The sequence below is a fragment of the Haematobia irritans genome, chromosome 4 (assembly GCF_050003625.1).
Source record: "Haematobia irritans isolate KBUSLIRL chromosome 4, ASM5000362v1, whole genome shotgun sequence".
NCBI classification, from domain to species: domain Eukaryota; kingdom Metazoa; phylum Arthropoda; class Insecta; order Diptera; family Muscidae; genus Haematobia; species Haematobia irritans.
Window position 1 is genome coordinate 213,187,101 of NC_134400.1, and position 144,179 is coordinate 213,331,279.

The 144,179-nt window shown below is 33.2% G+C and overlaps 12 protein-coding genes and 3 long non-coding RNA genes across 17 annotated transcripts; 8 read left to right on the plus strand and 7 right to left on the minus strand.

Annotated features, from left to right (window-relative positions):
• The first annotated feature begins 6,714 nt into the window (after positions 1 to 6,714).
• Positions 6,715 to 8,212, plus strand: LOC142235976 (uncharacterized). Its single transcript, XM_075307227.1, has 3 exons — positions 6,715 to 7,645; positions 7,704 to 8,108; positions 8,160 to 8,212. The coding sequence occupies exons 1-3, from the start codon at positions 6,715 to 6,717 to the stop codon at positions 8,210 to 8,212; spliced, it is 1,389 nt and encodes a 462-aa protein (XP_075163342.1).
• Positions 8,213 to 9,557: 1,345 nt separating this feature from the next.
• Positions 9,558 to 10,422, plus strand: LOC142235978 (uncharacterized). Its single transcript, XM_075307228.1, has 4 exons — positions 9,558 to 9,660; positions 9,712 to 9,931; positions 9,992 to 10,195; positions 10,254 to 10,422. Exons 1-4 carry the CDS (start codon positions 9,624 to 9,626, stop codon positions 10,420 to 10,422), a joined length of 630 nt encoding a protein of 209 aa, XP_075163343.1. The 5' UTR covers positions 9,558 to 9,623.
• Positions 10,423 to 10,965: 543 nt separating this feature from the next.
• On the plus strand, positions 10,966 to 11,889 carry LOC142235979 (uncharacterized). The gene has a single exon (XM_075307229.1). It carries the CDS (start codon positions 10,966 to 10,968, stop codon positions 11,887 to 11,889), a length of 924 nt encoding a protein of 307 aa, XP_075163344.1.
• A 5,952-nt stretch (positions 11,890 to 17,841) lies between these two features.
• On the plus strand, positions 17,842 to 18,317 carry LOC142236495 (uncharacterized). Its single transcript, XR_012722058.1, has 2 exons — positions 17,842 to 18,047; positions 18,105 to 18,317. It is a non-coding gene; the product is annotated as an uncharacterized LOC142236495 (long non-coding RNA).
• Positions 18,318 to 21,424: 3,107 nt separating this feature from the next.
• Positions 21,425 to 22,054, plus strand: LOC142233522 (uncharacterized). Its single transcript, XR_012721420.1, has 2 exons — positions 21,425 to 21,803; positions 21,861 to 22,054. It is a non-coding gene; the product is annotated as an uncharacterized LOC142233522 (long non-coding RNA).
• Positions 22,055 to 22,942: 888 nt separating this feature from the next.
• Edc3 (Enhancer of mRNA-decapping protein 3) lies at positions 22,943 to 26,405 on the plus strand. The gene is made up of 5 exons (XM_075304486.1): positions 22,943 to 23,874; positions 23,933 to 24,874; positions 24,936 to 25,090; positions 25,540 to 25,624; positions 25,715 to 26,405. The coding sequence occupies exons 1-5, from the start codon at positions 23,486 to 23,488 to the stop codon at positions 25,938 to 25,940; spliced, it is 1,797 nt and encodes a 598-aa protein (XP_075160601.1). The 5' UTR covers positions 22,943 to 23,485; the 3' UTR covers positions 25,941 to 26,405.
• On the minus strand, positions 26,391 to 26,903 carry LOC142233521 (uncharacterized). The gene is made up of 2 exons (XR_012721419.1): positions 26,758 to 26,903; positions 26,391 to 26,694 (listed from the first exon to the last, which is right to left on the minus strand). It is a non-coding gene; the product is annotated as an uncharacterized LOC142233521 (long non-coding RNA).
• A 1,135-nt stretch (positions 26,904 to 28,038) lies between these two features.
• Positions 28,039 to 34,066, plus strand: mge (translocase of outer mitochondrial membrane 22 homolog mge). 2 transcript variants are annotated; one of them, XM_075308118.1, is made up of 4 exons: positions 28,039 to 28,199; positions 28,361 to 28,494; positions 28,615 to 28,653; positions 33,022 to 34,066. In XM_075308118.1, the coding sequence occupies exons 2-4, from the start codon at positions 28,438 to 28,440 to the stop codon at positions 33,328 to 33,330; spliced, it is 405 nt and encodes a 134-aa protein (XP_075164233.1). In that variant the 5' UTR covers positions 28,039 to 28,199; positions 28,361 to 28,437; the 3' UTR covers positions 33,331 to 34,066. The 2 variants fall into 2 exon arrangements, with proteins under 2 accessions (XP_075164233.1, XP_075164232.1); XM_075308117.1 differs by having other exon boundaries at positions 28,055 to 28,494.
• Positions 34,067 to 35,704: 1,638 nt separating this feature from the next.
• Positions 35,705 to 36,544, minus strand: LOC142235980 (uncharacterized). Its single transcript, XM_075307230.1, has one exon. It carries the CDS (start codon positions 36,542 to 36,544, stop codon positions 35,705 to 35,707), a length of 840 nt encoding a protein of 279 aa, XP_075163345.1.
• A 456-nt stretch (positions 36,545 to 37,000) lies between these two features.
• Positions 37,001 to 47,420, minus strand: mu2 (mutator 2). Its single transcript, XM_075308116.1, has 9 exons — positions 47,253 to 47,420; positions 47,077 to 47,196; positions 46,821 to 47,015; positions 45,109 to 46,303; positions 43,274 to 44,527; positions 41,614 to 41,750; positions 37,992 to 38,106; positions 37,603 to 37,929; positions 37,001 to 37,536 (listed from the first exon to the last, which is right to left on the minus strand). The coding sequence occupies exons 1-9, from the start codon at positions 47,277 to 47,279 to the stop codon at positions 37,319 to 37,321; spliced, it is 3,588 nt and encodes a 1,195-aa protein (XP_075164231.1). The 5' UTR covers positions 47,280 to 47,420; the 3' UTR covers positions 37,001 to 37,318.
• Positions 47,421 to 50,804: 3,384 nt separating this feature from the next.
• thoc6 (THO complex subunit 6) lies at positions 50,805 to 52,067 on the plus strand. The gene is made up of 2 exons (XM_075306108.1): positions 50,805 to 51,056; positions 51,122 to 52,067. Exons 1-2 carry the CDS (start codon positions 50,914 to 50,916, stop codon positions 52,017 to 52,019), a joined length of 1,041 nt encoding a protein of 346 aa, XP_075162223.1. The 5' UTR covers positions 50,805 to 50,913; the 3' UTR covers positions 52,020 to 52,067.
• Positions 52,068 to 55,333: 3,266 nt separating this feature from the next.
• On the minus strand, positions 55,334 to 82,859 carry LOC142233901 (esterase-5B-like). Of its 2 annotated transcripts, none has more exons than XM_075304963.1 (3): positions 81,438 to 82,859; positions 55,667 to 55,790; positions 55,334 to 55,606 (listed from the first exon to the last, which is right to left on the minus strand). In XM_075304963.1, exons 1-3 carry the CDS (start codon positions 82,816 to 82,818, stop codon positions 55,498 to 55,500), a joined length of 1,614 nt encoding a protein of 537 aa, XP_075161078.1. In that variant the 5' UTR covers positions 82,819 to 82,859; the 3' UTR covers positions 55,334 to 55,497. The 2 variants fall into 2 exon arrangements, with proteins under 2 accessions (XP_075161078.1, XP_075161079.1); XM_075304964.1 differs by lacking the exon at positions 81,438 to 82,859 and adding an exon at positions 59,179 to 60,744.
• A 5,213-nt stretch (positions 82,860 to 88,072) lies between these two features.
• LOC142236139 (esterase-5B-like) lies at positions 88,073 to 94,861 on the minus strand. Its single transcript, XM_075307398.1, has 2 exons — positions 93,059 to 94,861; positions 88,073 to 88,455 (listed from the first exon to the last, which is right to left on the minus strand). The coding sequence occupies exons 1-2, from the start codon at positions 94,816 to 94,818 to the stop codon at positions 88,338 to 88,340; spliced, it is 1,878 nt and encodes a 625-aa protein (XP_075163513.1). The 5' UTR covers positions 94,819 to 94,861; the 3' UTR covers positions 88,073 to 88,337.
• Positions 94,862 to 101,721: 6,860 nt separating this feature from the next.
• On the minus strand, positions 101,722 to 107,525 carry LOC142234166 (esterase-5B-like). The gene is made up of 3 exons (XM_075305244.1): positions 106,062 to 107,525; positions 105,868 to 105,988; positions 101,722 to 101,915 (listed from the first exon to the last, which is right to left on the minus strand). The coding sequence occupies exons 1-3, from the start codon at positions 107,452 to 107,454 to the stop codon at positions 101,801 to 101,803; spliced, it is 1,629 nt and encodes a 542-aa protein (XP_075161359.1). The 5' UTR covers positions 107,455 to 107,525; the 3' UTR covers positions 101,722 to 101,800.
• A 1,478-nt stretch (positions 107,526 to 109,003) lies between these two features.
• Positions 109,004 to 115,897, minus strand: LOC142234164 (uncharacterized). Its single transcript, XM_075305243.1, has 3 exons — positions 113,566 to 115,897; positions 109,440 to 109,674; positions 109,004 to 109,237 (listed from the first exon to the last, which is right to left on the minus strand). Exons 1-3 carry the CDS (start codon positions 115,618 to 115,620, stop codon positions 109,197 to 109,199), a joined length of 2,331 nt encoding a protein of 776 aa, XP_075161358.1. The 5' UTR covers positions 115,621 to 115,897; the 3' UTR covers positions 109,004 to 109,196.
• Positions 115,898 to 144,179: the final 28,282 nt, after the last annotated feature.

A 144,179-nucleotide genomic window follows, 5' to 3' on the forward strand; every position in this document is an offset into this window, starting at 1 on the left:
CCTGCCAGCATTTCAAAGTTCCATTTCATCCTCATCGCTACCACAGACTCGTAAATGTCACCACAACCATCGCGAACTGTGATGGAGGAAGCATATCAAAAAGTGCAAAATGTACATGAAAATATTTTGCCTGGCTGATAGACGCTGCAATATGTAACTTGCTACTTAAAACTCAACATCATTCTTTTATTAATGCAAAAAATTATGTTAAATGTGATGAGATAAACCGAAAAATGTTATATTTATAAGAAATTATAAATGTTTAATCAAATCAATAAACATATACACAATCGTGTTTTACTTGACCACAATGATTCTTCTACAATTATCTTAAAATGCACTTTTTCTGATAGTTTGCAGGGGTTCTTATTGGTGTCCCTCGAAATTGATCTATATAGGCACCTAATAATTGCACTGATGAGAAACTTTTTCGTAGTAACTTGACGTGGTACAACTTCTCAATAGTGACGGCGCTTTTCCGACGAGTTTTTGATGTCGTATATGATTGTTTTCGACGTAGTGGGGATTCTCAGAAGCGCCCCCAAATTAAAAAAATGTTGGCAGGGTATATATTTACTGAACTTTAATTTTTGTTTATTTTTTATTTCTATTATTTATACTTTATAAGCCGTTGTTTGAATTAATTTGATTTGAAAGATTTATACATTGAATTATATTGTTTTGTCTGCTCTTTTGCTCTTTATATTGATATACATTTTGTATTATTATACCCATAGAAAAATTACTTTCCTCAGGAACGAAATTTTAGACAAATAAACCCGAATTTGTGAAAAATGTTATAATCATGTTATCTACTGATTTTTATTTACTTCAAAAGAAATTTTGTTCTTCAGAAAAAAAATCTTTCAGTATATATATTTGTGTTAAATTCAATTTGTAAAGTGTGTCACTGCAGGATCTTTTAACGAAATTTGGGACACCTTTTTGACTTATTAACATTCTTAAATTTTTTGGGGGTTTTTGAAAAAAGTCTAGACCAATTTAGGGGTTTTTTCTTAAGATTTGGGGGGAAGAATCAAAAATCACATGGCAACACTGCCTCACCGCATCGCGAATACCCCTGGCCTACCGAAGATCATCGGTACCCAAGGTCCCGATGATTGCCTTAGGTAAGACGGTTGGGGGGTGATGGCAACACTCGTTATGCGGCGAAAAACGAAGACATTTGGTTTCAATTCGCCTTACTGCTATTTTCAGATTATACAGCGAATTCAAATGTCATAATCAGGGTTGCCATTTTGGTCGGTCGATCGGACCAAAATTGGTCCAAAAAATGATTAATTTTTAAATTTGGTCCGATGGTCGGACCAAATGGAATTTGGTTGATTTTGGTCCATTTTCATCAAATCGGTATTTTTTTTAATTATTCTATATAAATACAATTTCGACAAAACTTTCTGTAAAATTAAAATTTTGACAAAATTTTCTATGGATATAAAATTTTGACAAATTTTTCTATAGATATAAAATGTTAACTATATTTTCTATAGAAATAAAATTTTGGCTAAATTTTTTATAAGAATGAAATTTTGACAAAATATCCTAAAGAAATTAAATTTTGACAACATTTTCTCATCAATTAGAATTTTAATAAAGTTTTCTACAGAAATAAATATTTGTCAATTTTCTATAGAAATAAAATTTTGCGAAAATTTTCTATAGAACTAAAATTTTGACAAAATTTTCTATAGAAATAAAATTTTGCGAAAATTTTCTATAGAACTAAAATTTTGCGAAAACTCTATAGAAATAAAATTTTGAGAAAATTTTTTTTAGAAATAAAATTTTGACATAATTTTGTATAGAAATAAAATGTTGACAAAAAATTCTACAGAAATAAGATTTTGACGAAATTTTCTATAGAAATAAAATTTTGACAAAATTTTCTATAGAAATAAATCGAAATAAAAATTTGACAAAAATTTCTATCGAAGTAAAAATTTTAATTTTTAAATGATATTAATTTAATTTGGGAAAATGGTCCGCTGGTACGACTTTTGGTCCAATTTTGGAAAAATGTTGGTCCAAATTAAAAATTAATTTTGGCAACGCTGGTCATAATGTACATATCTACAGAGTTGCAATAACAAAAAAAATTATATTAGCGGTTCTAGGGCACACATCACTGTCGATAGACGTCTGACGAAATAAAAAATAAATTGTTTTGAGGACTAACAGCTAGGGCTGTCACCTGAATCCAGGGATTTTTCAGGATCCCGAAAACTAATTCCAATATATTTTATTTATTTTATTACAAGATTTACAATCATAATAAATTATGAAAATAAATATAAAAAAATTAGGTGCTAACAACAAAGGTTTTTGACCTAATAGGATTAGTTACATATAACTATATAAGATGCAAAATTTTACAATATTTTACGAGTGAAAGTGTATGACGGATATTTGTAGAGTTTATGATTTGTAGCTTTTTAGGAAGGCAGATTTCTCCAAAGAGGTATATTTGGGCTGCTCTAATTGTACTGCAGTTGAAAACGATGTGTTTAATGAGCTTTACAGACTATCAGTTATTCTGCACAATATATGGGATATGTTCGACACGAGCACAGTCGTCCGGAATAACTGATAGTCTGTAAAGGGCATAATAATTGATGGTTTCATGTTGCGGCACGGTTGGCTGTTGCCGCCATATATCCACGAGATAAAATTATTATATTGATTTATTAAAATATTTTTTTTTAATAATTTTATTTTGATTTTTAATAATTTTAATAGGGATACATCCCATTAGAATTTGCAAAAGTTACTATGTACATATAATAATGTAACAAATATTTTCTATTTACTTCTTCATATGTACATACACACATACATGTCTGCCTATTTATTGTAATTCCTTTTGCTTTCATATTTGTTTATGATATTCAACTCCGCATTGAATTCTAACGGTCCATATTCATCAACAGCTCTCGCTATTTATATCGCGAAGATTTAATTAACCTAAATAAATTGTTAATATATTGCACATGGAGCGCTCTTAAACATTTTGTGTTTCATTTAAACTCGACTCAGCCAACCGTACCGCAACAATCTTTAAAATAATTTTCACGTGTATATTTTAAATTTTATATTGTGCGCCAAGTCAAGTAAAAAGACATTGTCACAAATAAAAGTAACAGTTACTAAAGTGAAAATATTCGAAGTGTTCTACGTGAATAAAACTACGCTCGTAGCGAAACAATAAGAAAGAAAAAAAACAAAACTTGGTTGATATATTAAATAAATATGCCTGAAAATAGTGAAATTGATGGTGAATTTAACTGCAAAAAGTGTAATCAAGTGGACAGCGATCGCATGGTACAATGCGACAAATGTAACCTATGGTACCACTTTGATTGTGTTGCAGTAAATAGTGGGGTAGCAGATGTGAGCTGGAATTGTGATATGTGTTCCCACATTGGGTTAAGCGAAAGTACGAGTACAACACAAACAACCATCCTCCTCGTTCCACAGCAAATCAACTTAATAAGCCGCAAGCAACGTCGTCACCAAATATTGTAGGTGAGGGGCAGCAAAGGGCAGTTGACAGCAACGGAAACCAACGAGGCAATAATCCGTCTTCGAGACCATCACTGCCAAAATCAAATCAAAACTTCGCATCAGGTACTATCAATAATATTGCGCCAGTGTATGCGGCCACATCCACATCGTCTGCTGCGACATTTTCATTTCTAATAAGCAGAAACCAACCAAAATGAGTTTCTATGCAAACTAATACCCAAACTACATCGAACGTTGAGCTGCAACTAAAGTTGTTGGAAGAACAGCAACGTATGCAGTAGGAATTCCTAGAAAAGAAATACCAAATTCTTTCACAAGCTGCACGGATAAAAAAGACTGTTTTTCATATGTTTGGCTATAAACATTATATGTTTGGAACACAAATTTTTAAACACAATATTTTTGAGTGCAAGCATATAATGTTCATAAACTAGTATAACATGTTTGGGACATATATGTTAATATGTTAGAACATATTATGTTTGGGACATAAAATGTTTGTAAATATAATATGCTTGGATGCAAACATATATTAATTTAGAAATAGCCTATAAACATATATGTGTTTAGTAGCTTGGAGCGCTATTTAACAGGGAGCGATATTGAATTAAGTTGGTGGTTGTTGCTTGTTATTACAAAATTAACATTTTATTTTTCCTTGGGCAATTGATCAGCTACTTCTTTGATCCTTACAAACTGTGTGGTCCGCTGTTCGAATCCCCGTCCGGCAAAAGGTAAAATTAAAATAAAAAAAAATATAAAATTGAATAATTTCTTCTACAATGTTTGTATTACAGAAAAAGCTGCTAAGAACTAAAAAATGTCGTGGAAGTGAGAAAGATGTGGGGGAATATACAATTAGGCAGAAACAAAATTTTGAGCATTCAGGTCGAAAACCTATGTTGTTAGCACCTATATTACCTGTTTATTTTCATAATTCATTATGATTGTAAATATATAAATAAATAAATAAAATTTTGAGCACAATATTGTTTGGGAGAATTTTTTTTAAGCATATAATATTTTTGGGTGCAAAATGCTTCCAAACATATTATATGTTCACAAAATAACATATTGTTTTTTTGGAAGACAACATTATTGAATTTGGATGCAAAAATACAAAATGTTTTAACTTAGACTACCCAAACATATATTGTTTAGACCAATATGCTTTCAAACATATTATATATTGGAAGAGATCAAACATATAAATGTTTGGGCAATACCCAAAAATGTATATGCTTGAAGCAAAATATGTTTGGGAGTATATGTTACAGAAGCGATTTTTTATGAGGGTGTGGATGCCGTTTCCACCGCCCAAAGAAAAACTTGAGTCCATGATCGAATATGCATTGTGTATAAAAAATATATACTCCACTATGGAAGCTTGTAAAATGGAGGCTCATATGAATAACCCTATGTTGGTAAAAGAGCTGGTAGATAAGCTTTCTAGCCAGTACAAATTAAATTGGGCTATGTTTCCTAAAAGTGATGAAACTCCAATATTAAAAACATTTAGAGATTAGATTTTTCAAATTGCAGATGCCGCTAGCACAGTGGTGTCAACTGTCCCAATGAGTAAAAGTGCATCGATTAATACTCACACACAAGAAAATCCTCAAAGAAATAAAAATTATCTATATTGTGAAAAAGGTGAACATAAAATTTGAATGTGCAACCAGTTCAAGGAATTGAATTTGGACGATAAGTGGAAGTTTGTGAAAGATAATAAATTGTGCCGTCAATGTTTAAATAAGCATAAAAGAAAGTGTTTTATGAACACCGAATGCGGAATTGATGGTTGTCATGCAAAGCATCATCGTTTGCTTCATAAAAATTTCAACGTTGAGGCAGCATCGTCTTCGAGACAACAACACGAAAATATAAGTAGTGGATCAATTAATTCACATTCTTGTAAAAATGATCATCAGGCCTTGTTTAGAATTTTGCCTATACGACTTCAAAGGAAAGGTAGTTACATCGATACATTCGCCTTCCTCGATGAAGGTTCGTCAGTTACTCTAATTGAAAAGGACATATTCGACTCGCTCGATGCAAATGGTGTCAACAAACCACTTTGCCTAAAATGGACTGGCAACACTTCACGTGTAGACGAATCTTCAGTTCAAGCATCTATAAACATTTTGAACCCAGAAAATAAATCAAAATATATGCTTAATGGTGTCCATACAGTGGAAAATTTAGATCTTCCGACGCAATCGCTAGATATGGACGATTTGATTGCGAAATATCCCTATCTAGCAGTAGTTCCTATCAAATCGTATAAAAGGGTTAAACCAACAATATTGATAGGTGCAGACAACTGGAAAATTGCAGTACCGCTGAAAATAAGAGAAGGTTTGTGGAATCAACTAATAGCGACAAAAACAAGATTAGGATGGACAATCCAAGGCCCTCATGGTAACGGGCAACAGACTACTTGGTTAAACATACAAACTTGCGAATGTGAAAAGAACTATAATGAACTACATAAACTGGTCAAAGAACAATTTAATTTAGAAGAACCTGCCAGTAAGTCGTTAAAGTCAACTGAAGATTCAAAATCCATTGAGACGCTGAGGACTACGTGTCGAAAAGTGGATGACCATTATGAAGCATTTTAAGATAGTTGTAAAAGAATCATCGTGGTCAAGTAAAATATGACTTTTTAGATGTTTATTAATTTTATTAAACATTTATAAATTCTCATAAATATAATATACGACTATCACATCACATTTAAAATATTTTTGTGCATTAATAAAAGATTGATGTTGAGTTACAAATTGCAAGTTACATCTTGTAGCGTCTATCAGCCAGTGCTTTTATTCCCAATGGAGGCAGCGTGCCTGGACAAATATTTGAAAAACTATCACTTTATTCCATTTGGAAGGTCAAAAATTGTTCACCAATATACCTTTCACAATTTTAAGCGAAATAACTATGTTTTCAGCACTTCATTATCATTTTTATTTAAATAAATTGTAAGAAGCTAGTTGTGCTTGGTTTTTCACAAAATATAAAGTGGCTCTTTTAACAATAGTGATGTCAAAATACTTTCATGCGAATAGTGATGGCAAAATACTATTACAGTTGGCGATTGTTTCAGTGTCACTTACGAGTCTGTGGGAGCGATGTGGATGAAATGGAACCTTGAAATGCTGGCAGGGTATGCACAGCGGACCTGATCTATTAAAACCCCTTGTAAATGTGTTGCTAAATTTCCGAGTGGGTAAAGTTGCAGTTTGCGGAGATATAGCAGAAATGTTTCACCAAATAAAAGTTAGAGAAAGCGACATGCACACTCAAAGATTCCTATGGTGGGACAAAAATGATCTTCCGGAGAAGCCGAGTGTTTATGTAATGTGTTCATTAACATTTGGAATTTCATGTGCTCCATGCATAGCACATTACGTCCGAGATTTCAATGCTGATCAATTCAAGGACAAATATACCTGCGCGGTAACTGCCATTCAACACAACCACTATGTTGACGATTTTATTGACAGTGTAGACAGCGAAGAAGAAGCCATCGAATTAGCGTCACAACTAAAATTGATTCACGCCGCTGATGGATTTCACATTCGAAACTGGTCTTCGAATAATGACGCAGTCACCAACTATCTCGAAGAGATAACTTCTTCCGAAAAAACGCCAAAAGGCCTCACAAATACTGAAAAGATGTTGGGTATGTATTGGGACCCCAATAAAGATGTTTTTGTGTACATTTTCAGATTTGCCACACTTCGGCGAGACATACTCACCGCAGAAATAATTCCCACGAAGAGAGAACTGTTGCAAGCTCTGATGTCTATTTTCGACCCACTGGGCTTTATATCATGTTATACAACAACACTCAAAATTCTTCTTCAAGAAGTCTGGCGATCTGACATCAATTGGGATGACGAAATCCGCAACTGTTTATATATTAAATGGCAAAATTGGAAAGCTGCAATCGACCGTATATCAGCTGTTGAGATTCCAAGATGTTACTCCCAATATTTAAATGAAGCAACGGAAATAGAATTACACACATTCGTTGATGCGGGTGAAGATGCTTACGCAGCCGTTTGCTACTCCCGGGTCTTCAGTCAACACCAGTGTGATGTTGCCATAATTGCAGGCAAATCTAAGGTAGCAATTTGTAATGCACCGTGTAGGTGAAATATTGGAAGTCACAAATGTAACACAATGGCGAAAATATCAACATAATTGGAATGTTTCAATGTGGTTCACGGGACCCCAATTTCTTCGAGAAAGCAAGTCAACTTGGCCAGAATGTGTGAAATTAGACGTGTGCGGCCATGAAGAAATTAGACATAATTTTCTTCACATTCATAAAGATAAAGCTGCTACTTTAAATGTGGAATATTTTTCCAACTGGAGGAGACTGTATCGAGCTTTAGCTACGTTCATACTTTACGTAAAAAGGCTGAAGATGAGGCGCAAAGGAGACAATCTGCCAAATCAAGTTTCCTACGATATGGTACATCAAGCTAAATCCACTTTATTCAAATATGCACAGCAAACTGAATTTCGCGAAGAAATACATTGTTTAAAAAATGGTAAGCTTATCCAAAAAGACAGTAAACTAATTTCTTTTAATGTCTTTCTAGATGACGGAGGCGTATTAAGAGCCAAAGGTCGCACGTCATTCCTTAACCCCTAAGACGTTGTAATACTGCCTACAAATCATCATGTGACTACTCTTCTGGTTCGTCATATCCATGAAACCTTTCACCATATATCACATGAGACCGTCATCAACAACATTAAAAGCAAGTACCATATACCACGTCTACGAGTCCTCTACAAAAACGTGAGAAATTCGTGCCAAATTTGTAAAAATGCTTCCGCGTTACCTATTACGCCACAAATGTCAACGCTCCCACCTTCGAGGTTAGCAAGTTTTGAAAGACCATTCACCTACGTGGGCATTGACTACTTCGGCCCATTATATGTAACAGTTGGAAGAAGAAGAGAAAAGAGATGGGGTGTACTATTCACGTGCCTTATAGTTCGAGCTCTGCATCTCGAAATTGCACATAGTTTAGACAACAGTTCCTGTATTATGTACATACGCAATTTCATGGCTCGCAGAGGGATGCCAAAAGAAATTTATACCGACAACGGGACCAATTTTAAGTCTGCCTCGAAAGTTCTCGCAACTGAAATTAACTACAACATGATGTCAAAGTCTCTCGATGGAATAAGATGGGTATTCAATCCGCATGCAGCGCCACATATGGGTGGAGCATGGGAGAGACTAGTGCGTTCAGTTAAAACCAAATATGCCCACAGATGACATTCACCGACGAAACACTTAAAAACGCATTTGCTGAAGTCGAGTTTATGGTAAACTCAAGGCCTCTTACATTCGTGTCATTAGAATCGAGCGTCGATGAAGCATTGACCCCAAATCATTTATTACTTGGGTCATCCGATGGTCACAAAACAGAAAATTTCGAACGAGCCGATCAACGACAACGGTGGCATCAAATTCAACTCTTTGCAGATAAATTTGCTGGACAAAAGGAAGAATTGTGGAAACGGTCATTGCCAAAGACGGCCAAGTGCGCCAAGCAACAGTCCAAACAGCAAATAGTGTTTACCAACGACCAGCAACAAAATTAGCAAAATTGGATGTCGGCATTACAGCGAAGTTAACTCATCCATTGGACTCATTTACGAGGAGGGGAATGTTGCCTCCATATATCCAAGCCATATATCATTCTTACTTTCATGCGTGCGTTACCTTTAAAATTTAAAATGGAACAGGAACAGAGTCAAATTCAAGGGATACCCCCAGAATGGCGGGATCTTATAGTGTATGAGGGTAAGTAGAGAAATTACAAGTCAGTGTCATAGATCCAAAACCAACCCACAGAAATGGAGGTGCCCCGGGAATCGGAGGACCTTTTGCAGTCCTTGTACGATAATGAGGGTGAAATTGTTGAAGTATATAGCAATAAGGGTCATGGTAACTAGCGCAGCCGTGATTAAATGATTAACTAAGTGCTTTAATAAGTAGTAATTCTATTCAAGCCGCAGAAGATTTGGACTTGGACGTGGATTTGGAGATGGACGACAACAACAAAGCGGGAAATGAGGATGATAGTAAGTAACCAAGTTGTTTCAACGTTCAGATTTAAATTTTTTTCTTTTTAGTCGAAAATTTTGCAACTATATTCGATCGTGACGGTGAATATATTTGGCCAACATTTTTGATAGAGGTCAATAGATTCCCCCCTCTTTTGGAAAGTCTGGAAGGGTATCATAGAAAGGCTTTGTGTAAGACGTTCCAAGAAAGGCTAATAAAAAAAAACCTTGTCTTTAAACACAAAGAAGCAATGGACTTCCTATTCAAAAGACTTTACGATACAAAATGGTATATTTTTTTAATTCATGTTCTTAATTTTATAATTACAATTTATTTATTTATTTACAGTGAGAGCAGTGATGGTGACCAACCAGAAGAGGGAGAGGAAGAGGTGGAAGTTGAGTTGAAGCCGTCCAAAACCAAATTCCCGTGGGCTATTCTAATGGAAAAGCAGAAATATTATTATTGCAAAACGTGCAAAAGAAAAAATAAATATCGCCGTGTTACCTGTTTAAAATTACACCAGGAGACAAAAATGCACAAAAAAAAAACGTAAGTAAACATTATTAAATAGGATTAAAAATTAATTAATTGTTTTCGTTTTCTTTAGAAGAGAAACCCAATCAAAAGGCCCAACGATGTCATCACCAACATGTTCACTAGATGAATTTATAGAAGAAACAAAATACTTTGCTTCAAATTCCCAAAACCAACATAAAATACAAAAGTTCAAAGATGATGTGCACAAACTTTGTTTGGAACTTCAACTTCAAGAGTGAAAATGTAGTTTTTATAATCAGAAATTTGTTATTATTTTTTATTTATTTATATAATACCCAAAACCTACAAAGCCAATACATTAATATTATATATTTACTTAGCTTTAGATATAAAAAAAAAACATAATGTTTAAAGGAATTTTAAAAATTCCATATATTATATTAATTGAATTTATATTAATTGAAATGTTTTTTGTTATCGAAATTATTATATTTTAATTATTAAAAAGAGATTGAAATATTTGAACTCGTGTTTTCGATTTTTTTATGGAAACATCATTTTATTATTTATAAATATGCCAGTCAGTCTTGCAAATAGGAATATGCTAGTCTTGCAAAAAGGATGTTCTTATATTATAATGTTTAATTTCGTTTAGTAAAATATTATAATTCGCACATAACTGCACTCGAACCGTACCTTTGGCAACATACGAAGAAAATAGACGCAAGTACCATATACCACGTCTACGAGTCCTCTACAAAAACGTGAGAAATTCGTGCCAAATTTGTAAAAATGCTTCCGCGTTACCTATTACGCCACAAATGTCAACGCTCCCACCTTCGAGGTTAGCAAGTTTTGAAAGACCATTCACCTACGTGGGCATTGACTACTTCGGCCCATTATATGTAACAGTTGGAAGAAGAAGAGAAAAGAGATGGGGTGTACTATTCACGTGCCTTATAGTTCGAGCTCTGCATCTCGAAATTGCACATAGTTTAGACAACAGTTCCTGTATTATGTGCATACGCAATTTCATGGCTCGCAGAGGGATGCCAAAAGAAATTTATACCGACAACGGGACCAATTTTAAGTCTGCCTCGAAAGTTCTCGCAACTGAAATTAACTACAACATGATGTCAAAGTCTCTCGATGGAATAAGATGGGTATTCAATCCGCCTGCAGCGCCACATATGGGTGGAGCCTGGGAGAGACTAGTGCGTTCAGTTAAAACCGCACTTTACCAAATATGCCCACAGATGACATTCACCGACGAAACACTTAAAAACGCATTTGCTGAAGTCGAGTTTATGGTAAACTCAAGGCCTCTTACATTCGTGTCATTAGAATCGAGCGTCGATGAAGCATTGACCCCAAATCATTTATTACTTGGGTCATCCGATGGTCACAAAACAGAAAATTTCGAACGAGCCGATCAACGACAACGGTGGCATCAAATTCAACTCTTTGCAGATAAATTTTGGAAGCGTTGGCATAAAGAGTACATACCTACACTCACACGAAGGGGAAAATGGTTTGAAAAAACGGCACCACTAAAAGTCGGCGATATCGTAATTATTATTGACGATAATCTACCACGCCATTGCTGGCCAAAAGGAAGAATTGTGGAAACGGTCATTGCCAAAGACGGCCAAGTGCGCCAAGCAACAGTCCAAACAGCAAATAGTGTTTACCAACGACCAGCAACAAAATTAGCAAAATTGGATGTCGGCATTACAGCGAGTTAACTCATCCATTGGACTCATTTACGAGGAGGGGAATGTTGCCTCCATATATCCAAGCCATATATCATTCTTACTTTCATGCGTGCGTTACCTTTAAAATTTAAAATGGAACAGGAACAGAGTCAAATTCAAGGGATACCCCCAGAATGGCGTGATCTTATAGTGTATGAGGGTAAGTAGAGAAATTACAAGTCAGTGCCATAGATCCAAACCCAACCCACAGAAATGGAGGTGCCCCCGGAATCGGAGGACCTTTTGCAGTCCTTGTACGATAATGAGGGTGAAATTGTTGAAGTATATAGCAATAAGGGTCATGGTAAGTAGCGCAGCCGTGATTAAATGATTAACTAAGTGCTTTAATAAGTAGTAATTCTATTCAAGCCGCAGAAGATTTGGACTTGGACGTGGATTTGGAGATGGACGACAACAACAAAGCGGGAAATGAGGATGATAGTAAGTAACCAAGTTGTTTCAACGTTCGGATTTAAATTTTTTTCTTTTTAGTCGAAAATTTTGCAACTATATTCGATCGTGACGGTGAATATATTTGGCCAACATTTTTGATAGAGGTCAATAGATTCCCCCTCTTTTCGAAAGTCTGGAAGGGTATCATAGAAAGGCTTTGTGTAAGACGTTCCAAGAAAGGCTAATAAAAAAAAACCTTGTCTTTAAACACAAAGAAGCAATGGACTTCCTATTCAAAAGACTTTACGATACAAAATGGTATATTTTTTTTAATTCATGTTTTTAATTTTATAATTACAATTTATTTATTTATTTACAGTGAGAGCAGTGATGGTGACCAACCAGAAGAGGGAGAGGAAGAGGTGGAAGTTGAGTTGAAGCCGTCCAAAACCAAATTCCCGTGGGCTATTCTAATGGAAAAGCAGAAATATTATTATTGCAAAACGTGCAAAAGAAAAAATAAATATCGCCGTGTTACCTGTTTAAAATTACACCAGGAGACAAAAATGCACCAAAAAAAAAAAAAACGTAAGTAAACATTATTAAATAGGATTACAAATTAATTAATTGTTTTCGTTTTCTTTAGAAGAGAAACCCAATCAAAAGGCCCAACGATGTCATCACCAACATGTTCACTAGATGAATTCATAGAAGAAACAAAATACTTTGTTTCAAATTTCCAAAACCAACATAAAATACAAAAGTTCAAAGATGATGTGCACAAACTTTGTTTGGAACTTCAACTTCAAGAGTGAAAATGTAGTTTTTATAATCAGAAATTTGTTATTATTTTTTATTTATTTATATAATACCCAAAACCTACAAAGCCAATAGTTTAGTAAAATATTATAATTCGCACATAACTGCACTCGAACCGTACCTTTGGCAACATACGAAGAAAATAGACGTCCAATATGAAATCGGAATGTATCCAATGTTAATTTTGATGTATATGGGTAATTCCTAATATAAAAAAATATTTCTCTATCCAGATTGTGGAGTTGAACATTTCCTCGGCAATATACTTGAGTCCAGACAGACAATTTTCAATTTTGTTGCATTCATGTGAATTGAAAAATAAAATCCATTCGTTTAAAAGGTATTCTGTAATAAAAAATAATGTACTACATGTAATTGCTTGAAGTAACCACCTTTATCAAAAATAACTTACCATAATTGTCTCTTGATAAAGTTGAAAATTTTTCAACGAATTCCTTTATTTTCTTCATAAATTCAACACTCTTTGTCTTTTCCTCACTCTCTGGCTCTATTTCAATTATTTTGTTTATTATTTTGTTTGAGAAGACGTTTTTAACTGTTTGTATGTCTGTAAGGCCAAAATGGAATTTTCCTGGGCGAAAATGTGATATGGATGCTTCCGGGTAAAATACTACGGCATTCATATTTAAAGTGCAATCAACGTTAAATGCACCATTTGCTAATATAGCACGAGTAATTCCTATTAGCAAATGTGTCATGTCCGGAATAAACCATATTCGCTTCTCAACGGATTACATGAAGATAATTCCGGCAAGTACTTAGCTTTAAAATTTCCACATCTATATGTACAACAATTGCTGTAAAATTGTTGGGAACCCGGACATTGATCGGCGGAAACGCAACTCACATCAAATCCACATTGATGAGCTATATAAATGCATTCGCCTATTGCAACCTTTAGTCGTCCGATAGTATTTAGACCAGTTTCTATAATGTCGTAATGTAATCTATGTCTGACGTTACATTTATTTCGTCGTACGACAGACAAACTTTTCGACTGCTGATTGGCAGACTTTCCGCAAATGCAACTAGCATTTCCTGTACTTCTGGGTAAATTCCTGGCATGGCTCCAACAATGAGCCTAGAATTGAGTACTTCACGAATACATGGCCGCGTACCTATAAATGAATAATGAATGATTAAAACAAAAAATACCTTCAAACAACGTAAAATCAAAATCATGCCCCTGAAAGTCGTCTCATAAAATTCATTATAAGTAAAATATAGATTCTGCACATCGTTATCAGGGGTTTCCATAGAAATGTCAGTTTCGGGTACGTACTCCTGGGCGTTTTCATTAAAAGACTCCATTGGGCCACCAGCTTCAAATTCATTAACCACAAAATTCGATTGAACGGTCGGTTGCGACGGTTGAACTTGAACGGCTAAGTGTTCCAGAGGAACGTAGTCTAAGAAGAAAGAAGTTAATAAAAGTCTGTCGATTGTAACAAAGTCAACGTACCTTCCATCATTTCAGATGGGTTTCCATAAGCCAGCCTTTCTGTATAAAGGTAGGTACTATGTTCGGTTTCCGCAGCGAAATCCCATACAAAACCAAAAATGCGAAAAACTACCGAAATATTTTTTCATTTGTGGTACTATGTTTTTTTTTTTTTTTTTTTAATTGAAAAACTGACGTAAAGAGCACAGTCCCTAATTAGATCGTTTTAAATCCTTCCATATGTTGAGATTAGTTAGTTTCAAAACATGGCGCCATTTGCAATGTGAATTAAGAAATAATTTATTTATTCAAATGATTTGTGTGAAATTACAATACAAATGTGGTTCGCATTGTTATTTAAAAATGCAATAAGATCGATTGACAAAATAAAAATAACTTGGAGTGGTGTTTTCGTAATAAAGCCACCATCTAGCGGCTCCCTACTACATTCTAGAATAGAAATAATGTACATAACATGAAATTTATAGAAAAGTGTTAACAAAATAAAGTTATATTTAGTGAATTTCATTTTACAATCGTTTCTTTTTACTGGGTATAGGGATAATAAACACAAATGCTGGCCGTTCATCGTAATTATAAAGAAGCCGGTACGATTGATGTTGCAGTACTATGGTAGCTACGAATGGAATCACAATAATAAATTGCTATGTTCCAAAAATAAAATGCAAAAATTAATTATTCATATATCTTGCATTTTATCGATTCAAAACACTGGTTGAATTTTATAACGTGACTGAAATAGTTATAAAATTATACATTGGGAGATTATAATAAGAAACATTCTTCAGTAAACCAGCTACTTTGCATCTCAATGTATTAATTTCAGTCAACGAAGAGTTCCGGTATAGAACACTAACATCCCTTTGTGACGAATTATCTTACGAAATATAAGTCGGGAACAGTGACTTTTGCTTAGGAACTACCTTTGAACGTGAGTTATAGGCTTATGTTGATTGAACAAAAAGTTTCACTTTGACTATAGCTATTGTATGGTGTACGTGTTTTAACTGGTCACCCCATGATGTTGTTCCCCCCGAGGTAACAACATTGGCAAATGAAATGGCGTTGTTATCCTTTGTGGGAACCGTGGTGGTGACCACTGGATTTGAAATTGCTAGTGAGGCGGCAACAGCATGGGCATAAGTACACTCTTGTCCGCTGGTATTGCAATGCGATTGTGTAGATATTAAAGACTCCAACGAATTAAGTTTGTTGATGAATGTAGTGCTTTCTTACTTGTTATACATTATAAATATTTTTATCAAGTCGTTAAATAGTTCAAAAATAAATCAAATGAAATTATTGTCAAAAAGAAAGAAAAACATAATTTAGACATTCAGATGTAGATACTTGAATAAAACAGTTATTTGAAGCTTGTTTTGTACGTCTTGTATTTTGCTATATACCGCGTACAGCTATCGACTTCATTGGCGATCCTGCAAATAATACTACATCGTGTCAACTCACTAATTGATAAAGCATAAGAATAAAAACAATCAACCGGAAATGTGGTGCAAATGCTTCAGAAATTAATTGAAAATCGGAAGAAACAATTCCTACCCAACCACCGACTCCGGAACTATCATTGAAACAGAGAAAGATTTTATCACCAACTAACTAAAAAGAATATAAAAATTTCAAGGGTCAAATTAAAACAAAGCAAAGGCAATAGACGATATATGATTTTCACAATCAACTTGGAGAAAAATAATCCTTAAACTCGAGAGCAAACACGCACAAGAGATAAGTCTTTCAAGTACTTGTATTTCACCATTCACTGGAATTTAAAAACAAATTTAGTTTATAGAATTCAATAGATTAGAGTTTTAATTTATACTTTATATAATTCATTATTATGGTCTTAACCCGTTCCTCTGGGGAAACTAACACAGATTCAAACAACTTAGTTTCATCCGAAAATTCTTCCGAATCCAACACGATGGTAGACACACATGCAGCGAGTTCTTTAAATGGCTTAATTAAATTGCCACAATTCTGGGTTTCTTGTCCCGACACTTGGTTCTTGCAAGTCGAAATGATTTTTGCTTTAAGGGGCGTGTCAGATTAATTAACAAAATATAATTTAGTCGTCACGTCGCTCCCCGAAGACGTCCTTCTCAAAGTCAGAGACATTATCCACAAACCGCCGCAAAGCAATCGATATAACCATATCAAAGAAGTCGTACTAAAACGTTTCTTATTAAGCGAAGACTTAAGATTAGAAAAAATAATAAATAGTTCCGATATAGGAGACCGTAAACCATCTGAGTTCTTCCGTGATCTTAGCGCTCTTAGTGTAAGTGATTCCTTAATCGGCAACGAATTGCTAGAAAAATTATGGACACGAAAACTGTCACCAACCATCCAAATGCACCTCGCTGCCTCCAACCTCGGTATTATTGATGAGAAATTAGCTTTGGCGGATCAAATACATAGCTTAACGACTAAACAGCCCACTCATTCCATTTCAATCAGCCCATATCCATTATCGGAACAGTTAACATCTGACTTTGTAGAGATTACTGCAAATTTGGCTGATCGATTGGATAAAGTAGCTCTTGAAATAGAAGAGATACGAAAAAAACGAACAATAGAGACAGACCCAGCAACCACCTCATCGCAACCGTAGATGGTGCTTGTATCATTTTAAATTCGGAAATAAGGCTTCAAAGTGCGTGGAACCTTGCATCTTTTTCAAAAAACAATGATCGAAATTTAAACTAAACAATCCCATTATTACGACGACTTATAAAGGGACTTCTGAGATTAAATCAAGTCGTCTCTTCGTTCACGATTCCATTAACAACATACCCTTCCTAATAGATACCGGTGCTGCAGTATCGGTAATTCCAGTTTCAGCATTCGGAGATGTAGGCAAACCTACGGGAACTACATTATCCGCCGCCAATGGAACAACAATAAGAACGTTTGGAACTAGTTTACGGACAGACATTGCGTCTACCGGGCGATTTAGTGGTGAGTAATAATTCTGAGAATGACGACGTAGCCGATGTACTTCGAGCTTTAAGGGAGCATATAACGACAGTGAGGAGCGAAATTATCCATCACAGCAATAATATCCAATCATTTATTCCCCCCACATTACACAATTGTGAATACGTGTTCCTCAAGGTTGTGCGTCCAAGTGGATTGCAGCAACCATATGAAGGTCCTTTCAAAGTAGTGGAAAGGAACCAGAATACATTTAAATTCAGTCCCTGCCAGCATTTCAAAGTTCCATTTCAACCTCATCGTTACCACAGACTCGTAAATGTCACTTCAACCATCATGAAAAGGTACATCAAAAAGTACATGCAAGTAATTTGCCATCCCTACTGTTAAAAAAGCCATTTTTTTGTGAAACGCCAAGCGCAACCAGCTTGTTATATTTTAATTAAATAAAAACGAAAATAAAGTTCTGAAAACATAGATTATACGCTTAAAATTGTGAAAGGTATATTGGTGAACAATTTGGTGATTTTCCAAATGGAATAAAGTGATTGTTTTTCAGATATTTTACAGACACGCTGCCTCCATGGAATAAAAACACTGGTTGATAGACGCAGCAACATGTAACTCGCTACTTGTAACTCAACATCATCATTAATGCCAAAAATTATGTTAAATGTAATGTGATAGTGGTATAAATGTTATATTTTAAGAATTTGTAAATGTTTAATCAAATTAATAAATATCTAAACAAACGTGTTTTACTCGACCACAATGATTCTTTTACAACTATCTTAAAATGCACTTTTTCTGATTGTTTGGAGGGTCCCTTATTGGCGTCGTTCTAAATTGATCCATAAAGGCACCTAATAATTGCACTCATGCGAAACATTTTTGTAGTAACTTGGCGTGGTACAACTTCTCAATAGTGACGGCGCTTTTCCGACGAGTTTTTGATGTCGTATATGATTGTTTTCGACGTAGTGGGGATTCTCAAAAGAGTCCCCAAATTCAAAAAATGTTGGCAGGGTATCCAGTGCTAAAAGAAAACAGCCCTACTGTCGAAATACGTCTGACGAAATATAAAATAAATTGTTTTGAGGACTATTAGCTAGGGCTGTCACCCGAATCCAGGGATTTTTCAGGATCCCGAAAAATAATTTCAATTTGTTTTATTACAAGACTTACAACCATAATAAATTATGAAAATTAATATAAAAAAAATTAGGTGCTAACAACATAGGTTTTTGACCTAATAGGTTAAGTTACATATAAGATGCAAAATTTTACAATATTTTAGGAGTGAAAGTGTATGACGGATATTTGTAGAGTTTATGATTTGTAGCTTTTTAGGAAGGCAGATTTCTCCAAAGAGGTATATTTGGGCTGCTTTAATTGTACTGCAGTTGAAAACGATGTGTTTAATGCGCTTTACAGATTATCAGTTATTCCGGACGGAATGTCGGTGTTTGAAAGAATCTTACAGTGTGTCGGACCGATACGACTTGTCGGCCATGACTAAATAATCGGTAAATGTGTTATCGATCCCATAAATATGCGGCAGTATCGATTATGCCTTCGGACCTAACTTATAATGTGCACAGTATATGGGATATGTTCGACACGAGCACTGTCGTCCGGAATAACTGATAGTCTGTAATGGGCATAATAATTGATGGTTTCATTTTTACATAGTGCACATTTTTCTGCTCTTGGTCGGTTAAAAATATGACGATGGATTAGATAGGTATGTCCTAATCGTAATCTTATGTATGTTGAAATAGATGATCTTGAGTTTTCAGAAGGATATAAAGCAATTTGTTTGTCAGGGTTAAAAATTTTGTAGTGATGTTGGTAGTTTGCCTACTCCGCTTTGTCTGTTTGAGTCAGATTGTGCAGGATTATTTGAATGGTATCGTTTTTGTTTGAAGTTGTGAACCTTCACTTTTCTCTGGATTTGAATTATTTTTTTTTCAGGACAATTGAAAGAATAAACAAGTAAGGAAAGTCTAAAGTCGGGCGGGGCCGACTATATTATACCCTGCACCACTTTATAGATCTAAATTTTCGATACCATATCACATCCGTCAAATGTGTTGGGGGCTATATATAAAAGTTTGTTCCAAATACATACATTTAAATATCACTCGATCTGGAAGAATTTGATAGACTTCTACAAAATCTATAGACTCAAAATTTAAGTCGGCTAATGCACTAGGGTGGAACACAATGTTAGTAAAAAAATATGGGAAACATTTAAATCTGAAGCAATTTTAAGGAAACTTCGCAAAAGTTTATTTATGATTTATCACTCGATATATATATGTATTAGAAGTTTAGGAAAATTAGAGTCATTTTTACAACTTTTCGACTAAGCAGTGGCGATTTTACAAGGAAAATGTTGGTATTTTGACCATTTTTGTCGAAATCAGAAAAACATATATATGGGAGCTATATCTAAATCTGAACCAATTTCAACCAAATTTGGCACGCATAGCTACAATGCTAATTCTACTCCCTGTGCAAAATTTCAACTAAATCGGAGTTAAAAATTGGCCTCTGTGGTCATATGAGTGTAAATCGGGCGAAAGCTTTATATGGGAGATATATCCAAATCTGAACCGATTTCAAGCAAATTTGGCGGGCATAGTTACAGCGCTAATTCTACTCCCTATGCAAAATTTCAACTAAATCGGAGCAAAAAATTGGCCTCTGTGTGCAAATGAGTGTAAATCGGGCGAAAGCTATATATGGGAGCTATATCTAAATCTGAACCGATTTTGCTGATATTTTGCAAGTTTTTCGAGACTCATAAAATATTCGGATGTACGGAATTTGAGGAAGATCGGTTGATATACACGCCAATTATGACCAGATCGGTGAAAAATATATATGGCAGCTATATCTAAATCTGAACCGATTTTTTCCAAAATCAATAGGGATCGTCTTTGAGCCGAAACAGGACCCTATACCAAATTTTAGGACAATCGGACTAAAACTGCGAGCTCTACTTTGCACACAAAAATACATCAACAGACAGACAGACAGACGGACAGACAGACAGACGGACATCGCTAAATCGACTCAGAATTTAATTCTAAGCCGATCCGTATACTAAAAGGTTGGTCTATGATTACTCCTTCTTGGCGTTACATACAAATGCACAAACTTATTATACCCTGTACCACAGTAGTGGTGAAGGGTATAAAAATTCCATATTTTAGATTGTTTTTCGTTCCTTGATTTGTTTACATTGTGTTTAATGTTGTCAACGAACTCGACGCATTAAAATGTTAAAAGTTCGTCAACCTTATGCGTCATATGCATACGTTACTTTTGTCGTGTAACTCAAACAATAGTAGTTCCCACATTTTAACTTTTTTGACAATAGGGCTGTTTTCTTTTAAAGGTGGGTACTATGTTCGGTTTTCGAGTTGAAAATCACTTTATTTTCGCGATTACTTTTCCTGAAATAATCAAAATTATAAATTAAAACCAAAATATTCCTGTAAAGTCTTGTCGAAATCTAGGGGAACAAGAAACTTCGCATCAATTGAGTTAATTTGTCTGCTTCATATTGAACTGTTTTAATAAAGTAACCGCGAAAATTTCAACTCGAAAAGCGAACATAGTACTTACCTTAACACTGGATGCAGCATTTGTATGGGCTATCCAGAACATCGTTGCACTGGTGTTCTATGCAAATTGCACTTTGATAAAGTGACGTCTTTTAGATTCTCAATAACAGTTTATTGTGACTAATTTATCGAATATCATGAAATTCAAAGTGATACATTATCATGAATAATCGTAGCAGTACATATTTATAACTATTTGAGCGTTTCCAAGGCATTGGAGCATTTCATACATTAAAAATTTAAGATTTCACTTGTTTTCTGTGATTGTTTTTAAACAGCTGATGACAGTGTTGCATATTTTTTGGAGATGTCCTGGATAAACGAGTACTCTGTTTTCTTTTAGTCCGTGACCATAGACTATAGACTTTAGATAGATGATCCACTACCCTGCCAGCATTTCAAAGTTCCATTTCAACCTCATCGTTACCACAGACTCGTAAATGTCACTTCAACCATCATGAAAAGGTACATCAAAAAGTACATGCAAGTAATTTGCCATCCCTACTGTCAAAAAAGCCATTTTTTTGTGAAACGCCAAGCGCAACCAGCTTGTTATATTTTAATTTAATAAAAACGAAAATAAAATTCTGAAAACATATATTATACGCTTAAAATTGTGAAAGGTATATTGGTGAATAATTTGGTGATTTTCCAAATGGAATAAAGTGATTGTTTTTCAGATATTTTACAGACACGCTGCCTCCATGGAATAAAAACACTGGTTGATAGACGCAGCAACATGTAACTCGCTACTTGTAACTCAACATCATCATTAATGCCAAAAATTATGTTAAATGTAATGTGATAGTGGTATAAATGTTATATTTTTAAGAATTTGTAAATGTTTAATCAAATTAATAAATATCTAAACAAACGTGTTTTACTCGACCACAATGATTCTTTTACAACTATCTTAAAATGCACTTTTTCTGATTGTTTGGAGGGTCCCTTATTGGCGTCGTTCTAAATTGATCTATAAAGGCACCTAATAATTGCACTCATGCGAAACATTTTTGTAGTAACTTGGCGTGGTACAACTTCTCAATAGTGACGGCGCTTTTCCGACGAGTTTTTGATGTCGTATATGATTGTTTTCGACGTAGTGGGGATTCTCAAAAGAGTCTCCAAATTCAAAAAATGTTGGCAGGGTATTCTCTTTAAAAACAATGTGTCAGTTCCAAAAATTAATTTTCTGACATTTCGTTTTGATTTTTTCGTAAAGAGTCGGTCCCAAACATTAATTTTCGTGCATTTGCTTTTGTGTTGATCGTAAAGAGCAATGCTGCTCAAAATTAAATTTCGTATTTTCGCGGTTTTGGTCACAATTTTTTGTTCAAATATGAACTTTTAATATATTAATTTATTTATAAATCCTCTAGTACATCATAAACGTTCTAATTTTGTGTAAAATTGGCAAACTACAGAAAGGAAAACGAAAGAGATTGTAAGCGTGCTCTTATTTTTCTCGTTTATTCTTAATCTTCGGAACTGTCAAAAATAGTTTGACACTCATGGCTCATCTATCTAAAGTCTATAGTCTATGTCCGTGACTGCTTAGGGTATCCAGTGCAAAAAGAAAACAGCCCTAATAGCATGTAACGTAGGACGCATGAATCCTCAACTCAAACAAATTTCAATTTATTATCGTGAACCAAGCTATTAAGATTACAACGCTTTTCTTGACGTGCTGTATAATTGATCCTTATCTTCAATCTACTACTTTTGTACTAAAATTATACAACCCATCAGAGCAGCAAACGTCAACCCTTCTCTATACAGAAACGTTGCAACACTGAAGAAATGTCTGTTTTGGAGAAATCGTGAAAAAGTTGAAAAAAATCAACAACTCCATTAATTAAAAATTTTAGTAGAAATCACACTGGAAACGAGCAAGTGATTTCTTTAATTGTGAAAATAGAAAGTAAATGCAATACCAATTTATTCGCCAGTAAATTATCTTTAAATTTACATGTACGAACGCACTACGAAGGTGAAAAGTTGACCAATTAGATAAAAGAAATATTTGCGTTGCTAGCTAATCCAGGACAAACCTGGAGTAACACTGAAACACAAAAACAACAAGAGGAAAAATAAATACAAATAACCAAGCGCAGCGAGACTAAAGATCTCGGACTATAACGGATTAAATTTTTTTTGGAATACAGACAGACACCAAGTACATAAGACTGATAGTAGTAGTAGTAAAAGCAACCAATCCAATTGCAAGCTAGCGAAGTAGGTGTCGACTTGGCGTCAGAAGGATATTTCATTGCTAAAAATACATAGTGAAGGGTCATAGCTGAATATGGAAGACGATTGGACGGGAAAATCAGTTTCCATTGAGTGCGATGCAAAGCTAGGCGTATTTCAGGGTATTATATCGCAGTGCACGCCTTCAGAAATAACAATAATCCGAGCATTTCGTAATGGTGTACCCCTGCGGAAGCAAGATGCCGAGGTGACCTTACGTTCCTCCGATATTTTGAAAATTAGCCTTCTGCCAGCTTACAATAACCAGAGCACGGTGATACCTACGGTTATAAACAAACCCACCCCGGTGAAACAACCAAACTTTGCCAATGTAGCCAATGGAGGGGGAATTCATGGCCAAAATAATATTCCCAAACCGGATGTCAATTCAGCCTTGAGCAATAAGTTGAGACAAAGTAATATGCCCAATCATGAAACCAATATGTGAGTACATTGTATGTACATTGTACATTGTACATTGTCACTAATTTATTTTTTATAGCCTATCTCCTACTTCCTCAAGAGCACCTAGCGCTCAACATCAAACAACATATAATAATGGCAAAAAATCAAATTCACCCAATCATTCAAGTAGTGTCGCTCTCTTCTTCGGTAATCTAATACCACCTAAAGTAGAAGTAAGGCTGGGAGCAGCCAGCTGTTCAGCTTCCGTTTGTTCCACTGCAAACAGTTGTAATGCGGAAAGTTTTGGAAGCAGTGGTGGAATAAACACCAGCAAACCAATAGATATTGTTCAAAGTGGGGCCTCCTATTATAATGGCCAAAAGGAAAATGGGGCTGCCTCATACTCGAGCGGCACCGGTAACGGCAATGGCAGATCACAAAGGCATTCTTTAAATGGTGGAGGTAATAGCTGTAATGGCATCGCCACGACCAATGGCAACGGAACTCGAAATAAGCAACGCAACAACAAACAAGTACGAAGGGAAAACAGCGTTAAACATAGCCAAACGTTTAGTGGATCCATTGATGATCCCCTTCTGCATGAAGATTTTGATTTTGAAGGCAATTTGGCTTTATTCGATAAACAGGCAATATGGGATTCATTGGAGGCGCGCAAAAAACCCGACTTAGTACAACATGCAGTATCGGCTTCCAATCAAAAAAAATATCGGCATGATGAAAATATTCTCCATAGTGAGCCGGCTAAGATGCGTCAAATCGAATCACTATTTGAAGGTTCTGAAGATTTTGTGACAGACGAAGGTCTTATTATACCAACGATCCCAACCTATGTTCGTTCGAAAATAGAAATGTGTGCTCAGAAGTGTGGTCTCTCATTGCAACGTCAACTGGATTTGTTGGCTCGTGGCACAACTGACTTGGCAATTTTATTGTTGGGTGGTGCCCGACGTTTAACTCCCAATAATCGTCATCAGTGGCCAACCGTTGCGATTATTTGTGAAAAATCGGACAATTTTAGGTAGTATCCATCAAGACAGTATTTTTTTACGTGTATTTATCTGTTTTTTTCTGCATTGCAGGTCGAGTAATGTTGGAGCCGCTACTGGTCGTCAGTTAGCTTCCCATGGTCTTAAGGTATTACTTTACCTGGAAGAAGATTCCAATATAGAACAAAAAAGTATAGCAATTTCGCTTTTTAAAGCAACTGGTAATACGGTGGTGTATTCCGTTGAAGGTAAGTAATTCGGCAATTAACATTGTCTATTATCAGAAGCAACTGCTTTGGCTCAATTTTCAAATAATACGAAAATCGGTTTTAAGAGGTGCCATCATGATAATACAAGTGGATTGGTCCAGAAAGTCGACCTTTCTATGGCTTGGCCAACATCCAAACCTCTAAACAAGAGTAGTTTTTTTATTGAAAATTATAAAATTTTATATTTTTTTTCTTTAGACTTAAGAAGTTTATATTTGTGATAACTTTAATTCCATACCTTTAACCATCTTAGATTATAAGTAAAACTTTGTTTCGAGGAGTTATTCTTTAGTAGATTAATTGTAATTTACCTCAATTGGCCTTTAAGGCTTCAAATTACAAATAAAGATAATAATAATAATAATAAACAATGCTGTTGTGAAGTTTTGTCAACCTTTGTTTTCACTTTATTTTAATTTTTATTGCAGCACTCCCTACACCTGATCTTGTGATATTGTCGACAAATTCAGCTAATTTGTCGTCTAATGTGAAAAAATGGTTAAGTGAAAACCGGTAAGTAGACGATCCAATAAATTTATATCAAAATCCTTTCTCAATCCCATTATAATTGCATTTCATTTTTTTCTTCTTTTTTTCTTACAGAGCATCCATTCTGGCCATTGATCCGCCGGCAACCGGCATTAATGATGTTTCCATTAAATATTCAATTTTACCAATATTACCATTAAATGGCATATCATCGAATAGTTGTGGCAAATTGTATTTATGTAATCTGGGTATACCAGATAAATTTTTTTTCGATGCTGGCATTAAGTACAAAAGTCCATTTGGGCATAAATTTGTGATAGCGATCCACTCAAAGGACTGAAACAATCATCAGAATTTGCAACAAGCATTCAATCAAGGAGATTAAAATCTATAGCATAATGGAATCTACAACAATGAAATTCAATAATCAACATTTTAAATGTGTATGAAAACAGTGAACAAAAAATATTCATTTTATGGGGGAGGTAGTGTTGCAGTGCATACCTCTATAAAGAAAAACAAAATATCAGCAAGAAGATCACAAACCAAGAAGAAAAAAACAACAAAAACATGCCATTCATCAAAACAAAAGCTTTAATAGTTTCAACATTCATTCGCTGAATATTGAAATAAAACAAATTAACATTAATAAACCGCTCCAAAAATTCAGTTAAATTCTTCATCATAACATTCCCTCCAAACAAAAATTTAACTTTTACCTTATTTTTCCCTCCCCCTCCTTCCGGAATGCAAACTATAACAATTCTGAGAAATAAAAAAATAAACGAGATTCCAAAAAGCAAAATTGTGTTCCTGTTTTTATTGATTCCTATATTCACTTTTAACTCTTGGTGTACGACGCACAAAAGTTTTTGATACTTTTAGAAATAATTTAATTCTATAAAATATAATGAATGTTATATTATTACATGATCTATCCTATCAATATAGTCCTTTTGTCAGGCAATTCTTTACTGTTAACAAAATCGTTTTTTTTTCGTAATCTTCATATTGAGGAAACTATCTATTTTAACAAAAAGTTATTTGTTTACATATTTCAGCAGATTTTTTTCAACGCGTATGGAATCGAAGTTCTAGAACAAAGGAAAGAGAAATATAAAATTAAAAAAGAACGGTTGGATGGTATGATCGGAGACTTTTATCCTTCGATGGCTGCCGTCAAATATTGGTTAGGTCATTAAATCGTCTATTTCCAAAATATTTGTTCCGTTTTGCAAGTACCTATTCGACCTCCTCGTACGTTACTTTTAGACATTGTAATGAGAATGCAGAAGTTGAATTTTAGCTTTAAAAAAAGAACGAATATATGAATTTTAAAAAAGTTGGCTCTTCGGCATTCCGACTTTTTTTGACCTTTGAAAAAAGTCGAATTTGAAATCCCCACTTTCAACTTTTTTGGTGAATTTTAGATTTAACATTTTTTTTAGTGGCAGTATATTATTATTGGCGTAATTTGGCTTATTATTTTGCTTTAATTTGAATATTCAGCTCATAAGGAGCCATTTGAATATAAATTAGACCATTTGTTTAAACTTGGAACATTTCAAAAATGCTACTTTACGATATTTTCCGGACTTTCCGACATTGTTCTTTATTGCGCAAAATTTTAAATAATTCGACTTTCAAACTTTTAAAAAGTAGACTTTTTGGCCCTTCAGATTTGTAAAAAAAATCATATCAGTTTCCCCCCATTTCAATTCAAATTCGATTTTTTTTCGTTAAAAGTTCGATTAGTAGATTTTAGTCACTATAAAAACCTTATTATCCAAACATATCTAGATTCACATCTCTGGTTCCAATCATATCTAGATTCACATCTCTGGTTTGATGATGGGATGTTGGGCATAATCTTTGGTCTTCAGCTTTGAAGCGAGCCGATGTAGCCATTAAATTTAAATTTATTTATACTCTGAAACCCGCCTCAGATGGCTATTACAACACATTCGGATACCAATACTTTTATAATTTTGTAACATTTCCCAAGAGTTTATAATCAAATTTTTCCTTCAGAAATAAATTTATTTCGAGCACTAATAATATTTATCTCACATAGTATTCTCTTATTAGATTGCTAAAATTTATTGACTCCAACTGGGAAAAATCTTTAAAGTTGAAATGCAACAAGAAATGGCGAGAATAAAAGGCGGTAACGAAGAGGTTAGTACATTTAATAATTTTTTTTTAGTAACCAATAAAATTGCCATTAGATGTCGCTAATATTTTGAAAAAAATCTCAAAAATATTTGAAATACATCACTCCCCGGGTTCACAAACCATAAACAAAATTAGCGACGCCATAAACCTTCTATAAACGGCGCCTACACACCACCCTTGCGTTTTTTAGGTCATTCAGCAATTGTATTGTTAACAATGCTGTTTCTTTGCTGAAAGAGAGCAGCTGTATTTTGACAGTCGCTCTCAATCGCATGTGATTTTCAATATTTGCGCATTTCGAAGCTTTCTAATATTACCAAGAAAATTTTGTGTAGTGTACGATGGTTGCGCAAAAATAACCAATACATTGTGGAGAAATTAATAAATAATTGGATATTTTGTTAAAAAAGAAAAAGCAATAACCGTGAGTGCGTGCGTCTTATCAATTCCTTGCATAGAACGAACAAAGTGCATTTATTCCATAATCAACTAATTGGAATAATTTGCCTTACCGAATAATCGGACGTTAACATCGTGTGTTTTTCTTATTGATTTTCCGGGTGTCTTTTGGACACATTTAAACAGCCAAAGTGGATAACGTAAAGATTGAAGATTTGGTGGACTCCGATCCCGACATCGAGTTTATCGAAAAAGATAGCGGCATGTCGTCGTTAGGTGGTAGTAAGGATGAAACTCCCGAAAGAAAGACTGTGGCCACTGTAAGATCAAACTCTTTTTTTTCTTCTACACCCAACACATCCCACCCCCTCCCACCATTGAATTCGTTTTTTTTACGATATGTTGTGTGTGTTAATTTTTCCCCCTTTGTTTTATTACAGACAAGTGATAAACCTGCTGTAGAGGATAATTATGATGATGTAAGTAATTACTGATATTTTCCATTATTGATTTCATATAACATATTGGGGAATTTCTTCTATGGTTTCCTTGTTTTTTTTTTTTGGTGGAGGAGAAAACATAACCTCAATTTGCGTAATAGGCCTCTCGGTATTTTGGGTTAATTATAATTGCAAATGCATGCTTGTATTTGTTGACAATTATATGTCCTCATATCAACAATGAAACATTGTTTTGATTCAATATTACCCACATATTTAAAACATGAATGGAAGACGCACTTAATGTTTTGTGAAATGGTAATACTAAGTAGAGAGTAATGGGATCAAGCCAATACACGGAAAAAAAAATTAGTTGTGGTTGAGTCCATCTATGGGGTTAGCGATATTTCTGGTGCATAGTCCTTTTCCTCATTTTTTAAATCGGCTGTAAGTAGCCGATACCTTATCATTGATATGGGAGAAAAGTTCATAAAAACTTCTGGACGATAAAAGTAACAATTAATTCGGCCAAAAAAGCGAGGTGCAAGCTGCACATATGTAAGATGTCGGTATTTAATTCATAAACACATAGTGTAGTAAATATTAATACTTTATATATAAAGTTGATCAGTTTATGCTACGCATAGGGACAGCCCGCTTTCTCATTCAGATTATTCAATGCATTGTGTTACAACTGTGGTAACCTTTTATCGCTGAGTGCTGCCCGGTACTATGTTCCATTCCATTCCATCAATGACAGGACCTCCTTTTTATAGCCGAGTCCGAATGGTGTTTCATATTGCGGTGAAATCACTTAGAGAAGCATTGAACATATTTTGGTGTCCGGTCGAAATTAGAATTAAACCCGCAACCCTATGTATGCAAGGTGGGTATGCGAACAAGGTTGCCGCAGAAATACAAAAAATTACAAAAAAGAAATAAAATTCAAACAAAATTTTCTATAGAAATAAGATGTTGATTTTCTATAGAAATAAAAATTTTGACAAAATTTTCTATAGAAATAAAATTTTGACAAAATTTTCTATAGAAATGAAATTTTGATAAAATTTTCTATAGAAATAAAATTTTGACAAAATTTTCTATAGAATAAAATTTTGACAAAATTTTCTATAGAAATAAAATTTTGACAAAATTTTCTATAGAATAAAATTTTGACAAAATTTTCTATAGAAATAAAATATTGACAACATTTTTTATAGAAATACAACTTTGACAAAATTTTCTATAGAAATAAAATTTTGACAAAATTTTCTATAGAAATAAAATTTTGACAAAATTTTCTATAGAATTAAAATTTGGACAAAATTTTCTATAGATGGCTATGAGGGTTTGGAAAAAAAATTAGTTGCTTTGATTGATTAGTCTGTTACAATTTTTCGGAATAAATTCTGAAACATTTGAAAAACGTCCCACATTCTAAATTTGCTCTGCCAGTATATATTTAGTTTTGGTTTCTTCGATATCAAAATTTTTTATAGAAATAAAATTTTGACAAAATTTTCTATAGAAATAAAAATTTTGACAAAATTTTCTATAGAAATAAAATTTGGACAAAATTTTCTATAGAAATAAAATTTGGACAAAATTTTCTATAGAAATAAAATTTTGACAAAATTTTATTTCTATAGAATAAAATTTTGACAAAATTTTCTATAGAAATAACATTTTGACAAAATTTTCTATAGAAATAACATTTTGACAAAATTTTCTTTAGCAATAACATTTTGACAAAATTTTCTATAGAAATAACATTTTGACAAAATTTTCTATAGAAACAACATTTTGAAAAAATTTTCTACAGAACTAAATTTTTGACAAAATTTTCTATAGAAATAAAATTTTGACAATATTTTCTATAGAAATAAAATTTTGACAAAATTTTTTATAGAAATAAAATTTTGACAAAATTTTCTTTAGAAATAACATTTTGACAAAATTTTCTATAGAAATAAAATTTTGACAAAATGTTCTACAGAAATAAAATTTTGATAAAATCTACAAAAATAAAATTTTGTCTAAATTTTCTATAGAAATAAAATTTTTACAAAATCTTCTATAGAAATAAAATTTTGACAAAATTTTCTATAGAAATAAAATTTGGACAAAATTTTCTATAGAAATAAAATTTGGACAAAATTTTGTATAGAAATGAAATTTTGACATTTTGTATAGAAATAAAATTTTGACAAAATTTTCTATAGAAATAAAATTTTGACAAAATTTTCTGTAGAAATAAAATTTTGACAAAATTTTCTATAGAAATAAAATTTTGACAAAATTTTCTATAGAAATAACATTTTGACAAAACTTTCTGTAGAAATAAAATTTTGACAAAATTTTCTATAGAAATAACATTTTGACAAAATTTTCTATAGAAATAAAATTTTGACAAAATTTTCTGTAAAATTTTGACAAAATTTTCTGTAGAAATAAAATTTTGACAAAATTTTCTATAGAAATAAAATTTTGACAAAATTTTCTATAGAAATAAAATTTTGACAAAATTTTCTATAGAAATAAAATTTGGACAAAATTTTCTATAGAAATAACATTTTGAAGAAATTTTCTATAGAAATAAAATTTTGACAAAATTTTCTGTAGAAATAAAATTTTGACAAAATTTTCTATAGAAATAACGTTTTGAAGAAATTTTCTATAGAAATAAAATTTTGACAACATTTTCGATGGAAATAAAATTTGTAAAGAATTGTTTTTTTTTTTTTTTTATAGAAATAATATTTTGACCGAATTTTCTGTAGAAATAAACAGAATTTATTGCAGAAATAATATTTTGCAAAATAAGATTTTTTTGTTTTGTAGAATTTGGTGAAATTGTCTAAACATTTTGATCGATTAGTTTTTGGCTCGAGTGGCAACAGTGTATGCTAATCATTGCACCATGGTTGCTCTAAAGTTTAAGGTCATGCTACTTTGTAGCAAACTATTGAACACTGCAAAATTGGTATAAAACTTCGACCGTCTTCGTAGTATAAAACTTCGATCGTTTTCGGCCAAAGAGTCCGCTTCGTTTGAGCTCTAATGTCTTCATTGCATAATTTTTCAATCGTACTTGATCAGTATATATTTTAGTTTTGGGTAATTGCACCCGTACTTGCCCTTATACATCCCAATTCTGAACTAACAACTCCCTTGGATCTTTTATTCTCTGTTCGCCTATTCTAAATAAAATCTTCCCGTAGAAATTTCTCTTTACCGGCAAGTTCGTGTTTCACTACCAATTTTGAAAAGGGGGGAATTTTCCCATGAGAAAAACTTTGTATAATGAATGTCAAAAAAGAGATGAACTTGATCCCATATTTTTTTTGATCCCATTTAATCGGATCGAAGGATTTGCACTAAATGTTTGAGTATATAATTGTTAAAGAAAGGTTTGAGTGTATAATAGTCAGGAAAGATTGTTAAAACAATATTTCCTGCACCAAGAAAGTGCCGCTATCTATTTTCCAAGACGATTTTAGTTCGTTCGACCACTTTGTGGTACTTGGTATGATTTTCAGTGAATTTAACTCTAAACATCGTCTTTTAGTGGTTGGCTATGAGGGTTTAGAAGTCACGATCACAAAATTAAACAAATCGGCAATGAAAGATTGACAACAAATGGTGTGGTTCCGGATATACACGTGAGACAATGCTGAAACCATATTCATAGCTTTCATTTTCAGTATGTGTTAATCGCCCGGAATGTAAGCAACATAGTTTTTTTGGCTCTCAATATGTCAAGTTTCGTGTCCACAAAACAGAATTTGCGGACAACTGCTCCAAAGGCATCGACGGAAAGGGTTTTGCATCGAATTGTTATTGGTGATGAAAAGTGGATTGATAGCGACAGGTCTGCATATTTCTTCTTATGAGGAAGAAAGAAATTGTGTTGATTACCAGATTGAATCAAAAGTCGAGTCGTTTTTCGCCGCAGTATCCGTAAGTTTGCCAGAAAGATTAGAAGAAAAATTAGTTGCTTTGATTGATTAGTCTGTTACAATTTTTTCGGAATAAATTCTGAAACATTTGAAAAACGTCCCACATTTTTAATTTGCTCTGCCAGTATATATTTAGTTTTGGTTTCTTCGATATCAATGTCAATTGAATTTTAAAAATGGATAATATATACAATTTTTAGTTTCCAGGTAATCCATTATTTCATTTTCCATATGTTTAAATAAAAGTCCTATATACTCATTACGTTTTAATCAAATTGGTTAAGTCGTCCGTATAGGAGTTTCTGTGATAGAATTATAAGCAGAAATTCTTTTAGAGATTCCCCATATTGCAAGAAATTAATAGTAATTAATTAATTATTTCAATAAATTGTTTTGGATGTGGACACTAATTTTTGTTTTTATATTTCTATTTTATGAAACCCAATAGGAACCTGATGAAACACTTGGTGAGCGCATCATGGGTCTGGCGGAAATGTTCCCACAACCATTGAGGGATTTCACAGGAGGTCTTGTAGATTTTACAACAAACAGTGTAAAAGGCCTTTACAAATTTTCGTGTAATGCCTCGTGGATTTTCTTTACCAGTTCGGTAATACTGTTCGCTCCAGTTATTTTTGAGACAGAACGTGCTCAAATGGAAGAAATGCAAAAAACACAACAGAAACAGGTACTCCTGGGACCAGGATCAGCGATGTCAGCCGTTGGAGCAGCGCCAGAAATGCCATTACTACGATAAAAACCTTAAATACTTAATTAAGATATCTTTGAAATGTAATAATAGCAAACAAACAAAAAACATATAGAATGTTAACAATTCATGAAATTAATAATAATAATAACAACAACAACAAACACACAAAATCAGACAAATACCAATCCTTTTAAACATAAGAATTCCAAATTAAAAACAAGTATCACAATCATTGGTAGAACAGAGATTTAGTTATTTTCTTTTTTCAAAACCACTTTGAAAAATGTGAATTTTCATTTGCGAAATTTGCATAAAACTTTAATGATGTTAATGTTGGTGTGTGATATTAACAAAAAATTCGCTTGTATGACAGCATTTGTTAGTAATAAAACTTCAAGAATACACAACACATAAACAAAAAACAGCATTTCAATAATAAAAAAATGTGTAGTAACTAAAGAATATGACATTAAATTGTATACTAATGTCAACATAAAAAGTAGTGAAACAAAAATTAAGACATAAAACGAAAACAACACTGCTTAAACGGGGTGTAAAGAAAACAATTTCGAAATACACGAAATAATTGTTTGTAGAAACTTTAATACGATGTTTCGAATGTTCGAAAGCCAATTTAAAATTTTACCAAAATATTCGATTTTGTTGTTGCCACATCAACAAAATAATTTTCACTTTTGTTAATATAACTAAAATGTTTTTATATCAATTGTCTTCAAACGACCGCTTAATAAGAATAAAATAAGTAACATTAAATTTTTAATCGTTTGTTTTTAATTTTTTTATAGAACAACCGCCGGTCGCCATAGTAAAGCAACATTTTGGTAGAAAAACTGGGGGAATATAGCCTAATATTTTATCACATAATGGTTGGATATATTTGCAGATATGTGAAGATCAAATTATTTTTAACTTAATTTAGGTATAAAAATAGTTTTCACGATTGTATAGAGAAAAATGCATTTTTTGCAACTTTCTTTTTTTTTAATGTAATTTTTCGAGCCCCTTTTTAGAAATTCTGTAAAGCTAGGCTGGCTGTATGAAGGGAGGGTGTGAAATGCCAGGTGATGTGGAATCTGCAGTCACGATATGAGTGGGCCTCGCTATTGTGACTACACGGCAGGCAAGTACAAGCAGGTGGGATGCTTGAAAGGAGCAGTATATTCTCCTAATTTCATGAGTCCTTTGTCCGTACCCCAAGTGCTGCCGGCAAGCGACTTGAGGACTTTGTTCCTACCGCGGAGCTTTTCACACGTTGCAGTGGCAGTGACCCCGAGAATCTTGGGGTAATTTGTGGTCGGAATTATTTCGCCGTCGACTCTGACATTCAACTGCCTGCGTACTTCCGCCGTCCATGTAGTGAATAGTGAGGATTTGGTAAGAGATATCCTCAAATTTCTTGCAGTGAAATAACTGGTAAGATCAGCGAGGTAGACATTCAATCGATCGCAAATGTCATCAACAATGGGCCCGGATGTCATGCAATCATCTGCATATGATACAATCTCGACGCCGTCAGGAGGGGGTGGAATCGAGGACAGGTAGAGATTAAACAGTGCCGGAGATATACCCCACCCTGGGGAACTCCCTGTTTAACTCTACGGGGTTTTGACTTCCTGTCCCTGAATTCCATGTACGACTGGCGTTCGCACAAATAATTCAGAACCCAACGCTTGGTTCCTGCCGGCAGGGACGTATTCTCGATGTCCTCGAATAGTATGGCATGGTTGACCATATCGAATGCCTTCGATAGGTCAAGCGTAGCCCAATATTTCAGGTCCGCTTGGACTATTCAGTCCATTGTGATACCAAGAATTGGACTTCTCTCTTATGACTGAGTGCTGTCCGATTCTATGTTTAGCCCAATGACAAGGACCCTCCTTTTTATGGTCGACACATTGCGGTGAAACCACTTAAAGAAGCTTTGAAACACTCGGGAATGACATCAGCATTAGAGGAGAAAATCAGCCGCTGAAAGATAGGTAGAGGTTGAACAGTGCTAGAGATATTTCCCTAACTCGATGTTTCACCGTAGTAAGATTTGACTTGCTCTCTCTCAATTCCAAATATGACTGGCAGCCGCTCAAATAATTAAGAACTTAACGTTTCGTTCCTGTCGGCAGAGACGTGTTTCCGATATCCTCGAAATTGATGGCATAGCTGGCTTCTTCAAGCTGCTTTTGCTGGACTTTACTCTTCTAGTCGTTGCCTAAGAGTGAATGCCCTTGTTCATGAAGGACTTTTTTTTTGGATTCATTTTATTTCATATTTTAAATTTACAATATGTACATTTTGAGGTCTCAGCGCCTTAAGGCTTTAAAGAGACCAAACCATGGCAACTTTAACTAATATTTAACGATTCCATAAAAAGAAATTCTATATAATTTACATAATATTTGGATTACAAAAGCATTGTCAAATTATCTAATAAATATGACTTTAGTTTATTTTTAAATGAAGATATAATACAAATGTTTTTTAATCTGCCTGGCAAGTTATTGTATTCAGTAGGACCGGCAAATGATATTCTTTGCTTGGTTAAATCTATCCGACAACGTGCTACATTCAAATTACTGGATTGTCTAGTTACTCTCCCTGTTCTGGTAAAATTTTGATCAAATTGTAACGATCTTGTGTTTAATCTATGTACAGATTTGAACATATATAACAATAACTGCTGCTTATATAAACCACGAATTGGCAATATATTTTTAGCATGATTTTTATATAAAAGTGTTGTTGGATAACGCAGTGGCAAATTGTAGACAACTTTTAAGGCTTTGTTCTGGGCGGACTGTAGCTCCTTTAAAGTTCTCGTTGAACGATGTGCATAAATTATAGGTAAATATGTCAAGTGAGAATGGATAAGTGAGTGATATATCATCAGTTTTGTATCAGTAGTTAAAATATTTCTAAACTTATGCAAAATTCCAGTGGCTGATGATACTTTTGCCTTTACACTTTTTATGTGCTCATCCCAAAGAAAATTGCTACACAAATTCACTCCTAAATATTTGACCGTCTTAGACTCTTGAATAGTTTCTCCATTAATTGGAGCAGTCATCTCTCCAGTTTCTCTTACATTTGTGGTAAACCTAATGAACTTAGTTTTTGATGAGTTCAAAATAAGTTTATTTAATCGAGCATACTCCGACAATATTGATGCGTCGACCAACAGATTTTTTCTGCACATAAGACATACCTCAAGTATTCCCAGATCTGACTGCTGCTCCATTAACATATGTTGCTGTAATGATCACTAGTATCTGGCACAAGGGAGATAAGCCTATTCTGTTCATTATATTGTTTTTCTTGTTTTAAGAGTTTGATAAATATGAGGCGATCATCTATAAGTTTATCGTTTGACCACTGGCGCTGCTGTATATTCTAAAACCTTTTGTTGATGTAAGATTTTTTTCAAATGTAGAATGGAAGTGCGACCTTTTCTTGATATTACTTCAGATAATCGTAAAAATGATGCGCGCAGGAAATCATTAATTTTTGGCAATTCCTTCTTGTCACCAAGGACCATTCCACGTTTATAATAAACTTTGCAACATTTTATAGTGCTATGTATGTATTCGCCTAAGAATTTCGTATTTTGTGGAGATTGTGTTATTTTTCTTTGTCGGTGAAAGGCATTGTAATTAGAATAAAAAAATAGAATATTCGCCCTTTTGGAAAATTTAGAAACGACTTTTTGAGTTTTCGACATTTACAAAACTTCGAAAACCTCGAAATGTTGTATCATTTATTTGGACAGTAGGTTTTAATCGATATCGAAAATTTGTACACGAAAGACAATAAAACAAATTTACATTTACAATCGAAATAAACGATATTTTAAGCGTTATATCTTTATCATGACAACGAAGTAGTGAGTATATAAAAAAAAGAATTTAACAAAATATGTTCAAAATAATGTATAAAAGTGTATGTTCCAGACATTTCAACATTTTCAATTGTAACAAAAAAAAAACTGAATAATAATCGTCAAGAAACGAGAGCGAGTAAATTACGCCAAAACATGATTAATTAATGGTGTCGTATTTTGACGCATTACCGTTGACATTACAGCCTCTGTGGCGACGATTGAAATATTGGAATTTATACGTCTAAATTTGTGCCACTCTTTGCAATCATCTGTAGAAGACACAAGATATATTTTTTGGTTCTTTTTGGGAGGTGGTGGATTTTTTAAATGAACAATTCCTCCCGATAGTTCAATAATGGCTGCAATAAAATAATATAATCAAAAATTAGTTTTCTTCTCAAAGTATTTTTTAGTTTTCAAAATACCTTGTATTTCTGTTGGACTTGGTTTTATGTTTGATGTCATTATAAATTCGCATCCATGTAATATGCCCTTTTTATCTTGTTGTCTTTGTTTCAATGATTCTTCTATGCTAAATTTGTGTTTTTTCTCGAATACTGGATCTTTAAATAAAAATTTATCTACTGACGGAATGCACTTTCCCGTTTTGGTATTATTAATTTCGTCAAGCCACTGTGACGTGACTATGGGAATGCCTCGAGCCACAGCTAGTAGGAACTTAAATGTACGGAATGCTTTATCCATTACCAGAATATGGCTATCCTTGGGATCTTTGGCCACAGCCCATTGACCTGAAATAACGATTCAATGATAATTGAAGAAATTCAATTAATTTTATTTTTTGTAAAACTACCTTTAGATTTGGCACTTAATTCATTAAATCTTTCTGGTTCGACCATAGTTATGGATATTAAAGGCCTCGAAGGTATTGATGACGAATATGATGAATTAGAAGAATCCTGTGATATCTGAAAATAATTGGGAGATATAATTATAGGTCTAAGGTTAATCACGCATTCAAAGCTTTCTCTAAAGTTTAATGGTTTCATTTGCACAGTCCAGAAGATGAGAAAATTTTCAAGAAATTTTCTTACGGTTTGTAATGATGAATTCCAATGCATGTACACTAAAACCTCTCAAAAGTGGACGTCCACATATAGGATGTGTCCAGTTATGAGAGGTTAATTTTATTGTGTTAATATATGTAGCTATCGTCTCACGACAATTGTCCACTTTTGAGAGGTATCCGGTTTCCAAAGTGTCCACGTTTTGGAGGTTTCACTGAATTTCATCTACACAATAAAGTTGAGGCAAATAGGGACTACTGACTGACTAATAGGGTAAGTGCAGCAAATGTGGTATACCCCATTTGTTTTTCGATAGCCAAGTTTTTTATTTTTGTCCCACGAGGCTAAGATTTTATCACATTAATTTTACTAGTGTTAGCCATCCACGCAACTATGAAACAAAAATAAGAAACCCATAGTTTCAGATATATTTGCGAATTTTTTAAAAAACTCATTAAGCAGGAATTCGTAAAATGTGTAGGTAGATTTTTTTGTAAAAAATAAATGTATCATATATATTGCAATTGCATATATTTTATTTTTATTTAGTACTCGTCAGTTATTTACATCCGAAAATTAATAAATTGAAAATATACCTTCACACAAAACGAAATGATTAAGAACCACAAAAAAAAAAGTAGTGAAATGATTTTTTTTTTGGATCCGAAAGTGGTGAAAAATTGGCGCAGAAGCGACGAATTTAACATGGCCCAGCGAAAACTAGGTAACCACATCACATTACAATTTGCATTACCAGTAGTAAAGGTGACATTACACATTGCATTACGTTGCAATGATTTATAATGACTAACTTGTAATGACAATAATAAATACTTCTTGGTAATTTTAGAATTGCTATTCTCAACATGTAATGCATTTGGCTGCTAATGACTTAATAAAATTAGGTATAATTATTCAAATAATTGAGCACTTACTTAAAAAAACTCAAAAAGTTAAGGAATATTCTTCATGAATATTTCATAATAATTGTGTTTTAAATTAATGACATTACCATAATATGTTTTAAATAAATGCTTTATTATACCTCATTCCCATTACACTTTCAAAATCGACTTTAACTAGATTTCAACTGCCATTTGCCTTATAAAATTAAATCCACTTTTAGTAGATTTCGAACCTAATGTGGTCTATTAGGTTTATTATAAAGTATAATACGAATCAAACTCCCTTAAACAACCCACTTTTATTTCTATTTTAAGTGTGAAATTAATTTGCGTGTAATCTTATTTAGATGACTTGTTACATTTTTGTTTATTTCTGCAATATACGTTTCTATTCAAGTAGTGTTCATATTACAGCATTACTCGCCATATTTTGATCCATTGTAATCGGTTAGAGAAGTCAATATTTTCTAGATTTGCAATCTTTGGTATATTTACGAATAAGTGATTACATATTAGGTGATTATATGCTTTAAAAGCACTACTTATTTCATGGACGAAGGTATGCCTGGGGAGAAGTACTTTCCTCCTAGGACATGCGTGTGTAAATGTAATCCGGAGCGATGTCAATAAATAAGTGGTTATTAATTTTTAAATAGGCTTATCTACAAGCTTACCGGGTAATGAGAGTTTTTGCTGGGGGACTTGTCATAAGACGGATGTCCACCATTTCAATAGTCGTTGTACTGAATTTGCATCGAAATGAAAATTTGGTCTCCGGTTGCTATATGAATCTAAATCGGGCGATAGATATATGGAAGCTATATCTAAATCCATTCATTGTACTCTTTGTGCAAAACTTGAAGGATATAAAGGCAAAATTCTGGCCACTAGGGCCAATTGAATCTATATCAGGCGAAATATATATATTGGAGCTATATTTAAATCTGAACCGATTTTAACCAAATTTGGCATGGATAGCTATTATATTAATTCTACTCTCTGCGCATAGCCTCATATAAATCGATGTAAAATATTGGCCTCTATGATCATATGAGTCTAAATCGGGCGAAAGATATATATGGGACCTATATCATAATCTGAACCGATTTCAACCAAATTGAGCAAGGAATGGTAGAATATTAATTCGACTCTCCGTGCAAAATTTTCCATGAATCGGTGTTAAAATTTGGCCTCTACGGTCATATGATTCAAAATAGGGCGGAAGATATATATGGGACCTATATCATAATCTGAACCGATTTCAACCAAATTGAGCAAGGAATGGTAGAATATTAATTCGAATCTCTGTGCAAAATTTTACATGAATCGGTGGTAAAATTTAACATCTACGGTCATATGAGTCAAAATCGGGCGAAAGACATATATGGGAGAAGTTCACCAATGTGGTATAACAATGGACTGAATAGTCTAAGTGAGCCTGATACATCGGGCTGCCACCAAACCTAACCTACACTACTAATTGTATTGCTAGTGAAAATTTTCAAGCAAATTAGGGTAAAACTCTGACTTCTGGGACCATATAAGTGCATATCGGGCAAAAGATATATATGGGAGCTATATCTAAATCTGAACCGATTTGGCTGATATTTTGCAAGTTTTTCGAGCCTCATAAAATATTCGGATGTACGGAACAAACACGCCAATTATGACCAGATCGGTGATAAATATATATGGCAGCTATATCTAAATCTGAACCGATTTTTTCCAAAAACAATAGCGATTGTCTTTGTCCCGAAAAAAGACCCTATGCCAAATTTGAGGACGATCAGACTTACACTGCGACATGTACTTTGCACACAAAAATACATAAACAGTCGGACGGACAGACAGACAGACGGACATAACTAAATCGACTCAGACTTCAATTCTAGGACGATCGGTACTGACTTGTCCTTCTTGGCGTTACATACAAATGCACAAACTTATACCCTGTACCACAGTAGTGATGAAGGGTATAAAAAGTTAAAAATACTCATTGAAAATAAGAAAAAAGCGAGTTGTAAAAAATTGAATTAAAAGAACATCCTACGAAGTTAAAATAAAGAACATCTTTGGGAGGACATTTTTGGAAGTGTTTTTAAAAATGTGCCTTTGGAACAACTTCCAATTTTTTTGCTGGGTAATAAAATCAAGTTATTCAAGAATTGCAATATGCAGTTGTTTCAATATTAATTAGTATTCTGTCTTTTTATTAAAACAAATGAAATTCAGTAAGATATTAATACAGAGTACCAAAACAAAAATTATTTAGAAAACAAAACAAAAAACAAAGGCAATAAAAATAAACCAAATTACTTCAATATGTATAAAAAAGATAAACATTAAGTAAAAGGAACATTTAATTTTGGTAAAAATGACATGGCACACACACAAAATGCACGATTAACGATTATTCTATGAAGTAAATCGAAAAATGTTATACATATAAATGGTGGATGTATAAGGTGTGATATATATGCATTTACGTAAAATGTTTACTTACTGTACGCTTAGCTCTTTTCCGTTCGATAGTGTGGTGTTGTGGTTGATCAGGCAATTCTGATTTACGTTTACGTTCCGGTTTTTTGACAGGGGCTTCTTTTTGCACAGAACGGGCACGTGTTCCTGTAGTACTTGTATCTAATGCAAAAAAAAAATACAAGAAATTAATCAAATTGGTGTACAAATTCACGGTTATTGTCGTCAATGTTGCTTATGGTTGATTTTCGTCAATATTTTGGTTGCCATAAATATTTGGTTTTATGAAAATTCATTTATCATAAATGTTTATAGGAAATAATATAGAATTCACAACAAATCAGAAATGCTTGATAACATTTCAAGCAAACTTTGAGAGCATCCCAAATTTTTTGTAAAGGAATCTTTGTGGTCGACTCAAAAGAAAAACTCAACAACAGCCATAAAAAAGCAATTTTGTCTGTTGAAAGAGGTAAATCAGTATCGTTTGATATTTCGACTACAAGTACAAGTGCGTACCCTCAGATTTACCATAGTAATATTTTCAGCATATTCCTCTAATCAAAAATTGATTTTCGACCTTTGTACCCTAGCCAGAAAAAAGGAAGATGATTTTGTTAACACTCGTCCTATGTTTGGAGAAAGTAATTAAATTAGAGGGCATGGCAATGTCCTTAAACGATAAATTTCAACATTTCATACAACAGTCTACTTTCAGACTTTTTAGCAGCAATTTCAGATGTGTTTTGTTTTAATCAAACAATTATGATAGCAATAACTCGTCAACCGAAAAACGTTTCCCAAGTTAGTCACGGTTGCCACTCGAGCAAAAAAAAAATCTACCAACATTTGGAGAAAATTTTATCAAAGAACTACCAAACAAAAAATCTTATTTTGTAAACTTTTATTTCAATAAAAAATTTTATTTCTATTGAAAATTTTGCGAGATTTTATTCCTATAGAAAATTTTGTCAACATTTTATTTCTAAAGAAAATTTTGTCAAAATTTTATTTTATAGAACATTTTGTCAAAATTTTATTTCTATAGAGAATTTTGTCAAAATTTTATTTCTATAGAAAATTTTGTCAAAATTTTATTTCTATAGAAAATTTTGTCAAAATTTTATTTCTATAGAAAATTTTGTCAAAATTTTATTTCTCTACAAAATTTTTATTTTGTAAACTTTTATTTCAATAAAAAATTTTATTTCTATTGAAAATTTTGCGAAATTTTATTCCTATAGAAAATTTTGTCAACATTTTATTTCTAAAGAAAATTTTGTCAAAATTTTATTTTATAGAAAATTTTGTCAAAATTTTATTTCTATAGAGAATTTTGTCAAAATTTTATTTCTATAGAAAATTTTGTCAAAATTTTATTTCTATAGAAAATTTTGTCAAAATTTTATTTCTATAGAAAATTTTGTCAAAATTTTATTTCTATAGAAAATTTTATTTTTATTGAACATTATTTTGTCCAAATTTAATTTTTATTGAAAATTTGTGAAGAGGAAATTTCAAGAATTCTACCAATCTACCATTTTTGGTAAAATTCCACCAACTGTGGCAACCCACAATACGGACTAAAATCAACGTGCAGTTGCAACAGCAACAAAATCCCATTTTCAAAGTTGTGACGACAACAAAGGAGTAAAGGAAAAGATTTCTACATCATTGGAACTTACATTGCTGTGTTGATATTGAATCTGTATCTGTTTCAGCTACATCGGCATCTTTGTTTATAGATTTTAAACGTGTACTACTTCGAGTCGATTTCACAGACGTCTCTTCTTTTTCTTTCTGTAGAACTATTTTCTCTTCTTTTTCTTTTTGTTTCTTTTGAGCTGGTTTCTCTTCTTTTTCTTTTAGTTTCTGTTGAACTATTTTCTCCTCCTTCGAGTCTTTTTCTAAATCTTGAGATTTTTCCGTCTTCTTTCGTTTAGGTGGTCTTCCCCGTTTGGTAGGCTTCTCCTCCTTTTCCTTCTCCTTCGGCTCCTCCTTGATCGAAGATTTTGATTGTTCACTTTTCTGTTTTCGTAAACTTTTTTGTGTTTCCTCATTAACAATTTTTCTCTTTTCGTACTCTCTATCTCGTAACGCATGGCGTTCATCACGACTGAGAGTCGAGCTTGATTTGCTCGATTTTTCCACATTATTATTTGTTTGGTCATTACCAAAGGATATATTGAATTTGTATTCTTTGCAAGCATCCTTAGCAGCTTTCTGATCATTGGTTAACTTTGGTTTCCTATCTAAACGCGTATTATTGTCATATTTCAAATGTGGTAAAAGTCTATCAAAATCTTTAGAATCTTTTGGCATATTTAATAACTGCACCAAACAATTGTCCTTTGATACAGATTCAGATTCCTCGAAATCTCCATCATCGTCTGTATCTTCGCCAAATAGTTTTTTATTCTTCACTGCCAAAATGTGTTTCTTCAAATCGTCTGCTTTGGAGAATTGCATATGATCTTTGATTAATTGTGGTGTACACATCAGTAAATCCATATCGGAATCTGTAGATGTTGTACTGGCTGATGAGGTGGTCTTTCGAACAGCACTAAATGTTCTCTCTGGCATTTTGAAAGAACTGAAATTGTCTTTCTTGGGTGTTCTTTCCATTGCGGCAAAAAATGAAGCTGGATTTTTATCTCCTGTTCGGTCTTCCAACAATGTGGAGTTAAAATAATTATTCGTTAAGGATTTGGTTGTTGCCTTTGCAGACTTAGGTGGTGGTGGTACAAAGGCCTGTGTTAAAATATCATCTTCTTCATCTGCCATAACATCCGATATTGGTAAATTATTGATTTCTTCGTGTATGTTATTAGTTGTTGCCGGAACATCTAATACAACAGTAGATTCATTTCTCTGATCCTCCTTTTTGTGTTGACTACTTGTACGCGAAGACGTAGAAGTGGAGGAATGCCGTGAGCTAGCTGAAATATATGGAGGAAAATTAAATACAAATTCGATCAAAATTCTTAATAATATAAATTAGTTAATGGATCCACCTATAAGACCACAAGGACTTTTCACAGAAATTCGATTTTTTTTTGACAGATATTTTCTATCGATATAAACTAGGTCATAAAATATTTTAGTGAACAAAGTATAAAATTGAAGACGACTTTGGCAATTTATTTTGACAAAGAGACACATATAACTTTTTTAACATTTCTGTTGTAATCTTTTTTCCTGTTCAATTTTATTTACTCCCGGCTCAGTTCTCCCTGTTGAAAAGGGGGTTCGCATCCCTAAATTGCGTTAAACATAAACATAAAATTATTTTGACTAAGCGTTGACTTATTAAACGAAATTTTCAAAAAAATTGTAAATATTGGCTCGATCTGAATTTTGCTGATTTTGTTTTATATTTTTACGAAAGTAAAAAATACTGGGACCGTGTTTCCAAGACATTAATTCTCTATATTGTTTCCTTCGTGGCTTATATAATACTAGGGTTTAATACTAAGAATTAGTGCGAATTACAAAGTTATTTTTAAAAATTTCTACTCACTTTCATTGGAGGCAAATAGTTGAGTCGGTGGCATTTCACCAATTGGCTCAATTCTTCCCGGTTGCATATTTTCTTTATCACTTAATGTTAGGAAGTTCTCATCGTCTTTGCCCTCGAAAATATTCTTTTCTTTAGGTAGTTTTCCTTTATTGTTTGGTTTCTTGGCATTAGAATTCGAAGCAGGGAATAATTGTGTTGCCACATAATCTTCTTCATCTTCCAAAGCAATAGGTGCATCATTTTCCAAGATATCTAAATTGTCTGCCATAGCATTATTTTCAAGTAGATCTGTTGGAGCTGCAACTTGTGGATTATCGAAGGCCTGACAATCAAATAAATCGGGAGTGGTACAATTCAAATCATTTTCCTGATTATTTGAATTTGTTGTTTTATTTGCAAACCAATTTATTTTGGCCACTTCTTTGTCATTATCGTCAAGTAAAGGCGGTGCAGTTGTATTTAAGCTGCCTTCTTTCTGTGATGAGGGTAGGTTTACACAGCTTCCATTCAATAGTACTGTACTGTGTCTGATTAAAGGAATAACTTGCGATTGCATTGAAATGCTCTGCTCTTCCTCCCCAAAACCATCATTATAATCTTGGGTACATATTCGAATTTGGCTTCCACTAGCTGCATCATCATCACCATCGTCAGAGTCATTTAAGTCTACCGATTTTTCTTCCAGCGGCTTCAAACCTTTAACAATATTTGGCTGTGGCCGTTTTCCATCATTCATTATAACGTCCTGTGTTTCTGGTATACAAAAGTCGTCATCCCCATCCTCAGTTGATATATTAAAATTGATACCGGACTTAGTTTTATTTTCATCTGGTATACTTTCAGCTATTGATAGATTCGAAGCCAGTGAAGCTCTTCCCCCACAATATTGTGTTTCAGGTATGATAAAACTATCACTAGGGCCTTTTTTATTATGTGAATTATTTAGCAAACTTCTACGACTAGTGGATAGGTCTTCGGTTTCCGGTACAGTAAAACTTGAACTGGCTCTCGATGTCAACGATGGTCTAGATGGGGGAGGCAATGTAGGTATAAGGAAATTCCCATTTTTATTATTGGCCGTGTTGCTGTTTCTACGCTTTACTCGTGTTTCCCTTTGTGAGGTTGTCTCCGGACTTGAAATAAAAATGTCGGATGTATTTTTATTGTGATCTCCAAAGCCACTGCTGTCATGGGACTGTAAAGATAAAATTGATTAGAAATAATATTAAAAAAAACGTTGGATTTAGTTACTATACAGAAATAAAAAATTTATGAAATTCGTAAAATAAACAATATGAAAATAATATTCGGCGATGGCATGTTTTAAATAAAGGTAGAAATACATACCATGCGTTCAATGAGTACAATGCGTCCGATGATTGAAGAGTTGAAATTTCTCTTTGAAATCAAAAGCTCGAATAGTCTGCCGCAAATAAAAAATCAACCCTTTCATCAACGCACGGATTGACGCATGGTATGTAATTCTACCTTAAGGGAGTGGGATTGTCGACGCTAGGAATCTTCAGTCTTTAAATTTGATTGACTGAATTATATACTTAGTATATCCCCATCCTGTGATGAAGAGTATAAAAAGTGACAGTGAGCATATTGCGAACGTAGTATCAGATAATATTAAGAGTTCCCAAAGAAAACGATACAAACTAAACAACCCAGTCACCCCCACCCCTATGTAAAATTACGCATTTACTTACCAATTCTAGTTGTTCATGATAAAATCGAATACATGTTAGGCCTAGCTTCATTTCATCACCGCTCTTCACACACATCTTGCGCATAGCCTTCAAACGCTCACCATTGAGGAATGTGCCATGAGAACTAAACAAATCGAACACATATACATCTCCGCTACCAGTCACCTCCACAGCGCAATGCTTCTCATCCACATCCTATAAAAGCATAAACAATTGATATCACATATCAAGCCATGAGTTGGAGATAGAAGCGTACCTCATTTTCGATGTTAAAAATGTTATAGTTGCCTTTGGGTAAATGTCTGCCAAACAAATAAATCAGGCCCGCTTCCAGACCGCGCCGATGACCACTTATTTCCACAAACATTTGGGAGCCCTAATAGAAAAAAAAATAAATCAATTTATTATTTATAATTCCGTATATTTGCTTACATTTGCAGACACATTTATATTTTCCATTAAAATTTGATTGATTTGTTTCGTGGTCTAGTAATGTTTTTTATATCTTTTTTGTCGTGGCGGTATTTTTCACATAACTTTTTTCTGTTTATTGATTACAGTAGGCTTGTTGTTTTATGTTTGAGAATTTAATTTGGTGGCGTCGAAAGCGATTTTGTTATCGATAACGAATATTGTACAAAAATCTAAAGCGGACCTTATGCGCTTTATAGACTATCAGTTATTCCGGACGACAGTGCTCGTGTCGAACATATCCCATATATTGTGCACATATAAGTTAAGTCCGAAGGCATAATCGATACTGCTGCATGTTTATGGGATCGATAACACATTTACCGATTATTTAGTCATCGCTGACATGTCGTATCGATCCGACACACTGTAAGATTCTTTACAAACACCGACATTCCGTCCGGAATAACTGATAGTCTGTAAAGCGCATTATGCGCTTTACAGACTATCAGTTATTCCGGACGACAGTGCTCGTGTCGAACATATCCCATATATTGTGCACATTATAAGTTAAGTCCGAAGGCATAATCGATACTGCTGCATGTTAATGGGATCGATAACACATTTGCCGATTATTTAATCATCGCCGACAAGTCGTATCGATCCGACACACTATACGATTCTTTACAAACACCGACATTCCGTCCGGAATAACTGATAGTCTGTAAAGCGCATTAGGGCACCTTATACGGTCGGATAAACCCTGCGACACAACACGTTGCGGCGACAAATCCGCTAGTATAAAGCCATGTTCGCATGTTGCGGGGACGTGTTGGCATAAAATCAAGCAAAGACCATTAATAAAGAAGACGTGAATTGGCCTTTGATAGTGTTAGTAATAGAAAACGGAGATTAATCTCATACTTCTTGGAAAAGCGCTCCGAACTTACTGGTTTGATGCAGACAATTTTTATTTAGCTATTTTCTCCAAAATTTCAAGCAAATTTCTGTGTCGGTTGCACTAAATTATTAATAAAATGGTTCACGAAGTGTTTTTGTTCGTTTAAGAGTTAAAAAAATTGCTAAAACAAGCGAATTAAGTTTTCTTACGAATGCAAAATGAAAAGAGAAACCGAAAAAAGTTGCAATGTCTCATGGAACATGTATGATATTAATCTCTGTTTCTTCAAGAAAAAGAGGAAGAACAAGCTTATCTCACGTCTTCTTTATTAATTGTCTTTGGGCACAAGTCTTCACGTGTAAGGGGATGTTCGCCAAACATTAGCAACAACAAATTTATTTTCATAATTAAAACAAGCATTTCTGCAATGAAATTAATGAGGGACCGCTAATTCAGCTTGGAATTTTTATTGTTTCTTTCATTTTTACTAAAAAATGGCTTTACACACCTAACTCTTCGTCCATCTTCATTGTTTGTGTTTATGCCCTGCCAACATTTTTTGAATTTGGGGGCGCTTCTGAGAATCCCCACTACGTCGAAAACAGTCGTACACGATATCCAAAACTCCTCGGAAAAGCGCCGTCACTATTGAGAAGTTGTACCACGCCAAGTTACTACAAAAAAGTATCGCATGAGTGCAATTATTAGGAGCCCTTCTGGATACATTTAGAAGGACGCCAATAAGAGCCCCTTCAAACAATCAGACAAAGTGCATTTTAAGATAGTTGTAAAAGAATCATTGTGGTCAAGTAAAACACGGTTGTTTAGATATTTATTAATTTTATGAAACATTTATAAATTCTCATAAATATAACATTTATACGACTATCACATCACATTTAACACATTTTTATGCATTAATAAGAGATTGATGTTGAGTTACAAGTTGTAAGTTAAATGTTGTAGCGTCTATCAGCCAGTACTTTTATTCCCAATGGAGGCAGCGTGTCTGGAAAAATATTTGAAAAGCTATCACTTTATTCCATTTGGAAAGTCAAAAATTGTTCACCAATTTACTTTTCACAATTTTAAGCGTAATAACTATGTTTTCAGCACTTTATTTTCGTTTTCATTGAAATAAATTATAATAAGCCAGTTGCGCTTGGTGTTTCACAAAATATAACATGGCTCTTGTAACAATAGTGATGGCAAAATACTTTCATGCGAATAGTGATGGCAAAATACTATCACAGTTGGCGATTGTTGCAGTGTCACTTACGAGTCTGTGGTAGCGATGAGGATGAAATGGAACATTGAAATGCTGGCAGGGTGCTTATTCTTATTTCTTTATGTTGTTATCATAATTGTTCGTGCAGTGTGAGGGTAAAACTTGAACGAACACACAACGAATAGGCGAGCCTCTGTCGTAGTGTTTTCCGACCGTCCAAGGTCCGCTTTATATGCGCTTTACAGACTATCAGTTATTCCGGACGACAGTGCTCGTGTCGAACATATCCCATATATTGCGCACTTTATAAGATAAGTCTGAAGGCATAATCGATACTGCTGCATGTTTATGGGATCGATAACACATTTACCGATTATTTAGTTATCGCCGACAAGTCGTATCGATCCGACACACTGTGAGATTCTTTACAAACACCGACATTCCGTCCGGAATAACTGATAGTCTGTAAAGCGCATAATGCAACACTTTTTTGTAGTAACTTGGCGTGGTACAACTTCTCAATAGTGGCGACACATTTGAGACGAGTTTTGGATATCGTATACGACTGTTTTTGACGTGGTGGAGATTCTCAGAAGTGTCGTCAAATTCAAAAAAAATTTGGCAGGGACATCTCCTTAATATTTCCAAGAATGTAGCTTCCAAAGATTTTTGTTTCCTGCAAAGAGATTTGAATTTAGTCACTTCCTTAAAGTTTTCGTTTGGTCTTCTATTTTACTTACCCATTATTATAAAATATTTTGAGTAATTTCAGTAAATTAACAAAAATTTTCCATATTTGTATATATCTTCCACTAACTTCGTTGCATAAAGAAGTATTGCAAATCACATGTTTTTTCATTGCATTTCAATTCCTGCAATTATTTTCAACACATTTTCAAAGATTTCGTCAACATTTTGGTGATTTGGAATTAATTCGAAAATAATTTGAAAATGTATTGAAGTGAGCTGTTTCAAGTCAAGTTGCATCTATGTTGAAAATTAACTTAAGGCCGGTATGCACCTCTAGCGAAAAATTTCATTCCCATAAGAAATGCATTGCTATTTATACTAACGAAATTTTCGGTAGCGTTCAATTTCGTAAGCTGGTACGCACCTCTAATGAAAATAACAGGGTTGTCAAAAGCATATTTTGGCAGCAAACATTTAATTTATTACAATCATTGTGTGCGTAAAAGTTTTAAAAGGTCTGTAAATAATAAACAATTTATTTGAGGAATATTTGGAACATATACTAACAATTTTTAAAAGCGATTAGCTGGTTTAAAATTTGTGTACACAGCCCTGTTTTTTTGTTGTAGACTTAAATAAATTTTTGCTACCGAAAATTTCGCTAGAGGTGCATACCGGCCTTTACCCTCAAAATGAAAAATGTTCATCCTGTGTTTATTGGGTGCATGCTTGTTTCTTATTGCCATTGGATTAAGTCAAGCGTCTTCAATTGTGTACACCTAAAACGTTTGTAAATAAATAAATGGTGAATACCGGTCGATAATTTGTAATCCACATAAAGTTTTTAATAAGCAAAAGTAAACATGTCACCTCTTATACCTTTGCGTGATCCTATCGAGGACTACAATATCAATCGTTTTTACAATTGTGTCTGTGCACAAACATTCTCCAGCTCTGGAAAGTTTTTATTTGCCGGTAATAGGATGGGAGATATATTTGTCCAAAGGTATGTGACCATAAACTAATATTTGTCTACAACATAATAGCAACAAAATTTCTCTTGCATTGTAGTATAGATAATTTCCAAAACTCGGAAGAAACCAGGGAACCTATTAAAATATACTCTCAGGGCGAGGAGTGTGAAATCAATTGTCTAAGCTTCCATCGTGACTTTTTGATTGTGGGTTCTATTGGTGTTGTCTATGGCTTGAAATGGATGGAAGAAAAAGCTCTTCTATCCAACCAGAGAGCCTGGGAAATCAAAATACACATAGAAGTGGAAGCTATAGAGGTTCCCGATATTAATCACATGTGGTTACGACCTGAAACTGATTCCCTTTATGTGGGTTGCGGTGACAATGTAATCTATGAACTAAATTTGGAAGATGGGCGAGTTGTACGTAGCTTTAAGGGTCATGAAGATTATATCCATGGCGTATGCGGTTCCGGCATGGATAAATTGTATTCAGCATCTGAAGATGGAACAATTCGTATGTGGGCCACAAATCAAAAGGACTCCATTGGAATGATAGAACCTTACAAAAGAGAGAACTTAGTGCGACCAGAAATGGGCAAATGGCAAGGTGCCGTATCGGCAAACGATGATTGGTTGCTATGTGGTGGAGGACCAAAACTGTCCCTTTGGCATTTACGCTCAATGGAGTGCACAAGCGATTTTCCATTTCCCGGCAAAGTGCATGTATGTGATTTTGTAGAGGATATGGTCTTTGTGGGTGGAGAACATACAAATGCCCAATTCTATGCCCTGAATGGAAAGTTGAGAGCTGATATTAAAACAGAAAATACCGCAGTATATTCGGCCATATGGAAAACTGAACCTGAACGTTTCATGTCAATTGCCGGTTTTAGTAATTGGCTGTCGATATTGAATGATTTTCGTTTTTTGGATAGCAAAATTGAACTGTATGAGAGTAAAGAAAATGCAAGTGGAATTAAAAATACGGAATAGTAATCTTTGAAATGCAAATACACACTCAAGGAATATGAACTTTTCAAATCACCAGTTAGTTTAATTATATGAATTCGTTGTTGGATTTGCATATATCATCGATTTGCATTATTGTTCGTCTAGTAAAAGTTGGCTGTGTAAAATTAGTGCTTTAAGATCCAGGCAAAGAAACGGTAAATGTATAAGATGACCGGTGACACTACTCTAGGTTACAGGTGGGGCTCAAATCAAAAACCCTGCTGCTGTCAATTTAAGGTAAGGAGGAATTGAATATGCTGGTTTGCACAGAGTAATTATGTTTTCCGTTGCTATTTGGGATGTTCGATTTCCAAGAATTACTGTGCACTTGTTCACTCTTTCAAATACATTCACGTGAAGCTTGATCGCCTTGCGTTGGTGCAAGTCCCCATGAAGTGGTAATTTGAACAGCTATATTATAACATTCTAGTTTTCAAATATTCGTTATACAAAGAAATCTATTCCAAAGAAAGCTCGAAGATATTGGAACGAATTTTGGTCTTCACATGGAAATGGTTCAGGGGATTACTAGGAAAGTGTTGCAACGATTCATTTCGGGTGATATTTTATTTATCATCGACATAGAGTGCGATCTCAATCAAAAAATTAATCGAAAAAGTAGGTAGAGTTCAACATTATGGTAGCATACCCGCCTTGCATACACAAGATTGTGGGTTCGATTCTTGCTTCGATCGAACATCAAAAAGTTTTTCAGCGGTGGATTATCCCACCTCAGTAATGCTGGTGACATTTCTGAGTATTTCAAAGCTGATCTAAGTGGTTTCACTGCTATGTGGAACGCCGTTCGGACTCGGCTATAAAAAGGAGGTCCCTTGGCATTGAGCTTAACATGGAATCGGGCAGCACTCAGTGATAAGAGAGAAGTTCACCACTGTGGTATCACAATGGACTGAATAGTCTAAGTGAGGCCGACGCATCGGGCTGCCACCTAACCTAGTCTAACCTAACATTTTGTTGATCACCTTAAGTAAATAGTTTGAGTTTTACAATCAGTTACAAAAAATAATTGAATTTGCCGAAGAAACCAATAAATTTTTTAATACAGAATATTTTTAAGTGTAATTGCGTCTGTGATTTACAACTCATTGAAGCAATTTCAATTAAAAAACAAGTAAGCAAAGTCTAAAGTCGGGCGGGGCCGACTATATTATACCCTTCACCATTACGTAGACCAAATTTTGTGTTACCATCTCAACTTCTTCAAATTTGTTGGGAGTTATTATCAAGGTTTATATTCCCGTATACAAATATTTATATCTGAAACGATTTGGAGACAATTTTTTGTACTTCTACAAAATCACTAGAATTAAAAATGTTAGTAAAAAAATATGGGAAATATAAAACTGGAGCAATTTAGATGCAAAAGAGCATTTATGATTTATCGGGCGACACATATGTATTCGAGATATAGGACAATTTGAGTAATATTTACAATTTTTTAAACATTCTACCATATTTCTCCTACTCTGGCGTACATATATATGGGAGCTATATCTAAATATGAACCTATTTTGACCAAATTTGACATGCATAGTTAGAATAATAATCCAGCAAAAAAACGTAAATGGGAGAATAATTTTGGCTTCCGTGGTCATATGGGTGTAAATCGGGCGAAAGATATATATGGGAGCTATATCTAAATCTGAAGCGATTTCAACCAAATTTGGCCCACTTAGCGATACTATTAAACGTACTCCTTATGCAAAATTTAAAGCAACTCAGGCCAAAACTCTGGCCTTTGGAAGTCATATAAGTGGAAATCGGACGAAAGATATATATGGGAGCTATATCAAAATCTGAACCGATTTGAACCAAATTTAGCATGCTTAACGTTACTATTAAACGTACTCCTTGTGCAAAATTTGAAGCAAATCAGATCAAACCTCTGGCTTTTGTGGGCATATTAGTCGAAATAGGACGAAAGATATATATGGGAGCTATATCTAAATCTGAACCGATTTGGCTGATATTTTGCATATCTTACGAAATCCCCAATATATTTGGCTGCCCGAAATTTTGAGAAAATACGTTGATAAATACGTTAGTTATGACCAGATCGATGATAAATATATATGGCAGCTATATCTAAATCTGAACCGATATTTTTCAAAAGCAATAGCGATTGTCTTTGCGCCCACACACAAAAAATTTTTTTTCTGATTCAATCACGAAATTAATTGATCCAATTAATTTTTTAATTGAAATGTCTTCAATCACAGAAATGATAGTATCAATTAAAAAATTAATTGACAGTCAATTAAAAAATTAATTGATCCAATTAAATATTTAATTGATACTATTAGTTTGTGTGATTGGTTTTTATTCCAATTAAAAAATTTGTTGAAACAATTAAATTTTTAATTGAATATTTTTTAAAACTCAATTAAGATTTTAATTGGAAAAATTTTTGTGAAATTTTTTTCTGTGCATCTAAAACTCTGTGCCAAATTTCAGGACGATCGGACTTAAACTGCGAGCTGTACTTTGCACACAAAATTACATATACAGACAGACGGACGGGCAGACAGATAGACAGACGGACATAGCTAAATCGACTCAGAATTTAATTCTAAGCCCAACGGTATACTAAACGATGGGTCTCAGACTTTTCCTTCTTGGCGTTATATACAAATGCACAAACTTATTATACCCTGTACCACAATAGTGGTGAAGGGTATAATTAACTGAATCTATAATAAATATACACCCAAAGAAATTTGTTAGTAGGGACAGCAGAAAAGTCTGCTAAAACAGCAGAAAGTCTGCTGAAAAAGGGACAGCAGTCACTGTTTGCTGAAATAGCAAACATTTCCTGCTATTTTTGAAGCTCGATTACACTAAAACATGTTTTATTTTGGCTGAAACAAATAAAAATGACAACTTAGGAGCTATCCTAACATAATTAAAATAATATTTTATGAATATCTATAGTATTTGACAAAAATCTGAATATTTATCGAATTGAGGCATAACAGCAAACAAAATGTTTGCTGATCGTTTTTAGGAGCTTGTGAGTATATTACAGTTCAAAAATATACCAAAAACTACTTTTGGTTCTTAAATAGGCTTTGGGGAAAATGTATAACCTACAAATTTTATAAATTGTTGTTCACTTGGCCCTGAAGTACAAAAATATAACAGCAGACATCGACTGCTGTTTTTAGCAAACTTTTTTCTATGAGTGTAGGGATTGAATAAGAATAAAATAATTGTGAGAAAATTTTTAAGTCAAATTAAAAAGAAATAGTCACATAAATTAAGTGAAACAATTTAAATTTGTAAATCATGTCGGCGATTAATGAATTGTTTTATTTATTTCGTGAATGAAGTCCAAAAAATGTTGTTGTTTTTTTCGTATAAAGGAATTTATGCGATATATTACTATGCAATTATAAAAAGCTATATACATTATTAACTATTAATTTTATACAAATAGTTTTTATTCTACGATAGTTTTGCACGAATCTTTACCAATCCATAATATCTTCAAGTCATCACCACTGTCCACATTGTTCTTTTCGAATTCACATTCACCGAAAGCAAGATGTCTAAAAAGATTACCAATAGCTTTAAAAACTTTTATTTCCATTGATGATTAATAAACTTACTCTGTTTCTACGAAATCAACCAACATTTTAATAAATTTATCTGATATAATTTCCTCATCTTGCCTAGGTTTACTTCGAATGGGATAGTGCATAATCAATGACAAATCATCTAAATGGTTAGTACCTAAAAAAAAAAGAATAGAGAAAATCGGGATCATTAATAGAGCAAATCGGGCTTAGACATTGATTTCATTAAACTACACTGAAAAAATATGTTGACCTAATATAAATGTTTATGCTACCTACATTTTTGAACACAAAATTTACAAAATTTTAAGAAAAAAATTATTATATAAGATAACAAAAATCAATTAAAAGATAATCTTGGTTTTATTTTTTTTTCTTTAAATTTAAGACACCAATCTTTGTAAATTGATTTAAAGAAATAATCCTTATATAAAATGAGATATTGAATCTTTGCATTCAAGATTAACAAAATCTTCAATTATAGGCTAAGACTTATTTTGAGGATTTTGTATTTTTGGTTTAGTTTTTAAAACTAAGAAAAGATTTTTTTACATTCAAATGTTGCTAATTTGGATTTAAAAAAAAACAAGAAATCATAAAAAGGCAATACCTATAGTTTGTGGTCCACGAGCACAGAAACTCCAGGGTAATAAAAATATATATAGAACTCTGCAAGATCATCATATTGAAATCACTAGACTTCAGCCGAAAAGGCTTGAAGTAATTTCAAGCGGAACACATTGTTAGTATGGGAAAAAATTCTCAAAGCCTAAGGCAGAACTTTCCAACTTCTAGCCACTCTCACCAAAAATGATCTAGCATACATATTTTTTCCTAATTCAAGGAATAAAAATTTGTGGATTCCTAACCGATCTCGAAAAAATAAACGAACTCCTGAGTAGAATCGACCTGGTATTGGTTATCAATGTATAAAAGAAGGATAAATTGCGGTAATCAACAAAGTTTCTATATGAACAGCCAAGAAAATTCCTCGCAAATTCCGAAATATGAACCCTACGACGTACCTTGTATACAAAACGGATAATCGCATTGACTACACGCTTAACCCTATCTAGGTCCATCCTAATACATCCCGAATAACCCTCTAAACCCTGAAGAACTTGAGACATCATTAGGACATGAGCAGCTATACGTCTGACGGCAAAAGGAAAATATATCCTAGACGCAAACAATGTACGTAAGCAAGACCATATCTTACCAGATAAAGAGTCAATATGATACTTGAAAGAGAGTTCAGTGTCTAGAACAATCCCGAAGCACCTGTGGCGATATACAAACCCAATAGACCCATCTCCCAGAAATAGACTCGGCATTGATGATCTGCAATGCTTCTTACCAAACATTAGGGCCTTGCATTTAGACGAATTGACAGTGAGGTAGTTCTCAGAAGCCCAATCAGCAAAACTTCCAAACAGCAAATTACTTCACTCTCAAGAATGTCAGTATAGCAAGAATTGCCTTTAAATAGTAGAAAAATATCTTCGGCGAACATAAATATTTCACAATTTCTCGAAGAAGTGTATGTTTGAAGGCCAGTCACGTAAAGTATAAAAAGTAATGGCCTAAAAACGGACCATTGGGGAACCCCAAATAGTACCGGGCGGACATTAGATTCACTGCCATTGAAACAGACAAATTGACTTCTACCTTCCAAATATGATTCACAATTATCTTCACTTTTGGTAAGAACAAATTGAAAATCGCGATTGAAAGTGAAATCAATATTCACATTCTGTTTACTTTGATTATCTCTGAACTATCGCTATAGACGTTAGGAAATTAGATACCACTGTGTTTCTGTCATCAGTGACGGAAAGTTTTCTATGCAGGCACGGTTGCCATTCGAGCCATAAATAATCTACCAAAATTTGGAGAAATTTTTACTAAAATTCTACCAAACAAAAATATTTTATTTTACAAAATTTTATTTCTATATAAAATTTAGTCAACATTTTATCTCTTTAGAAAATTTTGTCAAAATTTTATTTATATAGAAAATTTTGTCAAAATTTTATTTCTATAAAAATTTTCTCAAAATTTTATTTCTATAGAAAATTTTGTCAAAATTTTATTTCTATAGAAAATTTTGTCAAAATTTTATTTCTATAGAAAATTTTGTCAAAATTTTATTTCTATTAAAAATTTTTTGTCAAAATTTTATTCCTATACAAAATTTTTGTTAAAATTTTATTTCTATACAAATTTTTGTCAAAATTTTATTTCTATAGAAAATTTTGTCAAAATTTTATTTCTATAGAAAATTTTGTCAAAATTCTATTTCTACACAGAAAAAATTTTCACGAAAATTTTTCCAATTAAAATCTTAATTGATTTTTAAAAAATATTCAATTAAAAATTTAATTGATTCAACAAATTTTTAATTGAAACAAAAATCAATCACACAAATTAATAGTATCAATTAAAATTTTAATTGGATCAATTAATTTTTTAATTGACTGTCAATTAATTTTTTAATTGATACTATCATTTTCGTGATTGAAGAAATTTCAATTAAAAAATTAATTAATTTCGTGATTGAATCAGATTTTTTTTGTGTGTATAGAAAATATTGTCCAAATTTTATTTCTATAGAAAATTTTCCCAAAACTTTATTTCTATAGCAAATTTTGTCAAAATTTTATTTCTATAGAAAATTTTGTCAATATTTTATATAGAAAAATTTGTCAAAATTTTATTTCTATAGAAAATTTTGTCCAAATTTTATTTCTATAGAAAATTTTCCCAACAAATTTTTTCAAAATTTTATTTCTATAGAAAATTTTGTCAAAATAGTATTTTTATAGAAAATTTTGTCAAAATTTTATTTCTATAACAATGTTTCTCAAAATTTTATTTCTTTAGAAAATTTTGTCAAATTTCTATTTCTATAGAAAATTTTGTCCAAATTTTATTTCTATAGAAAATTTTCCCAAAATTTTATTTCTATAGAAAATTTTGTCAAAATTTTATTTCTATAGAAAATTTTGTCAAAATTTAATACTATAGAAATTTTTCTCAAAATTTTATTTCTATAGAAAATTTTGTCAAAATTTAATACTATAGAAATTTTTCTCAAAATTTTATTTCTATAGAAAATTTTGTCAAAATTTTATTTCTATAGAAAATTGTGTCAAAAATTTATTTCTGTAGAAAATTTTGTCAAAATTTTATTTCTATAGATAATTTTGTCAAAATTTAATACAATAGAAATTTTTCTCAAAATTTTATTTCTATAGAAAATTTAGTCAAAATTTTATTTCTATAGACAATTTTGTCAAAATTTTATTTCTATAGAAAATTTTGTCAAAATTTTATTTCTATAGAAAATTTTGTCAAAATTTTATTTCTATAGAAAATTTTCTCAAATATTTATTTCTATAGAAAATTTTATTTCCATAGAAAATTCTCTCAAATATTTAATTCTAAAATTTTTTTCAAAATTTCATTTCTATAGAAAATGTCCAAATTTTTACTGTAACTGTAGGAAACAATCTGATTCCAGCTTTTTCATTAACTGTCCTTACCAAATTCAATATCCGTTCGATTGGAGAGTGTAAAGCCCACATTTCGATCTGCCGGATTATCATAGACATAGCTATAGATGGGCGTACTTGATGTTTGGCTATGTCGCCTTAAAGTTTCCAAAATTCCAATTCTATACAAAATATCCGTGTACAATTCCTGGACTTTCCAATAATTGTTTACTGAAAATTCCGATGGTCCAAGATAAGCTTCTCTCAAAACTGCTGCATACTCTTGGGGTTGATCTACGATATTACATAGGAATAGATTCTCTGGAGCCAAATCTAGCCAGTGTTCATTCAGGTCATATATGAATTCATGGCCAGTTTTAGGATTAATCGCTAAAAGTTCGGCTGCATTGTAACCACCATCTTCTGATGTGTAAGAAACTAGAAATGGAATTTGGCCATATTTTCCTGAGTCAATAATATCCCTGGGATGTTGTGTTAAAAAAGCCGATTGAACTCCTCTATGTTCCACTACAGGACCATATATAGTGAAGGGATTATATCCGATATTTTGGAAATACACTGTACTCGATACTATGTCGTCGGCAGATTTTTGTTGTAGACATTCTTTGATGTTTTCAGTATTGGGGGATGAGGGACATCCCATGATATGGGCTAATTCAAAAGCTTTTGATCGAGCGTTTCTGGTGATGACCCAAGGATTTAAGGCCACACCACTAAAGGCTACAGCTGTTTTTATAATGTCTTCCATATGGGGCTGCAGGACATGTAAATGGGTCGATGCTCCCCCAGCTGAGAAGCCTGTAAGTATTATCTTCTTTGGATCTCCTCCAAAGTGCTTTATTTGCCGATGGATCCATTGTAAAGCCATTTGCTGATCTTTTAAGCCATAGTTTCCTGGAATTATGTCATCTTCGGTACTTAGGAAACCCAAAGGACCAATACGATATTGAATTTTCACCAATATAATGTTGCCATTCGCCATAAGATAATCAGGTTGGGGATCTCTGGCATTGCCAAACATAAAACAACCACCATGTATGAACACCATCACCGGATATTTGCTTTTACCCGTCTTGGGTTTGTAAATATTCAACTGAAGACAATCTTCTACTCCTCGTAGCTTATTTTCACCAACTTGTAGTTGATCCCATTGCATACAGGGTAATGGTTCACGAGTTGCATCGAATATTTCGTTCCACTGGCTATCATAGGGTTGTGGAGTTTCAAATCTTAGCTTTCCCACGGGAGCCTTGGCATAAGGTATTGATTCATAGCTGTAATAGAAACCTCGATCTCTTCCCCGCAATAGACCATTGTGAATTTTAATTAATAGGGGATCCTCTGATAGACTCCATGACACACAAAACAAACCGAACAAAATCGTTGCTCCAACAAAGTGTTTAAATTTCATATTCTCTACTGGCCGATAACTTTTGAATGAATGTTAACCCTGGGGCATTTTGCATTTGTTTATAAAACACGCAAAATTCGTAATAATTTTGACTTTTATTAGGCGTTAATAAATGATTTTGTTTCTTTGTTTGCTTCTGTATAGAGGTCTATTAAGTGTCAACCGGTTCAATGGATTTTTTAAACGTGTAATGATAATTGCAATTGAAGTTTAATATTAAAGCAAATACACGTACGAGGGTTCAATACTAACATATCACAAATGTCCAAGTTTTTCTCTATAGGCTAAACTTTAGATTGTGACCTTCCCTTTGGTATTAATTCTGAGTCAAAGATGAGCCTTCTTCAAAATAAAGAAATTTTTTAATGAGCTATCTGGCTTTAAATCTGGTCTGGATCAAATTAAAAAATTTCAATTGAATTTTCATTCTTTTTTTAGCAGAAAAATGTTTGCTTAATTAAAAAAACTTTAATATAAAGATGTAAATTTTTCACAATACGTCTTAGCCTACCTATACACTGAAAGGAGAGTTTTCTTTTCTCAGGAACGAGAAATGCTAAAATTTTTTCTTTAACAGCAAATAAAGCGTATTAAAGACAATCGTTGAGTCGTTTGTCATCAATTCGGATATATTTGCTCTTAAAGAAAATACTTTAAATTAAAAGGGAATTTCGCTTGTCTGAAATTTCGTTCCAGAGCGAAGTATTTTTTCTTTGGGTGTATTTATCTTAAAGTCAAAAATTCTATACTCGTACTTTTGTTGTTTTTTTTTTAAGAAATATTGTCTTACTTTAAAAACATACGATTTAAATGGAGAGTCATCTTAAATTTCTAGAAAACCATTTTTATAGCAACCATTATGAACTTTCTTCTAATTAATGTTTATTTCTTTTAACGAAATTTGCTCTTAATACTGTGTAAATTTTGTGTCTTAAAATTTTGGTTGCATTATCTTTCATATTAGATCAATAATATAGCAATAATGACGTACACTCTATGTAATATGCCAACCCAAGGCAATGTCCGCCGCCATATTGCCACTTTGATTGTCAGTCAAATTGAAACATTGTTCAACAAGGGGAACATTTAAACTAGAGAAAATCTGGAAATGTATCGATGTATGCTTCGAAATGTGGGGAAATGTGTTACGGTCACGGTTGCCACTCAAGGCAAAAATAATCGACCAAAATTTGAATAAAGTTTTACCAAAAAAAAAACTACCAAATAAAAAAAAACTTATTTTGCAGCTTTTGATCAAATTTTTGTGGTTATTATGAAAATAAATTTTTCTTCGAAAGGAATGATTTATCATTTTATTTTAGAAGTTTATTTATTTATATGTGACTTTATAGAAAATTTATTAAATTTTTTTATAGAAAATTTTCTCAAAATTTCATTTCTATACAATTTTTTTTGGGGGAAATTTTGTCAACATTTTATTTCTATAGAAAATTGCGTCAACATTTTATTTCTATAGAAAATTGCTTCAAAAGTCTATTGATATAGAACATTTTGTCAAAATTATATTTCTATAGAAAATTTTGTCAAAATTTTATTTCTATAGAAAATTTTGTCAAAATTATATTTCTATAGAAAATTTTGTCAAAATTATATTTCTATAGAAAATTTTGTCAAAATTTTATTTCTATAGAAAATTTTGTCAAAATTTTATTGCTTTAGAAAGTTTTGTCAAAATTTTATTTCTATAGAAAATTTTGTCAAAATTTTATTTTTATAGAAAATTTTGTCAAAATTTTATTTATAAAGAAAATTTTGTCAAAATTTTATTTCTATAGAAAATTTTGTCAAAATTTTATTTCTATAGAAAATTTATTTTTTATATATAGAAAATGTAATCAAAATTTTATTTCTATAGAAAATTCTCTCAAATATTTATTTCTATAGAAAATTGAGTAAAATTTTATTTCTATAGAAAATTTAATCAAAATTTTATTTCTATAGAAAATTTAATCAAAATTTTATTTCTATAGAAAATTTTTTAAAAATTCATTTCTATAGAAAATTTAATCAAAACTTTATTTCTATAGAAAATTTTTGAAAAATTCATTTTTATAGAAAATTTAATTTTTTTATTTCTATAGAAAATTTCTTCAAAATTTTATTTCTATAGAAAATTTTTGGAAAATTTTATTTCTATAGAAATTTTTTGCAAAACAAATTCTATAGAAAATTTTGATAAAATTTTATTTCTATAGAAAATTTTGTCAAAATTTTATTTCTCAAGATAATTTTGTCATAATTTTATTCCTAGAGAAATTTTTGTTAAAATATTATTTCTATAGAAATTTTTGTCCAAATTTTATTTCTAAAGATAATTTTGTCAAAATGTAGTTTTATAGACAATTTTGTCAAAATGTTATTTCTATAGAAAATTTTGTCAAAATTTTATTTCTATAGAAAATTTTCTCAAAATTTTATTTCCCAAGATAATTTTGTCAAAATTTTATTCCTAGAGAAATTTTTGTCAAAATATTATTTCTATAGAAAATTTGGTCCAAATTTTATTTCTAAAGATAATTTTGTCAAAATTTAGTTTTATAGACAATCTTGTCAAAATGTTATTTCTATAGAAAATTTTTCAAATTTCCAAATTTTACATATATCTATAGAAGACGTTGTCCAAATTTTATTTCTATAGAAAATTTGTGAAGTACCACTTAGGGGGCGCGGAATATTTTGTAAAATCTACCAAAACAACAAGGATTCTACCAATCTACCATACCAAGTAACAAATCTACCATTTTTTGGTAGAATTCTACCATCACGCACAGAAAAAAAACATGTTTGGACATGGCTGCCGCATCGATTTAATGCTTATCAATAGTATGTAATTGTCGCGAAAACCATGTATTTTGTCTTTGTAAAAATAATTTTCGAGCGGAGAAAAATATATGTTGGTAATAAGCATTTAAATGGTTCTCAAATGTCGCAAACATGTTCTATTATTTAAATGATAGAATTTGAGACCATTACATGGTCGGGAAAATCATGTACCTGACCATTTTGTTTCGAAAAAAAGTATTTTTATAGGTTACGTATAGACATGTCTAGAACCATTACATAGCCATAAAGACCATGTACATTGTTTTCGTGACCATTTAATTTTTTTGCAGCGAAAAAATTTTTATAAAAACATTGAGCAGGTACTAACGATTTTCATTTTGCGCGTCAGTCGTGTGTTGATTGTTTCTTGGAATGGGCGGCGAATACGGAATTACTGTGTTTTGTGTTAATTTATTTATTCAGAAGAGGCACGTGGTTTTATGTGAACACAAAAAAGGAAAGTGTAATTGGAAAAATGTACCTGTTTTTTGTTCTGCATTTTGATATATGGTATAATTTATTTTTAGTTGCAGTTACATTATGTCTGCGTTGGTACATTTGATGGACACGAAGTAAATATGGAATAATTACTTATTGTTGAAATTGAACCAAAATAGAGTGTGTACAAATATGTGATGTTTGCTTGCACGACATTATAAATACAAACAAACAGTGACTTGGTTTATAAATAAATAAAAACAAATAAATTAAGTTAATTTTGTGTTTTCTTTTCTCAAGTGGCGTCCTTTTTTCGACGACGAAAAAAGTTTTTTTCATAAAGATCAAAACGTTTTAGGTTGTGACCATGTTCTTTTAACGGGAAGAAAAACATTTTTGACGAATACCATAACATTTTAGATCGTGACCATTGTCTTTTAATGGAAACAAAATTCCTTTTTTTCAATATAATAACATTTTAGATGAGGACAATTTTATTTTTCTTAGAACCATGGTCACTGAGCCAACATGGTTGCTGGTGAAAATGTTACATGGCTCCTATCATATTATTTTGCTCTTCGAATATGATTGTGACAATCATGTTTCTTCTCTGCGTGATTCTGTGGCAACCGTGGTTGCGGTTCGTAAGAATAATTGAAGTTAGTCTTACCATCAATTATGAGGATCATTTATTATGTGTGTGAAGATAAATACGTATTTAAAACCCTAGACACAAACCAATTGTAATAGATTAGGGTAAAAACATTTTGGGATTTTTTCGAAAAACTGATTTTTTGGAAAAACTACTGGGAATTTAAAATTAAAATTTCGCAGGAACAATGCCAGGGGAACACCCTACATAACGGTTTATTTATTTTGGAAATACATTAACCACCGCAAGAGATATGTGGTGGGACATTTGGCAATGGGAGGGGAATCATATCTCTGGAACGGGATATCCTGCCAGGACTACTTATGCGGCAGTGTATAGTCCTATGAAATACCTATCGAACAAGGTATAGCATATATCAAGATTTGATTTTTAAGACACCAAATACGCTCTTTTAATTTCTGTATTTATTATCCTAAATTTCTGGAGGGGATCAGTGGCCATATCTCAGGAACGAAGCTACCCTCTGACCTAAAATTTATGACAAATTAATGTGCTTGTAACACCCTTCAATCAGAGGGTAAACATTTGTTGAAGCGATATTTCAGAACTATGAATTACCTATGAATTTTCGGAGGGGAGGAATGCGTCCAGGAGGAGTGGGGTAAATCCTGCCGACATAGCTCCCACACAAATCCATACTCCTAAAGACGCCTTTTCGAACAAAAGAAACAGCGAATCAAGAATTGATTTTGGGATTGCTCCAGCTCCTCATCAATATGACCCTTTTTCAGACCAAAAAATACAAAACTGAATAGAAGCAAAGCAGAAAAATTTCGAACCAGATGCTTGGCCAGGAGCAGTGCTAATATCGATGGAACGGGATCTCCTTCCGACATGGCATAAAAACCATTATAAAGCTCCAAGAAACACCTATACGGATTGATGTCACTTTATTCCAGAATTGATTTTGGTATACCCAGATACGCCTGTTCAAATGTGGCCCATTTCATAGCAGATTCTGGCCGGGAGCAGTGGCCATATCTTTGGAACTAATTATCCTGCCGACAAAGGATGACCACTGTTGTATAGTACTAGGAACCTACTTTCCGGAATGGTGTCACTTTATTCCAGAATTGATTTCGGTATACCCAGATACGCCTGTTCAAATGTGGCCCATTTCATAGCAGATTCTGGCCGGAAGCAGTGGCCATATCTTTGGAACGAATTATCCTGCCGACAAGGGATGACCACTGTTGTATAGTCCTAGGAACCTACTTTCCGGAATGGTGTCACTTTATCCCAGAATTGATTTCGGTATACCCAGATACGCCTGTTCAAATGTGGCCCATTTCATAGCAGATTCTGGCCGGGAGCAGTGGCCATATCTTTGGAACGAATTATCCTGCCGACAAGGGATGACCACTGTTGTATAGTCCTAGGAACCTACTTTCCGGAATGGTATCACTTTATTCCAGAATTGATTTCGGTATACCCAAATACGCCTGTTCAATAGTGGTAAATTTCATAGCAGAATCTGGCCGGGAGCAGTGGCCATATCTTCGGAACGAATTATCCTGCCGACAAGGGATGACCACTGTTGTATAGTCCTAGGAACCTACTTTCCGCAATGGTGTCACTTTATTCCAGAATTGATTTCGGTATACCCAGATACGCCTGTTCAAATGTGGCCCATTTCATAGCAGATTCTGGCCGGGAGCAGTGGCCATATCTTTGGAACGAATTATCCTGCCGACAAGGGATGACCACTGTTGTATAGTCCTAGGAACCTACTTTCCGGAATGGTGTCACTTTATCCCAGAATTGATTTCGGTATACCCAAATACGCCTGTTCAATAGTGGTAAATTTCATAGCAGAATCTGGCCGGGAGCAGTGGCCATATCATCGGAACGAATTATCCTGCCGACACGAGATGACCAATTTTGTACAGTGCTAGGAAGCTACTTTCCGGAATGGTATCACTTTATTCCAGAATTGATTTCGGTATACCCAAATACGCCTGTTCAATAGTGGTAAATTTCATAGCAGAATCTGGCCGGGAGCAGTGGCCATATCTTCGGAACGAATTATCCTGCCGACACGAGATGACCACTGTTGGACAGTGCTAGGAAGCTACTTTCCGGAATGGTGTCACTTTATTGCAGAATTGATTTCGGTATACCCAAATACGCCTTTTCAAAAGTGGTCAATTTCATAGCAGAATCTGGCCGGGAGCAGTGGCCATATCTTTCGAATGAAATATCCTGCCGACACGAGACGACCACTGTTGTACAGTGCTAGGAACCTACTTTCCGGAATGGTGTCACTTTATTCCAGAATTGATTTCGGTATACCCAGATACGCCTGTTCAAATGTGGCCCATTTCATAGCAGATTCTGGCCGGGAGCAGTGGCCATATCTTTGGAACGAATTATCCTGCCGACAAGGGATGACCAGTGTTGTATAGTCCTAGGAACCTACTTTCCGGAATGGTGTCACTTTATCCCAGAATTGATTTCGGTATACCCAGATACGCCTGTTCAAATGTGGCCCATTTCATAGCAGATTCTGGCCGGGAGCAGTGGCCATATCTTTGGAACGAATTATCCTGCCGACAAGGGATGACCACTGTTGTATAGTCCTAGGAACCTACTTTCCGGGATGGTATCACTTTATTCCAGAATTGATTTCGGTATACCCAAATACGCCTGTTCAATAGTGGTAAATTTCATAGCAGAATCTGGCCGGGAGCAGTGGCCATATCTTCGGAACGAATTATCCTGCCGACATGAAATAACCACTGTTGTATAGTACTAGGAAGCTGCTTTCCGGAATGGTGTCAATTTGTTCCAGAATTGATTTTGGTATACCCAAATACGCCTGGTCAAATTTGGAATCAATTGTAATAGATTAGGGTAAGAAAAAAAAATTTTTTTGTGTTTGCAAAAAAGTGGCTTTAAAGAAAAACTATTTTGAATTTAAAGTAAAATTTTGCAAAAACAGTGCCGCCTATATAGCAATTTTGTTCTTTCTTAAATATATTGACTACAACTAAAGTAGTGGTGTAAGACATTTGGCAACGGACGTATAAAAAAACTCCGAAACTCTTTTCCGGATTAATGTAACATTATTTCCAAATCAAAGTTGGTGTATGCAGATGCTTTACACTTTTTCCTAAATTTTATTATTAGTGTTTAAAATAAAAATAAATTCGAATAAAATTTTATCAAAAGTAAGCCAACCTTGATTTGAACCTGCATACTTAAATAAACCTTGATTCCAACTCACTCATCAACGAGTTAGGCCACTGCCTTGACGATAATCTGCGCAACGAAACTTTCCTATGACGTAATTCCAGGTTTTGTCTTTAATTAAATACAGGTAGACCTCAACATACATAGTTTCTGTAAGATGTCTACATTTCAATTACGCCATTTTGGTTAATGCTGAGGCTTACCTGTTTCAGTTGCTTTAACAGAGTCAAGAGGGTTACCAACTCCGAAAATTAATGACAATTAATTAATGAAAAATGAAAAACCTCTGTAGAAAGTTGGTATAATCTCCACACCCAGGAAATGTCATTAGAAGTAAATTGCACAAGTAATGAATTTTTATGAAACCCTTTGCTATATTGGGTTTCATAAAAACTACCACCAAACAAGTCGTGGTTTTGCACCTACTGTAAGTTTTTATTGTTATGATTCTTTAATGCTGAGAAAACTTTCGAAGATTGATATTTACCATAAGTAGTGAATTTAGTTGTTTTCCACAAATATCAGCACTGGAACCCAAATTTTTTGTTGCTGTGCATTCAAGAGATTTCTTGGTGCTAAGCAAAGATTGACTAAATTTATTTAATATTTTTTTTTATCTAATATATTGTTAAAATTCAAAATTTTAAGTAAAATTTTAAAAAAAATTTTCGTTAAGTTTGTAATTAAGTTTTTAAGGTATCTAGCGTACGATGAGTAGCGTAAACTTAAGGTAATACTATAATTAAAATGAAGATGTAAACTTAGTTTATTTAGACTTAGTTTGTTGTTAACTATTTGCGTAATACAATTTTTTGCTATACAGTGTAATTCATATAATCTTTATACGTGATGCAATTCACATCTCATTCACAATTTGTGTGAATGAGATGCTCTTTGGGTTAAATATAAATATAATTTTAACAAATTTTAAATTCAAGAATATTATAAAATCGCTCAATGGCAACACTATGCCGCACGTGCAATGAGGGAGCAAAGAGAAAATGTATGCTTACCCTTTTAAAGCGCAAGAGAACCAATGTCGTAACACCGTTACTATTTCAATTTTTAAGGAAATGAGTGAAACCCCAATACACACATATAAGAGATCGTTATCATTTCTTGTAGTCGTTTAGTTGAGCTATTCGCTAAAGTATTCAGTGGAGTTAGGATGGTCTAGTAGGTTAAGCGTTTGGCGTATTTTTCTTTATTCAACAGATGCGAGTTCGAGTCCACGTTTGATTGACTGTGACACGTTTTTATTTATTTTGATTACTGTATTGTTTTTTTTTTTACTAAAAAATTCATTTCATCGACTCAGAATTTCCCCACAACCAAGAATGTATAAATACACTCTATGGTGTCTGAAACCAATATTTTAATGCATTACAAACGGATTGACGAATTTAGTATACCCCCATCCTATGATGGAGGGTTTAAAAAATATGTATATACACATATAATGTATAAATATAGTCAAAAGTGGGCTCGAACACCTAACCCTTGAACAAAATTAGATTGTACCGAACGCTCAACCTATTCGGCTATGCCAATCATTTGAACTATGTGGCGAATAACTCAACTAAACGATATACCACTACAATTGCAAGTGTTAGTTCACGCTCAAGTATGTGTGTTTGCGTTTCCACCCCAAAATCCATTTCTCAAAAATTGAAATAGTAACGGGATTAAGTTATTTGGTTCTCTTTGGTTTTTAAAGAGTTAAATGGGTATTTTCTATTTGCTCTCACGTTAAATGTTGTAGTATTGCCAATGTTCTTTTTAATATACACCATAATATTTATTAGATTTATCGAGTTAAATTACAATAGAAATGCGGACATGATTTCAAGAAAAAAACTTATTATTAAATGAATTGCAATGAATTTGGTGCACGTAGGTCACTCGAAAATAAAGTGGTTGCAATTATATTTTTTGGTTTATAAAGTAAGAATGCCTACACTAAAAACAGTGAACGCACCATGACATTAAAGTCAACTTAACTTTATTTTAGTTCATGAAAATTATTATGTTTTAGTTTAAATTTCCCCAATATGAGAAAATTATTTAAATTTAATAATTTTTGTGTGCATGTAGATGAACTACAAAAGAAGAACAAGTTACACAAATGAAAGATTTCGTATTTTTCAGAAAAAAGTTTAAAATTTCCTAAAATTTGTAAATTTTGCTAAAAATGTACAATGAATTTCTGGAACATGTCGAAAATTATTTACTTATTTTTGTCATATCGTATTTTGTAGATGAAGCATCCTATTCAACTTTTTGTCTTAAATAAATTTATGTATATGAAATTTATGTACAATGAAAAGACTGTCAGAACAAACACTTAAACGCATATTCTTATGTATTCGTTATATCTTATTAAGTATTCAAAAAATCAAATTTTGGATACATAAGATACATTTACGGTTTCGAATATTTAAACTGTTGCTGAAAGATGATTTTTATTGATCTAAAAAAAAGTTGTGACATTTCAATAAGTGAAGAGGTAACACTGGTGCACTTGCTAGCGTGTTTGGAAAAACTATAAAACTATTCTTTGATGTAAAAGTTTACATTGAAAAAAGTTTACATTACTTAATAAAGCGCTAAAACGTACAAAAAATATATACGTTGACAACACATCGAGAGAATATTCACTTTAATTGTAACCGTCGAGGCGATTAATTAAGTACCATATCATTAAAATTTTTGTGAATATAAAATGAAGCTGTGCGAATATAAGAAAGTTACAGTATTTTTTGCAAAATTATTTTGTATAAAAGTGAAAGACAAAGACGAGTTAATGAATTGGAAGAAAAGTGGTTTATTTGATATATTCTTCAAGTGTGTGGAAAAATTGAAAGGACTATTTCCACGAAACTTAATAGCTGATAATAAAAGCCAACGCAAACGCGTATCAAATATTTTCAGAGAAACGGTATGGAAAATTCAAGAAAAAATTGTGTTCGACTGTATAAAGTAATGTAGAAAACCTTAGAGTAAAAAAAAAAAAAAACAGTTGAGATATTGACGACACTCTGAAAAAAACGTTAAATTAAGTACTATTATTGATTTTGTTAGTTTTAATTATCGATTAAGGGAATTTTGTCTTAAAACGTTCTAAAGTGCCCAATGCAGTGCGGTATGGACTACACACAAAAAACAGTGAACCCACCAGAAAAGAAAATTTTCGTTAATATTATAAAAATTAGGTTAATTTAAAAAATTTTAACTAAACTGTATTACAAACGCAGATGTCACGCCGATTTAACAAAAATAAGTAAATAGTTTTCGCCAAATTCAAAAAAATTTATTAGACATAATTATTTTCTTTCACTTGTTAAAGAAAATTTCGTAGTTTGAAGGAAACAATGGAGTTAAAAATTGCAAAAATGTCTTTATTGCCATATAAAGTTCAAGATGGACGCATTATTGGTAAAATTTACAAATTGTAAGAAATTTGAAGCATTTTGTGGGAGACACGAATTTACTAAATATTTATGCTTCATGATTTTGTCCTGATTTAGTTAAGTTAAATAACATATGCAAAAAAATATTAAAATCAAGCAATATTTCTCAAAACATAATAAATTCATGAACTAAAATGGAATTAAATTGGCTTTAGTGACATATAGGGTTCACTTTTGTTTTGTTTGTAAGTGACCGTAAATATATATATGTCAGAAATTCAACGAAATTTGGCCTATATTTTCATTAACTTCTTACACAGCTAAAAACCGTGTCATTAATTCAATCGGCAAATTAATTGATCCAATTAATTTTTGAATTGAGATTGCTTCAATCACGAAAATGATAGTATCAATCACAAAATTAATTAGAAATAAAAAATAAACATGATTAAAAACTTAATTTTTTAGACACTTTCAATTAATTTTTTCAGTTCAATTTGTTTTTAAATTTTAATAAAAATTTGTTTGAGTGTGAAAAGTTTAACTGATTTTTTAAATGAGGCAATCAAGTATTTATTGTGTTATTGTTAATTTATGTACAATTATTTTCCATTTAGATTAAATAATTTTCTTGTATTTTTACAAGAGTTTATACTTTCTTATGAGTTTTCCGAGTAGAATAATTGTTGGATTTCCCTGTAGATTTGAATAGATTTAAATAGTATGAAACTAATTATTTCAGAATAAAATTTTCAATAGTTTTCTTATTTAAAATGTTGTTACTTATTTAATTAAAATGTTAATTAAGATAAGTAAAAATATAAAAATTTAATTTTTCATTTTCTTAATTTACTTTTTAATTTCATTAAAAAGATAATTGTATTAGTTAATTTTTCAACTGATTACGTTTTCAACTTCACTTACCTTTATATTGGAAACATTTTTGTTATATTTTTTCTGGGTATTCTATATTAGGAAGTTATTTCGATAAAAAGTAACTATCTTTTATGAATTCACTTAAAATAATCTTACAAAACTTCAAATTTTTAAAAAATAGACTTAACCATTTTAAATGTAGATCGAATTTTTACACAAAGTTGTAAGAACTAAAATTTTAAAATATTGACTCGATCAATTTTTTCTTTTAGATCCTTCATGAACTAACATTTCAAAATGTTCAAAATGAATTTGAAAATTGGTCGAAAACTTTCGAGGGTGGAAACACAATTTATTATTCAATTTTAGCCATTTTGAATGAAACGGAAGTTAATCGTTTCTCTAAGAGTATAGATACCGAAGAAAAATTTCCGAAAATTAAAACAGATGGCAACACCTCACTCGAAGATTCGATAACTTCCAACAAATTCAATAACTCCGTTGCCAAATGTTCAACTAAACTTGAAAATGACGTAGATGTTATTGAGTTGACTGAAAATTCGGACAAACTTCAAGAGGAGTATGAATTCAATAAAAAATATATTGTAATATATAATATGCGAAAATTTGAAGCAAAAGAAGATCACATGTCAAAAATATTGGAGTTCAACATGAAAGAATGCGACGAAAATTTCAAATTTGGTAGCTTAACTTTGGATTCCAAAGCAATGTACTTATATGACATACTCAAAAAAGATATAAGTTTGGAGCATATACCATGCTATTTAAACATAGTTTCCAGAGGGTGGTCGCTAAATAACGAAAAACTAAGAATATATGCAAAATGCATTTATTTCCAAAATGGATGCAAGCAATACAGAGCTTTTGTTCACCTTGGTAAAAAACCATATAAAGCAGAAATATTTTCTGATGGAAAATCTACTACGCATCCAACAGAAAACTTAAAAATACCACAATGTACTGGCATAAGTCGTAAAAGAGCTAAATACGAATTACGTAGAAAATTTCCGTCAGTTTGGAGAGATCAGAAATATTTCAAAGCTCTGACTACAGGGGCGCCGATATTAAATATCCCAACCAGCGACGTATGCCGTAAAATGCGCAGTGAAGAGAAGCGCTCTCGCGATAGATCGGATGATCCCTTTATAGATTTATACCTAATGAGGCGGCATAAAGGTTGGCATGATTACATTCAAAAAATTAGCGACCCCCAAGAAATATTTTTGTTCACAAAGGAACAGATATTACTCGTACAGAAGTTGTTGCATTTCAGCAGAAATACGCTATTTATGGACGGAACTGGAAGCATAATCCAGAAATGGGACAAGAATTCCAAAAGGGTATTTTTATACAGTATTGTTATGCACGTACGTTTTAAGGAAACGGAAACAGGCATGCTCTTCCCCATTGCTGAGGCTTTTCTTTCAAGCTATTATGCCAGCGACATCAAAAGATTTTTAGTACATCTGAAAGAATATTGCTTCCAGAACAAAATAAAATGGCCTCTTGCAAAACGTGTATGTGTAGACTTCAGTTGGGCATTAATTAATGCCATCATTGCTACGTTTAACAAACAATTGTCTATAGTAGAGTATTTGATAGAAGTATACAATGTCTGTCACGGCAAAGAATCGCAGATCGACTTTACATATGTGCAGATATGTAACTCCCACATGAGTCGAATTTTCGTAAAAGATATTGAGACGCACTATGAGGATGAAGCAACCGTGGCATTTTTGAAATGGCAGTTCTTCTATGCACAAAACATAAGCGAAATTGACATATTTTGGAGGTGGCTCAAACTTATGTTTGTTTTGCTAAAAAATGAAATTTATAATGAGGAAGTAAATTCTGCAAGACAAAATATAAGAGATTTGACAAATAAAAGCACCGAATCTAAGAACATACTTCTGAATGAAACAGAAATTGAAGGAGACCATTACCATCAGCAAGGTACCCATTACAAAGACAGTCCTTTCTACAGCAAGGGTTTGGAGATATTTTCGTTGACTAAAATTAATGAAGAACTCGACGGCAAAAAAAATAAATTTTTTAGTCAAAAATTCGCTGAATTATTGCTAACAAAATATACTGCATACTGCCCTCTTTGGACAAACGTAATAGGAGCATTAGTTGAAGAAAATGAAAGAACTGCAATTTCAAATGCTCCGGTTGAAAGTTATTTTAACCGTATTAAAAACATTAACCAGAATGGTGACCGCTTTGTTCGTCCAAACGAATACGTACGTAACTCCTACAAATACATTTTTTCGAAAATTTCGGAGATAAAATTGCGAATTAAATTCGGCAGTCCTCGTGGAAATAGAAAAAAAGACAAATCAGAATTTCCGGAACTAATAGAAGATCAATGGAAGAGGACTCCTAAAAAGGTAAAGATGAATATAAACACAATGAACATGTACACACAAAGAATGTATAAAAAGCTACCATCTAATTTAGCAGGCAAAAATTATTATATGTTAAATTTTAAATATATTTACGAAAAAAATTATACAAAATTAAAAAACAGTCACATATACGAAATAATGCTAAACGAATTTGATCACATTAATCCACCAAAGCATATGTTTAATAATGTGATAGATATTTATATAAATATTCTCATTTATGAATGTAAATCAAAGGTTTATAGTCTTTTAACTCAAGAAGGAAGAGCGTTTTTCCATGATCACCAAAACAATAATATCACAATACCATTTGACACCTACGATAAAATTTTAATACCCATCCATTTCAAAAATCACTATACAATAGCGTTTTTGAATGTTAAAAACAAAGAATTTTCATATGTTGACCCCATGTATCAATGTGCAGATAAAGATAAATACTTTTTTTTCGATATTTAAGAAGAAAACTTCAAAACGTAAATGACAAATCAAAGAACTGACACACGATACTCAACAAGATACCTATAATTGTGGTGTTCATATATTACAATTTGCCGAATGTTTTATTAATGATAAAAAAATGATAAACTTAGAATATCCTAATAGCTACAGAACTAAAATTAAGGACAAATTAATTTTAAAAAGTTTAGATATGAGTGGAATTTGTCTGCAATGTGGAGGAAAAATTATACACATGGATTATAAATGTCGGCAATGCACTCGATATATTTGTGAAAGATGTTTTGACTATCATTATAAGGGGAATTCACTTGATTTATGTCTGTTTTGTTCCAATGATTGTACGAACGAAATATGTTAATTAGTCACATGAATTTGTAGATAGTAGAAGTATATTTCACATATATATAAACACAAAATATGTGTAATGAAAATTACTTCCATATAATTTTATATAGGATGAAAATGAATATGATTTAATTTTTATCAACAGCAATATACAGAAAAATATATTTAATATTTTGTTTATTGACTAAGTATATATACTATTAATAATAAATGTAATTGAACGCTTTACTGAGGTATTTCTCTTCGTTTTTGTATAATGTATATAATTAAAACAAAACAAAAATTAACCAAGGATATATTAAAAATTAAATCATTTACACCTGTTTCTTTATTTTATCTCAATAACACGACTTGTTTAGTGGTTTCTGGTTTCATAAAATTTCATTATTTGTGCATAAAGATGTAATTTCGGATCTCAGTTATGTACTACTAATGACATGTCTTGTGTGTGGAGATTATACCAACTTTCTACAGAGGTTTTCGAGCGACATTAATTTTCGGAGTTGGTCACCCTTATTAGTTGACTCTGTTAGCGCAACTAAAACAGGTGAGCCTCAGCATTAACCAACATCGCGTAATTGAAGTGTAGGCATCTTAGAGAAACTATGTATGTTGAGGTCTACCCGTGTTTACTTAAAGACAAAACCTGGAATTACGTCATAGGAAAGTTTCGCTGCGCAGATTATCGTCGAGGGGGTGGCCTAACTCGTTGATGAGTGAGTTGAATTCAAGGTTTATTTAAGTATCCAGGTTCAAATCACGGTTCGCTTACTTTTAATAAAATTTTATTTGAATTTATTTTTATTTTAAACACTAATAATAAAATTTAGAAAATGGTGTAAAGCATCTGCATACACCAACTTTGACTTTGAAATAATGTTACATTAATCCGGAAAAGAGTTTCGGAGTTTTTTTATACGTCCGTTGCCAAATGTCTTACACCACTACTTTAGTTGTAGTCAATATATTTAAGAAAGAACAAAATTGCTATATAGGCGGCACTGTTTTTGCAAAATTTTACTTTAAATTCAAAATAGTTTTTCTTTAAAGCCACTTTTTTGCAAACACAAAAAATATTTTTTTCTTACCCTAATCTATTACAATTGATTCCAAATTTGACCAGGCGTATTTGGGTATACCAAAATCAATTCTGGAACAAATTGACACCATTCCGGAAAGCAGCTTCCTAGTACTATACAACAGTGGTTATTTCATGTCGGCAGGATAATTCGTTCCGAAGATATGGCCACTGCTCCCGGCCAGATTCTGCTATGAAATTTACCACTATTGAACAGGCGTATTTGGGTATACCGAAATCAATTCTGGAATAAAGTGATACCATCCCGGAAAGTAGGTTCCTAGGACTATACAACAGTGGTCATCCCTTGTCGGCAGGATAATTCGTTCCAAAGATATGGCCACTGCTCCCGGCCAGAATCTGCTATGAAATTGGCCACTATTGAACAGGCGTATTTGGGTATACCGAAATCAATTCTGGAATAAAGTGATACCATCCCGGAAAGTAGGTTCCTAGGACTATAGAACAGTGGTCATCCCTTGTCGGCAGGATAATTCGTTCCAAAGATATGGCCACTGCTCCCGGCCAGAATCTGCTATGAAATGGGCCACATTTGAACAGGCGTATCTGGGTATACCGAAATCAATTCTGGGATAAAGTGACACCATTCCGGAAAGTAGGTTCCTAGGACTATACAACACTGGTCATCCCTTGTCGGCAGGATAATTCGTTCCAAAGATATGGCCACTGCTCCCGGCCAGAATCTGCTATGAAATGGGCCACATTTGAACAGGCGTATCTGGGTATACCGAAATCAATTCTGGAATAAAGTGACACCATTCCGGAAAGTAGGTTCCTAGCACTGTACAACAGTGTTCGTCTCGTGTCGGCAGGATATTTCATTCGAAAGATATGGCCACTGCTCCCGGCCAGATTCTGCTATGAAATTGACCACTTTTGAAAAGGCGTATTTGGGTATACCGAAATCAATTCTGCAATAAAGTGACACCATTCCGGAAAGTAGCTTCCTAGCACTGTCCAACAGTGGTCATCTCGTGTCGGCAGGATAATTCGTTCCGAAGATATGGCCACTGCTCCCGGCCAGATTCTGCTATGAAATTTACCACTATTGAACAGGCGTATTTGGGTATACCGAAATCAATTCTGGAATAAAGTGATACCATCCCGGAAAGTAGGTTCCTAGGACTATACAACAGTGGTCATCCCTTGTCGGCAGGATAATTCGTTCCGAAGATATGGCCACTGCTCCCGGCCAGATTCTGCTATGAAATTTACCACTATTGAACAGGCGTATTTGGGTATACCGAAATCAATTCTGGAATAAAGTGATACCATCCCGGAAAGTAGGTTCCTAGGACTATACAACAGTGGTCATCCCTTGTCGGCAGGATAATTCGTTCCAAAGATATGGCCACTGCTCCCGGCCAGAATCTGCTATGAAATGGGCCACATTTGAACAGGCGTATCTGGGTATACCGAAATCAATTCTGGGATAAAGTGACACCATTCCGGAAAGTAGGTTCCTAGGACTATACAACAGTGGTCATCCCTTGTCGGCAGGATAATTCGTTCCAAAGATATGGCCACTGCTCCCGGCAAGAATCTGCTATGAAATGGGCCACATTTGAACAGGCGTATCTGGGTATACCGAAATCAATTCTGGAATAAAGTGACACCATTCCGGAAAGTAGGTTCCTAGGACTATACAACAGTGGTCATCCCTTGTCGGCAGGATAATTCGTTCCGAAGATATAGCCACTGCTCCCGGCCAGATTCTGCTATGAAATTTACCACTATTGAACAGGCGTATTTGGGTATACCGAAATCAATTCTGGAATAAAGTGATACCATCCCGGAAAGTAGGTTCCTAGGACTATACAACAGTGGTCATCCCTTGTCGGCAGGATAATTCGTTCCAAAGATATGGCCACTGCTCCCGGCCAGAATCTGCTATGAAATGGGCCACATTTGAACAGGCGTATCTGGGTATACCGAAATCAATTCTGGGATAAAGTGACACCATTCCGGAAAGTAGGTTCCTAGGACTATACAACAGTGGTCATCCCTTGTCGGCAGGATAATTCGTTCCAAAGATATGGCCACTGCTCCCGGCCAGAATCTGCTATGAAATGGGCCACATTTGAACAGGCGTATCTGGGTATACCGAAATCAATTCTGGAATAAAGTGACACCATTCCGGAAAGTAGGTTCCTAGGACTATACAACAGTGGTCATCCCTTGTCGGCAGGATAATTCGTTCCAAAGATATGGCCACTGCTCCCGGCCAGAATCTGCTATGAAATGGGCCACATTTGAACAGGCGTATCTGGGTATACCAAAATCAATTCTGGAATAAAGTGACATCAATCCGTATAGGTGTTTCTTGGAGCTTTATAATGGTTTTTATGCCATGTCGGAAGGAGATCCCGTTCCATCGATATTAGCACTGCTCCTGGCCAAGCATCTGGTGCGAAATTTTTCTGCTTTGCTTCTATTCAGTTTTGTATTTTTTGGTCTGAAAAAGGGTCATATTGATGAGGAGCTGGAGCAATCCCAAAATCAATTCTTGATTCGCTGTTTCTTTTGTTCGAAAAGGCGTCTTTAGGAGTATGGATTTGTGTGGGAGCTATGTCGGCAGGATGTACCCCACTCCTCCTGGACGCATTCCTCCCCTCCGAAAATTCATAGGTAAAATAACCAATATTGGAGGAACAATTTTGGAGTTCTGAAATATCGCTTCAACAAATGTTTACCCTCTGATTGAAGGGTGTTACAAGCACATTAATTTGTCATAAATTTTAGGTCAGAGGGTAGCTTCGTTCCTGAGATATGGCCACTGATCCCCTCCAGAAATTTAGGATAATAAATACAGAAATTAAAAGAGCGTATTTGGTGTCTTAAAAATCAAATCTTGATATATGCTATACCTTGTTCGATAGGTATTTCATAGGACTATACACTGCCGCATAAGTAGTCCTGGCAGGATATCCCGTTCCAGAGATATGATTCCCCTCCCATTGCCAAATGTCCCACCACATATCTCTTGCGGTGGTTAATGTATTTCCAAAATAAATAAACCGTTATGTAGGGTGTTCCCCTGGCATTGTTCCTGCGAAATTTTAATTTTAAATTCCCAGTAGTTTTTCCAAAAAATCAGTTTTTCGAAAAAATCCCAAAATGTTTTTACCCTAATCTATTACAATTGGTTTGTGTCTAGGGTTTTAAATACGTATTTATCTTCACACACATTCATTTATTTCGATACTTTTCTGTCATAAATTTAAAATAGATTGAATATTTCAAAATTGTTGGTATACAACCATTTTATTTTGAATTTTTATTTTTATTTGTCACAATTGTCAATTAGACATTGGCGTAGCCAGCAATATTCTCGTAAGGGGTAAAAGCTACAATGTGTGCTCATTGTGAAAATACCTCAAAAAGAGAAACAATTAATTCGTGTAGAGGGAAGAAACCAGAATATTTAATTCAATGATATATAATTATAGTTTGAAGAAATACTACATGGTATTCGGTACACCCAAAGAAATTTGTTAGTAGGCACAGCAGAAAAGTCTGCTAAAACAGCAGAAAGTCTGCTGAAAAAGGGACAGCAGTCACTGTTTGCAGAAATAGCAAACATTTCCTGCTATTTTTTTAAGCTCGACTACCCTAAATCATGTTTTATTTTGGCTGAAACAAATAAAAATATCAACTTAGGAGCTATCCTAACATAATTAAAACAATATTTTATGAAAATCTATACTAATTAATTAAAAATCTGAATATTTATCGATTTGAGGCATAACAGCAAACGAAATGTTTGCTGATCGTATTTATGAGCTTGTAAGTATGTTACAGTGCAAAAATATACCAAAAATTACTTTTGGTTCTTAAATATGCTTTGGGGAAAAATTTATAACTTAAAAATTTTATAATTTATTGTTCATTAGGCCCTGAAGTACAAAAATATAACAGCAGACATCGACTGCTGTTATTTGCAGACTTTTTTCTATGAGTGTAGAGGGAGATGGCAAACCCATAAAACCCCTTTAGCTACGGCTATGTCATTAAGCAAATACCGACAATCAAAGTTCTGCGCAAATGAAAAAATTGTGATCACCTGATAGCATGAAACTACCTTACAAATTATGCCTTGAAGCCGACCGTAAATTTAAAAGGTAAGTATCCCAATTTTTATGAACAGTTTTTTTGTTTTATTAAACTAATAGTCTTTCATATTAGGACAATATACCGTGAGCAAAAAAAGTCATGGTACCTCATATGATTTAAAAAGTCAATGATCTCAATTTCTCGAAACACGCTTATTGATAATTTTCTATTTGCCAGAAGTTTTTACAAAACCATCATTATATGGCGAATTGTTTAGTGTAGTAATTCGTTTCCGCTACATACACTGAAAAAAATATTGTCGTGAGGTCAAAGATTTCATGTCTTTAAAATACTACTGCAAATTTTTCTTAGCATAGAAGACGCATTTCTCTAAAATAAAGTTATTTTCCTTGTCCAAAAGTCGATAAACTTTTCAATGAAGTCATATTGTCCTTATAATTAAGTGATTTGACTTAAAAATGGGTATCTTGACATGAAAGAAAAAATTTATAGGCTAAGGTCAACTTGACTTTAATAATTCAGAAAAATTCTTTAAATTTAATGAAATTGTCTTTAAATTTGTTGTCTTTTTGCATCTTGACTACAAAGCAAAAAATCGTTCAAATATAGGACATGTTTTTCCAAACTTTATTTTAAAGAAGTTTTTTACTTCAAACATAGCATAATTTCTACTGGAAGTCGAGTCCTAATTTGGAAAATAAAGTTGCCGTTAACTCGTTTTTAAAGGACTTTGATAGCATATGAAGAAAAGCTGAGAAAGCGAAAAATTAAAATTTGCTTCCTAGAAGCAAGTACACAAAACCTAAATTTAAACGAGAATTGTGTCTTAAAAGTATCCTTACTTGTATTCTCCGCTTCTTTGGCTCGGAATCAATACTAAATTTTTTAAAGTAAAGACAAAATCTTCGGAACCGAGTATGCTTTTTTTTCAGTGTAGGATCTCCATTATATTGTAGGATTGATTGATGGCAACCCATAAGGTCCATAACATAGTATATGGACCTTAACTTTTACTGTCCACTGTAAATCGACTTACCAAATTGAATGTCCTCCCTCTGGGTCATATAATAACCAATACATTGATCGGCAGGATTATCATAGACATAACCATATACCGGAACATTGGAATGTTGACTATGTAATTTTAAAGTCTCCAAAATACCATCTCTAAACAAAACATCTGTATATATTTCCTGAACTTTCAAATAATTCTCCACTGACATTTTGCTATCATCAAGATATTTTTCTCTCAGCGTCTGGGCATATTCCACTGGATGTTCTTTGATATTTCGCAAAAATAGATTGGAAGCAGACAATTCGGCCCATTTATCATTTAGATCGTAGATATATTCTTTGCCTGTTTTAGGATTAATCTGCAAAAGCTCCACGGCATTGTAGCCACCATCTTCAGCAGTGTAGGATGCCAAATATGGTATGTGACTATAATTTCCCGATTTGATTATATCCTTAGGATGTTGTGTTATAAATGTTTGTGCAGCCTTTGGATCTTCGACCACAGGACCAAATGTAGTGAAGGGATTATAACCCCAATTTTGAAAATATTTTACACTGTACACAATATCTTTGGCAGGTTTTTGTTGAAGACATTTCTTGATTTCTTGGGTATTCTTGGTGTGGGGACATTTTAGTAGTTCGGCCATTTTGAAAGTATCCGAACGGGCATGTTTCTGTACAACCCAAGGATTCAAGGAGACTCCACTGAAAGATACTGCCGTCTTTACCATATCCTTTGTTTGAGGATTTAAAACATGCAAATGGGTCGAAGCTCCCCCAGCAGAGAAGCCAGTAAGCATGATTTTCTTTGGATCTCCACCAAAGTTGCCTATATTCTCATAGACCCATTTCAAAGCTAATTGCTGATCTTTAAGACCAAAATTTCCGGTAATATTCTCATCTTGGGCACTCAAGAAACCCAAAGGACCCAAACGATAGACAACTTTAACCAATATGATATTGCCACTCTCCATAAGATAGTCCGGTTGATAGAAATTCACATCGCCGAACATAAAACAGCCTCCATGGATATAAACCATTACCGGATAATTCGTTTTACCCGTCTTGGGTTTGTAGATATTCAACGTCAGGCAATCCTCAATACCAGTAACTTTGTCATCTCCTTCTTGGAATTGGTCCCATTGCATACAGGGTTTAGGTTCAATACTGGCATCAAATTCCTTAGTCCATTTTTGTTTGTACGCTTGAGGTGCTTCAAATCTTAATTCTCCTATGGGTGCCTCAGCATAGGGTATAGATTCAAAACTATAGTATAGTCCATTATCTTTGCCTCTTAAGAGGCCATTCGGAATTTCAATCAAAAGAGGATCTTCACTTTTACCCCTCCAAACACTATAAGCCCCAATCAAAATCGATCCCAAGACAAAAAGTTTAAATTTCATTTTCCGACCTTACCCACCGAATGTTAGTAAACGAATGAAATTAATTTGCTGGTTGGTAAACTAAAAACGATTTTAATTTAATATATTTGCATACTGATAAGATTTTTATTATAAATTATTAAATGTAGTTCAGTGGATCCCATGTCAGAGAGCGATTCGAAAAAAAAAAAAACAAAAATATTATCAGAACCTGTTTAATGTTTATATTTCATTGCAGTAGCCTCAGTTAAAGAATGGGTGGTATAATCAAAGACCATAGAAAAAAGAAGACATGAATTGGGCTTTGATAGTGTTAGTGCTAAGAACCAGAGATTAGCCCCATACTTGTAGGAAATGCGCTTCGAACTTACTGGTTTGATACAGACAATTTTTATTTTGCTATTTTCTCAAAAGTTCCTGCCAATTTCTGTGTCGTTTGCACTAATTTATTAATTAAATGTTTCATGAAGTGTTTTTGTTCTTTTAAAAGTTAAAAAAATTGCTAAAATAAGAGAATTAGGTTTTGTTACGAATGCAAAATGAAAAGAGAAACCGAAAAAAGTTGCAACTTCTCAACGAACATGTATGGGGCTAATCTGTGGTTCTTGAGAAAAAAGAATAACAACATGCCCAATTCATGTCTTCTTCTTTAATTGTCTTTGGGTATAATAATTATGGGTTTGTTATAAATTGAAATATGGGTTTTATATCATATGAAACCTTTAATTTATTGAAAATTAATGGTCGCAAATAAAAAAATCTTATTTTGTTAAAAATTTATTTCTATAAAAATCTTGTCAGTATTTTATTACTATAGAAATTTTAATTCTTATCTTATTTCTATCGTAAATTTTCTCAAACTTTTGTTTCTATAAAAATTTTTATTTCATGGACAATTTTGTAAAAATGTTATTTCTACACGGATGAAAAAGACTGTTTTTCATATGTTTGGCTATAGACATTATATGTTTGGAACACAAATTTTTAAACAATATTTTTGAGTGCAAGCATATAATGTTCATAAACTAGCATAACATGTTTGGGACATATATGTTAATATGTTAGAACATATTATGTTTGGGACATAAAATGTTTGTAAATATAATATGCTTGGATGCAAACATATATTAATTTAGAAATAGCCTATAAACATATATGTGTTTAGTAGCTTGGAGCGCTATTTAACAGGGAGCGATATTGAATTAAGTTGGTGGTTGTTGCTTGTTATTACAAAATTAACATTTTATTTTTCCTTGGGCAATTGATCAGCTACTTCTTTGATCCTTACAAACTGTGTGGTCCGCTGTTCGAATCCCCGTCCGGCAAAAGGTAAAATTAAAATAAAAAAAATCATACAATTGAATAATTTCTTGTACAATGTTTGTATTACAGAAAAAGGTGCTAAGAACTAAAAAATCTCGTGGAAGTGAGAAAGATGTGGGGGAATATACAATTGGGCAGAAACAAAATTTTGAACATTCAGGTCGAAAACCTATGTTGTTAGCAAAGACCATTAATAAAGAAGACGTGAATTGGGCTTTGATAGTTAGTAATAGAATATCATACTTGTTGGAAAAGCGCTCCGAACTTACTGGTTTGATGCAGACAATTTTTATTTAGCTATTTTCTCCAACATTTCACGCAAATTTCTGTGTCGGTTGCACTAAATTATTAATAAAATGTTTCACAAAGTGTTTTTGTTCGTTTAAGAGTTAAAAAAATTGCTAAAATAAGCGAATTAAGTTTTGTTACGAATGCAAAATGAAAAGAGAAACCGAAAAAAAGTTGCAACGTCTCATGGAACATGTATGATATTAATCTCTGTTTCTTCAAGAAAAAGAGGAAGAGCAAGCTTATCTCACGTCTTCTTTATTAATGGTCTTTGGTTGTTAGCATCTATATTACCTGTTTATTTTCATAATTCATTATGATTGTAAATATATAAATAAATAAATAAAATTTTAAGCACAATATTGTTTGGGAGAATTTTTTTTAAGCATATAATATTTTTGGGTGCAAAATGCTTCCAAACATATTATATGTTCACATAATAACATATTGTTTTTTGGAAGACAACATTATTGAATTTGGATGCAAAAATACAAAATGTTTGGAACTTAGACTACCCAAACATATATTGTTTAGACCAATATGCTTTCAAACATATTATATATTGGAAGAGATCAAACATATAAATGTTTGGGCAATACCCAAAAATATATATGCTTGAAGCAAAATATGTTTGGGAGTATATGTTACAGAAGCGATTTTTTGTGAGCGTGTATAGAAAATGTTGCAAAATTTTTTTTCTATAAAAATTTTGTCAAAATTTTATTTCTATAGTAAATTTTCTCAAACTTTTATTTCTATAGAAAATTTTGTCAAATTTTTATTTCTATAGAAAATTTTGTCAAAATTTTATTTTTATAGAAAGTTTAGTCAAAATTTTATTTCTATAAAAAATTTTGTCCAAATTTTATTTCTATAGAAAATTTTCTCAAAACTTTACTTCTATAGTAAATTTTCTCAAACTTTTATTTCTATAGTAAATTTTCTCAAACTTTTATTTCTATAGAACATTTTGCCAAAATTTTATTTCTATAGAAAATTTTTTCAAAATTTTATTTCTATAGAAAATTTTTTCAAAATTTTATTTCTATAGAAAATTTTGCCAAAATTTTATTTCTATGCAAATTTTGTCGAAATTTTATTTCTATAGAAAATTTTGTCAAAATTTTATTTTTATATAAAATTTTGTCAAAATTTTATTTTTATAGAAAATTTAGTCAAAGTTTTATTTTTATATAAAATTTCGTCAAAATTTTATTTTTATATAACATTTTGTCAAAACTTTATTTCTATAGTAAATTTTCTCAAACTTTTATTTCTATAGAAAATTTTGCCAAAATTTTATTTCTATAGAAAATTTTTTTCAAAATTTTATTTCTATAGAAAATTTTGCCAAAATTTTATTTCTAAAGAAAGTTTTGTCGAAATTTTATTTCTAAAGAAATTTTTATTTCATGGACAATTTTGTAAAAATTTTATTTCTATAGAAAATTTTGTCAAAATTTTATTTCTATAGTAAATTTTCTCAAACTTTTATTTCTATAGAAAATTTTGTCAAAATTTTATTGTTATAGAAAATGTTGTCAAAATTTTATTTCTATAGAAAATTTTGTCAAAACTTTATTTCTATAGAAAATTTTGTCAAACTTTTATTTCTAAAGAAAGTTTTGTCAAAATGTTATTTTTATATAAAATTTTGTCAAAATTTTATTTGTATATAAAATTTCGTCAAAATTTTATTATTATATAAAATTGTGTCAAATCTTTATTTCTATAGAAAAAAATTTCCCCTCTTAAGCCTAGTACTAAGATCACGTTTTCGCACGAAAAACTGTTGTACTCCATTTAAAAAACGTTAGCGCGGAATAAATGCGGAATCTTTGTTTTAAGCATTTTTAAACCATAGCATGGGAATAATGATTAGTAATCCTAATGATTAGCAATTGGATTAAAAATTTTATTTGGTTAAAAAATTGATTAATTATGATTAGTTAGCCATTTTTGACGATTACTAATTGATTAGATTGGAAATAATCAAAAATCTAATCACAATTAGTGACGATTAGCATTTCTAATCAAATCTAATCAAAACTAATCAAAAAAATAATTGATTAGATTTCTTAATAATTATACCCTTCACCACTACTGTGGTACAGGGTATAATAAGTTTGTGCATTTGTAAGTAACGCCAAGAAGGAAAAGTCTGAGACCCATCGTTTAGTATACCGATCGTCTTAGAATTAAATTCTGAATCGATTTAGCGATGTCCGTCTGTCTGTCTGTTCATGTATGTTTGTGCGCAAAGTACAGGTCGCAGTTTAGGTTAGGTTAGGTTAGGTTATGTGGCAGCCCGATGTATCAGGCTCACTTAGACTATTCAGTCCATTGTGATACCACAGTGGTGAACTTCTCTCAGTTTAAGTCCGATCGTCCTCAAATTTGGCATAAGGTCGTTTTTTGGAACAAAGACAATCGCTATTGATTTTGAAAAAATCGGTTCAGATTTAGATATAGCTGCTATATATATTTATCCCCGATCTGTTTTTTTTACTAACATTGTGTTCCACCCTAGTGCATTAGCCAACTTAAATTTTGAGTCTATAGATTTTGTAGAAGTCTATCAAATTCTGTCCAGATCGAGTGATATTTAAATGTATGTATTTGGGAAAAACCTTTATATATAGCCCCCAACACATATGGCGGATGTGATATGGTATCGAAAATTTAGATCTACAAAGTGGTGCAGGGTATAATATAGTCGGCCCCGCCCGACTTTAGACTTTCCTTACTTGTTTTTGATTAGATTTGATTAGATCAACTATTTTTTACTATTTTTGTGAAAAGAAAGTATTTATTTATCATATTTGTTGCTATTTGTACATAATATAACAGTTTTTGAATATTGTATAAAATTGCATACGTTGCACCCTGTTCTTTAAATAAACACTAGACAGAGCTGCTTATATACAATTCACAAAAAATTGGCATTAGACTTCATTAATACCAACTTTTCAAAAGAAAAGTCTGACAATGAATTTCGTCTTGGAGTATTGATGATGCCTGCAAATGAGAATAGTCGGCGGCGGACAATTATTAGTTGTACAACTAATCGTACAATCAAATTTACATTTCATTCAAAGTTTCTGGGCTAATTTTTTGCAAAATTATTATAGCAACTTAAAATTGATCAATTTTCGGAGGGAAGTTTCATAAAAAAATACGTCAATTATTAATATATTTTCCTGATTTAAACCGATATTTTTGATTATTGACGGCTAAATTTTAAACGAGATGGGTCGGCGTATTCGGCGGCGGCGTCGACTGGCAAAAAATGGTCGGCGGCGCGACTCGGCGGCTTCATTTTCTGCCCCTAAAATTAGAGATCAGTTTTTCAACCAATGACACCTTCGGATCTGCAATTCAAAGACCTAAAATTCGCATACGCCTTACACAAAATGAGGGACACTCGCACAAGAGGTGTTTGATTGATACCTCTTCCTCGTTATTCTTCAAGCCAATAGTTTTTGCAAACTCGTATATCAGGCAGCAACCCGTTATATCTGACGTCTTGAAAACCCTATCATATCTAGTGTGGCGTTTAAATTTCATATTTACCATAGGGGTCGTTGCAACCCTAGCAGACACTCATTGTTACTAAGTTCACTCTGTCACATCATATCTGTCAAAGTATGGTAGAAATGACAGCTACGTGATATTTATTTTATTGATAGCCCATTATATAGTTTATATAGTACAAACAACTAAAGGATTTCCTTACAAATTCTTGTAGTAAAAATAAATGTGAAAAGAAATTTGCGTGTACAAATATTCTCCAAGCAAACTTATGTCCTTGCAGCGAAAACTTGTTATTTTGTATATTTTCGTGACGTCCATATTTCGTTTCCTCCTTGTTTAGTTTTCTCTGACTAGCCTCTTAGTTTCGGCATATTTGCATTAGTGGCAAACTTTATTTAGTTCAAATCCTGGAGAATAGTTTCGCACTTATCTTTGGTAATCCAAAGCAATTTCAAACTTTTATTATCTGCTTTAGTGTTCGGCTCAAAATTACAGGTGCCATAGATTAAGGAGCTGAAAAAAGAAAAACAACGAACAGATTAATTGGTAATAAATAAAAATAATAAATAAAATAGATTCGACATGTTGATCTTCAAGGCGTGTTGGAGTCGACTTTTTGTAATCTTAAAGACCGAGTGCTGATTTCTTGGAAAATCGAGTCAAATTGACATATGAAGTTTCCCATAATCGATTTGTAATAGTGACGAAAATCGACACGAAAAAATCGAAATCTAATTTGAATTGAAAGCGAAATGAGACGTAGATCTTTTTATGTTAACAACTTTTAGAACAAAGTCCCAACGTCAAAAGCCGTTTTTATACCCACCACCATGGTATGGTAATGGGGGTATAATAAGTTTGTCATTCCATGTGTAACACATCGAAATATCTATTTCCGTCTATATAAAGAATATATATTCTTGATCAGGGAGAAATTCTAAGACGATATAAGCATGCCCGTCTGTCTGTTGTAATCACACTACAGCCTTCAATAATGGCGCTATCGTCCTGAAATTTGGCACAGATTCGTTTTTTGTTTGCAGGCAGGTCAAGTTCGAAGATGGGCTATATCGGTCCAAGTTTTGATATAGTCCCCGTATAAACCGATTTCCCGATTTGGGGTCTTGGGCTTATGAAAACCGTAGTTTTTGTCCAATTTGCCTGAAATTTAAAATCTAGAGGTACTTGAGGACCATAAAAAGGTGTGCCGAAAATGGTGCCCATCGGTCCATGTTTTGGTATAGCCCCCATATAGACCGATCTCCCGATTTTGCTTCTTGGGCGTCTAGAAACTGTATTTTCCACCCGATTTGCTTGAAATTGAAAATCTAGAGGTATTTTAGGACCATAAAGAGGTGTGTCGAAAATGGTCCGTATCGGTCCATGTTTAGGTATAGTCGCCATATAGACCGATCTCCCGATTTTTATTCTTGGGCTTCTATAAACTGTATTTATTACCCGATTTGCCTGAAATTAGAAATCAAGAGGACCCCAAATATGTGTGCCGGAATTGAGGTGTATCGGTCCATTTTTTGGTATAACCCCCATATAGACCGATCTCTCGATTTTACTTCTTGGGCGTCTAGAAACTGCATTTTCCACTCGATTTGCTTGAAATTGAAAATCTAGAGGTATTTTAGGACCATAAAGAGGTGTGTCGAAAATGGTCCGTATCGGTCCATGTTTAGGTATAGTCGCCATATAGACCGATCTCCCGATTTTTATTCTTGGGCTTCTATAAACTGTATTTATTACCCGATTTGCCTGAAATTAGAAATCTAGAGGACCCCAAATATGTGTGCCGGAATTGAGGTGTATCGGTCCATTTTTTGGTATAACCCCCATATAGACCGATCTCTCGATTTTACTTCTTGGGCGTCTAGAGACTATATTTTCTAGCCGATTTGCTTGAAATGGAAAATCTAGAGGTATTTTAAGATCACAAATAGGTGTGTCGCAAATATTGCCTATTGGTCCATATTTTGGTATAGCCCCCATATAGACCGATCTACCGATTTTATTTCTTGGGCTTCTAAAATACGTAGTTTTTATCCAATTTGCCGCAAATTAGAAATATAGTCGTATCTTAGGACCATAAAGAGGTGTGTCGAAAATGGTCCGTATCGGTCCATGTTTTGGTATAGCCCCCATATAGACTGATCTCCCGTTTTTACTTCTTGGTCGTCTAGAATTGGTAGTTTTCACCAATTCGTCTGAAAGTGGAATTCTAGAGGTATTTGAGGAACATTAAGAGGTGGTGAGTATTGGTCCATGTTTTGGTATAGCCCCCATATAGACCTAACTCCCGAATTCATTTCTAGGACTTGTGGAATCCGGCTGACCACAAATAGGTCAGCCGAATAAGGTGTGCGACGACCCATGTTTTAGTATAGCCTCCACATAGACCGATCTCCAGATTTAACTCCTTGGGCTTTTAGAAACCGTAATTTTTATACGATGTGTACAATAATTTAAATATACTGGAATTTTAGACCCTCAAAGATCTGTATGGCATTTATTTTTACCGGTCCATTTGGCAAGGCATCGATATAGACCGATTCAACTTCTTGAGGTACACCCAAAGAAAAAATATTTTCCTCCGGAATAAAAAACGAAATTCCCCTTTCGTATAAAGTATTTTCGTTTAGAGCAAACTAATCCGAATTGTTGATAAGCGATTCAACGATTGTCTCTAAAATTTGTGTCAAAAGTAAACTTTGCTTGTCTAAAATTTCGTTCCTCAGAAAAGGAAACACTTCTTTCAGGGTATAGCAGTCGCACTGATCATAAAAATTGCTTGAAGCTGAAAGTAAAATTTCCAGATTTTACTCATCGTATTCATTTAAATAATGGCGGAAAAAATCTACAGATTTAAGATTTCAAATCAAGGCGTTATTTCATCATATACACGATATGTTTATGATTACTCTAAAACTCAAGCAAAATTGGTTCTCATAAATCTAGAATCTGATCTAGTCTCCATAAGTAGAATCTTTAAATTTTTTCTTCGGGAAGCGTACTGGTTGAACTGATTTGCTTGGGAGAAGATTTGTCATCAAACCCTCTAAATTCTATATATTATCAAGTAACCCGCTACGACGAAGATTTTTCAAAGTAAACTGTTTGATTCATGGTGGTGGGTATTTAAGACTCGGCCCGGCCGAACTTACTGCTGTATATACTTGTTTTCAATAATCTCATAAGTCGACTTTTCAACAATCACAAGTCTTCAGTCGACTTTGTGATTCTCGTTATAGAACATACTCTGTCTAAAATTTGTTTCAAAGAACGATTCACCAAACTGGAATGACCCGTACTAGTTCCGAAACTTCCTCTCCTATACTCGTAGATACACAGTTCCTTTTCTTGTTTAAATAACTAATTCCACTTTGGTCAGCTGTTTGACACCATCAGAACAAAGATACACTCAGAGAAAAGTTAGAGATAATGTAAACGTGAAACTTGAATCTTTTGGACGTCAATTTAAACCCATAGTTTTCGGTTTGCCCTACAAACGCTGACGATTCTGCAGTTCCTACTCTAAGTATACCTACCTGCAGTTCTAACACTGATTCTTTTAGAGCTCGAACGTAGAATAACTGCGTGATCGAAAACCATACATAACTCACTTTTCCATTTAACATGAAATTGCTATCATTCATATAAATAATGCTGATTTAAAGCCAAAGCTACTACCCTTCTCGGTCACAACTCAAAATATTCAGTTTCAATTTTCCGCATCATTCGCTGCAGATGTTAGTGTTTGCATTTCAAACTTATGTATTTCCCGATTTTCAATTTAATTACGGAGATCTTCGCAGTGCAGTTCAATCATACGAACATAAAGTTCAAGCACTGAGATCTGCCATCTTCGGATCTGCAGTTCAATATTTAAAAACGTAGAGTATGAAGTTCAACCACTGAGATCTAGCGATCTGCAGTTCGATCTCTAAAAATTCAGTTCAAACACTAACATCTACCGATCTGCATTTGATATTACGTTCAGTGGCTTTGAATATACAGTTCAACAACTGAGATATTTAGGTTCATTCATTGAGAACTTCATGACCGCCTTTCCAGCATTGAAATCTTCAGATATGCAGTTCATTCATTGGAAGTTTCTATTTCGAAGTTAAATCGAAGCTAAATCGGGTCTGTTGTTCATTCACTGAGCCCTTAATCTCACAGTTCAGCACTTACATCTTCCGGTGTTCATTTCCGTCATTGAAATGGTGGTTAGAGTTTAACCTCAGACTTTTTTGGATCTGAGTTTAATCATAAAGAATTCAAAGTCTGAAATTCAATTAATGACATCTTCAGACCTGCAGTTCATTCACAGAGATCTTTAGTTCAACCACTGTATTGGTTGAACTGTCTTCAGGGCAGTTCCTGAAGACAACCAATAAGATTTTCGGATCTTCAGTTGAAACACTGAGCTCTTCAAGCAAACATTTCGATCGCAGGCGTCTTCTGGTCTGTATTTCCGTCATTGAGAGTATTTTGGATTTTAACTACTTAGATCTTCGGTTCGCCAGTTCAATAATTGGGAGCTTCGATTTTGAAGTTAAATAACTGAGATCTTAAGGTCTACAGTTAAATCACTGAGAACCTCAGATCTACAGTTCATTGAGATATTTAGATCTTCTGGTCAATCTTGGGATTGACAGGTTTTGGATCGTAACTACTGAAATCTTCAGATCGGCAGTCATAATTGGGAGCTTCAATTTTGAAGTTAAATTACTGAGATATTTAGGTCTGCTATTCAATCACTGAGAACTTCAGATCTGTAGTTCACTGTGATATTTAGATCTTCAGGTCAATATTGAGTTTTTCGGGTATGATTTTCAACCACTGACATTTTCGAATCTGTAGTTTTATCTTTATGTCTGAATTTCAAACATTGAAATAGTCAGGTTTGCATTTTAGTGATTTTGATTGAAGTACTCAAAATTTCGAGTCTTCATTTAAACCACTGACATCTGAAGTTATGTCACTGAGATCTTCGGGTCTGCAATTCTATCACTGAAATCTACGGGCCTGAATTTTAACCACTGACGCCTTGGAATAGTCTTTGACACAATATTTTGATATAATGCAGAGCATCACAAAAACTCACCCTGTATCAGCAAAATCAGCCAACATTTTCAATAGTTTCTGCCCAGCGACCACTTCATCTGGCCTGGGAGTACTTCTACTCGGCGGTCTTAAAATTAATGTTAAATCATCCATGTGGCTAGGGCCAAACTTAATTTCACTTCTTAGGGACATATCGAAGCCAATGCCATAATTTGCTGGTATATCATACATATAGCCATAGACAGGAGCTTTGGAATAGCTGCTATGTAGTTGCATAGCCTTTAAGACACCCAATCGCATAAGGACATCAGTGTACATCGTTTGAATTTCCAGATAATTTTCCACAGTGAAGTTTTCTTTTCCTATATAGATATCCTTTAGACTTTGGGCATAGTCCCGGGGGTTGTCATGGAGATTTTTAAGGAATAGATTTTCTGGAGCCATGTCCAGCCAATTGTCATTCATTTCATTAAGGAATTCGGTACCAGTGCGAGAATTTATACGCAATAGTTCGGCAGCATTGAAAGCTCCATCATTGGTGGTGTATGAGGCCAGCCAAGGAATATGACTGAAAGCACCGGATCGTATGATAGCTTCCGGTTGCTCGGTTAGAAAGGCATTAGGCGTATTGGGCGATTCTATTACTGGCCCAAATGTGGTAAAGGGATTATAACCCCAGTTTAGCAAAGATTGGACAGCCCCCACAACATCTTCGGGTTTGGCGGCCTTTAAACAGGCTTTTATATCCTGACTGGTATTGGTGTTGGTGCAATTAACAGCAGCCGCCAAACGTTTAGCATTATCTGGGGCATTTGTGGTTATGGCCCAAGGATTTAGAGCAACTCCACTCATTGACACTACAGCCTTAGCAATACTGGCCAAGGAGGGTCTTAACATATGCATATGGGCACTAGCAGCTCCGGATCCTTGGCCCAAGAGTAAAATCTTTTCGGGATCTCCTCCAAAAGCGGCTATATTCTCTTTTATCCATTTCAGGGCCAGTGCCTGATCTTTTAAGCCATAATTGCCCGATAGAATATCATCACCAGTGCTGAGGTAACCCAAAGGACCCAAACGGGAATTTATTTTCACCATAATCAGTCGACCACCTTGCATCGATGGCTCAGCATCGAATTCTGGTCCACCACCAAGCATAAAATGACCGCCATGGAGATAAGCAACGACTGGATATTTTACACCACGTGGTTTGGGACTATAGATACTTAGATTAAGGCAATCTTCCACACCGCGTCGTTTGTTCACACCACGATCTCTCCACCATTGCATGCAGTATTGGGGAAATACGGTAGCATTGAATTCTTGAGTCCATTGTTGGCTATACGGTTGTGGATCCTCAAAGCGAAGATCACCTACTGGTGGTTCAGCATAGGGTATGGATTCCCAACTGTAATACATACCCCATTCTTGACCTCTAACAGGGCCATTGGCTGTTTGCACCACAACATTACTGGTTTGAGGGACTCTTAAAGCGACATTGCCAGTTGGAGGTGATCCCGAACCATTTTGTGCAGCTCCAGCTGAATTTCCATTCTGAGCTTGAGTATTTCCATCTTGGGCATTTCCTGCATTTTGGGCACCTCCAGCTGAATTTCCATTTTGAGTCTGAGCATTTCCTGCATTTTGGCCAATTCCAGCTGAATTTCCACTCTGATTCTGACCATTATTGTTTGCAGCTTGACCATCACCACCTTGATTGCCATTTGCAGTTTGACAATTTACACCAATTTGGCCAAGAGCCAAAATGATCCCAAAGATCATTACCACGAAAGGGCGCTGCATTGTTTTTTTTAACCAAACTATCACCGATGCACCGAACAATTGAATGCCATTGATTGACTAAGGGAAGCCGCTGTTTATTTGGATTATTTATATATTCGTTTACATTCGGTACGAACAGGTTATCCAGAATAATCACGTTCTTTCTTTATGGAATCATAAGTCTCCTGTGATTCATTAACGCATTTTGCTTTAGAGAATATCGATTATTGGGTCATTGATGTATTGAAAATTAATGAGACCAACATTTGAAAATGAAAGTACCATCTCCACATGGTTATTTGCTCCTTTGACGACGTAGGCTTCAATGACCCATTGCAAAACGGGATGCCAGTTCATTGGCTCAGATTTTATAAAGCTTTTTGAGGGTAATAACCTTCTAATTTGTAATTGAGATTCATTTTCGTCTGCCTCACTCTCAATGCAATAGGGAATTGGGTGTAATTTGTTTATGAGGCAATCCATGTAAATTATAACCAATTATCAAGTACATTGCGATATTACAGTTCGTGAACTGCTCTATTATTGAAGAGTGCTGCCCCATTTTGATTTTAGAATACCTTTACTAAGTACACTCAAAAAAATGCTTGCACTTTGTTTAAAGTTTACTTGGATCCAAAGATTTTGACCTTCCTTTACAGATGTTGGTTTTGATTCGGAGCCAAAGATCCGTCTTCAATCTAGGATGTATGCCATGTATACCATAAAAATTATGACACAGATCTTTTTTTATGACATTTTTATTCTCTTTTTTGCGATAAATTAACAAAGCTATCCTGGATGCCAAAGATGGAAATTCCTAAAAAATAAGTCTAAGCCTATGTATGGAGTTTTTTTATCTCTAATCCAAGAATTCAATATCTTAGATTATTTAAAGATTATTTCTTTAAATTAAAAATGATATTCTGTTGTTAAAAGTACCATAAGTTTGACATACTACAAACGATTTTATTTATTAACAAGTATATAAGGCCGTAAGTTCGGCCAGGCCGAAGCTTATGTACCCTCCATCATGGATTGCGTAGAAACTTCTTCTAAACACTGCCACCCACAATCGAATTACTTAAGTTGAGGTAACGCTTGCCGATGGCAAGGTATCTTAAAACCTCCTAACACCATCTTCTAAATTGTATGTAAGTCCATACGTGGTATATATTAAATCAAAAAAGATCGATCCAATACGTATATAATTCAGTTTGACAAAGTAGACATAAAATTTTGACAAAATTTTCTACAGAAATAAAATTTTAACAAAATTTTCTATAGAAATAAAATTTTCACAAAATTTTCTATAGAAATAAAAATTTTCACAAAATTTTCTATAGAAAGAAAATTTTGCCAAAAATGTATACAAAAATAAAATTTTAACAAAATTTTCTATAAAAATAAACTTTTGACAAAATTTTCTATAGAAATAAAATCTTTGTAGTTTATTTTTGGCTCGAGTGGCAACCATGATTATGAACCGAATAAAATTTGAACTAAATTTTCTATAAAAATAAAATTTTGACAATGATGAAAATTTTATTATGAACCGAATAAAATTTTAACAAAATTTTATCTAGAAATAAAATTTTGACAACATTTTCTATAGAAATAAAATTTTGACAAAATTTTCTATAGAAATAAAATTTTGGTAGATTATTTTTAGCTCTAGTGGCAACCATGATTATGAACCGATATGGACCAATTTTTGTGTGATTGGACCAATTTTGGCATGGTTGTTAGCGACCATATACTAACACCACGTTCCTAATTTGAACCGGATCGGATGAATTTTGCTCCTCCAAGAGGCTCCGGAGGTCAAATCTTAGAGGCTCCGATACCCAAATCTGGGGATCGGTTTATATGTGCGCTATATATAATTATGGACCGATGTGGACCAAATTTTGCACGGTTGCTAGAGACCATATACCAATACCATGTACCAAATTTCAGCCGGATCGGATGCAATTTGCTTCTCTTTGAGGCTTCGCAAGCCAAATCTGGAGATCGGTTTATATGGGGGCTATATATAATTATGGACCGATGTGGACCAATTTTTGCACGGTTGTTAGAGACCATATACCAACACCATGTACCAAATTTCAGCCGGATTGGATGAAATATGCTTCTCTTAGAGGCTCCACAAGCCAAATCTGGGGATCGGTTTATATTGGGGCTATATATAATTATGGACCGATGTAGACCAATTTTTGCATGATTGTTAGAGACCATATACCAACATCATGTACCAAATTTCAGCCGGATCGGATGAAATTTGCTTCTCTTTGAGGCTCCGCAAGCCAAATCTGGGGATCGGTTTATATGGGGGCTATATATAATTATGGACCGATATCGACCAACTTTTGCATGATTGTTAGAGACCATATACTAACACCATGTACCAAATTTCAGCCAGATCAGATGAAATATGCTTCTCTTAGAGGCTCCACAAGCCAAATCTGGGGATCGGTTTATATGGGGGCTATATATAATTATAGACCGATGTGGACCAATTTTTGCATGGTTGTTAGAGACCATATACCAACACCATGTACCAAATTTCAGCCGGATCGGATGAAATATGCTTCTCTTAGAGGCTCCACAAGCCAAATCTGGGGATCGGTTTATATGGGGGCTATATATAATTATGGACCGATGTGGACCAATTTTTGCATGGTTGTTAGAGACCATATACCAACATCATGTACCAAATTTCAGCCGGATCGGATGAAATTTGCTTCTTTTTGAGGCTCCGCAAGCCAAATCTGGGGATCGGTTTATATGGGGGCTATATATAATTATGGACCGATGTCGACCAATATTTGCATGATTGTTAGAGACCATATACTCACACCATGTACCAAATTTCAGCCAGATCGGATGAAATATGCTTCTCTTAGAGGCTCCACAAGCCAAATCAGGGGATCGGTTTATATGGGGGCTATATATAATTATGGACCGATGTGGACCAATTTCTGCATCGTTATTAGAGACCATATACCAACACCATGTACCAAATTTCAGCCGGATCGGATGAAATATGCTTCTGTTAGAGGCTCCACAAGCCAAATCTGAGGGTCCCTTTATATGGGGGCTATACGTAAAAGTGGACCGATATGGCCCATTTTCAATACCATCCGACCTACATCGATAACAACTACTTGGGCCAAGTTTCAAGTCGATAGCTTGTTTCGTTCGGAAGTTAGCGTGATTTCAACAGACGGACGGACGGACGGACGGACGGACGGACGGACATGCTCAGATCGACTCAGAATTTCACCACGACCCAGAATATATATACTTTATGGGGTCTTAGAGCATTATTTCGATGTGTTACAAACGGAATGACAAAGCTAATATACCCCCATCCTATGATGGAGGGTATAAAAAGAAAACAAATTTTAAAGCTATTTTTTTTCTCATTGTGCAAATTGCATAGTTGAGAAGGTGCACGCAAAAAAACAAAAAACGTTTGGAAAAGGTATACCGGTCCATTTAGTTTATATCAAGCACTGTTCTTTTCTAACGTAAAGTATTTAATAAGACACATTTTGAAGTTTCATATTAAAATATGTAGTAACTAATGTTGAATATCTTTCCGGAATCTTCCGAACATTTTTGGAATATATGTAAAAATATATACAAACAATTATTGTTTGGTGTTCGATCGAGCAAGGATTAAACCCATTGCTCCACGGTGACCAACTAAATGTATGTTTCACTCAAAGAAAGCTTCTTCACATCGGCTCGTGGGCGCCGACAAATATGCTTCATAAATATAACTAACCTAACATCGTCTTCTTAAGTGTAAGTTAGTCTATACACGCCTTATATTAGACTAAAGCATGTACATACGGCCGTAAGTTCGGCCAGGCCGAAGCTTATGTACCCTCCACCATGGATTGCGTAGAAACTTCTACTGAAGACTGTCATCCACAATCGAATTACTTGGGTTGCGGTAACACTTGTCGATGTCAAGGTATCTTAAAACTTCCTAACACCGTAATATATACCACATAGTCCATACGTGGTATATATTAAACTAAAAAAGGCCGACTAAATACGTATATAATTAAGTTTAAAGTTTCTATAGAAATAAAATTTTGACAACATTTTCTATAGAAGTAAAATTTGGAAAAAAATTTCTATAGAAATAAAATTTGGAAAAAATTTTCTATAGAAATAAAATTTGGAAAAAATTTTCTATAGAAGTAAAATTTGGAAAAAAAAATTCTATAGAAATAAAATGTTGACAACATTTTCTGTAGAAATAAAATTTTGACAAAATTTTCTATAGAAATAAAATTTTGACAAAATTTTCTATAGAAATAAAATTTTGACAAAATTTTCTATACAAATAAAATTTTGACAAAATTTTCTATAGAAATAAAATTTTCACAAAATTTTCTAAAGAAATAAAATTTTGACAAATTTTTCTATAGAAATAAAATTTTGACAAATTTTTCTATAGAAATAACATTTAGACAATGTTTTCTATAAAAATAACATGTTGGTAGATTATATTTGGCTCGAGTGGCAACCATGATTATGAACCGATATGGACCAATTTTTGTGTGATTGGGGATCGGCTATATATAACTATAGACCGATATGGACCAATTATGACATGGTTATAAGCGGCCTTATACTAACACCACGTACCGAATTTCAACCGGATCGGATGAATTTTGCTCCTCTAAGAGGCTCCGGAGGTCAAATCTGGGGATCGGCTTATATGGGGGCTATATATAATTATGGACCGATATGGACCACTTTTGGCATGGTTGTAAGAGACAATATACTAACACCACGTACCAAACTTTAATCGGATCGGATGACTTTTTCTCCTCTAAGAGGCTCCGGAGGTCAAATCTAGGGATCGGTTTATATGGGGGCTACATATAATTATAGGCCGATGTGGACCAATTTTTGCATGGTCATTAGAGAACATATACCAACACCATGTGCCAAATTTCAGCCGGATCGGATGAAATTTGCTTCTCTTAGAGCAATCGCAAGCCAAATCGGGGGATCGGTTTATATGGGGGCTATATGTAATTATGGACCGATATGGACCAATTTTTGCACGGTTGTTAGATACCATATACTAACACCATGTACCAAATTTCAGCCAGATCGGATGAAATTAGCTTCTCTTAGAGCAATCGCAAGCCGAATTTGGGGGCCCGTTTATATGGGGGCTATGCGTAAAAGTGGACGGATATGGCCCATTTGCAATACCATCCGACCTACATCAATAACAACTACTTGTGCCAAGTTTTAAGTCGATAGCTTGTTTCGTTCGGAAGTTAGCGATATTTCAACAGACGGACGGACGGACGGACATGCTCAGATCGACTCAGAATTTCACCACGACCCAGAATATATATACTTTCGATGTGTTACAAACGAGAGAGCCAGAAGTGAAATATGGGGATCGCTTTATATGGGGGCTATATACAATTATGGACCGATATGAACCAATATTTGGGGATCGGTTTATCTGCGGGCTATATATATATATATATAACTACGAGTAACTATAGATCGATATATAACTATAGACCAACTTTGGCATGGTTGTTAGCGGCCATATACTAGCACAATGTACCCAATTTCAACCGAATCGGATGAATTTTGCTCATCCAAGAGGTTCCTGAGGTCAAATCTGGGAATAGGTTTATATGGGGGCTGTATGTAATTATGGACCGATATGGATAAAATCATGCATCATGTTCATATATTTACACAAAATACAAACTTTCAACTGAATCGGATGAAATTTGCTCCTCCAAGAGACTCCAAAACCAAATCTGGCGATTGGTTTATATTGGGGCTATGTGAATATGATTATGGACCGATATAGACTAATTTTTACATGCTTGTTAGAGACCATATATTAACACCACGTACCAAATTTTAGCCAAAATGGATGAATGTTGCTCCTCCAAGAGGCTCCGGAGGTCAAATCTGGGGATCGGTTTATATGAGGGCTATATATAATTATAGATCGATATGGACCAAATTTTGCTTGGTTGTTAGAGACTATACACTAACACCACGTACCAAATTTCATACGGATCGGATGAATTTTGCTCCTCCAAGAGGCTCGGGAAGTCAAATCTGAGGAACGGTTAAAATGGGGACAATATATAATTATGGACCGATATGGAGCAATTTTTGCATGGCTGTTAGAGACCATATACAAACACCACGTACCAAATTTCAAACGGATCGGATGAAATTTGCTTGTCTAAGAGGCTCCGCAAGCCAAATCTGGGGGTCGGTGTATATGGGGGCTATACGTAAAATTTGTCCGATATAGCCCAATACCATCCGACCTACATCAATAACAACTACTTGTGCCAAGTTTCAAGTCGGTAGCTTTTTTCGTTCAGAATTTAGCGTGATTTCAACAGACGGACGGACATGCTTAGATCGACTCAGAATTTCACCACGACCCAAAATATATATACTTTAGGGGGTCTTAGAGCAATATTCCGATCTGTTACAAACGGAATGACAAATTTAATATACTCCCATCCTATGGGGGAGGGTATACAAATTATAATATCGAATAATTTTTTGTTTGTATTAGATAATAATGTGCTAAGAACTAAAAACCTCGTTTTGAGTGAAAAAGATGTGAGGGAAGATGCAATTAGCCAACAAAGATTTTTTTGGAGTTAGTCTTAGTCTTTATGAAATTGTTTTTAGATCCTGTAAAAAAATCAACGTTTATCATAAAATGTATATAATTTTCTTCCAAACTAATTTCCTTACAGCGAAAAGCAAATGGGAAAATATATTTGTTTGTCTAAAATTTCGTTGTTTATCACATCATAGCTAAATTAATTTTTTGCCTTTTTCAATAAAGCAAGAGAAAAAGGAAGAGAGAGAGAGAAATTGATATGGCATTGATTTTTTTCTGTATCATAGATATTTATTTCGTTTTGACATATACATCCTGTACTTTAACTTAAGAAATAAAGAAACCCCTTTAGATCATGATGGTTATTGTTTCACATTTTTGTCGGGTGATCGACAATATCTTTAGATAATCCACATTTTCAGCTGCATTATTTACAAAGTCACAGTCTCCAAAAGAAAGCTTCCTAAAATTAAAGAAATTACATTTAAAATAAAAAAAATTAAAATAAAATTACACACTGTTTTTGTTGTCAAACTTTTTTCAAAATGCATTTCAAGACATCCATACAATGTCCTTAAGATAAGTCTTAGCCTATACGCAAAGAAGATTTTGAAAACGCGGTATCGCTAAAGTGATTCCCTTGTTACAGTATAAATTCGAAAATTGCAAAGTTTTATTTTATTCCAAAATCACAGTCGATTTCGTTTACTGTTCGTCTCTTGCTTTTGAAAAAAAATTCTATAGAAATAAAATTTTGACAAAATGTTCTATAGAAATAAAATTTTGACAAATTTTTCTATAGAATAAAATTTTGACAAATTTTTCTATAGAAATAAAATTTTGACAAAATTTTCTATAGAAATAAAATTTTGACAAAATTACCTATAGAAAAAAAATTTTGATAAAATTTTCTATAGAAATAAAATTTTTACAAAATTTTTTATAGAAATAGAATTTTGACAAAATTTTCTATAGAAATCAAATTTTGACAAATTTTTCTATAGAAATAAAATTTTGACAAAATTTCCTATAGAAATAAAATTTTGACAACATTTTCTATAGAAATAAAATTTTGACAAAATTTTCTATAGAAATAAAATTTTGACAAAATTTTTTATAGAAATAGAATTTTGACAAAATTTTCTATAGAAATAAAATTTTGACAAAATTTTCTATAGAAATAAAATTTTGACAAAATTTTCTATAGAAATAAAATTTTGACAAAAGTTTCTATAGAAATTGTTGTCGTTTTTTTATTTCAGCTTAAAACCATACATTGACTAAACTACAAGAGTAGCTTAACCAACAGAGGAAAAGAATGTTTGTCAAATTTATTTGGGCAAAGCCCTATAGACTGCAAGATGGTTGGATGGACGCACGTTTCGGAATTACCACATTCCTCATCAGCATCCTCTACTTGCAGCAAAACTATCAACCAATTATCAGAATAAATTCAGGCAGTTTATTAAACCCAACAAAAACCACACTTGAACCCTCCGAAAAAAGGTTTTACATTGATAGCCGGCTTATGCCAAATAAATTCGAAACAAACATATCTCTTTTCCTATGCCACTGTCAAATCATCGATTTGAATTCACATGGCTGGGTTTATTTTGAGCGTGCCTCCTCTTCTTTTTCCATTTGTTTTGTTTTGTTATTGTTGGTTTTGTTCTTTAAGCATTGTTGTCGGTTTTTTATTTCAGCTTAAAACCATACATTGACTAAACTACAAGAGTAGCTTAACCAACAGAGGAAAAGAATGTTTGTCAAATTTATTTGGGCAAAGCCCTATAGACTGCAAGATGGTTGGATGGACGCACGTTTCGGAATTACCACATTCCTCATCAGCATCCTCTACTTGCAGCAAAACTATCAACCAATTATCAGAATAAATTCAGGCAGTTTATTAAACCCAACAAAAACCACACTTGAACCCTCCGAAAAAAGGTTTTACATTGATAGCCGGCTTATGCCAAATAAATTCGAAACAAACATATCTCTTTTCCTATGCCACTGTCAAATCATCGATTTGAATTCACATGGCTGGGTTTATTTTGAGCGTGCCTCCTCTTCTTTTTCCATTTGTTTTGTTTTGTTATTGTTGGTTTTGTTCTTTAAGCATTGTTGTCGTTTTTTTATTTCAGCTTAAAACCATACATTGACTAAACTACAAGAGTAGCTTAACCAACAGAGGAAAAGAATGTTTGTCAAATTTATTTGGGCAAAGCCCTATAGACTGCAAGATGGTTGGATGGACGCACTTTCGGAATTACCACATTCCTCATCAGCATCCTCTACTTGCAGCAAAACTATCAACCAATTATCAGAATAAATTCAGGCAGTTTATTAAACCCAACAAAAACCACACTTGAACCCTCCGAAAAAAGGTTTTACATTGATAGCCGGCTTATGCCAAATAAATTCGAAACAAACATATCTCTTTTCCTATGCCACTGTCAAATCATCGATTTGAATTCACATGGCTGGGTTTATTTTGAGCGTGCCTCCTCTTCTTTTTCCATTTGTTTTGTTTTGTTATTGTTGGTTTTGTTCTTTAAGCATTGTTGTCGTTTTTTTATTTCAGCTTAAAACCATACATTGACTAAACTACAAGAGTAGCTTAACCAACAGAGGAAAAGAAGTTTCGAATTTATTTGGCATAAGCCGGCTATCAATGTAAAACCTTTTTTCGGAGGGTTCAAGTGTGGTTTTTGTTGGGTTTAATAAACTGCCTGAATTTATTCTGATAATTGGTTGATAGTTTTGCTGCAAGTAGAGGATGCTGATGAGGAATGTGGTAATTCCGAAACGTGCGTCCATCCAACCATCTTGCAGTCTATAGGGCTTTGCCCAAATAAATTTGACAAACATTCTTTTCCTCTGTTGGTTAAGCTACTCTTGTAGTTTAGTCAATGTATGGTTTTAAGCTGAAATAAAAAAACGACAACAATGCTTAAAGAACAAAACCAACAATAACAAAACGAAACAAATGTTTCTATAGAAATAAAATTTTGACAAAATTTTCTATAGAAATAAATTTTTTACAAAATTTTCTACCGAAATAAAACTTTGACAAATTTTTCTATAGAAATAAAATTTTGACAAATTTTTCTATAGAATTTTGCGAAGTAAGATTTTGTGTTTGTTTGGTAGTTTCTTTGGTAAAATAAACCCACGGATTAACGCATGATATGTAACTCAACCTTAACACACGCGAGTCGAAATCCAGATATGGAAAACTGAGAGATCAGTATGTCAAAATTTCGATTTTTTCGTCCAAGATATACTCAAGAACGTGCTAATAAAATAAAATTGGTAGGATGTCTTCTCAAGGCCACACTGAAAAAAAATATTGTCGCAAGGCCAATATTGCTTAGCATAGAAGACGCATGTATATGATATAAAGTTTTTTTTCTATAGAAATAAAATTTTGACAAAATTTCCTATAGAAATAAAATTTTGACAACATTTTCTATAGAAATAAAATTTTGACAAAATTTTCTATAGAAATAGAATTTTGACAAAATAAAATTTTTACAACATTTTCTATAGAAATAAAATTTTTACAACATTTTCTATAGAAATAAAATTTTGACAAAATCTTCTATAGAAATAAAATTTTGACAAAATTTTCTATAGAAATAAAATTTTGACAAATTTTTCTATAGAAATAAAATTTTGACAAATTTTTCTGTAGAAATAAAATTTTGACAAATTTTTCTGTAGAAATAAAATTTTGACAAAATTTTCTATAGAAATAAAATTTTGACAAAATTTCCTATTGAAATAAAATTTTGAAAATTTTTTCTATAGAAATAAAATTTTGACAAAATTTTCTATAGAAATAAAATTTTGACAAAAGTTTCTATAGAAATAAAATTTTGACAAAATGTTCTATAGAAATAAAATTTTGACAAAATTTTCTATAGGAATAAAATTTTGACAAAATTTTCTATAGAAATAAAATTTTGACCAAAGTTCCTATAGAAATAAAATTTTGACAAAATTTTCTATAGAAATAAAATTTTGACAAATTTTTCTATAGAATTTTGCGAAGTAAGATTCTGTGTTTGTTTGGTAGTTTTTTGGTAAAATAAACCCACGGATTAACGAATGCTATGTAACTCAACCTTAACACATGCGAGTCGAAATTCAGATATGGAAAACTGAGCGATCAGTATGTCAAAATTTTTTGGTCCAAGATTTACTCAAGAACGTGCTAATAAAATAAAATTGGTAGGATGTCTTCTCAAGGCCACACTGAAAAAAATATTGTCGCAAGGCCAATATTGCTTAGCATAGAAGACGCATGTCTATGATATAAAGTTTTTTTTTCTTGCCCAAAAGTCCGTAATAGGCAATTTCATTTTCGATTTTGTTTTTTCAGTGTATATATAATAAAATTTTATAATTACCCATCTTCAATAAAATCGATTAGCATATGAACAAATTTTTGAGCTATAATTTCTTCATCATCGGTCATATTACGATTTCCAGTGCTTAGAAATAGTGTTAGATCATCCATGTGGACAGTACCTAAAGCAAAAAAAAACGAAAACTAAAATCTCAAAAAATATTCTCCATAAGATTTATATTCTATTCCACTTACCAAAATATATATCATTCCTTTCGGCCAGACCCTGACCCACACCTGATACAGCTGGATTATCATAAATATAGCCATAAACTGGAGCTTTAGAATATTTACTGTGCATTTGCAGGGACTCATAAATACCATCTTTGAATAGAATATCGGTACACATATTGGAAAATTTCATATAATTCTCCACAGTAAAGTTAGCTTCACCCAAATATTTCTGTTTCAATGCTCGGGCACAATCCAAGACATCATCTCTGAAATTGTCCAAAAACATATTTGGTCCTAGAAATTCCAACCAATTGTCATTGAAATCATATATAAGCTCTCTACCAGTTTGAGGATTTATTCTCATTAGTTCGGCAGCATTATAGCCACCTTCGTCAGCAACTTGAGAGGCTAGCCAAGGTATTTGAATGAACTTTCCCGATTTGATGATATCCCGTGGATGTTGGGTTAAAAATGCCCCACTGGCATTTTGATGCTCTATCACTGGACCAAAAACACTAAAAGGATTATAGGCAATATTTTGGAAATCTTTAACAGTTGCCACAATATCCTCGGCATTTTGTTGCTTAAGACAATCCTTAAGATCTTGGGTATTTTCCATGGGTGAACAATTGACCAGCGAGCCTACCCGGATGGCTTTTTCTCGAGCATTTCTATGTAAAACCCAAGGATTTAAAGCCACTCCACTGAAAGATACTGCTGCTTTGGCTACATTTTTCTCTGGGGCTTGTAGCATATGCAAATGTGTGGAAGCTCCCCCAGCTGAGAAGCCTGTGAGTAGGATTTTTTCAGGATTTCCTCCAAATTTCTCAATATTCTCTTTGATCCATTGTAAGGCCATTTGTTGATCTTTAAGGCCAAAATTACCAGTTATTGACTCATCTTCGGTACTGAGAAATCCTAAGGGACCCAAACGATAGGCTATTTTCACCAATAGCAATTTATCCGAATTCATTAGGCGTTCTGCATCATATATCCGTACACCGCCAAACATAAAACTACCACCATGGATAAAAACCAATACGGGATAGTTGTCCGTCACCTTTGCAATGGGTCTATAAATACTGACCGTAAGGCAATCTTCAATGCCTCGTGTTTTATTTTCTCCTTTTTGAAATTGGTCCCATTGCATACAATTGGGAGCTGTTTTCGTTGCATCGTATATATCATTCCAATGGCGTTGATATGGTTGAGGAGCTTCAAATCTTAAATTGCCCGTTGGAGGTTCGGCATAGGGTATACCTTCCCAGCTGTAATATAAGCCCCGATTTTCTTTACCTCTCACAAGGCCATTAGATATTGAGACCAATAAATCCTTATTTTCAATACTATTGGCTCTAGACCACAGTACTAATGATGAGAAAATCCACCACAAAATATTGATATGCCTTAGCATTCTTTCCCAACTGAATCAACTGCGATCTTCTCTAAGACTAATGAAATATTGACAATGTTGTAGAGACACTGGGAGAGATCACTGACTGACTGACTACCTGAACCCGAAATGTTTTAATGAAATAGAGATAAGGAATGGGTCAAAGGCATTAAGCCACACATTAGATTAGCCTAATGAGTACACTGAAATAAGAGTTTTCTTCGCATTGACATTAGAGCTCGACCGAAGCGGGTTTTTTTGTGATCGATGCCGATGTTCGGCAATAATCGGCGAAAACCGAACATTAATTTAAAATTTTTAATTAAGAAAATTTGGAGTGCTTTAATTGATTATTAGAAAAATTATTGAAGAATGGCATAATAATCAACAATAAAAGGTAATTCAGCCAAAATCAGTAGTTTAACATTATAATGACAAAAGAAGGTTTCTTTGCACATTTCCTCTAACTCAATCTTCGTCCGGAAAAAGACATCCCGCTGCATTGAACAATTATTCGCAAGCCAAGCTTAAATATCTTATTGCCGTTGCTCGTAAATGTTTGGAAAGGAGAACACTTCAAATATTCGAATATGTTATCGGTGAACTCTGTCGTCACCGATAGTAGGGGTGGGGGCCGCCTATAACGACCGATGGACGCTAACCACTCGTATTCATGTCAATGTTAAAACCGAATATTATCGGGAAAATGTCCCAAAGGACTGTATTGAAGCCCTATGCAGACAAAAACATCGTCCGCAGACCATTCACATTCCATAGCAAAATTTCACTTAGCATGCCTCAACCAATAATGGTTTGAAAAGGATATACCTCGCTTCATTTCTACCGTACAATAGCCACAAAAATTTCCGGATCTCAATCCGCTGGACTTGGAGACCTGGATTTGGGACATTTTGGACAGTAATGTTACCAATAAATAACTACCAAAGTGTCGGTCATCTGAAGACAGAGTTTCGCCAGGGTTGGGTTTAAGTGGTCCATTGCAATATCTACATTAGAGGTGTGCAAGTGACACAAAATTGTCGTGACTCACGAAAATTTTAGTGATTCACACGTGAGTCGTGAGTCAAGCTCATGGCAACGGCGTGAGTGTGCGTGAGTGTGAGTGATTAATAAACCAAAATTTCGTGTGTGAGCGTGAGTCACGAAAGTAATATCTTCATGTGTGTGCGTGAGTAAATAATTACGCTCACGAAAATAATCCTGCTCACCAACATAAAACGCTTAAGAGTTAAACTCATTTACAATTTTAGTGACACCATGAGCAATTTTAATAATGCTCATGATGATTTCAGACACGTCGCTAAGGTAAATTACTCATAAAACTATTCGTGAGTCACGGCAGTTTTCGTGAGTCACGATATTTTTCGTAAGTCACGCATTTTCGTGCGTGAGTACAAAATTTCTTTTCGTGAATGTGCGTGAGCGTGAGTCCTACCAAACAATATCGTGCGTGAGTGTGCGTGAGTAAACTATTACTCACGTGCACACCTCTAATCTACATTACCAATAATATTACCCTCTTGCAAAAAAAACAAATGCCTTTCAAAGATTTTGTTTTATAAAAATTAATTTTTTCTTCCATAATTTTTTCGAAGTCATTTTTTACAAAGCCTTATGTTAGAACTTAAGTATCTCTCGTATAAAACTAAAATAAATTAAAATTATTTCACTAAAAGAAAGAGTTGGAAAGATCATCCAATGATTTATACAAGGACTTATCGATCCCCTCTCTGCAACGGAGTTTATCTCGCCGAACATGAGCCTTTCCCTTGTATCGTTATATCTGCAAAGTAAAAAAAAAGACAAAGGTGAACATATTAAGTGACCAGGAACTGTGAATTAAAGGGACCAATACAGAAATACGGAAAATTCCATAATTCACTTTATGGATATATTTTCTAATATCTGAATTTGAGACATTTTTCCTTCAAGGTAATTGGTTACCATGCTTTGCAAATCATCAGCACCAATTACCCACCACTTACCAATATGTAAACATGAGGCATAACATTCCATTTGGGCTTCACTAGTGTACATGTAACCATCTGAACCACAGACAATTTCCTCATGTTCATCCTCGACTATGGCACAGATACGTTCACAATATTCTTCGGTGTCTTTTTGTTCTTTAGGTGGAGTTTCCGTTGTTATGGAATTACTGGTGCCAATAGGACTGGTAGTTTTCTTATTACTCTGCAATGGCTGGCGTCCATAGATATGCTAAATTAAAAAAAAAAAAAATATTAATAATTAATTTAATAAGAAATTTGGAAAATGGTTATAAGGGTCAGAAAGACTGTTCAATACAATGCCTCCATCATGCATTTTAATAGAAGCAAAATTTTGTCTGGAATCAGAGCCAAAGATTTCGTAGTTTGGTGGTTTAAAAAAATGTTTTTGAAATTAGGTTTTTTTCAGTATTTAGGGCGGAAGCTCAAGAAACCCTTGGTAACACAAATTAGAACTATTGGTGTACCCTAGGGGTCAACACAATCTTTATCGATATAGTTTTAATTTTTTAAGAATTATTTCAAGAAGAGCGAATTTCCACTTGGCCTGGCAACAACAATTCCTAGTGGTGAGCATTGGCAACACAATCCCATTTTCCGCCAAGGAATTAAAATAGATTTTAATTTCACGACATGCTGCTAGCCATCACGGTATTCCGTCGCGGTTTTTTTTGGCTTGCCCATAAGAAATGCACGTAAATAAGTGTTTTGCGTACTGCCTTTCGCAATGATTATGTTTACACACTAAGGGCGTTTTCGTTTCGCAAAAAATATGTTGCCTTGGTGTTACTCTACTTTTTCCCTCATTGTATTTTGGTCATTTCAAAGTTATTGTTAATTTATAATATTGTGAGGGATACAGGAGCCAAAAGCTAAAACAGTGTCCCTCATATTTTGCAATCAATTTCGAGAATGTTGCACCTTTTTCCCTATCGAAATCGCCATAAGTTAGCCTTAAATAACCACAGAGAAAAGCTTCGCCAAAAAATTTAAGTGAAAATGTTCTTTTTGGATCCGGAAGTGGTGCAAAATTGGAGCAGAAGCGATGCATTTTTCATGGGCTTGTCATAGAACAGATGTCCACCATTTCAACATCCGTTCCATTGAATTTGAAGCACTTTTTAGGGTGTGCTCTGAATTTTTCCAAATAAATAATTTTTATAATTTTTTTTAAATGATTTTTTAATGCATTCTAACGCTTTTCCGCGAAACCTCAAATATTTTCAAAAATTCGCAATTTGTGCCTTTAGAAGAACTTCCAATTTTTTTTTGCTGGGAATAGATTACCACTATAACTTAATGTTATGTACACAGAAAAAATTTCCGTAGTTAAACTAACGCTAAATTAAACTTATTTTTATTGCAAAAAAATTATTAGTTTGTAGTTAAATTTTATTATTGTTTGCGAAATTTTCCACAGCCCAATGAAAATGTCGTTTTTTTAAGTATGTCACAAACATTTTAAGAACTAAACGTGAATATAAAGTTCAATGACCGTACACATAAGTTCAATATGAACTAAAGCAAATGAACATTTTCGTACGATTCCCAAAAATAGTAAGAATGAACTACTGTATGGTTAAAATGGTCATGATTTGGCGCCAATGATTTTCTTCTTTAATTTTAGTTAATTTCTTCTTCTATGAGAGGGTGTAATTTCGAGAACTGCAGTTAACAATCGTGTGTTGGGGGAAGCGTATCAAAAAGTACGAAATGTACATGAAAGTAGTTTGTCATCACTATTATTACAAGAGCCATTTTATATTTTGTGGAACACCAAACGCAACTAGCTTATTATAATAAAAAAAAAATTAAGTGCTGAAAACATAGTTACTACATGTAAAATTGTGAAAGGTATATTGGTTAACAATTTTCGACTTTCCAAAAGGAATAAAGTGATAGTTTTTCAGATATTTTTACAAGCACGTTGCCTGAATCAAGAATAAACAACATCAAGACGCTGGAGCATCGTCCGAATATAGCAGAATTGCAAACTTATAAATCAACATAATTCCTTTGTTAAGACATTATGTTTAAAGTGTTTTTATTCGTATAAATGTTATACCTGGAATAATTTATAAATTTTTGTTCAATTTAATAAACATCTAAACAATAGTATTTTACTTGACCACAATGATTCTTTTACAACTATCTTAAAATTCACTTTTTCTTATAGTTTGATGTGGCTCTTATTGGCGTCGTTCTAAATGTATCTAAAAAAGCACCTTATAATTGCACTCATGCGATTCTTTTTTGTAGAAACTTGGCGTGGGACAACTTCTCAATAGTGACGGCACTTTTGCGACGTATACAACTGTTTTCGACGTGGTGGGGATTCTCAGAAGTGCCGTCAAATTTAAAAAACAAATGTTGGCAGGGTTAGTACAATAACCTTATTTTTTGTCAACCTTTTGATTGTTCTCCTTGTAGAGAGTATACGTGAGTATGCCTTTGCATATAACAGGTTGGCTGATAAGTCCCCGGTCTGACACATAGATGGCGTCGCTAATATTAAATGCATGTTATTTTTATATAGTATTAACCTTCAAATGATTCATGTCAAAATTTGACGTCTGTAAGTCAATTAGTTTGTGAGATAGAGCGTCTTTTGTGAAGCAACTTTTGCTATTGTGAAAAAAATGGAAAAAAGGAATTTCATGTTTTGATAAAATACTGTTTTCTGAAGGGAAAAAATACGGTGGAAGCAAAAACTTGGCTTGATAATGAGTTTCCGGACTCTGTCCCAGGGAAATCAGCAATATTTGATTGGTATGCAAAATTCAAGCGTGGTGAAATGAGCACGGAGGACGGTGAACGCAGTGGACGCCCGAAAGAGGTGGTTACCGACGAAAACATCAAAAAAATCCACAAAATGATTTTGAATGACCGTAAAATGAAGTTGATCGAGATAGCAGAGGCCTTAAAGATATCAAAGGAACGTGTTGGTCATATCATTCATCAATATCTGGATATACGGAAGCTCTGTGCAAAATGGGTGCCGCGCTTGCTCACATTTGACCAAAAACAACAACGTGTTGATGATTCTGAGCGGTGTTTGCAGCTGTTAACTCGTAATACTCCCGAGTTTTTCCGTCGATATGTGACAATGGATGAAACATGGATTCATCACTACACTCCTGAGTCCAATCGACAGTCGGCTGAGTGGACAGCGACCGGTGAACCGTCTCCGAAGCGTGGCAAAGTAATGGCCTCTGTTGTTTGGGATGCGCACGGAATAATTTTTATCGATTATCTTGAGAAGGGAAAAACCATCAACAATGACTATTATATGGCGTTATTGGAGCGTTTGAAGGTCGAAATCGCGGCAAAACGGCCCCATATGAAGAAGAAAAAAGTGCTGTTCCACCAAGACAACGCACCGTGCCACAAGTCATTGAGAAGGATGGCAAAAATTCATGAATTAGGCTTCGAATTGCTTCCCCACCCACCGTATTCTCCAGATATGGCCCCCAGCGACTTTTTCTTGTTCTCAGACCTCAAAAGGATGCTCGCAGGGAAAAAATTTGGCTGCAATGAAGAGGTGATCGCCGAAACTGAGGCCTATTTTGAGGCAAACCCGAAGGAGTACTACCAAAATGTTATCAAAAAATTGGAAGGTCGCTATAATCGTTGTATCGCTCTTGAAGGGAACTATGTTGAATAATAAAAACGAATTTTGACAAAAAAATGTGGTTTGTCTTTGTTAGACCGGGGACTTATCAGCCAACCTGTTATGTCTTCCTTAATGTTTTCACATTCGGAGAAGTCTACATGATGGTCAAAAAGTAATGGAACTTAATTGTTCATTCTTAAGTTAAATTCAAAGAAACCAAATGCTCAACAACTCATTTTATGTTATGTGAAAATTATAATATTCAGGGTAAACTGAAAAATACTCCAATGTCTACCCTTTTCTTATTGTAAACAAAAAACAGCTGCTAAATTCACAAAAGAACGAAACCTCAATTTTTAGCCTATATGAACATTTGAGTTTTCACAAAGAGATTATGGGGGTTTTGAAGCATTACAAACTATATGGAAAAGTTATTATATTCTGTGATAATAGGGGATGTTCTTCAGAAAATTTCTCACATTAACTTACCGTTCCTGCAGATTGCATATCATCACCATCTTCTGGATCATCTTCAATTTCAACCACTGGCTTTATACCACCATTGTGGAAAGTTGAAGAACGTAATGTCGTAGCTAATACTGTCCGTGCTGTTGTGGGTGCAGGATTGAGGGTAACTTCTTGAAATGTCGGTGTAATAGGTGTATCAACGGCCTTATATTTCAAATGAGACTTTGGGGCATTGGTAAATGAGAAGCCACCAATCATGGCATCCCTTTCGGTAAATTCAAATCGTAAAGGCTCGGGAGTAAGACTACTTTGGGGTGATTGCCGAACTTGACTGTAGACATGGTTAACACTTACGGGGGATTGTGTGGATCCTATATATTTGGTAACTTTACTATCCTGAGAGTTAACCACTATCTGATTGGCATTGTAGCCAGTTTGATAACTGGTTCGAACCACTGTGGACCCGGAACCTTGTTGATTATTATTTGTTTGATCTTGATAGAAAAGTTTGGAAACTTCTATGGGTTGACTATTGAAGGGCGTTAGGGAGGAAGCCGCTGATGCAGAATCTTTATGTTGCCCATAGTGTATCTGTTGATGCTGTAGTAATTGATCTTCCTGGGAATTTTGAAATTTTGTTTGGTATGACAATTTCGGGAAGGTTGAAGGAGCTACATCGGCTAGATGATTTTCTTGAAATGTTGCTGGAGCATAGCCTGCAGATGAGGAGGAGGAGGCTTGCTGCTGTTGTAGATTGTATTGCTGTCTGCGATCATTTTCCTCATCAATTTTTTTATAGTTGGGATCACGTTTGGGTAGGAAATACTCATTGGTATTCATGAAACGTAAATATTCCTGGGCCTCCTTCTCCAGATGATCATAGTGAAGAGTTTGGTAGTCATTATTTTGCAACTCGGTCATATCGTTCTCTTCATAGACGGAATACATTTTCGCTGGTGGGGATTGGGGGTTGCTGGCCGTTAGGCCATGACCATAAGAAGATTGTGCCTGTAATGTGGGAGATGAGTTGGCCAATGAAGTTTCCACATTGTGAATGGGTATGGACGGTGGAATATTATGGTGATGATGATGGTATGATTGCAGGACTGGTTTTTGAGTAGCAGCTGGGACAGCTGCTGCAGCAGCTACATAGGCAGGTTGATGAACTGAATACGAGGATTTTTGTTGCTGAACCAATTGATGCTGCTGCTGTTGCTGTTCATATTGCTGTTGATAGTAGGCCACCGGGTCTAGGGGTTTAAGATATTGCTGCTGCTGTTGCTGCAGATATTTCTCATGCTGTTCATTGTATTTCTGCATTTTTTGTTGATCAGGAATGGGGTATTGTTTAAACTCGGGATATTGTAACTCAGCCTGTGGTGGTTGCTGATTAATGGTGGCGGCGGCGGCTCCCAAAGATTGTTGCTGACCCAATTGCTGCTGATGTTGTGGTTTAATATATTGGGTATAGGAATTTTCTGGTGATTGACCCAGCTGCTGTTTCGAATCTGTAACAGGATGTATGACCACTTTTCCATTGTAATTGGGAGAGGCCTTAAAATTTTGTACATATTGCTGAGATAAGGCTGGAACATGCACCCCATTTGGATGCAAGTCCATTAATTGTTGTTTCAATGAATTCCCCTTGGAGGCATAATGTGTAGGAGAACCCTTAGATGTGAGATATTTCGAGGATTTCAGAGAATCGTAGTTGTAACGCACGGAAGGCTGACGGCCCAATACTCCCGTATGGACACGTCTAAGTTGAGGTCGACCAGGAAAATGATCGGCCCTTGAACGTATTTGTACAGGATGATGACGACGACGTGGAACCACATGCAAGGGCAAGCGATGAGGATATTTCAAAAGTCGCCCGGAACGTGTCGAAGATGGCTCCGTTGTGGTTGTTGGCGTTGTCGATTGATTCGATTTGTCGTCGTCTTTTGTCGAAATGGGTAATCCAGTGGTAAAAACTTCACTTTCTGTTACAACATCACTTTCTTGGCCATGAACTTGATGGCCAAGACCATAAATGACCATAATCATAAATACACAAATTAATTGGATTTTAGACATTTTAATAACTTTGGATTTTTTTCGTTTTCTTTTCTTAAATCACACCACTTTTGTTTTCTCTGTTTCCTTTTGGGAAATCCGTATTAAAAATTTTATTTTATATTCACTTTTATCCGTTAAAATTTCAAAATCATTATTGGATTTTGTTTTTTTTTTTTTCAATTTGAGTATTGTGGATTAATTTCGCATTGACTTTGACGTTTGTTTTATTCCGCTTCGTTATCGTGTAAACGTCTTCTTTAAGCAACGTCTGACTTACATTTGAAGTACCGTTCATGTAGTGGCTCTTACCTGAGCTCTTAGCCTATTGAAGTTGTTGTGTTGAGAGTGTATTTGTGTGTGTGTGTGCAGTTAGTGTTTGTTTGGTTTGCCACTTCTTAAACTTTTACCTGGGGGCCAATGAGTCTTTAAACAGAGTGGGCACAGTGGGGGAGAAATTCTCAAAAAAAAATTTAGCTTTTTATTGTACAAGGACAAAATGAAATAATAAAGACATTTTTATTGGCTTATATGTATGGTAACAATGTAAAGTGCTTAATTTTTTGTACCCTCCGCCATAGAAAGGGGGTAGCAGACCACATAAAGTTTAAATATTTTGGGTCGTAGTGAAATTCTATCGATGTCTGTACGTCTGTTGAAATTTCACTAACTTCCGAACGAAACAAGCTGTCGACTTGAAACATGGTATTGCAAATGGACTACATCGAACTATGTTTAGTTGTAGCCCCCATTCAAACGATCCGCAGATTTGTCCTCCGGAACCTCTTGGAGGAGCTAATTCCATGCGATCCGGTTGAAATTTGGTAAGTGGTGTTAGTATATGCACTCTAACAACCATGGAAAAATTGGTCCATAATTGTACAAAGCCCTCATATAAACCGATTCCCAGATTTGACTTCAGAGTCTCCTAGAATAGGAACTTTGATACGTGATGTTGGTTGCTACATGGCCTCTAACAACCGTGCCAAAATTGGTACATATCTGACCATAATTATATATACCACCCATATAAACCGGTCTTCCCCAGAATTAACATGGGAAGGCTCATAGAGGAACTACTTTAATCTGATCCCGTTTTCCATTTTTATTTAACAGTAACAGCTATGTTTCTGTTAAATTAAGTTTTGTTACATCGGCTCGCGTCCGAAACTATGCTCTATAAATATAATTGCTTGACTGTTTGCGTTGCTTGTGCGTTGACGGCTATAGCGATAATCGTCTGTTGATGATAATAACAGCTGCATAACCTAGTGGATAGTGTGACTGCATGGTCGGAGGTTCGATTCCCCAAATCTAGGCGAATGGTAAAATTAAAAAAAAAAAAAAAAAAAAAACAAGTATATACGGCCGTAAGTTCGGCCAGGACGAAGCTTATGTACCCTCCACCATGGATTGCGTAGAAACTTCTACTGAAGACTGTCATCCACAATCGAATTACTTGGGTTGCGGTAACACTTGCCGATGGCATATATATATATACATATATATATACATATATATATAAACATATATATATATATATATATATATATATATATATATATATATATATATATATATATATATATATATATATATATATATATATATATATATATATATATATATATATATATATATATATATATATATATATATATATATATATATGGGAGCTATATCTAAATCTGAACCGATGTCAACCAAATTTGGCACGCATAGCTACAATGCTAATTCTACTCCCTGTGCAAAATTTCAACTAAATCGGAGTTAAAAATTGGCCTCTGTGGTCATATGAGTGTAAATCGGGCGAAAGCTATATATGGGAGATATATCTAAATCTGAACCGATTTGGCTGATATTTTGCAAGTTTTTCGAGACTCATAAAATATTCGGATGTACGGAATTTGAGGAAGATCGGTTGATATACACGCCAATTATGACCAGATCGGTGAAAATATATATGGTAGCTATATCTAAATCTGAACCGATTGTTTCCAAAATCAATAGGGATCGTCTTTGAGCCGAAACAGGACCCTATACCAAATTTTAGGACAATCGGACTAAAACTGCGAGCTGTACTTTGCACACAAAAATACATCAACAGACAGACAGACAGACAGACAGACAGACAGACAGACGGACATCGCAAAATCGACTCAGAATTTATTTCTAAGACGATCGGTATACTAAACGATGGGTCTCAGACTTTTCCTTCTTGGCGTTACATACAAATGCACAAACTTATTATACCCTGTACCACAGTAGTGGTGAAGGGTATAAAAAGGCCGATTAAATACGTATATAATTAAGTTTAAAGTTTCTATAGAAGTAAAATTTTGGAAAACATTTTCTATAGAAATAAAATTTGGAAAAAATTTCTATAGAAATAAAATTTTGACAAAATTTTCTATAGAAATAAAATTTTGACAAAATTTTCTATAGAAATAAAATTTTGGCTCGAGTGGCAACCATGATTATGAACCGATATGGACCAATTTTTGTGTGATTGGGGATCGGCAATATAAAACTATAGACCGATATGGACCAATTTTGGCATGGTTATGAGCGGCCTTATACTAACACCAATTTCAACCGGATCGGATGAATTTTGCTCCTCCAAGAGCCTCCGGTGATCAAATCTGGGGAACGGTTTAGATGGGGGCTACATATAATTATTGACCGATATGGACCAATTCTTGCGTGTTTGTTAGAGACCATATTCCAACACCATGTTCCAAATTTCTACCGGATCGGAGGACAAATCTGGGGATCGATTTATATGGGGGCTTTATGTAATTATGGACCGATATGGACCAATTCTTGCATGGTTGTTAGAGACCATATACTAACACCACGTACCAAATTTCAACCGGATCGGATAAATTTTGCTCCTCTAAGAGGCTCCGGAGGTCAAATCTGGGGATCGGCTTATATGGGGGCTATATATAATTATGGACCGATATGGACCAATTTTGGCATGGTTGTTAGAGACAATATACTAACACCACGTACCAAATTTCAGTCGGATCGGATGATATTTGGTTCTCTTAGAGGCTCCGCAAGCCAAATCGGGGAATCGGTTTATATGGGGGCTATATGTAATTATGGACCGATATGGACTAATTTTTGCATGGTTGATAGAGACCATATACTAACACCATGTACCAAATTTCAGCCGGATCGGAGTACTATTAAGAACAATAAAAGTGTGTAGATAGTTCCCAGAATGTGAAAATAGGTCCCACTTGAAAACGAAGCACAATCCCTAAAGGAAATTGGGTTTTATTTTCATTTGAAATATCGGGGGTTATTTTCATAATGCAAATTGGCCCAAAAATAAAATTAACTTACTCTCCAAAAAAAAAAAAAAAATGTTGTTATTGTTTTCCATATAAATTTTTGGGGTCCCATCTAATTTTGCTTTTCGGGGTAATTTTCATGGGGCTCATATTCTTAGCGCCGAATTCATTTTCTTGATATACTCAGCTCTTTAAAGCAATCACATAAGCCTGCCACGAATTCTATCATGAACAAATTTCTTTCTGAATGCAATAGATCAAAATGCTTTTTTTTAAGATTGTATAGAATAAAATAAATTGTCACTGGAATAAATCTGTCGTATGTCAGACGAACGAAGTATATTTCAGGACTGACTTCCTAAATTTGAAGTATTTCTTTAGTCCCGGGCATACCACTTAACCTACCCCAATGTGTTTCATGTAGCAACATCGACTTAGCTATTTCCATTGACTAAGTCCATGTTTCAACGATGGCCATATATATATATATATATATATATATATATATATATATATATATATATATATATATATATATATATATATATATATATATATATATATATATATATATATATATATATATATATATATATATATATATATATATATATATATATATATATATATATATATATATATATATATATATATATATATATATATATATATATATATATATATATATATATATATATATATATATATATATATATATATATATATATATATATATATATATATATATATATATATATATATATATATATATATATATATATATATATATATATATATATATATATATATATATATATATATATATATATATATATATATATGGGAGCTATATCTAAATCTGAACCGATTTGGCTGATATTTTGCAAGTTTTCGAGACTCATAAAATATTCGGATGTACGGAATTTGAGGGAAGATCGGTTGATATACACGCCAATTATGACCAGATCGGTGAAAATATATATGGTAGGCTATATCTAAATCTGACCGATTGTTTCCAAAATCAATAGGGATCGTCTTTGAGCCGAAACAGGACCCTATACCAAATTTTAGGACAATCGGACTAAAACTGCGAGCTGTACTTTGCACACAAAAATACATCAACAGACAGACAGACAGACAGACAGACGGACATCGCAAAATCGACTCAGAATTTATTTCTAAGACGATCGGTATACTAAACGATGGGTCTCAGACTTTTCCTTCTTGGCGTTACATACAAATGCACAAACTTATTATACCCTGTACCACAGTAGTGGTGAAGGGTATAAAAAGGCCGATTAAATACGTATATAATTAAGTTTAAAGTTTCTATAGAAGTAAAATTTTGGAAAACATTTTCTATAGAAATAAAATTTGGAAAAAATTTCTATAGAAATAAAATTTTGACAAAATTTTCTATAGAAATAAAATTTTGACAAAATTTTCTATAGAAATAAAATTTTGGCTCGAGTGGCAACCATGATTATGAACCGATATGGACCAATTTTTGTGTGATTGGGGATCGGCAATATAAAACTATAGACCGATATGGACCAATTTTGGCATGGTTATGAGCGGCCTTATACTAACACCACGTTGCAAATTTCAACCGGATCGGATGAATTTTGCTCCTCCAAGAGCCTCCGGTGATCAAATCTGGGGAACGGTTTAGATGGGGGCTACATATAATTATTGACCGATATGGACCAATTCTTGCGTGTTTGTTAGAGACCATATTCCAACACCATGTTCCAAATTTCTACCGGATCGGAGGACAAATCTGGGGATCGATTTATATGGGGGCTTTATGTAATTATGGACCGATATGGACCAATTCTTGCATGGTTGTTAGAGACCATATACTAACACCACGTACCAAATTTCAACCGGATCGGATAAATTTTGCTCCTCTAAGAGGCTCCGGAGGTCAAATCTGGGGATCGGCTTATATGGGGGCTATATATAATTATGGACCGATATGGACCAATTTTGGCATGGTTGTTAGAGACAATATACTAACACCACGTACCAAATTTCAGTCGGATCGGATGATATTTGGTTCTCTTAGAGGCTCCGCAAGCCAAATCGGGGAATCGGTTTATATGGGGGCTATATGTAATTATGGACCGATATGGACTAATTTTTGCATGGTTGATAGAGACCATATACTAACACCATGTACCAAATTTCAGCCGGATCGGAGTACTATTAAGAACAATAAAAGTGTGTAGATAGTTCCCAGAATGTGAAAATAGGTCCCACTTGAAAACGAAGCACAATCCCTAAAGGAAATTGGGTTTTATTTTCATTTGAAATATCGGGGGTTATTTTCATAATGCAAATTGGCCCAAAAATAAAATTAACTTACTCTCCAAAAAAAAAAAAAAAATGTTGTTATTGTTTTCCATATAAATTTTTGGGGTCCCATCTAATTTTGCTTTTCGGGGTAATTTTCATGGGGCTCATATTCTTAGCGCCGAATTCATTTTCTTGATATACTCAGCTCTTTAAAGCAATCACATAAGCCTGCCACGAATTCTATCATGAACAAATTTCTTTCTGAATGCAATAGATCAAAATGCTTTTTTTTAAGATTGTATAGAATAAAATAAATTGTCACTGGAATAAATCTGTCGTATGTCAGACGAACGAAGTATATTTCAGGACTGACTTCCTAAATTTGAAGTATTTCTTTAGTCCCGGGCATACCACTTAACCTACCCCAATGTGTTTCATGTAGCAACATCGACTTAGCTATTTCCATTGACTAAGTCCATGTTTCAACGATGGCCATGACAACAAAAGACTCTTTAAACTTTTCTTTTCTCATTGAGTTAGGTTTGGCATATCTGTTTTCGTTTCGTTTCTTTTCATTTCTTCTGGTATTTACTCGAATCGTGGACAACGCATAAGAGTTTTGTGTTGTTTTTTTTTTTTTGCATTTCTTGGTCTCACATTTTCTCATGCGATGCAATGGATCTAAGAGGGAAGGGCGGGACAAAGAGTGTCTCAGCTAGAAATACGACGTGTGCCTTTTATATTTGGGGATTGAGGACCCTACACTTTAAAAAAAAGTTTACTTGGATCCAAAGATTTTGACCTTCCTTTAAGGATGTTGGTATTGATTCCGAGCCAAAGATGCGAGTTCTTTAAAATAAGGAAATTTTTTGCGACCTATCTGGCTTTAATTCTAGGATTTATAAAATTAAAATTAGGATACAGATCTCATTTATTGAATTTTCATTTTATTTTTCCGGTATATTAATAAAGCTATTCACGTACAAACAAATAAAGTTTAAAAATCCAAATTACACAGAAAAAAATGTTACGAAAATTTTTCCAATTAAAATCTTAACTGATTTTTAAAAAATATTCAATTAAAAATTTAATTGATTCAACAAATTGTTTAATTGAAATAAAAATCAATCACACAAATTAATAGTATCAATTAAATATTTAATTGGATCAATTAATTTTTTTAATTGACTGCCAATTAATTTTTTAATTGATACTATCATTTCTGTGATTGAAGACATTTCAATTAAAAAATTAATTGGATCAATTAATTTCGTGATTGAATCAGAAAAAAATTTTTTTGTGTGTATGACAGATATTTCGAAGTAAAAAAATATTTTCTTAATTCTAAAACAACTTTAAACCAAAGATGCTAAATCCTCAAAATAAGTCTTAGCCTATATTTGAAGCGTTTTTATCTTAAATCTAAAGATTCAATATTTCAGTTAATTTAAGGACGATTTCTTTAAATCAAAAATTTGTTTCTTTACTTTAACGAAAATTTGCCTTAGTTTAAAGATGATTAATATTTGATTTTGTTCTCTAATCCCGAAATATTATAGGCAACTCTCGTATCAGTCCATTGATATGATCCATTACAATGTGTGGAAATTGACTTAGATTCTTTTACTACACTGACCATATATAGAGGCGTGTGCTGGTGGCTATTGGTGACTAGGATAGGATGGATTGTTGTGGTGTTAAAGCTGGTGAACCAGTTACTACTACATCACACTACAGTTGAATTAAATTCGCATTTGTAAATGTGTGATATAGAAACAAACTGAAAACTGCAGAAGAAAACTTAAATATTACTTAGATGATGATATCTTCCTCAATTTCATAGTTTTCCGGACGAGATCCAATGCAAGCGAATTAAGGTGTGGGCATTTTTGTTTAGAACCAGCTGAACCTGAACTAGCCTATTGATGTGGGTATTATTCTCGAAATGGTAGCCAAATTGAAGGAAGTGTACATGGCGAAATTGAAATTAACCTTTTTTTACCCTTCAGCATTATTAATTTTATCTAGCATTACTAATTTTTATTTTGTCAAAATTTTATTTCTATAGAAAATTTTCTCACAATGTTATTTCTATAGAAATTTTTCTCAAAAAAAATTTTTTTCTTTAATTTTATTTGTATAGAAAATTTGTCAAAATTTTATTTGTATAGAAAATTTTGTCAAAATTTTATTTGTATAGAAAATTTTGTCAAAATTTTATTTGTATAGAAAATTTTGTCAAAATTTTATTTGTATAGAAAATTTTGTCAAAATTTTATTTGTATAGAAAATTTTGTCAAAATTTTATTTCTATAGAAAATTTTGTCAAAATTTTATTTCTATAGAAAATTTTTTCAAAATCTTATTTCTATAGAAAATTTTCTCAAAATTTTATTTCTATAGAAAATTTAGTCAAAATTTTATTTCTATAGAAAATTTTGTCAAAATTTTATTTCTATAGAAAATTTTGTCAAAATTTTATTTCTATAGAAAATTTTGTCAAAATTTTATTTCTATAGAAAATTTTGTCAAAATGTCATTTCTATAGAAAATTTTGTCAAAATGTCATTTCTATAGAAAATGTTCTCAAAATGTCATTTCTATAGAAAATTTTGTCAAAATTTTATTTCTATAGAAAATTTTGTCAAATTTTTATTTCTATAGTAACTTTTGTCAAACTTTTATTTCTATAGAAAATTTTGTCAAATTTTATTTCTATAGAAACTTTTGTTAAAATCTTTTTTCTATAGAAAATTTTGTCAAATATTATTTCTAAAAAAAATTTTGTCAAATTTTATTTCTAAAAAAAATTTTAACAATTTTTTTTCTATAGAAAATTTTATCAAAGTTTATTTCTATAGAAACTTTTGTCAAAATCTTATTTCTATAGAAAATGTTGTCAAAATCTTATTTCTATAGAAAATGTTGTCAAAATTTTTTTTCTACAAAAAAACATGTCAAAATTTTATTTCTATAGAAAACTTTGTCAAAATTTATTCCTATAGAAAATTTTGTCAATTTTTTTCTATAGAAAATTTTTTCAAAATTTTTATTCTTTAGAAAATTTTGTCAAATTTTATTTCTATAGAAAATTTTGCCAAAATCTTATTTCTATAGAAAATTTTGTCAAATTTTATTTCTACCAAAAATTTTGTCACCATTTTTTTCTATTGAAAATTTTGTCCAAATTTTATTTGTATAGATAATTTTGTCAAATTTTTTTTGTATAGAAAATTTTGTCAAAATGTCATTTCTATAGAAAATTTTCTCAAAATGTCATTTCTATAGAAAATTTTCTCAAATTGTCATTTCTATAGTACATTTTGTCAAAGTTTTATTTCTATCGAAAATTTTGTCAAAATTTTATTTCTATAGAAAATTTTATCAAAATTTAATTTCTATAGAAATTTTTATTTCTATGGAAAACGTGTCTTAGATACTTTTGTCAAAATTTTATTTGTATAGAAAATTTTGTCAAATTTTATTTCTATAGAAACTTTTGTAAAATCTTATTTCTATAGAAAATTTTGTCAAATTTTATTTCTACAAAAAATTTTGTCAAAATTTTATTTCTATAGAAAACTTTGTCAAAATTTATTTCTATAGAAAATTTTGTCAAAATTTTATTTCTATAGAAAATTTTTTCAAAATTTTATTTCTATAGAAAATTTTGTCAAAATTTTATTTCAATAGAAAATTTTGTCAAAATGTCATTTCTATAGAAAATTTTGTCAAAATGTCATTTCTATAGAAAATTTTCTCAAAATGTCATTTCTATAGAAAATTTTCTCAAAATGTCATTTCTATAGAAAATTTTGTCAAAATTTTATTTCTATAGAAAATTTTGTCAAAATTTTATTTCTATAGAAACTTTTGTCAAACTTTTATTTCTATAGAAAATTTTGTCAAATTTTATTTCTATAGAAACTTTTGTTAAAATCTTATTTCTATAGAAAATTTTGTCAAATTTTATTTCTAAAAAAAATTTTGTCAATTTTTTTCTATAGAAAATTTTATCAAATTTTATTTCTATAGAAACTTTTGTCAAAATCTTATTTCTATAGAAAATGTTGTCAAATTTTATTTCTACAAAATATTTTGTCAAAATTTTTTTTTCTATAGAAAATTTGGTCAAAATTTTATTTCTATAGAAAACTTTGTCAAAATTTATTTCTATGGAAAATTTTGTCAATTTTTTTTTCTATAGAAAATTTTTTCAAAATTTTTATTCTTTAGAAAATTTTGTCAATTTTGTCATTTTCTATAGAAAAAAATGGCGACAAAATTTTCTATAGAAATAAACTATAGAAAATTTTGTCACCATTTTTTTCTATAGAAAATTTTGTCCAAATTTTATTTGTATAGAAAATTTTGTCAAAATTTTTTTTGTATAGAAAATTTTGTCAAAATGTCATTTCTATAGAAAATTTTCTCAAAATGTCATTTCTATAGAAAATTTTCTCAAATTGTCATTTCTATAGTACATTTTGTCAAAATTTTATTTCTATAGAAAATTTTGTCAAAATTTTATTTCTATAGAAAATTTTATCAAAATTTCATTTCTATAGAAATTTTTATTTCTATGGAAAACTTTTTAAAATGTCTTAGAAACTTTTGTCAAAATTTTATTTGTATAGAAAATTTTGTCAAATTTTATTTCTATAGAAACTTTTGTCAAAATCTTATTTCTATAGAAAATTTTGTCAAATTTTATTTCTACAAAAAATTTTGTCAAAATTGTATTTCTATAGAAAACTTTGTCAAAATTTATTTCTATAGAAAATTTTGTCAAATTTTTTTTTCTATAGAAAATTTTGTCAAATTTTATTTCTATAGAAAATTTTGTCAAAATCTTATTTCTATAGAAAATTTTGTCAAAAGTTTATTTCTATAGAAAATGTTGTCAAATTTTATTTCTTCAAAAAAATTTTGTCAACATTTATTTCTATATAAAATTTTGACAAAATTTTATTTCTATAGAAGATTTTATTTCTATAGAAATTTTGTCAAAATTTTGTTTCTATGGAAAATTTTGTCAAAAATTTTTTTTTATAGAAAATTTTCTCAAAATGTCATTTCTATAGAAAATTTTCTCAAAATGTCATTTGTATAGAAAATTTTGTCAAAATTTTATTTCTATCGAAAATTTTGTCAAAATTTTATTTCTACAAAAAATTTTGTAAAATTTTTTTTCTATAGAAAATTTTATCAAAATTTAATTTCTATAATTTTTTTTTTGTATGGAAAATTTTTTCAAAATGTCTTAGAAACTTTTGTCAAAATTTTATTTCTATAGAAAATTTTGTCAAATTTTATTTCTAATGTCATTTCTATAGAAAATTTTGTCAAAAGTTCATTTCTATAGAAAATTTTATTTCTATAGAAATTTTGTCAAAATTTTATTTCTACAAAAAATTTTGTCAAAATTTTATTTCTACAAAAAATTTTGTTAAAATTTTTTTTCTATAGAAAATTTTATCAAAATTTAATTTCTATAGAAATTTTTATTTCTATAGAAAATTTTGTCAGAATTTTATTTCTATAGAAAATTTTGTCAAAATTTTATTTCTATAGAAAATTTGTCAAAATGTCATTTCTATAGAAATTTTTCTCAAAATGTCATTTCTATAGAAAATTTTCTCAAAGTGTCATTTCTATATAAAATTTTGTCAAATTTTTTTTCTATAGAAAATTTTGGCAAATTTTATTTCTATAGAAAATTTTGTCAAAATTTTATTTCTATAGAAAATTTTGTCAAAATTGTATTTCTATAGAAAACTTTGTCAAAATTTATTTCTATAGAAAATTTTGTCAACATTTTTTTTCTATAGAAATTTTTGTCAAATTTTATTTATATAGAAAATTTTGTCAAAATTTTATTTCTATAGAAAAATTTATAAAAATTTTATTTCTATATAAAATTTTGTCAAATTTTTATTTCCATTGTTTTCCACTGTTCTTGATTGATCATTCAGTTTCCTGAATATTCTCCAGGCTTATCTTTTTTGCCTATTCACCAAAGATTCAACAAAAATCAAGTAGTGAATCTGGTGCAGAGCAAGATCGCAAGACTTGTCCGTATTTCAACATTTCTCTCATGATTCCCATGTCGTAAAACTGGATAACCGAAGAACTATCATTGTGAAGAACACCAATACAGGAAATAGAGCCACTCGATGTAAGATTAAGTGACCATTCATTCGTCTTTGTGGTGAAGATTTCAATGATGCATTCTGCGGCAACTTGATTTTCCACATGTGCAACATAATCATGGTCATTTAGACATTTAATGAGATTTTATTGACCAAAGAAAAACTAGTGATGGAAAACTGGATGGTGGTGGTGTGACTAGCTGCCAACACAGTTAGTCTATCCTGAAATGTGGTCAAATGTTTCCATAACGATGTGAACATGCCATGATCGACGGCCTTGTGAATGAAAGAATATTGAAGGAGTGTCATATTCATTTTATCAATGACTTTCCCATTCATCGATCCCAAGTCTTTTGTGTTTTTTTTTTTCATCCGAAACCTAAATAAAACGAAAGCGAAATGAACTTGTTCTGAACATTTAAAATTTATTGCGTGTTAAAAATTAAAATTTTTGAGATATTTGTACTTGAATCTGGGTTAGAGAAATTAAATGAAACTGAACAAACAAAACTGGTGGTAGAACATGAAAAGAGATCATGCTGCTAAATTGCGATGAGGGTTTGATGGGAAGATAAACCAATAGGATTGACAATTTGGAATTGTTAAGAAAGAGCAAAAATCTGGCGGGATTGATACTGTACATTTTCTCTACTCTACTCAATGAGGCACGTATAGATGTTGGGAATGATCTTTGGATGATACGTTTCAGCACAGTGGTTGAAAAAGTTTCGAAATATTAACGAAAAGTAGCATTAAAATTGAGCCGATAGAAATTGAACTGTAGAAATAAATTTTGATAAAATTTTCTTAGACATAAAATTTTGACAAAATTTTCTATAGAAATAAAATTTGGAAATAATTTCCAATGGAAATAAACATTTGACAAAATTTTCTATAGAAATAAATTTTTGACAAAATTTTTCTATAAAAATAAATTTTTGACAAAATTTTCTATAGATATAAATTTTTGACAACATTTTCTATAGAAATAAAATTTTGACAAAATTTTCTATACAAATTAAATTGTGACAAAATTTTCTATATAAATATATAAAAAAATTTTCTACAGAAATAAAATTGTGACAAAATTTTCTATAGAAATAAAAATCTGAGAACATTTTCTATAGAAATAAAAAATTGACAAAATTGTTTATAGAAATAAAATATTGACAAAACTTCCTAAAGAAATAAATTTTTGACAAAATTTTCTATAGAAATAAAATTTTGACAAAATCTTCTATAGAAATAAAATTTTGACAAAATTTTCTATAGAAATAAAATTTTGACAACATTTTCTATAGAAATAAAATTTTGACAAAATTTTCTATAGAAATAAAATTTTGACATAATTTTGTATAGAAATAAAATTTTGACAAAATTCTCTATAGAATAAAATTTTGACAAAATTTTCTATAGAAATAAAATTTTGACAAAATTTTCTATAGAAATAAAATTTTGACAAAATTTAAAGCATTTTGTATTTTTTTTTATCAAAAAATTCGAAATGCGATTAGTCGTATTTTATTTTTTAAAATTACAAGAAGTTGATTTCGACAAAATCGACGAGTCGAAAATTTAATTTCATCCCCAACAGAAAACTGACTGCCACAAATCTCTCAACAAAATGGCTTATCAGTTCTATATTCACATAAAATACGTTCCTGGTATTAGACGATAGGATCTGCCTTATAGAATCCAGGGGTATCTGACACGAAGGGTAACCAATTAAAACAAGCATTGTTTTGACTATTGCTCTGAGTCGGTAAAAATGAGATTAGTATTACGCCGGATCGGATCCATTCCCCACATGGTTTTTTAATGTGACAGTGCCGAGTACACATGTCCATTCTGCATTAGTTGATTTTCTTTTCTATTTTTTAAAGGATGGATATCTCGCTATAACAATCACTAGTTAAGTAATTACCATGGTCCAAACTAGGTCACAAACACATTTTTATCATATACAAGAAAATACAAATGGGAAATGATGTTGCAACGGCGATTATTGAATTAAAATAATTTTAGCATAATTATCTTGAATGATGGTGGGTGGAATCTCAGATGATTGAATTACATCCGTTCATTTCTCATGAATCTCTTAAGTATTTTTGTATGCGTTGTATACGATGCTACACTTCATCATTACTACAAAGTGTCAATTTTATAATGAATTCATCTTCCACTGAATACTGGAAGTTAAGGCTGAATGGTTGTTTGGATTCATGTTAGACATGGCATCATCTTGAATGATTAAAATGTTTCGTGATGTTGATGTGAACGCAGCACTCAGAGAGAGCCCAAGCGAATGCATATAATGGATAAATTAAAATCAAATCTACTAAAATTATTAAATATTCAAATGAAATTAAATAACGATCGTACACCCAGAAAAAAGTGACCCCTTCTTTAAGTTAAAATGAACTCATTGTGAAGAAAGTTGAACTTCGTATAGCGCCAAAGACATTTTTATTTTTTTGAACGATGTGATTTTCGTTGAAATTAGGTAGAATGCATTCCATATATTAGTTAACATTTTCATATATTTATGTACCACTATACTACAGAATGAAAAAATTTAACTGAATTGAATTCATATATGGAATGATTTTGTTGAACTTTTTTCATTCATTGGGACAAATCTTACTTATTTGTGGTAAACTTTTTTACTTTAAACTTACAACTGCTTACCTTCGGTTTTAAATACAATTTTACTTATTTATATAGGCAATTTTTTCTTCAATAAAATACACGTTTTATTAATATATTAAATATATTTATTAAGAATCAACAGCATCGACTGGCCTTGATATATTAGTTTATTATTCCACTATTTCCAATTTTTCTTCCTTTCACTTTTAATAAGTTGCTGCGTAATGATTTTGTCCTCCTTTTACAATTTCAATACCTACAAATATAAAAAAATCATAAACCAATTTTTTCCCAAAAGGTTAGCGTCACTAAATGTTACCTGTTAATTGAAGATTCCAAAATGAAGACGAATGAAGGGGTTGTTATTCTGTTTTCTTTCTTTATAAAGGGTGATACGATCAAAATTTGGTCAAGGGAAAACGCGTGTAAATCGGTGAAATCGTTTATTTAAAAAATCAAATTAAATTTCTTTTTCAAGTTCAATTAGTCTAAAATTCAGGAAAAATATTCAGTTAGGCTTTCGCTTTTCCAAATCCGAATTGCCGGGCCTCACGCTTGACACCTGCCATCAGATTTTGTACAGCCACCTTGTCCACCTTCTTCGCCGCATAAAGCCAGTTTGCCTTGAACTGCTGCTCGTCCTTAGCAGTTTTTTTTGGTCTTCTTTAGGTTCCGCTTGACAATAGCCCAGTATTTCTCAATTGGGCGGAGCTCTGGCGTGTTGGGAGGGTTCTTGTCCTTGGGAACCACCTACACGTTGTTGGCGGCGTACCACTCCATGGCCTTTTTACCGTAATGGCAAGATGCCAAATCCGGCCAAAACAGTACGGAAAGGCAGCAGACTTTTATTCAAACACACTTTCACGTAAATTACTTGGTTGACAGTCCCGGAAGCTATGAAAATGCTGCTTTTCAAGCCACAGGTACAGATGGCTTGCCAAACCAGATATTTCTTTGCGAACTTTGACAGTTTTATGTGCTTGAAAATATCTGCTACCTTTCCCCTTCCTTTTGCCGTATAAAACTCCTGTCCCGGAAGCTGCTTGTAGTCGGCTTTGACGTAGGTTTCGTCGTCCATTACCACGCAGTCAAACTTCGTCAGTTTTGATACGCTGCTCTTCTTGCTTGGACGGCATTTTGACAACTGAAGAGTGAATTCCAAAATCAAAATAGAAGGAACATTCTACACACACACACACACCTTCAAAATGAGGGGTGTTCAGTTTTTTTAAATGCAAAATTGAGAGAAATACGTCAAGTTTATATTGACAAAATTTTGACCGTATCACCCTTTACACCATCACGAACGTAATTTTTTCTCACTAATTTAAAATAACAAATATTTTATATATTTTATTTGTTATTTATTATATTATTTTACTATATTATTTTTTAACAATCCCACCGTATATCATAACAACGCGATTCCAACTAAATAAACAACCCACGTGCAAACATATCGATTACATCGATGACAGGTATCGGTTACAGGTAGATAAAAGAAATATAGGAAAATTTCCTATATTCTAACAAGTGTGTCTCCTTAACTTTTAAAAGGATTGAATACTTCTTAGTACGAATGAACTAAAATATTTTTCTATGCCAATCTATAATAAAGAAAGTCAGAATTATCATTTTATAAGAAATTTTACTAAATTTGAGGAAACTTGGTTTTAGTTCGGTGTTTTGTTTAGTTTTACGAATGCTTTGTTATCAGTGTATAAAATTTTCTTTTTCGATAGTAAATTCTTATACCCAGCGAAGAAATCAGTATTAGTAAAATTCCATGCCTTATTCTAGTTAATAAACTATTCCTAACTGCTTTTAGTTTAGGTCTTTTTTTACCGAAGCAAGTAAATTTTATTATTTTAAACAAAAATTTAACTTAATGTAAATAAATTGGCTAAACTAAATTTATGAACATTTTTCCTTTAGTTCCGAAGGCACTTTTTTCTGGGTGTATCAACTCTGTGTATGTGAATAATATCATATTGAAGATTTGAGTAACACTGAGGAAATACGTTAGGTTTCATAATTATTTCGTTTCCTCACCTTATTCAAGACTAATCCAAGAGCCACTTATTTCGGGGACCTGACATGTGGGGTTACCAATTTTATATTTATTTATTATATTGCTATAGTGGCAACCCGTTTGTTTCACGCTCACTTAGACTATTCAGTCCATTAAGATACCAAACTGGTATCTGTAAAAATTGCTTCGTCGCCTTGTTGGAGACTAATTCAAGATCAATTTACTTCGGGGACCTGGTATGCAGGGTTACCAAATTTACACTGATTAGGATTGGTATAGTGGCAACCCGTTTGTTTCGGGCTCACTTAGACTATTCAGTCCATTATGATACCAAAGGGGTATATCTGGAAAAACGCTTCCTCGCCTTGTTGGAGACGTATTCAAGAGCAATTTACTTCGGGGACCTGACATTCAGGTTTAACAAGATTACACTGGCAAGGTCAGGAATTGTAGCAAACCGTTATTTTAGGTTCACTTTCCATTATGATTCAACGCTTCCTTGCTTTATTAAAGATAAACAAAAAAAAATTACTTCGGGGACCTGACATGCTGAGTTACCAAATTTACAGTGGTTATGTTAGGTGTAGTGTCGACCTGATTGTTTCAGGATATCTTAGAGTTTTCAGTCCATTATAATAAAATACCGGTATATCTGTAAGAAAAGCAAGCCTATTTATGGAATATGTGGGAACTAAAACAGAAGATTTTTTTTAATTTAAGCCCGATTCCCATCCTGCGGTTATATACATATTTTTCTAAGTGCATACAATAGTATTAAGTACAACAAATCTTGAATATCTCAAAGCCTAAATGCGATTATATTATCCACCCCTCTCCCAAGCCGATATTCATGATGGTGGTGCGTGTGGCCCCACCAAAAAAAAAAGTTGCTTGCGGTTGTCGATCACCGTCCATAGCAATTCATTTGGACCACAGTGTGTGGGCAAACAAATACAGGATGGATACATAGGAATTAAGTCATTCAACATGTGTGAACATCTTGTATGTGGCCACTTAAGATCACATCTGTGTAAGCGTTTCGCTAGCTCAATAATCGCACCAAAGTCCCCCCAGCATTAACATCATCATTATCGTCTTTAGGAAACCTCTATCGGTCATTATTGGTCAATACTAAAAGTACTTCAACCTCATCGTAAACATTGGCGTTCATGTGTTTATATCTGGGAACCACGATAGGCTACATCTTCATCCATGTACCTTAAAAAACTTTGTAAGCCATAGCATAGACGCGCATGCGCATTAGTATTTCTCTCAGTCATCACCACTACTACCAAGAGTGATATTAGCCATGGTCAGATAATAGCAGCCAATGTAGTTATAATAAATATTTGAGTTGAGTCTAGAGGGTTATCCATGGGGAGTATAGAAACTGAAGCATATCCAGGGATCATAGTTACACTCTAGACTCAACTCAAATTTTGATCTACCCTTAGGGATTTAGGCATTGATTCTGAGCCAAAGATGCGGCTTCTAAAAAATAAAGACATTTTTTGGGTTGCTATCTAGTTTTAAATCTAGGTTAGGTTAGGTTATGTGGCAGCCCGATGTATTAGGCTCACTTAGACTATTCAGTCCATTGTGATACCACAGTGGTGAACTTCTCTCTTATCACTGAGTGCTGCCCGATTCCATGTTAGGCTCAATGACAAGGGACCTCCTTTTTATAGCCGAGTGCGAACGGCGTTCCACATTCCAGTGAAACCACTTAGAGAAGCTTTGAAACCCTCAGAAATGTCACCAGCATCACTGAGGTGGGATAATCCACCGCTGAAAAACTTTTTGGTGTTCGGTCGTAGCAGGAATCGAACCCACGACCTTGTGTATGCAAGGCGGGCATGCTAACCATTGCACCACGATGGCTCCCAGTTTTAAATCTAGGTTCTATAAAATGAAATTTAGGATACAGATATCACACCCAGAAAAAAGAGAAAATAAAAATGTATTCTAGAAAATGTTAACAAAAATATTTTACTAATTGCAACATGACACAAATAAACTTATACTTTTTTTTTCAATTTGAAGAACATTAATTAAAAATTTTAATAATCTTATGAATGCAATTTAAGTGAACTTTATCCATTTTAGGAAAATATGAACTATTTTAAAATGTATGTAAAATTGTTTACTTCATTTATATAAAACGTTTTTTCTCATTTTTAGTTCACGTCATTAAAGAAAGCAAATAATAATTAAAATAAGAAAAATTTTCTAAAATTTAGGAACTAAAATAAAGTTCAATCGGTTAAAAAATTTATTAATTTTTTCTGAGTGCATTTATTGAATTTTCATTCTCTGTTAATTCGTATTTTTTATTTTATATAGCTAGCCTACATTTAAAACACAATAGCTATCTGAAAAATTTCCCTTTTTAAAAGAAGTCGTATCTTTGGCTCGAAATCCATAGGGAAAAGTCGGAATATTTAAATTTCCCTTAGCCTTTTTATTTTGCTCACTATAAAAAGACGATTTTGCAATGAGCAATCAAAAGTCAGTTCATTTCACTTGACTCTCAAAAAATCCAAAAGTCGATTTTAAAGATTACAAAAAGTTGACTTTTTGGTTGATAAAAAGTCGATTTGTATCCCTAAAAACAAAAAAAAAAAATGGGTTTCGCAATTAACCTTTCCACACGCAGAGAAAAAACATAAATAAAGTTAATTTTTTGGTTTCTTTTCTCAAGTGGCGTCCTTTTTTCGACGACAAAAAATGTTTTTTCATAAAGGTCAAAACATTTTAGGTTGTGACCATATTCTTTTAACTGGAAGAAAAACATTTTTGACGAATACCCTAAAATTTTAGATCGTGACCATTGTCTTTTAAGGGAAACAAATTTCTTTTTAACAATATAATAACATTTTAGATGAGGACAATTTTATTTTTCACTGAGCCAACATGGTTGCAGGTGAAAATGTTACATGGTCGCCGCAAAAATAGCTCCAATCATATTATTTTGCTCTTCGAATATGATTGTGACAATCATGTTTCTTCTCTGCGTGTGGTTAACCCTTTCAGTTCTACTTTTTTCGTTAAAGTTCGCTTAGTCGATTTTTTTATATATAGAAAAAGTCGATTGGATTTTAAACAACATCGAAAGTTGATTAAAAAACTCCAAAAGTCGATTTTGAAGATTGTAAAAAGCCGATTTCGATTTTAATAAAAATACGATAAGTTGAAAAAACGGTTTTCGCGATTAATTTGAATTTACGAAATTTTCGTAAAAGTTCGATTAGTCGATTTTGGTCACTATAAAAAGGCGATTTTTACCAACATCAAAATTGTTTTGAGTCATTTTGCAAAACTTTTATGATCTACCGACTGTGAAGAGCCGACTTTTTATACCCTGCGCCACACTGTGGAACAGGGTATTATAAGTTAGTGCATATGTTTGCAACACCCAGAAGGAGACGAGATAGACACATGGTGTCTTTGACAAAAATGCTTAGGGAGGGCTCCTGAGTCGATATAGCCATGTCCGTCTGTCCGTGAACACATTTTTGTAACCAAGGGATTAGGTAGTAATTTAAGCCCAATCGACTTCGAATTTGGCACAAGTATGTGTTTTGGGTCAAAATAGACCCCTATTGATTTTGGAAGAAATCGGTTCAGATTTAGATATAGCTCCCATATATATCTTTCGCCCGATATGCACTTATACGGCCCTAGAAGCCTGAGTATTACCGCAATTTGGTTGAAATTTTGCACTAGGAGTTCAATTAGTAGTGTAGTCTAGTGTGCCAAATTTTATTGAAATCGGTTCAGATTTAGATATAGCTCCCATATATATCGTTCGCCCGATTTACACTCATATGACCACAGAGGCCAATTTTTAACTCCGATTTAGTTGAAATTTTGCACAGGGAGTAGAATTAGCATTGTAGCTATGCGTGCCAAATTTGGTTGAAATCGGTTCAGATTTAGATATAGCTCCCATATATATGTTTTTCTGATTTCGACAAAAATGGTCAAAATACCAACATTTCCCTTGTAAAATCGCCACTGCTTAATCGAAAAGCTTTAAAAATGACTCAAATTTTCATAAACTATTACATATATATTGAGCGATAAATCATAAATACATTTTTGCGAAGTTTCTTTAAAATTGCTTCCGATTTAAATGTTTCCCATATTTATACCCTGCGCCACACTGTGGAACAGGGTATTATAAGTTAGTGCTTTTTTACTAACATTGTGTTCCACTCAGTGCTGCCGCTAGTGACAAATTGAGTGAAGTAGATATTGGAAAAAAGTAGAGTAGATTGAATAAAATTGAAGTAGCATACATTTTTGAAAACAAATAATAGAATTCATTTTATTATACCCTCCACCATAGGATGGGGGGTATATTAACTTTGTCATTCCGTTTGTAACATATCGAAATATTGCTCTAAGACCCCACAAAGTATATATATTCTGGGTCGTGGTGAAATTCTGAGTCGATCTAAGTACGTCCGTCCGTCAAGTAAAGGGTGATTTGTTAAGAGCTTGATAACTTTTTTTTTTTAAAAAACGCATAAAATTTGCAAAATCTCATCGGTTCTTTATTTGAAACGTTAGATTGGTCCATGACATTTACTTTTTGAAGATAATTTCATTTAAATGTTGACCGCGGCTGCGTCTTAGGTGGTCCATTCGGAAAGTCCAATTTTGGGCAACTTTTTCGAGCATTTCGGCCGGAATAGCCCGAATTTCTTCGGAAATGTTGTCTTCCAAAGCTGGAATAGTTGCTGGCTTATTTCTGTAGACTTTAGACTTGACGTAGCCCCACAAAAAATAGTCTAAAGGCGTCAAATCGCATGATCTTGGTGGCCAACTTACCGGTCCATTTCTTGAGATGAATTGTTCTCCGAAGTTTTCCCTCAAAATGGCCATAGAATCGCGAGCTGTGTGGCATGTAGCGCCATCTTGTTGAAACCACATGTCAACCAAGTTCAGTTCTTCCATTTTTGGCAACAAAAAGTTTGTTAGCATCGAACGATAGCGATCGCCATTCACCGTAACGTTGCGTCCAACAGCATCTTTGAAAAAATACGGTCCAATGATTCCACCAGCGTACAAACCACACCAAACAGTGCATTTTTCGGGATGCATGGGCAGTTCTTGAACGGCTTCTGGTTGCTCTTCACTCCAAATGCGGCAATTTTGCTTATTTACGTAGCCATTCAACCAGAAATGAGCCTCATCGCTGAACAAAATTTGTCGATAAAAAAGCGGATTTTCTGCCAACTTTTCTAGGGCCCATTCACTGAAAATTCGACGTTGTGGCAGATCGTAAGTCTATTCATGATGAAATGTCAAAGCATACTGAGCATCTTTCTCTTTGACACCATGTCTGAAATCCCACGTGATCTGTCAAATACTAATGCATGAAAATCCTAACCTCAAAAGAATCACCCTTTAGTTGCTATTGATGTAGGTAGGACGGTATTGCAAATGGGCCATATCGGACCACTTTTACGTATAGCCCCCATATAAACCGACGCTCAGATTTGTCTTGCGATTGCTCTAAGAGAAGCAAATTTCATCCGATCCGGCTGAAATTTGGTACATTGTGTTAGTATGTGGTCTAACAACCACGCACAAATTGGTCCATATCGGTCCACTTTTACGTATAGCCCCCATATAAACGGACCACCTAATTTGGCTTGCGATTGCTCTAAGAGAAGCAAATTTCATCCGATCGGGCTGAAATTTGGTACATGGTGTTAGTATATGGTCTCTAACAACCATGCAAAAATTGGTCCATATCGGTCTATAATTACATATAGCCCCCATATAAACCGATTCCTCGATTTGGCTTGCGGAACCTCTAAGAGAAGCAAATTTCATCCGATCCGGTTGAAATTTGGCACATGGTGTTAGTATATGGTATCTAACAACCATGCAAAAATTGGTCTACATCGGTCCATAATTATATATAGCCCCCATATAAACCGATCCCCCGATTTGGCTTGCGGAGCCTCTGAGAGAAGCAAATTTCATCCGATCCGGCTGAAATTTGGTACATGGTGTTAGTATATGGTCTGTAAGAACCGTGCAAAAATTGGTCCACATCGGTCCATAATTATATATAGCCCCCCATATAAACCGATCCCCCGATTTGGCTTGCGGAGCCTCAAACAGAAGCAAATTTTATCCGATCCGGCTGAAATTTGGTACATGGTGTTAGTATATGGTTTCTAACAACCTTGCAAAAATTGGTCCACATCGGTCCATAATTATATATAGCCCCCATATTAACTGATCCCCCGATTTGGCTTGCGGAGCCTCTAGGTTAAAGTGGCAGCCCGATTAAGATTCAGGCTCACTTAGACTATTCAGTCCATTGTGATAAATGGTCTCTAACAACTATGCAAAAATTGGTCCACATCGGTTAATAATTCAATGATTAAAACCGCTATGTTCATCCTAATTAAAGGAATAGGAAAAACAATTAAGTAATATGGGGAAAAATTTAAAAATTTGAAGCAGAACAAAAAGTGAAGCAGATTTTTGGAAGAAGGAGTGACGAAGTAAATTTTGTGAAAATGAAGCAAAATACTTCGATTGAAGTAGTAGCGGCAGCACTGGTTCCACCCTAGTGCATTAGCCGACTTAAATTTTGAGTATAGATTTTGTAGAAGTCTATCAAATTCTGTCCAGATCGCGTGACATTTAAATGTATGTATTTGGGACAAACCTATATATATAGCCCCCCAACACATTTGACGGATGTGATATGGTATCGAAAATTTAGATCTACAGAGTGGTGCAGGGTATAATATAGTCGGCCCCGCCCGACTTTAGACTTTCCTTACTTGTTTTTTTTTACAAAAATCCCATTTGAATAAAAGAAGACTTTCGACTTCAGTATTTCAATCGTTTTAATTAAAATTCGACGTTTCGACTTTATTGGTAAAGTTTGATTATTTGTTTTCTAGATTTTAACCAAAATCAATTTGACTCGATTTTCAAAAAATCCAAAAGTCGAATCTGAATTTTGCAAAAATTCGACATTTTAAAAAAACATCGATTAGCCTAAAAGTAGATTTTCGACTTTTGTATATCTGTATTATTAACCGATTTACGCGATTAGCCGAAAATGTCAATTGTTTTCACTATCCGCTTTGGGGTTTTCTAACTGAATCCGGTTAACCGGTGTCTGTTTGGACACCCTAATTTGTTAAATTTTAATTGATATCTATTTTAATAACCCTTTGAAATATATCATCAGTATTTTACTTGCAACGTACCAGTAAAACCCCTCCTGTAAAATGACAAATGATTGCTACTCAGTGTGAAAAGATGATGATGGTATTAACAAAATTCGTAACTCCTCCTCCATTGGGTGGAAAGGAGCAAAAGTTATTGACCGACCTGACTTTGCATCTTAAATTGCCAAAAAAAAAACAAAAAAAATTGTTTGGCAACTGTTTTCCAAAAATGACAGAAAGAGTAATGAAAAGTACATACATTTGCATACATTTGATTTCAGGAAAAAGGCTAAGCAAATTAATTTTTTTTTTTTACTTTCAGATTTTTTTTTTTACTTTCAGTGAGGTAAGTTTTTCTATTGATTTTAAGACCATCTCGATTTTGTTCTCCATGCTGAATGCATTTATTGAATATGTTACACTTTTTGTTTTTGTCATTGTTGAGATTTTCCCACGCTTGTCAATTTTATATATTGGTTAAAAATTCATTCGTCAACTAAGGTAAAAATGGTCATTAGCTTAATCTTTTGTTTTGTCACAAACAATGTCCAACCTTGAGCTTATTTGAAACAAAATTTCAATGTTAATGATAAAAACTTTTGAATACGAAATGATACCGTCACCTACTAAAGGAGATTTAAACATGTATTCCAAAAAAGGAAGATAACCAATAAAATTTGCTAATGATTTTACCATGGTATTCAGGATGACGACCTTCATATTGTTTTTTAATACAAAAAATCCAATTTCAGGTCATGAGAAAATTTCTGAGCCAATTGGTTGTAATAGTTTTCTGAAATACAAAAATTTTCTAAATATAAAAACCGAAAGCCGGTTATTAACGCCTTGGTTATAGCTCAAACATTGAGTGGCTGTTGTGCGGACATAACCGATTGGCCCTAAGAGGTTTTAATGCCCATCATGAACTTTGGCATTCTCTCCTTGGTAGTGACCAGAGAGGCATAGCTTTTGCAGAGCAGATAGATGACTCCACATTTTGCATGATTTGCAGCAAATTTGCCACTGAAAACTAACGTATCCTGGCAACCCGTCATTTCACTGGGAACATATCACTTCCCCATAATTTTCACCCTTAACCGACCCTCCGATTTCATAACCTCTGAGTGCCGGACGTTTATCAACCAAAAGAAATCCAACTGGGAAAGCTTCAGAGAATACAAAGATCGCCGCTTCTGTGGCCTTCCGTCCCCCAGGGAAGATGGGATTTCAGTCAGGGACGTGATAGTGGTGCGCTAGATTCTTCAACCGACCGTTTGACGGACATCCCGTAAAAGGATGACCATTCGTCGCATCCGTGGTCTCCGAGACGGCAACACACCACAATTTACCACAGCCGAAGTTACCGATGTCATAAACATGCCAAGACGCTGGTCCCCAATGGAATTTCTATGCAATTGATAAGCATCTTGGAATACTGGGAGTTGAGTACTTGACCAGACACCTCAATTTCTCGTTTATTAAAAAAAAAATTTCTCAACATTTTATTTCTATAGAAAATTTTGTAAATTTTTTTTTATAGACAATTTTCTCAATATTTTATTTCTATAGAATATTTTGTCAAAATTTTATTTCTATAGAAAATTTTGTCAAAAATTAATTTCTATAGAAAATTTTGTCAAAATTTTATTTCTATAGAAAATTTTGTCAAAATTTTATTTCTATAGAAAATTTTGTCAAAATTTTATTTCTATAGAAAATTTTGTCAAAATTTTATTTCTGTAGAAAAATTTGTTAAAATTTTATTTCTATAGAAAATTTTGTCAACATTTTATTACTGTAGAAAAATTTGTCAAAATTTTATTTCTATAGAAAATTTTGTCAAAATTTTATTTCTAAAACAAAAAAATTGTCAAAAATTTATTTCTAAATCCAAAAATTTGTCAAAATTTTATTTCTAAAAAAAATTGTCAAAATGTTATTCCTGTAGAAAAATTTGTCAAAATTTTATTTCTATAGAAAAATTTGTCAAAATGTTGTCTACATTTTATTTAAAAAAAAAAAAAATTTCAAAATTTTATTTCTAAAAAAAAATTGTCAAAATTTTATTTAAAAAAAAAATGGGAAAATTTTATTTCTAAAACATTGTCAAAATTTTATTTCTATGGAAAATTTTGTCAAATTTTATTTCTCCAGAAAATTTTGTCAAAATTTTATTTCTATAGAAAATTTTGTCAAAATTTTATTTCTATAGAAAATTTTATCAAAATTTTATTTCTGTAGAAAAATTTGTCAAAATTTTATTTCTATAGAAAATGTTGTCAAAATTTTGTCAAAATTTTATTTCTAAAAAAAAATTGTCAAAATTTAATATCTAAAAAAATTGTCAACATTTTATTTCTGTAGAAAAATTTGTCAAAATTTTATTTTTATACAAAATTTTGTCAAAATTTTATTTCTATAGAAAATTTTGTCAAAATTTTATTTTTATAGAAAATGTGTGAAGTACTTCTTAGTTAGAGGGGATATTTTTCAAAATCTACCAAAACATTTAGAATTCTGTCAATCTACCAATTAGTAAAAATTCTACCATTTTTGGTGGAATTCTACCAATTGCGGCAACCGTGATCCAGGCCGATTGTTGATGACATATGCGATTAATTAAATATCTACCTTGCTTATCTTATTAGTTATTTTCCTGCTAAAAATTTGAGGATATCCACCAACAAATTCTCGTCCATACTATTCACTACATGGACGGCAGTTGAATGTCCACTTTTCGGATGCGATGCAACACTACCAGTATCACGGTAACGAGCAATGGTATGAGAAACCAACGATTTATTCACATTTAAATGCGAGAGGACTCGCCGGATTCCACGTGTGATTTTGTAGGCAATTTTAAAGGAATCACACTATCACGCTAGAAGGGAGCCACCGTGGTGCAATGGTTAGCATGCCCGCCTTGCATACACAAGGTCGTGGGTCGATTCCTGCTACGACCGAACACCAAAAAGTTTTTCAGCGGTGGTTTATCCCACCTCAGTAATGCTGGTGACATTTCTGAAGGTTTCAAAGCTTCTCTAAGTGGTTTCACTGGAATGTGGAACGCCGTTCGGACTCGGCTATAAAAACGAGGTCCCTTGTCATTGAGCTTAACATGGAATCGGGCAGCACTCAGTGATAAGAGAGAAGTTCACCACTGTGGTATCACAATGGACTGAATAGTCTAAGTGAGCCTGATACATCGGGCTGCCACATAAACTAACCTAACATATCACGCTTGAACTGTCACCAAGTCGCGCCGCCAATTTTAGCCGCCACCGACCAGTTTTTGCCAGCCGACGCCGCCGCCGAATATATCGACTTATATCGACTAAAATGTAGCCGCCAATTAATCAAAAATATTGATTTAAATCAGAAAAATATGAATAATTGTTCAGTATCAATTTGTTCTAATTTGTTATAATAATTTAGCTCATATAATTTTAATGAAATGTAAATTTGATTGTAAGATTAGTTGTACAATTAATCTCATTGCCCTTTGGATAACGCCAAATAGATTTTATAATGGATAATTGTGCACCGCCTAATAGACAAATTTATATCGACTTAGACGTCAAGCCGCTGCCGCTGGAGGGAAACATTTAGTGGTAGCCGCCGACGACAAAAATGGGTCGGCTTCATTCTCTATCCAGTATTTTCTGATGCGTATATCCCCAACTACACCATCTATTGCCAATCCTGTCATTACTAATTTGCTCTCCTAATAGTTATGGTTAAGAAAATACTCATTGAAATTACTCAAAGATTTATACCATACGTTTAGTAGAGCCTCAAATTAAATTTCGATCGCTTTCATAAAATATTTTTATTTTATAAAAAAGTGTCTTTGGCAGCATTTTTTAGTGAAAGTCACAATCTTTGGATCTAAGTAGATTTTTTATTTAGTGTGTATTAGACCATAGTGTTCTCTTTCCGTGAGAGTGTATTTAGGATTAAAATATTAGATTGACATTTTCGCCATATTAATTTCTCGCCTTCATCTACACACGCACATACTCTCACAAAACCATACATCATCTATTGTGAAGTAATTTCTATAATAACCAACACTCAACACTCGATTACATCAAATAGCCTAGGTCAACACGATTTCATTGTGGACCGGTCAAGTGGGGGCAGACAAAAGGAAAGAAAGAAAAGAGAGATTTTTTTTCATGTATTCCTAAGACAACATGAAAAGTTTCCAAAGGCATAAACCCGTTAATATTTGAATTTGAATATGACAAAGAATATTTCCAATTAGGCACTTTTGTTTGGTCATGAACGATATGTTACTTTTACCCATGTCAAATGTAGCCATCCATAAACCCTGAAAAAAAAGATTTCAATTTCACTTTTTCAGATTTTATTGTCAGTTAAAGGCAATAACCAAAGTGGTAGAGGGCCAAATCATCTCTACAGACACTTGTTTTGGGATGAACCGACAGATGGACGGATGGATGTATAGATGGACGCATTGTTGATATGAAGATATATGTTATAGTCATGTATGCTTTTGAGCCATTGTATGGAATTGGCCAAAGAAATGTTTTGATTTTGGTTTTGTGGTATCTTCTTCTTCTTCTATTTTTCCACCTGTGGCAATGTACATAGTTGGTAAGAAACCCTAGCATGAATTCAGAAAACCAAACAATTACAAAAAGAAAAATTTGAGCATCGCATCGTAAATTAGCTTAAAGACGGAAGGGGGTGGGGTGCGTGATGCCATGGTATGGCAAAGGTAATGAACAGAATAATACCGTTAAACTTGGTATTATATGGAGGTGAGCAAAACAAAAAAAAAACTCTCCACACACACACACACACACACACACACACTTTGTTGTTTTCATTATGAGCGTGTTTTTCTTAAGCTTTCGTCTATGGTGGTTCGAGTGCTTAACTCGAAGGTATGGAAAGGTTTTAAGTGCTC

What these genes read in the sequence shown, in the direction of transcription:
- LOC142235976 (XM_075307227.1), top strand. Translation starts at nt 6,715, where the DNA reads ATGCACAGCGGACCTGATCTATTAAAACCCCTTGTAAATGTGTTGCTA. An exon ending in GGTCTTCAGTCAACACCAGT is followed by an intron (nt 7,646 to 7,703) that starts GTGATGTTGCCA and finishes TGCACCGTGTAG; the next exon opens with GTGAAATATTGGAAGTCACA. An exon ending in AATACATTGTTTAAAAAATG is followed by an intron (nt 8,109 to 8,159) that starts GTAAGCTTATCC and finishes ATGTCTTTCTAG; the next exon opens with ATGACGGAGGCGTATTAAGA.
- LOC142235978 (XM_075307228.1), top strand. Translation starts at nt 9,624, where the DNA reads ATGGACGACAACAACAAAGCGGGAAATGAGGATGATA. An exon ending in AGCGGGAAATGAGGATGATA is followed by an intron (nt 9,661 to 9,711) that starts GTAAGTAACCAA and finishes TTTTCTTTTTAG; the next exon opens with TCGAAAATTTTGCAACTATA. An exon ending in AAAATGCACAAAAAAAAAAC is followed by an intron (nt 10,196 to 10,253) that starts GTAAGTAAACAT and finishes CGTTTTCTTTAG; the next exon opens with AAGAGAAACCCAATCAAAAG.
- LOC142235979 (XM_075307229.1), top strand. Translation starts at nt 10,966, where the DNA reads ATGTCAACGCTCCCACCTTCGAGGTTAGCAAGTTTTGAAAGACCATTC.
- Edc3 (XM_075304486.1), top strand. Translation starts at nt 23,486, where the DNA reads ATGGAAGACGATTGGACGGGAAAATCAGTTTCCATTGAGTGCGATGCA. An exon ending in CCCAATCATGAAACCAATAT is followed by an intron (nt 23,875 to 23,932) that starts GTGAGTACATTG and finishes TATTTTTTATAG; the next exon opens with CCTATCTCCTACTTCCTCAA. An exon ending in GGTGGTGTATTCCGTTGAAG is followed by an intron (nt 25,091 to 25,539) that starts GTAAGTAATTCG and finishes TTTTTATTGCAG; the next exon opens with CACTCCCTACACCTGATCTT.
- mge (XM_075308118.1), top strand. Translation starts at nt 28,438, where the DNA reads ATGTCGTCGTTAGGTGGTAGTAAGGATGAAACTCCCGAAAGAAAGACT. An exon ending in AAAGAAAGACTGTGGCCACT is followed by an intron (nt 28,495 to 28,614) that starts GTAAGATCAAAC and finishes GTTTTATTACAG; the next exon opens with ACAAGTGATAAACCTGCTGT. An exon ending in TAGAGGATAATTATGATGAT is followed by an intron (nt 28,654 to 33,021) that starts GTAAGTAATTAC and finishes GAAACCCAATAG; the next exon opens with GAACCTGATGAAACACTTGG.
- LOC142235980 (XM_075307230.1), bottom strand. Translation starts at nt 36,544, where the DNA reads ATGTTAATGGAGCAGCAGTCAGATCTGGGAATACTTGAGGTATGTCTT.
- mu2 (XM_075308116.1), bottom strand. Translation starts at nt 47,279, where the DNA reads ATGGAAAATATAAATGTGTCTGCAAAT. An exon ending in ATATAAATGTGTCTGCAAAT is followed by an intron (nt 47,197 to 47,252) that starts GTAAGCAAATAT and finishes TTTTTCTATTAG; the next exon opens with GGCTCCCAAATGTTTGTGGA. An exon ending in ATCATGAACAACTAGAATTG is followed by an intron (nt 46,304 to 46,820) that starts GTAAGTAAATGC and finishes TTATCTTTACAG; the next exon opens with TCCCATGACAGCAGTGGCTT.
- thoc6 (XM_075306108.1), top strand. Translation starts at nt 50,914, where the DNA reads ATGTCACCTCTTATACCTTTGCGTGATCCTATCGAGGACTACAATATC. An exon ending in GGAGATATATTTGTCCAAAG is followed by an intron (nt 51,057 to 51,121) that starts GTATGTGACCAT and finishes CTTGCATTGTAG; the next exon opens with TATAGATAATTTCCAAAACT.
- LOC142233901 (XM_075304963.1), bottom strand. Translation starts at nt 82,818, where the DNA reads ATGAAATTTAAACTTTTTGTCTTGGGATCGATTTTGATTGGGGCTTAT. An exon ending in GAGGGAGGACATTCAATTTG is followed by an intron (nt 55,791 to 81,437) that starts GTAAGTCGATTT and finishes TTTTTTTTTTAG; the next exon opens with GTACTAACCATTTAGATGAT. An exon ending in GTTGATTTCGTAGAAACAGA is followed by an intron (nt 55,607 to 55,666) that starts GTAAGTTTATTA and finishes TAATCTTTTTAG; the next exon opens with ACATCTTGCTTTCGGTGAAT.
- LOC142236139 (XM_075307398.1), bottom strand. Translation starts at nt 94,818, where the DNA reads ATGCAGCGCCCTTTCGTGGTAATGATCTTTGGGATCATTTTGGCTCTT. An exon ending in GCTGATTTTGCTGATACAGG is followed by an intron (nt 88,456 to 93,058) that starts GTGAGTTTTTGT and finishes TTCTTTTTTCAG; the next exon opens with CTCCTTAATCTATGGCACCT.
- LOC142234166 (XM_075305244.1), bottom strand. Translation starts at nt 107,454, where the DNA reads ATGCTAAGGCATATCAATATTTTGTGGTGGATTTTCTCATCATTAGTA. An exon ending in AAGGAATGATATATATTTTG is followed by an intron (nt 105,989 to 106,061) that starts GTAAGTGGAATA and finishes TTTTTGCTTTAG; the next exon opens with GTACTGTCCACATGGATGAT. An exon ending in ATCGATTTTATTGAAGATGG is followed by an intron (nt 101,916 to 105,867) that starts GTAATTATAAAA and finishes CTTTAATTTTAG; the next exon opens with GAAGCTTTCTTTTGGAGACT.
- LOC142234164 (XM_075305243.1), bottom strand. Translation starts at nt 115,620, where the DNA reads ATGTCTAAAATCCAATTAATTTGTGTATTTATGATTATGGTCATTTAT. An exon ending in ATATGCAATCTGCAGGAACG is followed by an intron (nt 109,675 to 113,565) that starts GTAAGTTAATGT and finishes TTTTTAATTTAG; the next exon opens with CATATCTATGGACGCCAGCC. An exon ending in TGCCTCATGTTTACATATTG is followed by an intron (nt 109,238 to 109,439) that starts GTAAGTGGTGGG and finishes TTTACTTTGCAG; the next exon opens with ATATAACGATACAAGGGAAA.